The 144,179-nt window shown below is 43.3% G+C and overlaps 1 protein-coding gene across 1 annotated transcript; it reads left to right on the top strand.

Annotated features, from left to right (window-relative positions):
- The first annotated feature begins 19,880 nt into the window (after window positions 1-19,880).
- On the top strand, window positions 19,881-117,095 carry LOC147748444 (beta-1,3-galactosyltransferase 2-like). Its single transcript, XM_086961676.1, has 2 exons — window positions 19,881-20,030; window positions 111,889-117,095. Exon 2 carries the CDS (start codon window positions 111,951-111,953, stop codon window positions 112,917-112,919), a length of 969 nt encoding a protein of 322 aa, XP_086817802.1. The 5' UTR covers window positions 19,881-20,030; window positions 111,889-111,950; the 3' UTR covers window positions 112,920-117,095.
- The last annotated feature ends 27,084 nt before the right edge of the window (window positions 117,096-144,179 follow it).

Genomic DNA, 144,179 nt, shown 5'->3' on the forward strand with positions numbered 1-144,179 from the left:
AGTATATGGTGTCAGGATGAGAAAGTCTCCAGGAATCAATAAAATGTGACTGCAGAAGAGTATCAAGAAATTGTGAGTTTTGTGAGGTATGAAGCGAACAGTGGATTTACGATCAAGGAACGGATCTACAATCTGGTTAAAAACAGTTAAAGGTATGGAATTAATTAGTAACTTAGCAAGTATCCACCTACCATTAGCATCATTTTCTTGTGACAAAACTTTACAATTTAGTTTCTTGTGACATAAAATGGCAACACCATTCTTCTTATTGGTGGAAGGCGAGAACAAGACTGTACCCACCCAGTTTCTTTTTAACTTAAGAGATTCAGCCTCAGGTAGATGGGTTCTTGTAAAAGAGCTATATCAGGGTTATAAGTAAGGGTGGGCGTAAAATCCGTTTCGCGGGCGAATTTGCGGATTTTCTGCGATTTAGCGATCCGCGAATCTCGCGAAATCGCGGTAAAATCCGCGAATCAGCGGGGACGAATTTTCAGCCAAGCAAGGGTTACAGCAGCAGGTGCAAAAGTTGAACCTAATTTCTTTGTAACCTTTTACAAAAGGGTTACAAACAAATTAACTTCAACTTGGACACCTGCTGCTAATTGTTTCCCGGCGCCTCGTTGCCTACTTGCAACTATTCTCTGACCCTGCTCTGACCCTTGAAGCAGGGTCAGAGAATAGTTACAAGTAGGCAACGAGGCACCTGTCCAAGGAATTAAACCTCATCAGGAAGCACTTACAGATATAAAAAACAGGAAGAAGGGAGAGGATGGCAAATACACCCATTTTGAGTTGTCAGGAGGGGTTAAACTAAAAGAGACCTTTACAGCACAATTTTCATATGCATTTTTCTAAAAATAAAATGCTGTATGTTCTGTAGGGGCAACTCAGGAATCTGGCCCTTCAGAGATTCGGCCTCTGTTTCTTTCTCTCGTTCTCTCTCTCCCTCTCTCTTTCCCTCTCTTTCTCTCTCTTTCTATCTATCTATCTATCTATCTATCTATCTATCTATCTATCTCTCTCTCCCTCTCCCATAAACGATTGCATGGGTAACATCGCTATGCAAGCGGCTCGCGAAGATGCAAAAAGCCCCGTGAACACGCAAAAAACCCCGCGAACACGCAAAAAACCCTGCGAACACGCAAAAAAACAAAAATCCGCAAATTCACACAAATTCGCAAATTTTGTGGATCGCGAATTTGCAAATCCGCAAATTCGCGGATCGCGAATTCGCAAAATTCGCCCATGCTTAATTATAAGAGGCTAGGTGGGAAAGGACTCTCTGCCACTTAATAGGGCTAATAAAACCTTTTACATTCCAGAAGATAACTCTGAATGTACAAACATCATTAGGTTAATAGAAACTACAACCACAATAGCACATAAAAGTAAAACATTGACAAAAAGGAAAAGAAAAAAAAAGTGAAAAATGTAAAGAACATCAGAGAAAGTACCGGAATAAAGTAAAGCAAAGAAAGAAAGTTTTGTACAAATGTATGAGTAAAAGAAGGATAAAAGCAAAGGGAAAAAGAGCTTAATCAGTGAATAAGAAGGAAAAAGAGGGAAAGGAAGAAAAGAAGAAGATACAAGAAGAGACAGCACATATCCAAAAAGGATGACTGAAAATGACATACCTGAGGGGAACATAAGAGAGGACAATGGGGGAATGGCGACACTCAACAAGATGAACCACCCTAAAATTGGGAGACCAACCGCACAGGAACAGAAGACGATAGAGGGGATCCATATGACTTGGAGGGAAGAAACACCAACGAAGCTATGCAAAGAAATAAATATAGGAAATGGTTAACAACTGGGAAAAACTTTAGAATACATATAAAATACTTTAGGATACATTAAAAAAAACAAAATCGACAATCTATGCTAAAACAAGGAGGTGTCGAGGACATGACAATATCAAAGTCCAAAGACTTGAAAACATATAACATCTAAGAGAAGTTTAACATAACTAGTTACGGAAACAAAAGCTGCACTATAGCAAGTAGATGTGGAACAATAACAAAAATCCTGTAAGAAATAAGAAGATTAAACAATCAACCATTAGCAGAAGCAGAAGTATCCATGTGACCATTGGTTTGAATGTGAATAAAGTTTTTAAGTTCTGCAGAGTCTTGAAAGGTCCATGTTTGATTTTGGTGAGTGACTTTGAAGATGCATGGATGGAATAAACCAAAACTAGCACCCAAAGCACGCAAAGGGGCACGAAGGTTCAAAAATTCCATTCGTCTAGTCGCAGTAGCATTAGATACATCTTGAGATAAAAATACCTTCTGACCAAGCCATGGAACTTGACGTTTGGATTTAGCTGCAGAGAGAACTGAAAAAAGATCCGTAAATTTCAAGATAAGAATGATAACACCTCGCGGCTTAGTTGAAGCAGATGCTCGAGGACCAAGTCTGTGGGCTCTTTGGATGCTGAGAGAAGTCGTTGCTGGCATATCCAGGAGTTTGGGAAGAAAGGAAGTGAAGAATGTTACAGAATCATCTACCTCCAGTGACTCCGGCAATCCGTAAATGCGTAGATTGTTCCTCCTATTCCTGTTTTCTAACTCCTCAGTATGTTGTTGGAGAGCAAGAACCGATTTCTCCAAAGAGGCGATGCGGTAACTTGAATTTCTGAAACTTGTTGCTCAATAGACGTCACTCTGTTTTCCATAGTAGACCACTTCTCTTCAAGAAATTGCATCTTGCTATTAGTTTCTTCTTCAAATGGGCGCAAAGCGCGAATCTCCTCCAAAATAATTTCCATATATACCGGCAATAAAGGATTATCAGGAGATGGAGGATTCTGTTTTAGGCGTTTAAAAGACGTAGTAGGTGGAGAAAATTTATTCGAAGAGGATTTTAACGAGGATGAGCGATTAGAGGTAACACCCGCCATTTGAGCTGTATGAGATGAGGCTCCTGACGCTGAGGACAATGAAGAAGTTGCTGAATAAAGATGATTGGAAGGAACAAAAACAAACCTCGGATTGCACAGTTTGCTCATGGAAATCAACCCTCAGGGTGCAGGATGCACGAGGCAGATATGATAAAGGTTGATATTGTAACAAAATACTGAGTGAAGATTGCTCATATAAAACAATTGCGCCAATATAAGAAAGTTAATGAGGGGAGCAATCAAAATGCAGCAACCAGAGCAGACTTTGAAGCAAATTAAGGCAAGTTTTATAAAGAGGAATGTTCCGCTTGCAAATGGTGATAGTAGAGCTAGCAGGAAGTGTGGAATTGATTGAAGAATGAGCCACAGTAAATATTTATATAATCCAAAATTCACAGAAAAATGAGCACACAATTGTATCACATTTCAGGAACATATCGAAGTGCTAGCAGAATAGGCAGCAAACATGTCATCACTTGAAAGGCATGAGGAGAGACACATCTAAAATGGTGGGCTGCCTGAGGAAATATTACTGACCAGCAAGGTAGAATTAAACATGATATCATGCAAAAAGAAATTATTATCATGAGTCATATGGTGAGCATAACTTGCCAAATTAAGAACCAGCAGCAAATGATGACAGCAAACTAGCAGGAAGTGTAAATGTGAAGAATGAGCCACAGTATACATTATATAATCCAAAGTTCACAGAAAAATGAGCACACAATTGTACCACATTTTGGGAACATATCGAAGTGCTAGCAGAATAGGCAGCAAACATGTCAGTAGTGTGAAGTAGTGTGGCTCACTGGTTAGAGGCGGCAGACCCGAGAGCAGAGGACGGCCCGGGACCAGGGTTCGATTCCTGGCGCAGCAGGTTTCTGGACCAGGGTCAGCGGACTCGATAATTCTCTCGCCTCGGTGCCCACTCTGATCAGCGATCACACTCGGCAACTCTGGGCATTAGCTTGCCTCATCTTCACTAACGGCCCCACCAGACCGCCGGGGATGCCCGGTCTCACCCTGGAGATACCCATTAAGGGACCATCTCTCAGGGAAGCCAGGAAGGGTTTCGCAGCGGTCGAAGCGCCTTGGGACCCTATGGGTAAGTAGTGCGCTATATAAATGCCTATACATACACATACATCGTTTGAAAGTCATCATGAGAGTCGCACCTAAAATGGCGGACTGCCTGAGGAAATATTACTGACCAGCAAGGTAGAGTTGAACACGGCGTCATGCAAAAAGAAATTAGTATCCTGAGTCATATGATGAGCATAACTTGCCAAATTAAGAACCAGCAACAAACAAATAAAGGATCCATCCTTTAAAGGAGATTGTATGGAAACGCTGGAAACGCTGGGTCCCCGATGAGAATGTGCGTAGATTCAAAATGGGGACCGCTGTGAGACTTATGAGGCGGCAGCAAAATTGGTGATAAATGATTAAGTGCGACACGCTTAACTAACATAGAGGTCTCACCAGGGCCACCAAATGCTCCGATGCATAATGCAGCCAGTTGCAGACAACGAGGTGAGCAGAAAACAATCCGCAAGTCCAGGAAACGTCCCGGCGCGGCACAGCTACCCTTCTAGGCGACCATCTCGTTCGGCGCCTAAGCCACGCCACCACAATCACTAAGGTCTAACCGAAAGGGAATGCTCTAAAGCAAAAAGGAGATGCTCTTTAACTTTTAAACCATGCACTACCACCAAAACTGAGGGAGCAAAATGGCACCCCAAATTTAAGAAAACCCAAAATGTATCCCAATCATAGTTTCCAGATTTCACTGGATAAGAGATGGTGTTAAACTTCAGTTCATGAGGCAATGTGTGCCCGTGTTAATGCACCTCCCTGAGCATCAAAATCAGAAATACAATAAATTAATAAAAGGTTGGGTCAACTCAATAATTGAGTACTAGATCACTGAAAAGTGTAAGTATTTTATTTCAGAATCCTACATTAAAGCGGTACAGAGTCAAAGCAATGAAAGCTCTTAAATGTAGAGTTATACAGAGTATGTAAAAAAAAAAGAAATTCATCTAAGTCCAGAGTGGGCAACAAACTCAATAGAAAAATGGACAGCATCCCTAATGGAATAGGAAAGTCTTTTGGCTCACCCCAAAATCGAGAGGTTTATACATTATTTTTGCATATGAAACAATAGAGCTCACACTCTCACTGTGATGTGAATAAGTGTTTAATTTCATCAGCAAAGCAGAGCATGTAAAAAAAAATAAACTTCACATTGCCTTAACACCTAAGTACTAACCCACTACATGAATAATTATTCAGCAACATCTATGCTAACTCACCCGGAGGTGCAAGAACGTAAGTAGATACATGAACAATCCCCTGTTATGTGAAAGATTGCAATACAGTGAACTATTGGAAAGACCTTGAGAGATATTTCGATCATTGAGAGTAAAATAACAATTACAGTGTAAAAAAACCATTACATCTCATCTTGACCGATGCTGCAGAGATTGTGAGGAGAGAACCTGGGGTGGGGAAGGGGGACCAGGATGAGTGACAGAAATGACTTCCATCTTGAACAAGATGGCATGTGTGCGAAAAAGTGGCCCAACTAATATACATGATAGAAGCACACTATGACAGATCATAGACATGTTGTTTCAAAAGCAATAATACTACATTAGTATTTACATGTAAAATCGAGTGTGAAAAATGCATTCTATGCGTTGCTAACAATAAACAAAAATAAAAATCTCACGTGTGTGATGTCATACCCACCAGAGTTGAGGACTGTTGACATGGGATGGAGAGCGATACAGAGGAGGTAGGCCATACACTCATCTAAGTTGTTTGCTGCACTTTCTATCTCTTAGGCTTATATTACAGAGCTGTGTGATAATTAAAGTACCCCAACCATTTTCACATGGTTAATTTTGGTAGGCTAAACCAGCTAAACTTTATCAGTGGAAAACGGGCAGGAAAAAAGGAAAGCATAGCAATTCTGCATGTGAATCCTCTTTTCAAATTTGACACTTGGAATATGAGATATTTAAGACACTTGATAAATGCCTTATTCTATTCTGCACAACTTGAAGTCACGGCCTTAGTGTCAACTGCCCCCTTTAAATAATTGTGCCTTGTTAGCACCTGGCCTGGCAAAAGAAGATGCAAATATCTGTACAATATTAGTAATTAATTATTAGGTCCTGATCATGAGTTTGGTGGTGTGGCGCAGGGTCTGCCCTGCCGCCTCCCCACCAAACCTGTGATAGGCCACGAGCCAGATTACGAGTGTCTCTCGTGTCTGGTGGTCTTTTTTCTTATATTCTTACAGCAGTGCCTCCGAAAATGGGCACCGCAATGGGAACGCTAAAAACTGTTCCGTGCATGAACTGGGGTGCATGCACACAGGGAGGCACATGCTGTGCCCCCCTGCATGCACCTAATGGCCTTGAGGCACAAGGGCCCCCTTTGTTTCCTCTCTGCAACGTTTTTCATGAAGTCGTAACCGCCATGAAAACCACGGCAGAGAGGAAACTTGTATATGCTTGGTAGGACCGCAGCAGTCCCGCCAAGCATATTGCGATCTCAAGACTGTCTCAACAACGCCAGGGAATGGCAGTTTCCTGGCAGCTGCGACGGGGCAATGGCGGTCCAACCACCCTAATTGTAAAAGGGATTTTGGACGACCGCCACTGATGCGCCCCAGAGAGTCTGGCGGTCCATGGACTGCCAGACTCGTAATCAAGCCCTAAATAATGAAACTTTGCAAACCCTCATTATGAAGAGGCAGATGCATTTTGTAATGATTTAGCATGAACACCTAAAAGGAATTATAAATACTAGGAACCTAAAATCTGCAACCTCACAAAACCAAATAAGTGCATAATTCCTTGATTGGCCATCTGTGTGTCGATCATGTACTGCCTTCATTCGAATGCTTACCTCGACCATCTTGCTCCTCTTGAGATGAGAGGATTTGGTCTAGAAAGCAGTGCTTTTTCTAATAATGCATATTTAAAGGGGAGTATTTTTTCATCATTCATAGTGCAATGTTGCCTAGCCCATCAGACCAGCTATCACCAGAGTGGGAGACAGACAAAGAGTTAAGGACGGAAGAATGTGTGGCGTAACATTACAAATAACTGTAAATATGTTATAAAGTCCAATCAAACGGATCTAATGCATTAAAAAAGATTATAAGTCTGATTGATAAAGGAATTTTTGACCGTTATTGGAAATGTAAGTTTGAAAATGGCTGAATTTAGGCCAACCAGATATTCTGAAAAGTGAACCTTGCATGTGCAATGGTTAGAGACTTGCTACTGCACAGGGCTGAGTAAATCCCTTTCTCAAGAGGAAAGAGCAACGGAATAGCTCTATACTACATGTGGAGTAAAGAAAGGGCTTTTTCCAAGAGTAAAAATGTTTTCCCCTTGGAGAAAAACAGAAAAAGGCAAAACTTTGCAACTGCGCATAGGCACTGGATTTTCCCAAGTTGCAGTTTTCCTTTGCATACAATTTCACATTGTGATAATATCAAAGTCTAAAGATGTGATATGACTATATCAGTACTGTTCCTAGACGGCTGTGATTGGCACAGATTTTCAGACAAACTACTAAGATTGCTTGTGATTTCACAAAGATCGTTCATCTGTATGCATTTGCTAAGCACTATGGCATAAAGAAAGAGTGGAAACTACAGAAAGTAAACTTAGCTCTTAGAGCTGGGCCCACTTCCTGCAGCTGCTTTCTTCATGAGCCAGGTGGCCATGGTACCTTTTGCTGCTGCTTTCTTCATGAGCCAGGTGGCCATGGTGGTAAGGCAGTGCCAGCAATACCAAAGCGCTGGTCACAAACCAGATGATAACCTTAGCTCTGTAATAGTCCACCTTCCTGAACCTTGGAGTCGTACTGAGTATCCCACCATAATGAAGTCAGCAGGCAACCCAGTAAGTCAAGCAGATCATGGTTCCTGTTATCTACTCTGGTCAAAGGACAGTGTGCCTCCAACTTATACTGACGCCAATGGTAGAGAAGGTGTAAGTTGAGAAGTACTAGCAAAGTTAACTCCACTGAGTTGTAAGTCGGATGGTCGTCTTCTTAAACTTCCAGAATCAAAAACAGGTGAGTTCTTGGGGCAGCCTAGAGTGGATCTTGTCTCAAGACAAAGCAGAGCATTTTTGCACATTTAAAATACAACAAGCACCGTCAAATTCAACAGGTGTAGTCTCCATTGTGTGACAACCATGCTTTGTTTAAAAAAAGTTAAAGAATAGAACAGTTCACAATACTAAATGAAAACCAAACATATATTTTGCTATATCTCAAAAATGAAACTTGAATTGAATATTTTCAATTGTTATAAATGGCATGATTCATTTTTCAAATACTTTTCATGCAGGAAACTTTCAAGCTGATGTAGTTAGAAGAGTAAAACAAATTCAGAATAATTGAGGAAACCAAACATATATCTTAAGGTATCTCAAAAGTGAACCTTGAATACAATATTTTCAAACTTCATAAGGGGTATAATTTGCTTTTCAAATACTTTTCACTCAAGAAATAGAAATTTTGAACAGAATTTAAAAAGCCTGTTGCACTTGATCAAGTTTAAAAATAACACAGAGGTGCTCCATGGGTATGAGTTATGATCAACTGGATGCTTTCTCCACCCTTCGCTATAGAGTGAGGCACACATCAGGGTTTTCTACTCCCCCCTTTTTGTCTTAGTGATGGAACCTTTGGCAGAATGGATCAAGAGAGATGCGCAGATCTACAGTTTTAAATAGGCAACTGTCCAGGGAACAGAGTGGCACTCTGTGCTGACGACACACTCCTATATCTCCAACACCTTAGGCTTCCCAACTCCGTCTGACATGTATGCTAGCGTGTATGGCAAGGCATCCAGGTTTACAGTCGATTTGTCAAAAATTAAATATGTACAACTGAACAGGTTTTCCACCTCCATTCAATGCAGGACCCCGTTCCAGACAGTAAACAGCCCCTTCAATTTACCCTGCTATACATATAATGTGGGATCAGCAAACAGCCTGCAATACTAACATTGCTCCAATTGTAAACACATCTACGCTGACTTTGAATCTTGGGCCATTTCGGCTCTTAACTTAATGGGAAGGGTAGCACTTTATAAAATTATAGTCCTACCCTGTTTTTTTTTTACGTATAACAAAATTACCTGTATGCCCTTCTAACACCTTCTACCAAAATATCCAGCCACTGGTCTTCAAATTCCTTTGGAATGGCAAAATCCTCAGGGTATCCCACACTAAATTCACTCTCCCAAGGTGTAAGGGGAGCCTCAGCTCCCCCATTCCTCAGGCTATGGGGGATCTGAGGCTGGGCCGCACAGATGGCACCAACTGGATGCTGGCTTTTTGGTGACTGGAACAACTCCTCCCGGAAGAAAGAGTTGGAGTCCCTTGAAAAACTATATGGAGATAGTCCCCCACCTTTGTGCAGGTGATCGGCAATGTGCCACATCAAGTGACTTAATAAACTCGTCACATAGACTCCCCTCCAGGCTGCCTCCAGGCTGAAACAAGTGGTGTGACTGGAGTACTTTTATGTGTGAGACTTGATTGGGATCTCCAGATTGGGAGATATATGGGACCACAATCACATCCTGCTCTTTGAACGCCTTTCAAAGGAATTTCATTTGCACAAATCACAATTCTTAAAATAGCTCCAGCTCTGTCATGCGTTACATACATATAAGGGAATTTTAGAAGAGGTTCCAGACTACAAGCCCCTCTGTCTATTTGGCCGTAATGGTAAATCACCATCTCCACACGTACCCTTATACTTCACTTCACTTTAATTAGTCTTTATTCGATATGTTTCAATCATAAAAGACATTTTACAAAAAAAAATTGTTGTTTTTGTCCCACCCCCTCCCCCCAGCCCCACAAAGATACAGGATCCACAGTGATTTAATACATTAAATAAACGAAATAAAAACGTCTTCCTATCTCATCCTATTTACATTTTTACATGATCTTAAAATATCCTATTTACATCTTTACATGATCTTAAAATATCTATTAAAATACCAAAAACAGTAAAATTTAGAAAGCTAAGTTCATTTATGCCAAAAAGCAAGGGTAAAAAAAGAAAGTAACAATTACTTATATAGTTTGCATAGTTTATCATTAATTAATACTGATTAGCAGATCAAATAATCGCAGACAGTACGACAGACAATAACAATCCTAAATTTACTCCAGACACATTTTGCGTGCCCGAATTATCCACATCCAGTGGAGAAATTTTGCCATAGCTATAACAACGGGCTGAGAGGTATCTGTTCTTAGGATCCTAACAGCCTCGTTTGCCGTTCTTAAACCTAACTGAATGCAAATTGGTTTAAGCCATGAGCGTCTGGGCATTCTATATTCGGGACAGGCAAACAACACATGTCCGATGTTTTCATTATGATCCGGACAAAAGGGGCACCTTGGGGTTTGTACCTTATTCCATTTCACTATTAGGGCATTTAGAGGTAGTGTCCCCACCCTCAGCTGATGGTACCTCTTCCAGTCCCCTGGGACCGTGATCCAATCCCAATAGGATTCGAGGGCCGGTGAGTGCTTGAGCTCCAGGTAATCGTATGTAAAGGAGCGATCAATATGATTCCTAAAACACTTAATCTCTAACATGCTCCAATAAAGTTCACGGAGTGTCTTTTTAGGTGGAAATACATTATTTAGGGGATCATCCCACAATTGGGATAAACCCAGTGCCCTATATAAAAGTTTAACCTCTTTCATCCAGACTATCTTACAGCCAATATCCAGGGTTCTCACCTCTAGGAAGCCTTGGGCATACTGGGAGAGTTCTGGGGTTACCCATAACCTTCTCCAGTAGGCCACGATTCTGTACCTGGCCATGTCCCTAAAACTATAAAATCCTAAATCATAGTTTAAAGGTATCAGTGGGGTTGACATCGGTAAACCAGTAATGTTGCGGAGAAATTTGTTCTGTGCTACCGTCAACTTGGTAAGATTACTGGACCCCCAGAGTTCAGCTCTGTAAAGAACTGCTCCTCCAACCTTAGCGTTGTAAATTTTTAGGACAGGTCTAATTGGTTTGGTATGAGATGAAAAAAGCTCCTTTGTGAGGACTCCTGCGAGTTGTGCATGTTTTGTATCTAGCTCATTTGTGTGCTGTTTCCAATCTAGATTGTAGGACAAATTAATACCGAGGTACTTAAAGACCTGGGTCTGTTCGAGCTGGACCCCATCCATAGTAACTCTACCTCTAATGTGTTTCCGCTTGTGCATAACCATAAATTTTGTTTTGCTTGTATTAATTACAAGTCCATGGTCAGTGCAAAATGATTCAAAAACCCTAATGGCCCTTTGGAGTCCCTGCTGGGTCTTTGATATCAGCAGGGTATCATCCGCAAACATCAACAGGGGGATCAGTCTTCCTGCCAACCTTGGGGCATCTGTGGGCTGATGTTCAAAATAACTGATCACCCTGTTGATGTATAACGAAAAAAGCGTTGGTGCGAGTACGCATCCTTGGCGTACTCCCCTCGCAATGGGGAATTTCTCAGTGGCACTACCCTGCTGATTCCACCGTACTTGTGCAAAATTATTTTCATGCATTCTAATCAGTAAGGACAGGATTTCTTTTGGGATACCCTGATCATGTAGGATATTCCACAACTTATGGTGGGGAACTAAATCAAAAGCTGATTTTAAATCAACAAAAGCCGCAAAAAGCATCCCGCCCCCTAGTAAAACTGTGCGCCAGTACAATAAAACAAATCTAAAAACTTGGTCAATGGTGCTGGTATGGCTGCGAAAACCAGCCTGCAGGGGTGATAGTATGTCGTGGTCATCTATCCACCCATGTATTCGCTGTAATAATAACCTTGCCACTACTTTTTGTATACATGCAATCAGGCTGATGGGCCTATAGTTGCCTGGATCCGAGCATGCCCCCTTTTTAAAGATGGGGATAATCTCGGCTCCTTTCCAGGTCTCAGGGATAGGCGAGCCCTTTGCAATAGCATTGGCTAACAGCTGGATATAGGTGGCCCATAAGTCCTTGTCGTGCATAAACAAGTCTGCAGGGATAAAGTCTAAGCCCGGAGCTCTGGCTTTAGGTATATTGTTCAGAGTTTTTAGGACATCATCTTTGGAGAAGAGTAAGTGGCTCGTTAAAGTATCTACTAGGGCTAGACACTCCTCTTCACCTTCATCCTCAGCGGCAAACTGAGTAGCATAATGGGATACCCAGGCTTCTGGTGACACATAATTCATGGGTTCTCCTCTATTTGCCCCCCTTCCCCATTTAACAATATTCCAGAAGGGTGTCATGGATCTTTCCCTACTGGCTTCGAGGAGATCCCTCCAGTAGCCTTCCTCCCAGTCCCTTTTTGCACTAATTTGCACTTTTTTATACATAACTCGGGCCTCCCTTATCTTGGTTTTATCTCTAGTTTTTACAGCATCTGACAGGAGCCTATAGGCAGTCCTACAGGATTTATCATACCACTGATCCTCCTTTCTTATTGGTCTACGTGGCTTCTTCTTTGCTTTCTTAACAAAAAACGGTTTTAACTTGTTAAAAAATTCATCATGGATCCTGCTAATTTCATCTATCGGGGTATTTTTGTCAGTTATACCCCGAACTTCTTGGATGGCCTGGGTTGTTAAATCCCTCATAGCTATTATGCTTTCCTCATTGGCTACACAAGTTGCCCATCTGATATGTCTTTGATCATTTGAGAGATTTATTTGAACATTTTCCCTCTCTTATACTTAATATCCCAGATGCTCCTAAGGGGGCATGGACAGCCTCAGAGGGAGATATGAGTTCAGTCGAGGATGATGAATGGCTAGAGGCCAGGATGGTGGCTCGGATGCTTATCATTCACTCTAACTTAGATAGGAATCAGTTCAATGATTTCCATTGGGTATGTTACAGCCCTGACACGTGTAGAGAATGGGGAGATCTCCCAACATGCTATGTAAATGTTGTGGTGATTCTAAAGGGACATTCTACCATATGGGTGAAACATGCCCCGTCATTTCCAATTATTTGAAGAGAATACATGATACCCTGTACAGCCTACAGCAACTCCCCACGACGAAAAACATATGATGTTACAACGCCTACATTTACAATGCATGCATTTACAACACAGTTTTCACATCGCAACATCCTTTACAATGCATTCTTTTACATAGCATGCAATTACATCACATTTTCAGAAACTACCTTTACAAAAAATTCCATTTCATCGCATTATACTTTTACAACGCATACCATTACAATGCAGACCAGTACATTGCATTTAAGGTAAGTGTTGGATAGTATAGGGCAAATAATTACTATTCTAACTCCAGTGAGTGCAACAGTAGGGTAAGCGTTGGATAGTGTAGGGGTAAAAATTGCTGTTCTAACTCCAGTGAGTGCAACAGTAGGGTAAGTGTTGGATAATGTAGGTAAACATTACTATTCTAATTCCAGTGAGTGCAACAGTAGGGTAAGTGTCGGATAGTGTAAGGGTACTATGTGTTCTAATGGGATGCGTTGTAATGACTTGCAATGTAATGCCTGCGTTGTAGTGACATGCATTGTAATGACATGCGTTGTAGTGACAGGCAATGTAATGGCTGCGTTGTAATGACATGCGATGTAGAGGATGTTGCGATGTAATGACTGCTATGTAAAGGTAGTGCGATGTAATGACATGCGATGTAGAGGATGTTTCCCCACAACGAAGGTTGCACTTCTGGGGGGTTATGGAAGACTGGGGTGATTCTCAAAGTCAGAGAAGACTGGTGAGCATTGGATTTCTTGTGGCCAAACCACACATTGCTTGATACTAAAGTTCAACCAAGCCACCGTCCCTGACAGTATGGATCGTAGGTATGAACCACTGCAGCAAATCTGCAAATGTAGAGGACACACTCGGAAATATCAAAGGGTATGGGGCCCTTGGACTTCTGGAAATTTTCACAACTGAATGCCGGATCTTCTACAGTACTTAATATGCTTTAAGGTTGACAATGTGTATGTGACTTTTTATCTTACGGGGTAAGACCGGAAAGCAGAAATGTGGTGCCAAAGTTTACTTTACAAATGTTATGTTAAAAATATGAAATCATACCAATAAACAATTGTGTAAAAAATAATACAGAGGTATAGTTACTAGTACTTAAATTAAAATAACAGCTGTGTGAGGTTGTTAATATCGAGGTTTCAGAATATATGGAAAGAATTTATGCCACTGTCTAATTTATGATTCGATTTGGAACAAATATTCTTACCATGTAGTGCTCTGCAGCAGCTCTGAGGCAGATTTATGGTCCTGTGGAGAAGAGACTTCTTCTTACCAGTCACACTAAGCACACTAATTTGCGGCAGCCTGTCCCTCTCTTAACACCATAAATGCTATTTTTGTGTGCCAAAGAGTGGGCTTTTTTTGCAAAATGTGGAACACAGGAAATAAAACAAAACTAACCCAATAAAATGGCTTTTTGTCAAAGCCAGGGAAAAATATAAGCAATGTGTTTTTACAGACAAGCTGGAAGAGTGCTGGTCAAGGGAGGTGAGGAGGAAGCAGCATCTGGGGAAGACAGAAAGCAAACACATGCACACCTACGGAATACTCAAAGAAAAAAAAAAGGAATTCACTTATGCAAGCTGTGAAAAAATACAAGTCATACAAAAAAAAGATGGTTAAGAAACCGTGCTTTGGGGCAGGCATGGTTTTGGGTAAAGGTCAAGACTAGGAAGGAAAGCCATCTAATAAGAAGCAAGTAAATAAGATTGACAAGAAAGCCAGCAAATGACAAGCAATGAGCTGACCGAAAGCCTACTCTTAGTATTAGTATTGTACACAATAGGTCTTCGACAACAGACAACTAGAAGCTGTCTGTTTGCAAGACCTAAAAAATGTAGCAGCCTGGCTTGACAGTAATTAAAAAACATGACTATATTTCCGCAGTAATTGTATCCCTTCATTAGATCCCAATCTGTCAGAGGATTATCTTTAAGACCCTCTGTATGGTCCATGCAATACAGCACCATGATCTGTTTTTCCAAGAAGAGAAGATCACTCCATAACAAAAGATCACCAGAAGTACCTCATTGGGTTCAGATGCTCTTCCCTAGACTCCAAAAGTCATGTACAGGGGAAGCTTCCTCCCAGTTCAGACCTTCATAATATCGAATGAGCCTTTCTCTATCCGGAAAAGATACAAGATAACATGTTCAGACATACCTTGACAACCTCTTCCATGTTCGTGTGGATGCCGGACCTTAATAGTTTCTAAGGCCAGCTGTGCAGTTCATCCTAGTGCACAGTCAAGGACTGGTTCTCATCCTACTATGATCATCCCACAACTCATTTCACATACACATTAAAGAACCTCTCCACAAGGTAATTGGCACATGTAAATTTACTTTTACACCTCATAGTAAATTTACTACTTTGACTGCTCATCATTTATGAGTGTAAATGTGTTACAAAGTGTAGACTTACATGTCTCCAAACCCTAAATTCAGGGGATGGAGCCTAATTTATGAGTGTAAAGCTACTTCATGTAACTTTTCACAGGGAAATGGAGCTCTCTGCAATTTGGCACCGATCTCTTTATGTTAAAGTACAGGGAAATTGCACAACGTTTATTCAATTTAAAAAAAATGTGTTTGTTAAATATTAATGGCAATGAATTTAATATATTTATTTAAAATGGCAAAAAAATAAACATGCTATAGCATGATTAACTTTATTTTGAATTACACATTTAATTTGCACGCCCCACTGATCCACCAGTGAAGGCCGGGTGGTACACCCTGTTGTAACCATGTGTGGCACGACATGTGCAATTCATGCCCGACAGGAGAGTTACTCATTAAAACAATAAGGCAGGTGCATGTCACTTAACATATGACATAACAGCCCCTCTGTTGATTTTATTATTAACCTAGTTGACATTCCGCAGCATCACATGGTATTGCTCTTATACGTTACCCCAGGACGAACTGGTTGTTGATGGAGACATAAGTGTTGTGCAGCTGATGGATTTCTTGCCTGTAAACTGTGACCAAACTATAGAAGCAACAAGTTGACCCTCTCTCCACAATTGCCCCTTTTCTTACACCACTCTTCCAACCCAGAATTATCAATCGTTCATAACAATGTCTTTGTCACTTAAAGGTTTCTCCTCAGTACCAATTTTGCCGCATAACTTTGTTAACCACAACTCACCTTCACACACTTCTGCTAAGTTTCAATTTAAAATCACGGAAATAAACGTAAGTAAGAAACATAAACTGTGGTTGCAAATACATTATAATAATTTCGAATCCCACGATGTAACAAAGTCTGAACTTTACCATTTATAGCAGAGGAAATCAATCATCATCAGTACCATTGCAAAACTGCATAATCACTCTTAGGATTTAACTGTGATCACTCACTGCACTATTTTTAACAAAAGATAGCATTTGTCATGAAGTGCAATAACTGAAGTGCGCAGCTGTCAAATAGAAGAGAGGGTTTAGGATGCAAAGTCTATTATCACCTATCAGTTACTGTAGCCCCCATAGTATTTACAAACTAGAGCATAAAACAAATAAAATTGTAGACAACATATATACAAGTAATTCTTAATAAGTCTCGGAATATCAACTGTAAATTCAATTTATTCATAAAGAGAGTAGGCTGCATTCTACATTTCAAGGATGAACACATCATTATCATAGATATACTGCTTGTAAGATAAAATCAAAGTAAGATTTACATTTCGAGGGCTATTTCAAGCTATATCTTAACACAGTATAATACACAGGAGACTTAAAGTTCATTAGCAAAATTTGTTATCAATATAGCATGTATTTCCGAAATAATTATATCAGCCCCACTTTACTTTAAGTAAATTTCATCAAAAGAATCTTTTTTTGGGTAATCTTAATAAAAAGTACAAGTACAATCGTGATTTCTGATGATTCAATCGAAAATAAAATGTGGAATGCCTCAAGTCAGAACAGCATCCCCAATCGTAAAAATATTGACCATTTTTCTCCTTTCCCCCTTAAAAAGCTTACAATATAGTAGGAAGTGATTTGTGTTAAATTCAACCCATAAGGTTACCTGGAGACTAGCCACCATTATATGGATTTTTCATCAATCCCATTATCCTCTACGCTCAGTTTATGCCTATCCTGACTCAAATTTTTTTTTATTGTGTTTGTTGCTTTTACTGTTTAAGAATACACAACAGTCCACCATCAATTGTACACCTATACTCAAAGATCCAAATACAACTCCCCCTTTGGGTCACGGTATTCGAACAAGTCACATAGATTGCCCAAGAATGTTCCAAATTTAGCTGTGGCAGATGGCGCACTCCCTGCAAGTGGGGATGGCCACCGAGTCCCCCTTTCCATTTTCCGATCCATCATTTTTAGGGTCAGTCTCAACCGAGGAGACCCCGGGGTACTCTGCCTCTCAGTCAAGTCTATAGTAGGATCTACAGCACCCCATACTTTATCAAACTTTCAAAGGCATCCCCTGGCCTCGTACACCACCATTCCCGCCTCCATACAATGGGGCCTGCCCATTATCCAGGTGTTTTTGTGGGCACTAACTCATACTCTCCCTGCAGTTCTTCAAATGACTCTTACATCTATATCTCCCAATGAGGAAGTGTCAATCATGTCCCCCATTATATATCCCATTAATGTTCTCATTTACTGCAGTCTGATGCCCTGCCAAAGAGGGATGTCCCGAGAGCACTTTTGATGCCATCCCACATACCTTGTGTCCTTATACCAGACATCCAGTGTGGAAAGCTTGGCCCTGAATATTTTGCCATTTATGTAGTATATGTGCATATGCTCCCCCCATCTGGATCTTTCTCATCTTGTAACCGGGTGATCTCTGGGGACAAATCCCCATTTATTTATGGCTTTCAACTGGGAGGTGCAGTAGCACCCTTACACCTTCTCCATGCACTGCTTATACTGTTTTGTAATATCTCATTTGTATCATTTAAAATAATAGTATTTACAAGAACAGTTATGACATCACAAACTAAATATTTTGTCAGAACACAGTAGAGTGGAAAGTTATAGTTAATGTAGCGTGGCTAACGAGTTGAATACACTGTTTATGGAGGTGAAGGAGTTTAAATAATTAGAAGTTTTTGCTTAAATTATCAACTAAAGGTATAAGTATGATTTTAGAGTTTGAACATTTTCTGTACTTTAAATTTTGTTTGTAGCTAAAGAATTAATACAAATATAGTAATTTAAAGGTAAAACGTAAATAAAAAATTTAAGGTATAACTATACCTGAAGAATACATACTGTTTGTGCATTTTAAGTTTGGTTTGCATAGAAAGAATAAATAAAGCTTTTCTAACTATAACAAAGGTTTTCATTGAATTTCAATGTTGTTTTGAAAAAATATATATATTTTTTAAATCGTAGAGTTTACTGTCGCAAAGTGTACTTTGGAAGAGTACATTGCTATACAACGAAGTACAGTGCAGTGGAGTGGAGTAGAGTGGAATATGGTACAGTGAAGTAGTGTACAGTGGAATAGCGTGCAATGGAGTGGTGTACAGTGGAGTAGTGAAGAGTGGAGTGTTGTACAGTGGAGTAGTGCATAGCAGAGTAGTGTAGAATGAAATTGTGTAGAGTGGAGTGGCAAAGAGTGTAGTGGTGTAGATTATAGTGTGGTAGACTGTAGTGACATACAGTGGAGTAGCATAGAGTGCAGTGGGGTAAATTAGAGAGGCGTGTGGAGTGAGGTACAGTGTAGCAGCATACAGTACAATAGCAGGGAGGGGAGGGGAGGGGCGCAGAGAGGACTAGCGTATGTGGAGTGTCGCACAGTGGAGTATTGTAGAGTGTAGTGGTGTAGAGTAGAATAGCATATAGTGGAGTGGTGTAGAGTGAAATAGCGTCGAGTGTAATTGTGAGAGTGGAGTTGCGCAAAGTGGAATAATGTAGAGTAGCGTAGAGGGGAATATCGTAGAATGAAGTGGCATAGCTCAGAGTGGCATAGAGTGGAGTGGCATAGAGTGCAGTGTCGTACAGTGGGGTAGCTAGACACTTTGCAGCCTGTGGCGGTCCCTGCCATTGCCGCCCGCTGTGGTTGCATTGAAGAGCGGGGGCATGGCGGTTTGCTGGCGATTCCTGCTTTTGCCACCCTGCGCCAAACACATGTAAGAGCGGGAGAAGGCAGCTGCCCCAAAACGTATGCCACCTGAGGCGAATCACCCCTCCCTTGCTACTAGCGGCGGCCGGTAGTGGGAGTACCTGCCGTGCTGTGACGTGGGGAGGGGGAGGGGCAGGGTGGGGGGTAGTAATGTATGGATTATGGACCTTAATAGGTAAGTAAACATATAAATAAATAAAACGAATTTCGTTGCGTGCACTGCATCGGTGATGCAGTGCGCAGCAAGATACCTAGCTGCGCTTTGTGAAATGGAGAGGGCAGAAATGCGCCCATATCTATCAATGGTTTCCTCAGGACTGCCATCATCTAAATACAGCAGTCTGAGGGAAACCAAGGATGTGGGTGTTGAGCCTCTGACCTCTGGCCTTAGGCTTTCTGCCCGACATCCTAATTGGGCCCTAAGTGTCAAACACAGAATTTAAGCAAGAATTCTAAGTGTCAAACTTTCAAAGAGTACTGACAAATCCCAAAAAAATATTAGTCAAATGGACATAGAAAATAAAGTCTTCAGCACAGCAGTCCCAAGGACAACTTTAAAATCCTACAGGACCACAAAAGGAACAATCTGATGAAGCTACGACTATACTCAAACAGCTAAAGCCCAAGAGTTTTGGTACACAAATCATACTTCCGATTAACAAGTTTTGCAAATTCAGCATAGTATGATCATGGTTAAGGTTGCACTGGCAAATCAAAAACTACCATGTAATTTCTAAAAGCTTAAACACTAATCCATTTCTTTTTTTGTTATCTTGGTTTTTTATCCAGCAATCGATTGCACAGTATACCATGAAGCAGGATGAGGCACAGATTTCCATCACAAAAAGGCACACCAATACAATCAATACCAGCAAACAGTAAAAATGGAACATGCAAAACAGTGGTCCACCAATTGAGTCCGAAGGCCCATTACAGCAGGTAAAGCGGGTTCAATTTCCAACCATGTGCATCACAGTCTCAGCATATATCTTGCATGTGTATTGTAGTGTGAAAATTGGTTGTCAAAGGTAAATGGAAAGCCATTAATGCAGTAACCAAGGAAAAAGCTCAAAATAATAAAACAGCAAATAATAGTGACAGCAGCGAATCAGTACATATTCATCCTCCCCAGGACTTCTGTCAGTGTGGGGAGAAGCGGTGAGTCAGGTAGATCCAGAGGGCATTGAGTTGTTCTCCTTATATGTGGAGGGCAGGGGAGGCGGAAAGTAGACAGCCCAAGGAGTTTCAGAGTCCAGCTCTACAAGAATTGTTTGCTTCACTCATACGAACACTAACCCATTTCTTAAGGTAAGAGAAATCTTCGATCTTCTCTCTCAGCAGCTGCCCTCCAGCGATGATCAACACAAAATGAAACATCCATCTAGCAATGGCTCATAAAATGTGCACATCCACACTAACACCTCCAGAGGAAGTCCTTGAAAATGATACTTTGGATACAATGGAAGATCTAATCACAATACAGCCTTTCTAACGATGTTGTATATCATTACGATATTGAAGTCATTCACTTGATGCTCTCTGGAGGTGAGGGGAGAGATGTGCACTGGGAAACTGATTGGGAGGTTGAATGAGCAGGAAGAAGTAGAATAGAACATCAGAAACTGCATCCATATTAAAAATAATGTCTTGAATTAAAATGTGGCATAACTATTATGTCATTAGCTACTCTTCTAAATGGCTAGGGTAACTTGTTTCAAGTGTGTCATTAGTTTACTCTGTACATCATTAAAAACACTAATTATAAGAAATACTTTTCACACTAAATGTGCCCATTTTGCATATTTTCAAAAACACTTTAACAGAAGGACTGCTTTGTCATTATTAATTTTTTTCTAATTCAATGAGAAGCGGTTCCTCTGTAAAGGTACAACTTTAAGGAATGCCCTGTGTCTAATAAAAAATAAATGCATGGCCATCACAACTTTATTTCTGGGGGAAAAAGTCCACTTGCGGGGATAGTACGTTGTGTTATAAGTCTTGTAAAGGGTGAGGTAGGGACAATAAGATCTTTTATCAGGAAAGAATTATTGGGAAGTTTAAATGAGCAATCTCTAATTGTTAAAAATTTTAGAGCTGCGGTAGACTTACTTCAACTGGATGAAACTGTACTTTTCACCCTAGCACCATATCTATTAAAAGCCACTCTGAAACAGGCTACCTGGAAATTGAGCTTCTCAAGGGATAGGGAAGCCCGCATCTTAAAGAGGGGCATCGACCCATCTATCGGCTCCTGTATGATAAACAAAGCACAGTCATATACTACTTGGAACCTGCCTCATGGAGTGCACCGTTTTTGGTTGTTAATGAGGCAAGGTCTTCTCCCTTTAAACAACTTACTATCTAAATGGTATGGTTCATCTCCAGCCTGTAATTTGTGCAATAATTCTATACAGGACATTATGCATGTACTGTTTATCTGCCCTGCTCTATTATCATGTCGTCGTCAATGGATAAGGACTATCTGTTTATCTTTACCTATTCTCTATGCCAGGGCTTTGACAGATATCATTTATGTACCTCCAAATACAATATTTTGTCATAGAATTTTTAACTTTTTTAAGTGGTTTTTAGATTTATATTGAAACATTTATATGCTGGGTATTTTAGTTAAAATTGGTTTTAATCTTATGTTTTTATATTAATAACATTTGTATATTATAGCTGAATGCTTCAAAAATGTAAATTTCGAATTTTATGTGGATCTCTTCCGAGTTCCAAGATCATAAATAAATGAATTGTCAATTGTAATTGGTGGAGAAAGTCAAAGTGTGTTATGTGCGGCTTTGCGAGCAAGGGAACTTTTCTAATAATGTTCATGCACGAGGTCTCTGCAGCACCCACCTTTCCCCTCCTCCAATTCAGGGGAGAAGTAAAACTTATTTATGTTAATGCTGCCTACCCTCCCCAGGTCAGTGCGGGTCTTAAGTGATAATTGCTCAGGACAGTTTTTCCTGATTAGAAAACAGGGGCAGAAATATTAGGAATGGAATTCTCATAAAACAGGTTAAGTGTTCACTAATTACAACGCAAACATGCGTTTAGCTTAGTGAAATAGTTACCCAGAGTTCTGTTGCTCATTGTCAGCGGAATTAAATGCATTGAGGAAACAGCAAAGTCAAACTTGAATTTGAGTAAATGCTCCTTGTTTAACTCATATACATTTTGGGCTATTTTTACAATACAAAGGTAGTTAGTTGGCTGAGTGGACTATATTTCATATCAAAGGCTAAATCTAGGCAACATCACTAACAGCAGAAATGCCCAGATCAAGACGTTTATCAGTTAGAAAATGTGTCTGACACTGATCACACAGGGCAGTTCTCTTAAGAATCTTGAAATGGACTGGTATATCGGAATTTTGAACAGAAGGCGGGCTGCTGCATTTTACAGCACCAGTAGCTTATTTATAACATATTGATGGGTGTTAAGATATAACCCATTGCAATAGTCGATCTTTGCCATCACTAAAGCAGTGACAGCTAGTTTTTAAAATTGGGCAAGAATAAAGGGTAGAATCTTTTTCAGAAGCCTGAACATATAAAACGCCGCTGATGTGACTGCATTAGCTTGATCAGAAAAAGTCAGTGTATCGTTAAAGATTACTCCAAGATTTTTTTTTGCTGTTCTAACAGGAAAGGAGAAGAGCCAAGCTCAACTGGCTACCAGGATGGAGACCAGAAATATGGTTCTGCCCCAAAGATCAGGTCCTCTGTTTTAGCAGAGTTAAGTTTAAAACATTTCTGACTATCCACACACTGACAGCCTGCATACAGTCATTGAATCTTCGATCACAACATGAAGCCTCTGGGCCAAGAAATGCGACGATTTGTGTATTTTCTGCATATGATGTGATGCAGAAATCAAAAGATCTTATTAGCTCTGCCAGAGTGGTGACATATATATTAAAAAGTGTTGGACTAAGGGATGATCCTTGGGGAACTCCACAAGGAAGAGAGCGTCGGGTGATGTAAAATCACCTAGGTTAACCACTTGTTCCTGCTAACTGTGAAAGGAGCTCAACAGTTCCCAGGCTACTCCTTAAACCCCTATCCTGCTCAAATGATCCATCAGCAGCCCATGATTGACCGTATCAAAGGCTGCTGATAGATCAAGCAGGAAAAGGGCAATTCTTCCTCCGTGATACAAAGAAATCCAAATTTCTTTGGTGGCTTTGATAAAAGCTGATTCTGCGCAGTGTTCAGCATGGAAGCCAAATTGAGTGGTGTCCCGACAATTATTCTTCTGAAGGTGTGCAACTAATTGCATATTCATCACTTTCTCAATATGTTTTGCTGGGAGGTGGAGGCGAGAAATTGGACGAATGTTACTCGCAAGTCGCAACCTGGGGATTGAGATATTTTTTTTTATATGGGGCATAAGGGGTAGAACGGAGGCTTTCTTCCAGCAAGTAGGAAACATATCTGTGACACACATCTGCTTAACATTATCAGTCAAAGTGGTTGCAATAGTTTCTGCTGCTAGGCTAATAACATTGGGTGGACAAGGATCGCACGGCGATCCTGACTTCAACATTTTGTTCAACGTTTTGACTTCCTCCCTAGAAGGAGAAGTAAAAGTGTCAAGCTTCATGAGCGTGACTTGATGACTGGAGTTAATAGTGTCTGGAATCATGGCCACAGTAAGAGTCTTAAAATTGCTAAGAATATCCTCCACTTTGAGGTGAAAAGAAACTGACAGTGGTTCACAAAATGACTGAGAGCAGAAATCCTTGAGAAGGTCAGTGCATGCACAAGACTTTACATTCACAAAGCCAGTGCCATTGAAATTACTATTGCAAAGTTACAATTTGCAGTGTGCAAACTTGAATTGCACTTTGTCACAAAATTGCGATAATTTAGCAGCTGCAACAGAAAGGGGTCAGGAGCATTGCCTCCCCTTGTGATTTGCAATGGTATACATACGTTCTTTCCACCCATTCTTGCACTCACCAAACATGGCATAGTGGGGTTCATTCAGCCATTACATTCATCTGACTAATATTCTTGGTTTGGGGTACCATCCAGTCCCAGAAAAAGAGAAAATCTTTCTATCTCTTCCCCTCCACATGGGAACCTAACTAAAACCATCAAACCACCTGCCCTGACTGCTCTTTAAATGATGTGTGTCACTGCAGCCTATGAGACTTAACTGATGCAGAGTATGATGCTGCAAGATAGTGATGGTTAGAGTCTTGGGGGTATATTTACTGGTGTCTCCCAAACCCAGCTCAGCAGGAAAACAGTCTGCACTGCGCTGCATAGTGTGACAGGGAGGAAGGAAGAGAGCACCATATCTACAGAGATATGTGCGAAGCGAGCAACATTGAACCACATCGACCATGATGCATGAGGTAATTCAGCAGTGACGTGTCAGCAGGGTGCTCCAAATCCCTTTGACTGTTTAAGATGGCTTCCGTGGGCCGTGAGCTGACGAGCTCTGTGAGCACCTGCGCGCTAAGAGTGGCACTAACCCTGATGAAACTGCGGCAGCACGTCCAGCGACCTACGAACAGTTTTCCCCACTGATGAAAGAGGAGTCTAGAAAAACGTGTCTGGGGATACACTTGAAAAGAATACTGGTACTGGCACTGGCCAACAAACTGTGAGAACTGTGTGTGAAGCGAGCAACATTGAACCACATCGACCATGATGCATGAGGTAATTCAGCTGTGACGTGTCAGCAGGGTGCTCCAAATCCCTTTGACTGTTTAAGATGGCTCCCGTGGGCCGTGAGCTGACGAGCTCTGTGAGCACCTGCGCGCTGAGAGTGGCACTAACCCTGAGGAAACTGCGGCAGCACGTCCAGCGACCTACGAACATTTTTCCCCACTGATGAAAGAGGAATCTAGAAACACGTGTCTGGGGATACACTTGAAAAGAATACTGGTACTGGCACTGGCCAACAAACTGTGAGAACTGTGTGTGAAGCGAGCAACATTGAACCACATCGACCATGATTCATGAGGTAATTCAGCTGTGACGTGTCAGCAGGGTGCTCCAAATCCCTTTGGCTGTTTAAGATGGCTCCCGTGGGCTGTGAGCTGACGAGCTCTGTGAGCACCTGCGCGCTGAGAGTGGCACTAACCCTGAGGAAACTGCGGCAGCACATCCAGCGACCTACGAACATTTTTCCCCACTGATGATAGAGGAATCTAGAAACACGTGTCTGGGGATACACTTGAAAAGAATACTGGTACTGGCACTGGCCAACAAACTGTGAGAACTGTGTGTGAAGCGAGCAACATTGAACCACATCGGCCATGATGCATGAGGTAATTCAGCTGTGACGTGTCAGCAGGGTGCTCCAAATCCCTTTGACTGTTTAAGATGGCTCCCGTGGGCCGTGAGCTGGCGAGCTCTCTGAGCACTTGCGCGCTGAGAGTGGCACTAACCCTGATGAAACTGCGGCAGCACGTCCAGCGACCTACGAACATTTTTCCCCACTGATGAAAGAGGAGTCTAGAAACACGTGTCTGGGGATACACTTGAAAAGAATACTGGTATTGGCTTTGGCCAACATACTGTGAGAACTGTGTGTGAAGCGAGCAACATTGAACCACATCAACCATGATTCATGAGGTAATTCAGCTGTGACGTGTCAGCAGGGTGCTCCAAATCCCTTTGACAGAGATATGATTCTTCTCCCCTCTCCCTAGCGCAGGCACAGAATTCTGCTGCCTTGCGCCACGCACCCACCTTTGCGCCATAGTGCAAGGGTGTTTGTGAGAGTCTATTGAAGATTTTTTTTCAGTACAAAATATGACTAGACAACTTTTAAAACTTGTCCTACTTTGTATGTACAGTGCATGCAAAGTCGGAAAAGAAAGGAGAAATGAAATAATTTCTCCTTTTAATACCTGTTTTCAAATGGCGTTAATTTTTGATGCACATTTTTTATGCACATTTTTAGTTGATAGGGTTTTGCATTAACAAGCATGGGTAGTTGCATGGGAACCTTGATGCTAAATAATGCAAAGCAGCGCTTCCTGATACTTTGCTTTATATTTAGGCAATTTAAATGTACTTCCTAGCGCAAAACAAGTTTTGAGCTGGAAAGTAAATCTATAAAAATATTGTGTGCTGGTTTATTTCACTTTTGTGATGCAAACACGGCGCAAAATGTTGGCAAATCTGCCCCTTGGTGTCCCATCTGGAAGGGTAGAACCGCAGTAAGGCAGTTACAGAGGTGCCAACTACGGGAGGAGAAGAATAACGGAGGTGGGCATGGCGGTGCAGGGACCTGTTCGGAGGAGAGAACAGTAAAGGAAACTGGCCCCTACTATATAGTGAGGCACATATGCCACTGCCCGCTGTGCCTGAGACAAATGGCCTAGCTGTGATGTGAGCAGTGTCAACAAATGGACTGGATTACCAGAGACCAACATACAGTGGCTGGAATAGAGAAATGGGACCCTGGTAAAACTTAATGTCAGTGCTTAATGTGCTCAAAAAATAATAATAAGTGCCAGGGCCCTTCTCAGGAGCCAGTGCTGCTTGCACCACTCATTGCCCTGCCAGTGCTGCCAATGACTGTACCAACACAACTACCAACCCTCACAACTCTACAAGTGTGACAATTCAGACTATTTGAGGCCCTCAAAGCTATGAAAATGGTTTGGGTGGCAGGTAGTAGGCATTGTTTGGTGTATATTGAAATAATAAGCAACAGTTGTTGTGTGCATCTCTAAATTAGACTCACAGCACCACCCTGCGGCACAGTGTCCTAAGTGCTGGTGTTAACAATAAAGACCCAGTGCTGAGCACTGGAAATGACATTCTCAAATTAAGCACTGTGTAATGTACAGCTCCAAATGAACATGTTCAAATAGTTGGGCTGGCATAGCAGCAACAGCTAGTATGGACTAAGGGAGGGCGGGCAGCTACACTCCGTGCACGGAGTGTGCGTAGTGCCGGCTTCAACGCATTTTGTGTAGCAGGCGTAGAATTCGGCACTACGCATGCTCCGCAGACGGTGCGCAGCTGGCCGCCACCCGCCTCCCTTCCGCCCTCCCTAAATACTTTAATTTAAATGTTAAAAAGAATTAAAAGGCACTTACCATGCCCGCCGCTGCCCGCCGCGTCCCCGGGGCTCCCTCTCTTCATCGCTGCCGTCTTGGGTACTAATGCGCATGCACGGCCGCCCGCGCATGCGCATTAGTACCCAAGACGGCGGCGATGAAGAGAGGGAGCCCCGGAGACGCGGCGGGCAAGGTAAGTGCCTTTTAATTCTTTCTAACATTTAAATTAAAGGATTTAGGGAGGGCGGGAGGGAAGGAGGCCTGCGGTGCGTAGTGGGGCTACACGGAGTGCGGAGGTGGGCGTAGTTTCTCGCCCACTTCACGTAGCTCCACGAAGCCCCACTACGCCCACTACGCCCAGGCCTAGTATGGACACAGGAAGGCCATAAGCAGTATTGAACCACTCTGTCAGAGACTCCATACCCTGATCCTAATTAAAGAGGTACATGTGACGCTAACATAACAGTATTAAAAAACTTGATGAACAGTTGGTAGCATGCAGTTTTATTAATTGTTAGTGATGACAAGGTATCCATATGGTGGGGGTGAAGGGGGCTAGTGTTGCTAGCCAAAGCAGGTGCAATACTTTGCTTCCGTTGCATTCAATTTGCACAATGACCAATATTTGCCCAATGAACATTGTGACAATTAAGATGGAGTAAAACCAAAGGGGATGATGGACGGAGTGTTGCACATTGCAAGTACTCACCCCCAGTCAACTGAGCTGGGTTTAATCCATCATCATTCTTTAGCTCAGTCCGCCACCGCAGTTCATACATGGCCATATGCAAATCAGTCTGACCCTGTGCCTCATGGGAACAGTGCAGCCGAAACTGCCAAGCCATGTCTACCCTGGACCGGAAACAAGCATACTGGGACCGGTTTCTGGCTAATCAGCCGTCATCAGCTAGGCTAGCTTGATCCCCTTTGGTTTTGCTAATTAAGATGGAGTGGCATGGTGATGGATGCTGCTGAAAGTCCTTGGGGAGAAGGAGGCGAGTATTAGCAGATCTCAAGCATCACCCTCAATTTGGATTCAGTACATTTGCCTTTGTGACCATCAAGTGAGCAATTGGAAACAAACTGCACCTGATCTGACACAAGGCTGAGATTTAATGTAGGTTCTTGCCAAATGACATAAAAACTAAATGTAACTAAAATATGAGCTCAATTGTCCTCAAGATTAAAATTTGACACACCATGGTAAGAAACCAGGTAGCACTGTTAGAGATCAAGGCGCACCTGGCTAGATCTATCGCAGACAAAGAGGTGTAATGAATGCATAATTATTGCATGAAATGCACCACTGCACACACTGGCTGTACCAATTTCAAAAACAAAATAATCAGCAAAACAGATCAAAAACAACTCAAACTCTTATTTGGCTCAAGGAAATCCAAATGTGTATAAAAGAAAGTCCTACCTCAAGGAGATTCTGTAAGTCAACAAACTGACTTGTTAAAGAAAGTGATGTCAAGACCATATTGCTAAATGTAATGGTGTAGTCTCTCAACAGTACATAACACAATACAACATGCTTGCATTACAAATACATCAAATGTCTCAAAGACTTGATAACCATGCTGCAAGACTGGAACAGACATTAGGTTGGATCTCTAAAATCAAAGATAATGAAAAGTATCAAAAAATGGAAAAGCAACGGAGTCAATACACATAAAGGATGATGATCTTGAGGCCAGATCTAAATGAAATAACATAAGAATTGTTAGCCTTCCGAAATCCACCAACACTGACAACATGGAAACTTTATTGAAACAGTGTTGACCGAATTATTTGGCAGAAATAGCTTCTCATCATCATTCTTACTCGAGCAAACACACAGGCCAATAAAAGTTTCACTTTTGAACTAAAGAGATATTACACCCCGAATAGCCTGAGAAAACGCTACTTGCAATGCTCTGGAGTCACTCTTTCCTTGTTTCTGAACTTTGCAGACGGTTCACATAAAGCAAAAGGCTATGAACTACAGAAAGACTTTTCCTGCTCTGCTCAGATTTGCCCTAGGGGTAAACCACAAATCTACACAGATACACAACTGACACTTAAAGCCCTAATATACATGAAAGAAAGCAGCAACAGAATGAAGGTCATTGATGATGGGAGGCAGCCAGGTAATATGTATAACAATGATTGAAATTTAACTAATTGTATCCTTAGCTTAATTATCTATTATTGCGAATAGATCTCATACACTGTTTATTGTTTGCTCTAGAAGAGGATAGAGGAATAGGTGAGTTTAACTGCATGTTTGCAGGTGAAATACGCTACTCACTGGTCAGTAATTATAAAGCACAATACAGCCATGCCACGATTAGTCGAAATACCTACTAGAAATATGTAATAAACAAAAGGTAAATCGTTTTTTAGCATGTGGCATATGGTTTGACTAGAAAATTTGACCAGAAAAACAATGTGGGTTGGGAACTTGCCGTAAGTCACAGGATTACGTCAGTCACTGTGAATAGGTGGTAATGGGGATCGGCTTGCCTAGTCCATGAGCTTGACCTGAAAAACCAATGCAATGATAGGGTTGGGGGAGTGCAATAGGGGTGGCTGCTACCAATTTCAGTTGGGGAACCACATTGTGAGTGGGGATGAGCAATGGGTATGACATTTTTCAGAAGAAATTATGCACATTATGAACTAGAGGCTGACTGTAAGGCAACAAACATGAAACATGGTCAAGTGAAGGCGAACATTTACAGGTAGACAACACAATGAGTAATTTAAGTAGGCGGATCCATTCTGCATATAATCACCTTGAACATAAGAGAGTTAGACTGTCATTGGAAGGCCAGAAAAGCTGCAGCATAATTTCAAAAACACAGAAATTGCTTTCTTTCAGGAAGCTCATTTTACACCACATAGTACAAAAACAGAAAACAAGGATCTGTGGCACATACATATGCACATCCTAAAGGTGGCATGATAGAGGAGTATTGATATGGCTTGTCAGAATCTAATCATCCAAATAATTAAACTATATTTGACCTTAATGAGAGATATAATATAGCTCTGGGAGAGATAGACGGAGCGCTGTCACACTGATGAATATGTATGGTATTATTCATAAAAACCCACAATTCTATACTGATCTGTACCAGTTAGAAAATGACTTTGATACTAAGTCAGTGAGTATTCTCAACACTGGGATGGATAGGTCTCCAGGAGCCCCTAGGAGGTTATCAGCTACCACCAAAAAATAGGTCATGGACTTAAAACCAAAGAACTGATATACGTATGGAGACACATAAACCTGCATATCACAGAATTCACACTTACTTCATAGTTTACAATATGCACTCAAATATAGAACAAGTGCCCTTATCCAAAGACTCTGTGTTGTGGGTTGAAAAATGCACACATATAGCAGGCGGTACCTGGATCACTCACCACTTTTTATGGGATTAGTACTTTCAGAGAAAATATACTGGTATGATGCCTGGAGATTCCTATCAGAGGACCTCCTTCACAATGCATTTTAAGCAGAGGTTGGTAGATCTGTCAGAATACTTTTGAATTATTCTGGGTGTGGTAGATAAATACAGCACTGTCTGGGAGTCATTAAAAGAATACATTCGAAGTGAACATGGAGTCAAACAACTAGACCTTCTGAAAGTGATCCAGGACAGCCTGAACAAATTGAAAACAGATGTGGAATTGTGGAAGCTCAGGCATTGCCATGAAACCTTGGTCAAAGTGCGCTTTATAAATGGGTTATAACATAACATAACATAACATTGTTGGGGAGATGATAAAATATTTACCGAAATCAAACTTAAGCTCAAGGGGTTTCAGTACTTGGCAAAGTGAGAAATAAAATTTTAAGGCAAATATGTTGTGGCTGGAAACTATGAGGAGGGTGAACACCCTCATACAACTTCTTCCATACTTGCCAATAAATTACAGTGCTTGTGCTGCTTGAATAGGATAGCTTCATACCAGGACTTATCACTACTTATAACTTGTGTGCATTAGTTTGCAGACTATGGCCAGACACAAAATGCTTCTGTAGAGTTCTTAGATGCTGAAAAGATATTCTACACCACAGAGGGGGTAGTACATGGTAACCATGCTCAGGAGACTGGGAATTGGGGATAACCTAATAAAATGTATGATGCTACTAAATACAGATCCTACAGCTTAGATTTTGGTAAATGACCAACATACAATACTATCTATGTAAGGACAATCACATGGCTGGGATGCCCCCTGTCACCACTAGTATATGTGGGAAACAACCTTTACAACGCACTACCAATACAACTAAACTTTTACAACGCAACATCCATTACAACGCATGCCATTACAACGCAACCATTACAATGCATGACCCTACAACGCATACCACTACAACGCATGTCATTACAACACGGTCATTACAACGCATACCATTACAACGCATACCATCACAACGCATAGTACCCTTACACTATCCAACACTTACCCTACTGTTGCACCCCCTGGAGTTAGAATAGTAATTTTTCCCCCTACACTATCCAACACTTACCCTACTGTTGCACCCCCCTGGAGTTAGAATAGTAATTTTTACCACTACACTATCCAATACTTACCATATATGCAATGTAATGGTATGCGTTGTAATGGTATGCGTTGTAAAGGTAGTATGCGTTGTAATGAAATGCGTTGTAAAGGTAGTTTTTTACAAATCGTTGTAATGGCATGCGTTGTAATGGAATGCGTGGTAATGGATGTTGCGTTGTAAAAAATGTGTGGTAAAGGTATGCGTTGTAAAAGTATGCGTTGTAACGTCATACATCCGTATATGCTGTGTGGTATTTAGAAATATATTGCACATTAGCAATAAAGATTTTTCAGCAGGACGCAGATAACATCTGCATATGTAGATGATATCCTGTTATATATTAGACATCCAAAATGCATCTTTCACCCGTCTTATGCAAATATAAGCATTTGAGGTACATTAGGATTGCAAATAAACTGGGAAAAAAAACTGATATTTTCCTTAACACAAAGCATAGCATGGTGCCCTCTGAAATTTCCACTACAGTAGAACTATTCAATTCAATGTTTGAGAATAAATGTAGGGAAAATTGACAGACAAAACTCACAGCTGGATTAAATTACCACTGTTCCTGGTTGGTTGGATTACAACATTGTTGATTGGGCTCCTCATGATAGTATATCTATTATTCAATAATCCTAATATTGCTACACACACATTTTCACCCCATTAAAAAGCCTAATGACAAAGCTAGCTTGAGTCAGTAAGCAACCCAGTATACATTGGTCCAATCTCATTTTTCCCAACGAGCAGGAAGATCTATCGGCTCTGAATGTTGAACTGCATTTCTATATGGCTCAGAAGCAATTTGAGCATTGTTGAACTTGGCCCTATCTGCAGAGTCACCCCCAAACCTTTTGCCTTCACCCCTCCTGTTTTCTGAACCCATTCTGTTGGCTTTTAGGACTTTGTGTACTTTACATCTGCTAACCAGTGCTAATGTACTTGCAAGTCTCTAGCAAAGTGGTACTACATGTGCCGAGAGCCTGTAAATCCATACTGATATAATAAAGAGAAAGCCCAAACCTTTGAGGCGGGTAATCTCAGGAACCATAGCACCAATCACAACACCCAATACAGCGTTGGAAAGGGCAGTTGCAGCAAAAGGACATAGGCTATGCAGACGCCCACCATATACATTTAAAAGGTAAAAGAACTGTGCCAGCAAAGTAGTCCCGTGTGGGAGTGTCTGCGTTGTGCTGTGGGCGTGTGCTGGGGTGTGACAAACGCTGGGGGCGTGTGGTACGTCCCGCCCTGCATGCCATGTCTCATATTGTATGCTAATCCCACCCTGCTCCCTTTATATACCCCTGCACCCCATAATCATAACCCACCCTTAATCCTTAAAATACCCCAACACCCTTAAACACTTACCAATCTTAACCCTATAAATATACAGTGTACCCCAAAACCCAAACCCATCCCTAACCCTAAACCTAAAAATACCATTGTACCCCAAAACCTAAACCTACCCCTGAACCCTAAAATACCCCTGTACCCCAAAACCCAAACCTAGCCCTGAACCCTTAAAATACCCCTGTACCCCAAAACCCAAACCTACCCCTGAACCCTAAAAATACCCCTGTACCCCAAAACCCAAACCTAGCCCTGAACCCTAAAAATAACCCTGTACCCCAAAACCCAAACCGACCCCTGAACCCTAAAATACCCCTGTAACCCAAAACCCAAACATAGCCCTGAACCCTAAAAATACCCCTGTACCCCAAAATCCAAACCTACCCCTGAACTCTAAAAATACCCCTATACCCCAAAACCCAAACCTAGCCCTGAACCGTAAAAATACCCCTGTACCCCAAAACCCATACCTATTCCTAAGCCCTAAAACTACCCCTGTACCCCATAACCCAAAACTATATCTGAACCCTTAAAATACCCAAACACCCCAAAACATATACCTCAGTACCCCAAAACATATACCCCTATACCCATACTTACCGTATCCAAACATTAAAAAAAACATGCTTTTACCATTCAAGCATTTACAACGAATTTCGTTGTAAATGTATGCGTGGTTAAAGCATATAAAATGTAATGCCATGCGTTATAATGGCATTGCGGAGTCATGGTACTTTCGTAATGAAGGAGTGATGGTATGCGGAAAGAAAGCTGCGGAATAATGGGTGTTTACCCTCCCCCGGTAAGTACATTGGTGGCACAGCGGCCCACATCTCCAGCAACATACTCATATTTTTTCACCATCCATTTGAAAAATGCACAGTCTCTCTCATTGATGGGCAGCACCGACATACACTTTTAGACAAACCTCCCGCCACAAGTTCTTGAATTGCGAACTTTAGAGCTGGGGAGCTACGTTCTAATCTCGGCATCAGCTCAACATCCTGTGATTCCAGGCGAATCGCTTTGTCTCCCCGTGCCTACCACAAATGAATGTGTTCTTCTATAATGTAAATTGTGCTCATGCCATGTTGTCGAGTTCGCGCTATATAATATTGCAAGGAAAAATAAAGTAGGGAAACTCGAGTTCACACACTACTGAACGTGCACTCTTAAGTGCATCAGCAGTGCACTGTGAATTGGAGCGTTTCATAGGCCTGTCACAGATCAGAAATGCTATCAAAACGAAATCCTACAAAACAATATACTACTGGCCGGCAGCAATTCATACCCGGACAACTTCGGGACGGGCTGCTAGTTATATGATATTTGTGGGCCTGTAGCACTAATTGTGCCACCCACTTAAGTAGTTTTTGAGACATGACTTAGGCCTGCCATTCCAGCCTGTGCATGCAGTTTAAACTGCTATTTCAACCTGGCAAAGTACATTTTTTTGCCAGGCCTAAACCTTTCTTTTTTTGTACATATAACTCACCCCTAGGGTAGGCCCTAAACAGCCCACAGGGTAGGGTGCCTTATATAAAACAGTTAGACATGTACTATTCATTTTTTTCATGTCCTTGTAGTGAAAAACTCTTAAATGGGTTTTCTACTATTGCAAGGCCTACCTCTGCAATAGGATAACATTGGATTACCTTCTTACATTTAATAAGTGATAACTTTTGATTGGGAGCAGCTAAGAATCTCATGTTTGGTGTCTATGTAATTGCAATTTAAAAACCAGCTTTAATTGTAGAGTTGGATTTTAAGTCACAATTCTGAAAATGCTACTTTTCAAAAATTGGCATTTTCTTGTCATAACCATATGGTGTCTGCAGCCTATTCCTAGGTCACATGACTGGTTGTAATTGCCAGTTGACCTTTGTGTATTTCTTCCAGACAGTATTACAACAGAGGGTCTGGGTGTTGGCAGAATGGACCTTCCTAGCTTAATGAGGAGGTGGAGCTGTCACTGACCATGCTTGCTCTTCAAAGCAGTGGCCGACTGTAACGGCCGGATTCTCGGACCAGATAGGATCAGCTCCTCAGAGCACCTCCAACCCAGCCGGAACGTAATCACCTCCCTCCTCAGGACATATTTACAATAGGTATATATGCCTTGTACCTAAGGATGGGGAATTAGCAATATACATGCATAGGTTTTCTACAATATCACACTCACAACAGTTAGTCTCGCGGCAACTTAGGCCCAGACTAGTCTACCCTAGGGCAGGTCTGATTAGCTACCATTACACACTGATCACAGTCAGTGCCCGCTCGACAAGCCGCAATCCTGCGGGTCTAGACACCAGTCTCCTCCCTGGTGTTCTCTCACTTACATCCCGAGCCGCTATCCTGCAGATCTAAGCACCAGTATCCTCCCTGGTGTTCTCGTTACTTACATCCCAAGCCGCAATCCTGCGGGTATCGGCACCAGTTTCCCGCCTGGTGTTCTCATTAACGCCGCTTACCAACGACGATCACTTTCCTATGAATACCTTTGGAAGGAATCTTTCATTGGCTACTAGGGATATGATACTACAATATTATAGATCACACAACAGTTTACCGAATTAGATGATGTACAATCTATTCTCCACATCAAGGGGACCCTCTCTCCCTCATTGCTCAGTCACTTCTTACCTGACCGGGAATTACATCCGTTCATGAAAACAATGCCTGACTAGAAGAACAGGTTACCCTGATTGAACAAGAATACGAGGCACATGCTGGTTCACTAAGAACTGGGGTACTTTATTACAATGATCATAAAAACACAGTACTACACTATAACATATATCCTGCAAAGGAAAGTGAAAGTTTAGAATGTGCACACTATAAGACATAGACTGACGTCACCTGGTTAATGCGAAGTCGGGGTTCAGCAGTCATCTAGGTTCCCTTCTCGTCTGTGCCTTGGCTCGTCTTAAAGTCACCCTTCAGCAGTCACGGGTACACGTCTGCACCGCTATGCTCTGTCTTCTCTGCTTCCCTCCAAGTCACTGGAACCTTCCTTTCATTAGCTGCTTTCTCTCTGGCTGTTCTGTGCTACTCCTCTCTCATCTCAATCACGGACCATCTTCACTTCTCGGCTTCGATCTTATAACTCAGTTTCAGCCACTCTGGTATTCGTTCTCTTGACTAACTGCTTCATTCGAAATGCTCTGATCTTATAGGTCAAAGCTCGCCAGCTGCTCCAACTAAAATAACTTCAATCTTTCTCAGAGAGTATCAGCCTCTCGGTCTTTCTCGGACTTCAAAATGGCGACTGTCTGCCTGGAAATAATTAATGGCATTGATGCTAACGGCTAGCTGCCGCCTCCAGACTGACTGATTCACTGCCTCATGCTTTCACTAATATGGAAGCGTGTTCCTTCATGGAAAGTTACGGCCAGTAACCTGCCGCCCACCAAATTCTTGTACCTCCCCGTACCAAGGACACGTTCCGAGCCGGCCTGCCTGATATTGTGTCTTCGGAGTGGAGAAAAATACAGTCTTTCGATAAGGGCCAGCCTGAGCCGGTTCTCTCCAAGCGAACAACACCTCGTAACTAAAACATTACATTTGTCCTAAAAGCATCTCAAGCTGCTGGGATAGAAAGCAAGATGGAGTCTCTCCCGTTTGAGGCCTAGAAGGCCCAAAATAAGCATAACTCCATAGAAGGTATACTAACACTCTTGCAAAAGGACGGATTATCACTAATACTAATGAATCTATCCCCTAACATAAGTTTATAAGTCCTGATCTAAGGAAAAGGGTACGAGAATTCATTACTATGCCTCGTGAATAGGCCCTGTCTATGAGTCTAACCCTTGCACTAGAATGATAATAGGCTGGAGTCACCTCCAATCATCTTCCCTCAAAGGAGGGCCGAAAAAGTCGGTCAGAACACCGACTCACACACAAAGAACTTCACACTAGCTTATTGTGGTCCCAGACAGACTGGAACCAGGGCAGGAAGGCAGGACATTACAGACACCTCTGTAGGGGGAAACACAAGAAGCTTCTCCCACTTCAAAGTGGGCACCAGGAATAAAAGGGGATCCACAAACCCACTCTTCAAATCACGTCTGGACCTGTGGAAGTCTCAGAAGAAGGACTGCTCTAAGTAAGAAGGACTGCCCAGCTACTCAGCTTCTCTTCTGCAAGAAGGACTGATCTGCTGCCCTACTGCCTACAACAGAGCTTTCCAAACTCTGTGCCGGTACACAGTACTGTGTCGCCTGCCATGTGTGGGTGTGTCGCGCTGATGCATAGCTGCCAAGGTTTGAGATTGCTATCATGGTTCCCTCTACAATCAGCGCGCACTTCAAAGGATTCCACTGCATTCAGTAAATACTTCAGTGGAGCCTCAGAAATGCAGCTGATGGTGACGCTGCTGCGCTTCCTAATGCATTTCTAAAGACGTGTTTTACGTCTTTAGAAATGCAAATGGGGGACTTTTAAATACCTACAGGGCTGTCATTAAACAGCAGGAGACAATTCCCAGAGCTTTCTCTGCAGCCATTTGCCCGTTTGCCAAGTCCACAGACCTCTGGCTCCCCCACCTCTCTTAGAGGTCGTACTTTTGTTGCAGGGGGTGCACTTGGGAGGTATTGTGTCATCCATATCAACAATATGTCATGTTGAGTGGGTGCGCGCATTAATTAGCGCAGCATTAGCTTACTCTGGTTGGTTTTGCACGTTTCAGCACCTCACTGCTTGCTTGTCACACTATCCCATGATTTGATCCTCATGGGGGTTTTGAACCGATGCATGTTAAGTGTTAAGTGCATCGGCAGGAGAACTGCATGCCCAGATCTTACATCTGCATAAACTGTCAGATGGCATTGGAAGCGCAAACCTTGAGCGTGGCCTATGTTCTGACATCAGCTTGGTACGAAAACATTCCTAGTGCTAATCCTGCTCCTTTTGTTCAGCCACCTGCACAGTATCCAAGATGGAGTATTTTGGTATTGATTTATTTATTTGATTGCATAAGTTAATTAAAACCATTGCATTGCAATAAAACAGAAAGAAAAAGACATCACAATTCATGGAAGTAAAACAGGATCTGGAAACGCGCAATAGTTAAAATGCCAGCATTTGTCTAGGGGCTTCTTATCATGTTTTAAATTGGGCATTACTTTTTGGGTAGTGCCATAGGAAAGTGTCACCATGCTGGCTACAAGGTTTGCTTTAATTTCTTTTCTTTTTGCGGATGCTCTTTAGCGTGTCGCGAAATGATGCATGTCTAGAAAGTGTGCCACCGATATAAAAAGTTGGGAAAACTGAGGCCTACAACTTCTACAACTTGGACCCAGGGCCACCAGAGTGTCTCCAAGGGCTGGTTAGCTGGCCCCCTGTTCTGATCTACAGGATAGTAATAGGCTCCTCTGCACCAAGGCACCCCAACTCGTCTCATCGCAGTACCGCTCATAACAGCGCTAGTTCAACTGTCTTGCATGCCAACTCAGCACACCACATCTTAATGGCAAGAACTGGCCTAGCTCAATGCATCACGATGCACCTTAACACCAGACTTCTCATCACAGCTTCTAATCTGCAGCTTCGAGAGTACCTACCCAGCGCAATGCATCACAATGCTGACAACCTTCCGAGATCAGCACACCTAGGTTTAGCAACAGCGCATCTTCACTCACGTCCCTGCAGCGCCAGCGGCTTTATCAACATCGATGCTGCATGGCGTATCTCGGAGCAGGACTCCACATCACAACCTCCTATCAACGCAGGACCTCATATCTCACCTCCCATCAAAGGTTCTTTCATTCCTGCATCATGCAGGGCACTGCAAGGACTTTGCATTTTGATGTACCAGGACACAAGGTGCTTTTAACAGAAACTGAACTCAGTCATGTGTTGAGCCCATTTTCCATCACGGTCAGCCTGAATTTGTGGATTGAACCTGGTCCACTGCGACCAGATAGCCACAATTGGCGCTTTGTGCTTTTTGGCACTAGTTTTACCTAACACTAATTGAATTACATATCTTGGGTTATACTTTCTGTATTTTTTTCATTTTGGTGTCAAATAATATCATTAATTTTACTCCATTTTCCGAAAGTGATGTGGAATTTTTCCTTATGTATGGTTTCACTTTATTTTCATTTGTGTGCTGCATAAACTACTTTACACATTGCCTCTAAGTTAAGCCTGACTCCTTTTATGTCAAGCTACCACAGGATTAAACCCAGGTTAATTCAGTTACTTGTTATGGTTTGCCCTGACAAGGATTGGGACTGTTGCTTGAGTAGGGTTTCACCCCCCAACCAACAACCCCATTTCTCATGTGTATTATGTTATGTTATGTTATGCAGATTTGTAGAGCTCACAAGCACCGGGGGGTGGGGGGGTTATCCTGATGCTGAGGAGGTGTGAATTTAGCCACACCTATGACCTAATGGGACTAATCGAATAGCCAGGTCTTTAGCTTTTTACGAAGTTGAAAAAGTGAGGTGGAGGCTCCTATGCGTAGTGACAGGTTGATACATGCTTTAGGAGAAGGCTCAACCACCTGATCTGGTTTTCTATATGTATGGGATATGTGCAAATAGGAGTGAGAAGAACAAGTGGATGTGTCTGGAAGGTTTGTGAGAGCATAGGGGATTGTTGTGGCCTGCGGGGCCAGAGTTATATAGAGCCTTGAAAGTGTGGGTGAGGAGTTTGAATTATGTTCCTTTGCGAATGGGAGCTAGTCTAGCTCCTTCAGGTGTGGTGTTTTGTGAGTGTGGCATGGGAGGTTGAGAGTGATTCTGGCAACAAGTTCCGAATGGGCTGCAGCCTTCTGGTGAGGTTTTTGTTGATCCCGTCATAGAGGGGGTTCCCGTAGTGAGCTTGCTTGTGATCAGAGTGTCCATGACCATTTTCTAGGTTCTGATTGGCAACCATTTTTCAGCATCTTCAGAGAATGGAATAGTGATGCAGTGAGAGCATTGACTTGGGTGGTTATGTTGAGTTTGCTGTCGATGATGATCAGAAAGTTCCTGGGTCTGGGTTCAAGCTATGTTGACAATCAACTGGGATCCCACGGTCATGTGTGCTCCCCGAAGATCATGATTTGGGTTTTCAACTATAGACAGTTGGTCTTCATCCAGTGAGAAATCCCAGTCATACAGGGATTGAACTTGATCCAGGTATTGGTCATCTTGTCTGTTAAGGAGAGAATGAGTTGCATGTCATCGAAGTAGAAAAGGGTGTTGATGTTGTGTGGGTGGATGATGCTGGCTAAAGGGATCATGCATACGTTAAAGAGGGTTGACTCGGGAAAGATCCTTGCGCAACTCCGCAGATGAGGTCACGGGCCTCCGATGTGTACAGTGCAAAGTTGACGGACTGTGTCTTTCTGGTCAGGAAGGAGAAAATCCATCAAAATGCATGTCCTTGGATTCCATTATCATGCAGGCATTAGATGAGATGAAGTTGTTGTGATAGTTTTCAGTCCTCTGGAGTAGCGTGGTGGGGCAGGGGTCTGATGGGGCCCCAGAGTGGGCGGACATCATGGAGGCTTGGTTTCTTCTGGGGTGATGATGGGCCATGTGGTTACCACTGGTTCTTTGGATAAGATCATGAGATGGGAAACAACCTTTACAACACTGTCATTACATCGCACTACCTTAACATAGCAGACATTACATCGCAACATCCTTTACATAGTATGTAATTACAATGCAGCCAATTACATTGCATGTCACTACAATGCATGTCATTAGAATGCATGTCACTACAATGCAGGCATTACATCGCAAGTCATTACAATGCATACCATTGCAATTCATAGTACCCTTACACTATCCAACACTTACCTACTGTTGTACTCACTGGAGTTAGAATAGTCATTTTTACCCCTATACTATCCAACACTTACCCTACTGTTGCACTCACTGGGGTTAGAACAGTAATTATTATCCCTATACTATTCAATCTTAAATGCGATGTAATGGTATGCATTGTAATGGTATGTGTTGTAAAGGTATAATGCAATGTAATGGAATCCATACTAATATAAGAAAGAGAGAGCCCAAATCTTTGAGGCGGGTAATCTCAGGAACCACAGCACCAATCACAACACCCAATACAGCGTTGGAAAGGGCAGTTGCAGCCGAAGGACATAGGCTATGCAGACGCCCGCCATATACATTTAAAAGGTAAAAGAACCGTGCCAGCAAAGTAGTTCCTTGTGGGCGTGTCTGCGTTGTGCTGTGGGCGTGTGTTGGGGGTGTGGCAAACGCTGGGGGCGTGTGGTACGTTCCGCCCTTCATGCCATGTCTCATATTGAGTGCTAATCCCACCCTGCTCCCTTTAAATACCCCTGCACCCCATAATCATAACCCACCCTTACTCCTTAAAATACCCCAACACCCTTAAACACTAACCCATCTTAACCCTATAAATATACCCTGCACCCCAAATCCCAAACCTATCACTAAACCCTAAAAATACCCCTGTACCCCAAACCCCAAACCTAGCCCTGAACCCTAAAAATACCACTGTACCCCAAAACCCAAACCTGGACCTGAACCCTAAAAAACCCCTGTACCCCAAAAACCAAACCTAGCCCTGAACCCTTAAAATACCCCTGTACCCCCAAACCTAGCCCTGAACCCTAAAAATACCCTGTACCCCCAAAACCCAAACCTAGCCCTGAACCCTAAAAATACCCCTGTACCCCAAAACCCAAACCTACCCCTGAACCCTAAAATACTCCTGTACCCCAAAACCCACTCCTAGCCCTGAACCCTAAAAATACACCTGCACCCCAAAACCCAAATCTAGCCCTGAACCCTTAAAATACCCCTGTACCCCAAAACCCAAACCTACCCCTGAACCCTAAAAATACCCCTATACCCCAAAACCCAAACCTAGCCCTGAACCCTAAAAATACCCCTGTACCCCAAAACCCATACCTATCCCTAAATCCTAAAACTGCCCCTGTACCCCATAACCCAAAACTATATCTGAACCCTTAAAATACCCAAACACCCCATAACATATACCTCAGTACCCCAAAACATATACCCCTACACCCATACTTACCTTATCCAAACATTAAAAAAAAAACATGCTTTTACCATTCATGCATTTACAACGAATTTCGTTGTAAATGTATGCGTGGTAAAAGCATATAAAATGTAATGCCATGCGTTATAATGGCATTGCGGAGTCATGGTACTTTCGTAATGAAAGTATGCGGAGTGATGGTATGCAGAAATAAAGTTACGGAATAATGGGTGTTTACCCTCCCCCGGTAAGTACATTGGTGGCACAGCGGCCCACATCTCCCGAAACATACTCATATTTTTTCACCACCCATTTGAAAAATGCAAAGGTCTCTCTCATTGATGGCCAGCACCGACATACACTTTTAGACACACCTCCCGCTACAAGTTCTAGAATTGCGAACTTTAAAGCTGGGGAGCTACGTTCGAATCTCGGCATCAGCTCAACATCCTGTGATTCCAGGCAAATCGCTTTGTCTCCCCGTGCCTACCACAAATGAATGTGTTCTTCTGTAATGTAAATTGTGCTCATGCCATGTTGTCGAGTTTGCGCTATAAAATATTGCAAGGACAAATAAAGTAGGTAAACTCGAGTTCACACACTACTGAACGCGCACTCTTAAGTGCATCAGCAGTGCACTGTGAATCGGAGCATTTCACAGGCCTGTCACAGATAAGGAATGCTATCAAAACGAAATCCTACAAAACAATATACTACTGGCCAGCAGCAATTCATACCCGGACAACGTCGGGACGGGCTGCTAGTGTGTTGTAAAGGTAGTTTCTGAAAATGCGATGTAATGGCATGCAATGTAAGAGAATGCGTTGTAAAGAATGTTGCGAAGTAAAAACTGCGTTGTAAAGGCATGCATTGTAAATGTATGCGTTGTAACGTCATACATTCCATGAGATGTTTAGTGAGGTCATTCGGTCTGACTGAGGGCTGAAGTGGCTGTAAATGGCAGTGATTTGTTGCTGAAGAATTGAGAGTGATTGCTGCAGAGGTCCTATGAGGGGGTGATTGAGCTGAAGGTGGCTGATGATGAGGTGAAATCTCCCATATTTATTCGCTTCTGTTGGTGCCGGCATCTATAAATTCTATCAGTGCCCAGATCATTTGGTGGTAGCGTCTTAGGGCAGATTTGAAATTGTTCCTGTCTGCATTGTCCTGGCTCATTGTCCAATTGCACTCCAGTTGTTTGCACTGGTGTTTCATCAGTTTGAGATCTTCTGTGTACCAACTGGATCTTGCGGCATTGCTGTGTTTGAGGGGTGCCAACGACTTGGTGCAGGAGGTGATTCAAGTGTTGAAATTCTTGATGGGTTTGGGGAGGTTGTTGCTGTTTTTGGTTCAGTGAGTGTTGAGAGCGGTGTTCTAGTCCTTGTCAATGATGCTGTTCCAGTTTTATTGGGCTGGTCTAGTGGTGGTACATGTGCATTGGAATGGGACAAAGATAAGAATCTTGACATGGGTGTGGCCTGTCCAGGGGACTGGTGTGGGTTCATAATCTCGGATGTTGTTGAAGTTGATGTAAACAGGGTCCAGGAGGGGTCTAGCAAAATGGTAGGTCCCTTTTCTATTTCGGTGAGGCACAGGCTTCCAAGGTCCTCATTGAGTGCTCTTGAGTTGGGGTCGGGGTTGTCTTGCAGGTGGAAGTTTATGTCTCGGAGTATGATGTAATTGCTAGCATCGCGAGTGAGTAGTGCAATGAGCTCCATGTTGTGCTGGTGAAGTTGGTGTGTGGTCCCCGTGGTCTATAGCTTAAAGTACCTCTTAGGGCGAAGGAGCAGACACCACTCCCTCCATGCCGGCCCTGGATGGCACGCAATGTAATGCCATTGCGGATTTCTTTATATCTAAGGTTGAGGGCATCTATCGATCTTTGGCCCCCCTCTCATTGCCAGCTGATTCCCTCCAACCTGGCCCTTCTTGCAGTGTTTCTTTCTCTCCCACTGTATTTATTTATAATTGGTTACCATTTGATGACTCCTCCTTCCTGTCTTGTCTGAATAGTATCCGTTCGGGATCTCCTCGGGACCCAGTTCCTATGAAGATACTAAAACAACTAGACCTTGAACCACAGAGATTCTTAATGAGGTTATTAAACATCTCTCTCACCGAATCTCTGGTGGCACACGAATGGAAACATGCCATGGTTGTCCCCTTGCTCGAAAAATCTGGTGCTGACACCACAAATTTAGCCAACTTTAGGCCTATATCCCTGCTGCCAGCCTGCTCCAAAATATTGGAACGCCACGTCAACACCCAGCTCAACGAGTTTGTTGAAAACGTGGGATATCTCCATCCATCCCAATCAGGCTTTCGCGCTAATTACTCCACCGAATCCGCACTCCTTGGGGTGACCGAGCGACTCCGACACGGTATCGATAGCGGTGAGACCTTTGCGCTTATTCTTCTTGACTTAAGCGCTGCATTCGATACCGTGTCTCATTCCACTCTCTTGGAGTCCCTCCGCTCCCTTGGTGTTGTTGGATCAGCGCTTGCCTGGGTGGCCTCATTTCTCAATGAGCGCACCTTCCAGGTTTTCTCAAACACGGCTGAATCTGCGATTCATTCTTCAGCTTACGGCGTCCCTCAAGGGTCTATATTAAGCCCATTGTTGTTTAATATTTACATCAGACCTCTTGCCTCCATCGTAGAGGACGCCGGTCTGTCCATATATTCATATGCAGACGATACGCAGATTGTGTTTTCTCTTTCTAGCAGCAGGGCCCAGGAAGTCTCTGCCCTCAAAATTGGCCTATCTCGCGTTGCAGCTTGGATGCAAGACCATCTGCTGAAGCTCAACGAGATAAGACCGAGGTTATCATATTAGGCAAGCATAAAGATCTGTGGGGCTCTAGACACTGGCCCTGTGATATGGGTCCTCTGCCTACCCCTGTGCCTGTTGCTCGTAACCTCGGGTTCCTGATTGACGACAAACTCTTGATGAGGCAGCAGGTGACTAAGGTCGCTGCAGTCTGTTTTTCCATCTTACGCTGGCTGCAGAAGATCTTATGGATGCTGCCTGAGTCCACCAGCAGAATTGTCGTTCAGGCCCTTGTGATGTCCCGCATTGACTATGGCAATGTGCTTTATCTTGGAGCGGATAAAGCAACAATTAACAAACTCCAAGTGGTACAAAATTCAGCCGCTCGCCTCTTGCGTAATGTTCCACGGAGAACGTCCGCAATGCAAGACTTGCGTGACCTACACTGGTTGAGAATCTCAGATCGCGTGACCTTTAAAACACTGTGTTTTTTGTTTAAGATCCGTCAGGGTTCTGCTCCTACTTATCTCCTGAACCTTGTCCAGCCTTATCTACCTGGCCGTTCTCTAAGGTCATCTAATAATGGCAATCTTTTGATTCCAAGAATCCGACTGGCTAAAATGGGAGGTCGTTCGTTCGCATAGCTTGGACCTAAGATGTGGAACGCTCTTCCGCTGGCGTTAAAAACAGAAACTAATCTTCTGGCGTTTCGCAAAAAATTGAAGACTTTTCTGTTTTGATCTCCTCATTTCGTGATCTCTTTTTTGCACTTGCTTGTTTTTTTTCTTCAGTCTGTCCCTGGCGCCGGGAAACCCATTGAGGGTAGCTGAGCGCAATACAAATCCAATAAAATAAAATAAATAAATAAAATAAAGTTGGCTGTGACGTGGAGCTTGAACCACAGGTGTTCCATGTTGGAGGATGTCGTGTCCGTGGATGTGATAGAGCTGATTGTGTTCTTGTGGATGATGGCAATCCCACCTCTGGTCTTGTGAAGTCTACTTTGCCTTTCAAACTTGTATATGTGGGGGGATAACTGTGGCGCTGTCAGGTTCCGATGCAGGGTTCAGCCAGGTTTCTCTGAGAAAAAGCTGATCCCAGATGTCAGTGGTGTGTTTGTTGAGTGAACAGGTGTTAAGGAGCAAGTATGCGAGTATGGAGTGTTATGTTGATGGTTGCAGGACTGTTTGAGTGTGAGACAGTGGGGTGTTTGGTTATCGGTATTTTTGTTATGTTATCAGTATTTATTGTGCGCACAGCTGCTCCAGCAAAGGAGCGTCCTGGCGCCCTAACAAGGTAGAACATAGCACAACTAAGAACCAAATCAGATAGGGACAGCTAAAAGGAGAGACTAAAACAGAAAAGTTTTAATGGCTTTCCGAAAATGCATGAGATCCTCCAACAAACGAATTTCCACCGGGAGAGAGTTCCAGATTGCTGCGGCTTTTACACAAAAAGATCGGCCACCGGCACGACAAAGCCTGAACCGAGGGACCACGGCAAGGGCCTGGCCCAAGGAACGTAGAGAGCGTGTCGGGACATAAAAGGACAGAAAATTGGACAGAATCTGAGGACCTATGTCCTTCAGAATTTTAAAAGTTAGACAAAGGACCTTAAAGTGAATTCTCTTCCTCACTGGTAACCAATGCAGGGTGCGAAGAACGTTGGAAACAGGACAGAATCTGGGCAGGCCGACTATCGCTCTAGCTGCGGCATTTTGTACCCGCTGTAGGCGGGTAATTTCTGCCTGATTAGCCCCCACCAGGAGGGAGCTGGCGTAATCCAGGTGAGAAATAACCGTAGCTTGAATCACCAGCTGCCTAGTTGGGGCATCAAAAAATTTAAGAACAGGTCTTAAACCCCGAAGAACGCCAAAACAGCAGGCTGCAGTTTTCTTAGTATGGCCAACAAAGGTGAGGCCAGCGTCCAGCCAAACTCCCAGGTTTCTTAGTTCCGAGACCGGAGTCGGAGCTGGTCCCAGCTCTGAGGGCCACCACCTGTCACCCCAAAGCTCCACTCTCTTACCGACAATCATAATCTCTGTCTTAGTAGCATTAAGCTGGAGACAGTTCGCCGTCAACCAGTTGGCCACCGCCTTTAGTCCATTCTGAAACCTGGGGGCGTCTTGTTCCGCATACCCACTGCCGCAGCCCCGCCAGCTGAGTGTCATCGGCAAAAGAGACCATAGTCAGGCCCCACTGCCTTGCGACCTCAGCCAGCGGTCTCACGTACAGGTTGAATAACGTGGGGCTCAGCGAGGATCCCTGCGGAACCCCCATGGCCAGAGGCTGGAATTTGGACTGAAAGGGTGGGATGGCCACACAGAAAGAACGATTGTCGAGGAAGGAGCGAAACCACTGTAAAGCCTGTCCCCCAACACCAATCTCCTCTAGCCGGTGCAGCAGAATGCTGTGAGAAACAGTGTCAAATATAGTAACATATAGGGCTAATGTTCCTGCTGCAAAGCCCAACCTGTGACATGCAGATCCCAGATTAGAATTTAATCTAAGAGCGTAGTGGGTTATTGATATTGGCAAAGAGATCCTTTTGTTACTTGGTGTTCATAAATAACAACCCTTCCAATGCAGTACACTAAGCTAACATAGGTTTATAATCTTTCATCATTCTAAGGTTGCTGGAAAAGGGTTCCTTTGGGTAGCAATACAATTTTATCAGTTTGACACCCCTGTCATTGTATTACATTTATAGGCAAATTTACTAACAATTTGCACCAGGTTTGCATCACAAAAGTGATGCAAACCTAGTGCAACATGATGTTTTGGGCCTTACTTTCAGCATAAATCCTGAATTGCAGTGGCTAGTAGCCCTAAAGTAACACAAAGTAGCACTATGAGCTACTTTACCTCATGGAGGCATATCACAGGTGGCACATGGACGTTCCCATGCATTTACCCATGGATTTTGAGGATTACCCCTGCCTGCTAATTTGTGTAGAAAGGGATTGAAAAATAAATTATGCCTTCTCAGCGCAGATGTAAAGTTGGAGAAAAGATTTATTTTTTACAGACCTTTCCAACCTTGCATGTGTGCTGCACCATGTACTGTGGCCCACCAGGCAGCCTAAGGTACCACACCACTTGGCGCCAGAGCAAAAGAACCATATCTTAATAGATAAAGTGATGTTGTGCTCTCTCATTTTCACGCCACACAGAACAGCACAGCAACTTTAGTTACTGTGAATAATAAGAACTTAGGAGCACATTAACTAGCGGCAGCAGTAATTATCGCTGACCGCTGTTAGCGTGAGGAAATCTATCGCCGGCTATCGCTGGTGATAATCTCCATGTTAGCATTGTATTAACAACGGTTAACGCCATGGAGATAAAAATCCCAGCGATGGCGGGGATTATCGCCTTTTTCAATGGAATATCGCTGGTTTTCCAGCGATATTCCATTGAAAATGGTGATAACCTTGTTGATAGGGCCTTTGGTTTTAGCTACATAATCCACCCCCCATTACAGGCATGCCTAAATCAGGAATTTAGCAGACATTAAATTCCTGAGTTAAGTCCCTGTTAGCGATATTAATCGCAACGCTAACCCTGACGGGGCCTCGTTGTTAATATCGCAAAACCCTGTTAGCGATTGATTTTCCTGAAGTATTCCCAGACACGCCTACCACACGCCTACCTTGCAACTCATTAGCGATGTAAGGCTAGGCGATTAAAGCGTTGAAAACCAACGCTAAGTGGCCTTGTTGATACGGCGATATAATTATCGTCGCTTAGCATCCGAAAATGGACGCTAAAGCTGCAATAATGTATTTATCGCCACCTTTTTTTAACAAATGACGGAAGGCGCACTCAATCGAATATTACAGAGACGATGTTTTGAGTCCAAAAGTTATCTTCTTTATTGTGGTAATTATACCAGGTAATACAAAACAACCAACGCGTTTCGTTCCGATGTCGGAACTTCGTCAGGGCGTGAAATATAAGGTATACGTTCTTTCACGGAAGAGATAATAAATCTTGAAAGGCTGAAGGGAGTGAGCCCAGAGGACGAATAATTCCTTTCTTAGGTAGAGATGCGGGCTCTCGTTTCTTCCTGTTAGCAGGCAGGATTTCTGCGCGTTCTCCTAGGGAGCCCGCATCTCTACCTAAGAAAGGAATTATTCGTCCTCTGGGCTTCTACACTTTGCTCAAGACCCGTTATGCCACATGCCCGCATTACTAACTAAGAGAGGAACCACTCGTCCCTTGGGCTTCCACATATTACTCAAGACTGTTTCTTGTCACATGAACTTTTGAATGTGCGGGAACTCATCTTGGCAAACCTTTGATACTCACTCCCTTCAGCCTTTCAAGATTTATTATCTCTTTAAGGGGCAAGAAAGGATACCTTCTTACTGTTTATACTACTTCTTGATTAAGCGAATTATACCTGGGGCAAGTATATCTACATGGTCCAGCCTTGCTGTTGCTCCCTTGCGCTTATAGATACCTCGACAACCTTCCGTGAAAGAACGTATACCTTATATTTCACGCCCTGACGAAGTTCCAACATCGGAACGAAACGCGTTGGCTGTTTTGTATTACCTGGTATAATCCATACTAATATAATAAAGAGAGAGCCCAAACCTTTGAGGCGGGTAATCCCAGGAACCATAGCACTAATCACATCACCCAATACAGCGTTGGAAAGGGCAGTTGCAGCAGATGGACATAGGCTATGCAGACGACCACCATATACATTTAAAAGGTAAAAGAACCGTGCCAGCAAAGTAGTCCCTTGTGGGCGTGTCTGCGTTGTGCTGTGGGCGTGTGCTGGGGCGTGACAAACGCTGGGTGCGTGTGGTACGTTCCACCCTGCATGCCATGTCTCATATTGTGTGCTAATCCCACACTGCTCCCTTTAAATACCCCTGCACCCCATAATTATAACCCACCCTTACTCCTTAAAATACCCCAACACCCTTAAACACAAACCAATCTTAACCCTATAAAAATACCCTGTACCCCAAAACCCAAACCTATCCCTAACCCTAACCCTAAAAATACCACTGTACCCCAAAACCCAAACCGACCCCTGAACCCTAAAATACCCCTGTAACCCAAACAGAGCCCTGAACCCTAAAAATACCCCTGTACCCCAAAATCCAAACCTGCCCCTGAACCCTAAAAATACCCCTGTACCCCAAAACCCATACCTATTCCTAAACCCTAAAACTACCCCTGTACCCCATAACCCAAAACTATATCTGAATCCTTAAAATACCCTAACACCCCAAAACATATACCTCAGTACCCCCAAAACATATACCCCTATACCCATACTTACCCTATCCAAACATAAAAAAAACATGCTTTTACCATTCATGCATTTATGCGTGGTAAAAGCATATAAAATGTAATGCCATGCGTTATAATGGCATTGCGGAGTCATGGTACTTTCGTAATGAAGGAGTGATGGTATGCGGAAAGAAAGTTGCGGAATAATGGGTGTTTACCCTCCCCCGGTAAGTACATTGGTGGCACAGCGGCCCACATCTCCAGCAACATACTCATATTTTTTCACCACCCATTTGAAAAATGCACAGGTCTCTCTCATTGATGGCCAGCACCGACATACACTTTTAGACACACCTCCCGCCACAAATTCTTGAATTGCGAACTTTAGAGCTGGGGAGCTACGTTCTAATCTCGGCATCAGCTCAACATCCTGTGATTCCAGACAAATCGCTTTGTGTGCCTACCACAAATGAATGTGTTCTTCTATAATGTAAATTGTGCTCATGCCATGTTGTCGAGTTCGCGCTATATAATATTGCAAGGAAAAATAAAGTAGGGAAACTCGAGTTCACACACTACTGAAAGTGCACTCTTAAGTGCATCAGCAGTGCACTGTGAATCGGAGTGTTTCACAGGCCTGTCACAGATCAGAAATGCTATCAAAACGAAATCCTACAAAACAATATACTACTGGCCTGCAGCAATTCATACCCGGACAACGTCAGGACGGGCTGCTAGTTACCACAATAAAGAAGATAACCTTTGGACTCAAAACATCGTCTCTGTAATATTCCATTGAGTGCGCCTTCCGTCATTTGTTAAAAATTGTTTGATCGGGAACTGTGCCCTGGGACAACAGGCACTGGAAGTGTGCAGCACCACATTAATATTTTCTATACTATTGTTGGTTGTGCTAAACCTTGGTCGGGTTGTCCTGTTTGTTTTGTTCAAATTTATCGCCACTTTGTTAATATACCCCTTAGTTATTCAGGCCCTTCTTTTCTCCAGATGAAGCACTCTTCTTAAGATATAAAGCCTACCAGTATGGATGGCATGTGACTCCTACACCTTGTAGTCCTCATTATCTTCAGTAACATTTCCTAAACATTAATTTACACAGACTCATTGTCTGTGCCTAATATGTTTGTGATGTGAAGCGCTCTGACAGTCTACAATGGAATGAGTAGCGTTAAATGAAATAAATAATTGTGGGAGGGGGTAAAAAGAGATTAGGGGCACCATAGAAAGGTGGTTGTGATGGAATCCATGAAGAAGGAAGATAGTGGGGGACCAACAAACATTGTCTCTCTGGATACAACCAACCTTTAAGCAGCACCTGAGGGAGAATGTGAGAATAAAGTGAGATAAATGAAGGCGGGTGAAAGAGACAGAAGGAGGTTGACGAAATATTAGGGAAGCAGAGAGAGATAAATGGAGGTGCTAGAGCAATGAAAGAGCAGATAAACGGGAGGGATGTGAGGGAAAAACAAGACAAAATGAGCTACAAGAGAGGAAGAGAAACTAAGAAGGGAGAGCAGAAGAGTGACAGACAAATGTGAAGTGATGAGAGAGAAAGAAAAATGTGAATGAGTTTTTCAAGGGGAGGAGATATGTTAGCACTCTAGTTGTCCCTTAGAACATTGTGGGAAGGGAGGTAACAGTGGCACGGACTCAGACAACAGAGGGCAGGAGGGAAGGAGCAGAGGAGGCAAACTGACCATGCCGGGCAGGCGGGAGGGGCAGTGCCAGCAAAACAGACCTTGTGGGAGGAAAGTGGCAAAACAAAATATCGTAGAGGTCCAGATGGAAGGGGTAAGGGCACGAGTCAGACAATGAAGGGCAGGAGGTAGGGTAGGGAAGAGGGGGAGTGGCATCACAATAGACCAAACAGGGCAAGCAGGAGGGCAGTGGCAGCACAGCACAACATGGAGGGACAGAGGTAGGGGAGGGGCATGCACACAGGAAATGGAGGGCAGGAGGAGTGGGGCAGGGGCAGTGACGTAATTACGCAGGGCTGTTGGGAGAGGCAGTGGCAGCACTAACATTCTTATTTGTTATTATTTATGACAAAAGTGTGGCACACCTGAAGCCCCTCTAATTAAATCAAACCTGTAAAACAGAAAAAAGTTCTTTAGAAATGAACAAAATGAGGGGAATTTTTTTGGGATAGAAATTATGGTTAGTGCTGTCTAAGACAAAATCAGGCAACAGTATGAGTTGTCAAATATCTCCCTCAACCATTTCAGTAAAAACAAGTGTGGCACAGAAACGGAAACATGTACTTTCAACACCATTGGAAGCCTTCTAGTTAACTCCTTGGTGATCAACTGCTGCTTTACCACAGTGCTTTAATGGGCAACTACAGTGCTAACATTCTGTATTTATGACAAATGTGTGGCACACCTGAACAAACACCATCTTCATGGAATCAGAGCTGTAAAACTGAGAACATTTCCCACAGAGGATACCGCAGTAAATGAAGAAATGAAGAAGGTTGAGAACAATAATCTCATAGGATGGCCACCTGAGGGAAGAAAAAGCACAAATATAGCATGAATGTCACCTACATGTAGCTCAAATTTAGCCCAATAGTAGAAGTAACTCATACAACAAATAATCAAGCGATCAACTGGATTAAAAAAACATTAAAATAGCAACTATTTTTAAAGCCCTAAGGGCCAGATGTAGGAAGCCTAATTCCGGTCGGTAACGGTCGAAGTTACCGAATTTCAGCTGTTACCGACTGGCTACATTTCTGATTCTGTAATTTACCGAATCGGTATTTATGAATTCGGTAAATTACCAATCCTTAAAAATACCGAATCGGTAAATTACTGAATCTGAAATGTAGGGGGCACTCAAATGAGTGCTTTTCCCATTTTAGGATTCGTTATTTACCACCAACTATAGGTTGGTGGTAAGTAACAAATCCCTTTGAAAATGCAAATATGTGCATTTTCAAAGGTGCCATGTGGCAGACATACATGCCCTTAGGGCATGTATGTGTGACACATGTGCACCCATACACAATTGAGGGGTGCAACAGGGTGTCAAAGTGACACCCTGCCACCCTTCAAAGTTTTCCCCCTTTTACCGAATCGGTATTTACCGATTCAGTAATTGCCATTCATTCCTATGGGCCTCCAGGCCGATAGGAATGAATGGCAATTACCGAATCTGTAAATACTGACTCGGTAATTACCGAATCGTACTGATTCGGTAATGTTTAACAAAAAATTACCTACATCCCATTCACCTATTCTTAAATACCGAATCGGTAAAATTCGGTATCTAAGAATAGGTAAATTGGGATTACCTACATCTGGCCCTTTGTCATTAATTGAGAGCCCAGAAAATGTGTCCTCATTTAAGCTTTCCAGAGCACTAACCCTAATTTCTGTGAGAAAAGAACTACCTTATTTTGATCATTTATAAAATAAATGTTTTAGGTTTTATTGTTCAAGATCACTTCAGGTGTGCCACACATTTGCATGAATACCGAAAGTTTGCCCTGTTCATTAGAGAACTGTGGGGATGCAGGTAGCACGGGCACAGGCTCAAACAAGAGAGGGTAAGAAGAAGGAGTCAGGGGAGAGGAAGCTGACCACGCTAGGTGGGGGAGGGAGAGCAGTGCTAGCAAAACGGACCAGACATGGTTGGTCTGAGGAGCAATTGCTAAACAATTTACCACCGGGGCAGGAGGAGTGGGCGATCTTTGTCTTGTCCGGCACCCGATACACGCGGTCCACAGACTTCACGAGTCGTAGGCTTTATCATGCCATGACCTATATCTACCAGAAAGGTCTATCGTCCAGTGAAAACTTTGCTACTACTTCCCATCTCAGCCTAGATCAAGCCTTGGAGCCACTATCGGGTTCCATAGCTTACTAAGGGTGGGCGTAAAATCCGTTTCGCGGGCGAATTTGCGGATTTTCCGCGATTTCGCGATCCGCGAATCTCGCGAAATCGCGGTAAAATCCGCGAATCAGCGGGGACGAGTTTTCAGCCAAGCAAGGGTTACAGCAGCAGGTGCAAAAGTTGAACCTAATTTCTTTGTAACCTTTTACAAAAGGGTTACAAACAAATTAACTTCAACTTGGACACCTGCTGCTAATTGCTTCCTGGCGCCTCGTTGCCTACTTGCAACTATTCTCTGACCCTGCTCTGACCCTTGAAGCAGGGTCAGAGAATAGTTACAAGTAGGCAACGAGGCACCTGTCCAAGGAATTAAACCTCATCAGGAAGCACTTACAGATATAAAAAACAGGAAGAAGGGAGAGGATGGCAAATACACCCATTTTGAGTTGTCAGGAGGGGTTAAACTAAAAGAGACCTTTACAGCACAATTTTCATATGCATTTTGCTAAAAATAAAAAGCTGCATGTTCTGTAGGGGCAACTCAGGAATCTGGCCCTTCAGAGATCCGGCCTCTCTTTCTTTCTCTCGTTCTCTCTCTCCCTCTCTCTTTCCCTCTCTTTCTCTCTCTTTCTATCTATCTATCTATCTCTCTCTCCCTCTCCCATAAACGACTGCATGGGTAACTTCGCTATGCAAGCGGCTCGCGAAGATGCAAAAATCCCCGCGAAAAACGCAAAAAAACCCGCAAACACGCAAAAAACCCCGCAAACGCACAAAAAAACAAAAATCTGCAAATTCGCACAAATTCGCGAATTTTGCGGATCGCGAATTCGCAAATCCGCAAATTCGCGGTTCGCAAATTCGCAAAATTCGCCCATGCTTAAGAAGAAACCTTGGAGTGATTATTTTGCAATTGCGATATAATATAGAGGCTACGCTTTTCTGTAGCATTGTGCCCATATGCATTAAAAGAATCAGCTATCGCCTTCAATGTAGTAACCCATCGGTTGCCTTTGATTTTTATACGCCTCGGACTTCCCTGCACGCCCTTTGGGATTGAGTCGTTGTTTATAGTTGCAAATCCAAAGAATATTATCAAGAGTACATTAGGAGCACACGTTCAGCAGGTCATCTATGTTTTGCAGGATTTTGATACCTGGCTAGACATGCTCCTTCAATCAGCAGGTCTCTTGAATTTGAATGCATAACACATAAGCAGCAATAATAAATGTTACACTTCTCTGTATGCCATTGTTAGAATCACCCTGAGGAAGGTTCAACACGTTGGTGATAATTGTGTCTAACACCAATACCTCTCTCAAAATACTCTGATTTGCATTTATTAACAGTGTTGTATTATTTGTTCTACGCGCACTGTATAAAATTATGTTATCTTTGTCAATCTCCTAGAACGGTCTCATTTATATGGTGAATACATTTTGAGCATAGAAAAGGTTGTGTTTGCGGACATACGACATCAAATTAGTATATATATAAAAAAGAATCCTTTTTTTAAATATTTTTTTAAATCAATTTCAGATCATGTGAAATAAAGTAAAATATTAATTCTAGATTTTGTTAAAAGAAAAATAAAAAAGATATATTTTTTATAAAATACAAGTGTGCATCACATTTTCTTGCACAGTTATCTATGATATAGCTGCAGCACTTAGGTACAAGTAGCACTTCTGCTTAGTGCTAACTCCTTTTCCCAATATGGAATGGGCAGTGGCACCACACTGGACAATTGTGGGCAGGAGATAGGTGGGAGGGGCAGTAAGCTGACCATACACAGTGGGCAGCAGGGGTAGTGGAAGCACAACAGACCACACTGAGCAGATGAGGGGGACAGTGGCAGCATACCAAACCATGGAGGGCAGGAGGTAAAGGGCAGGGGCGTGTACATGGACAACAGAGGGCAGGGGTAAGTGGGCAAGGGCAGCAAGCTAACCACATAGAGTAGGTGGGAGGGGAAGTGGCAGCACTGCAGATTATGGAGCAGGAGGGAGGGGCAGAGGCATACACATGGAAAGCGGAGGGCATGGGGGAGTCAAGAGCAGCAAGCAGACCAAGAAAGGCAAGCTGAAAGGGCAGCGGCAGCACAACAGATAATGAAGGGCAGGAAGGACAGGGGCATGCCAACAGACTGCTTGGGGCAGGTGGAAGGTGGAAGTGCATGGACTCGGACAACGAAGGGCAGGATAGAGAGTGACAGGGGTAGTGGCTGGGAAACAATTTGGCCATGCAGGGAAGGTGTGAGGGGCAGTGGAAGCAAAATGGTCCATTCAGAGCAAGTGGAAGGGGGTGGCAGCGAAGCAGACCATGGAGGGGAGGAGGAAGGCGCAGTGGCAGCACAACAGACTATGGAGGACAAGAGGGAGAGGGAAGGGCCATGCACATGGATGACAGAGGGCACAGAGGAGGAAGGCGAGGGCAGCAAGCTGACCATTCTGGGCAAGCAGGAGGGGCAGTGGCAGCACAAAGGCTCATGGCAGGGAAGGTGCAGGGACCCGCACATGGACAATGGAGGACAGAGGTTCAAGGGCAGGAACAGCAAGCTGATAATGCACAGCAGGTGGAAGGGGCAGGGGAAGCACAAAACACCATGGAGGAGAGGAGGGAGGGTATAGAGGCATGCACACGGATAACCAGAAAGGTAGGAGGGGCACTGGGGCAGGGAGAGCAAGCTAACCACCTAAGCCAAGTGGGAAGGGCAGCACAATGGGCCACGTGTGGCATGAGGTAGGGATAGCGGCAGCACAGCGGACCATGGTGGGCAAGAGGGATGGGGGAAGGGCATGCACAAAGGACCATGGAGGGCAGAAAATAGGGATTAGGGGCTGGACCTAGACATCAGAAAGACAGTGGGAAGGGGGCAGGGGCAGCAAACCGACCACACTGGTTGAGCAGAGGGGTGCAGGGGCAACACAACCGTCCATGCAGGTCAGGCAGGATGAGCAATGGCAGTACAATGGATCATGGAGGACAGGAGGGAGGTGATAGAGACGTAGGCTCGGATGATGGAAAGCAGGAGGAGGAAACAGGAGCATGAGCAGCAAGCTGACCATTCAGGTCAAAGAAGGGGCGGTGGCAGCACAACAGACAGTGCAGGGCAAACAGGAGGGGCAGTGGTAGCCTAATGGACCATGGAGGGCAGGAGGGAGGCGGCAGAGCAATGAACACAGACAACAAGTGGCATGGGAAAGCATGATAAAGCATGGCAGGAGCAGGGGCACTAGGGGAAAGGCTCTGTTGTGAACGTATCTAGGACCCTAATTAAATATTCCCAATTCATGCCCTTATGTGGTTATAACAAATCATATCCTTATAAAGGCATAAGAATCATATCCATATTTAGTCATAACCAATGCAGTTCAAATACGGCAAGGCTACTTCCCTAGACTCCTAGAAAGTACAACGCGTTCTTTAAACAAACCAAGCCTCCAGCAGCCCGGGAATTCCCCCTGCTTCTGTTTTGATTTGTCCTAGAACTCCTGAGGGTCCTGAAAGAACTGCCAGTTCTTAGTGACAGTTCTTAGTGATGTCTTATGTCCAACCTTACGTCAAACTCTGCATCGTCCAGGTATAAATATACCAGCATTTGCATTAAGCAAACACAAGGTGGTTTGAAGCAGAGCGACTATCTACTTACCCAAAGCCCATCTGATGCGAGTGCCGAAGGAAGCCGACCCTCCATTTGACGCACTGAGAGAGGCGCTGTCTTTTCTCCTTCCGAGAAATCCAGCTCCAGTGTTTCCAGTCACCCTTGCGGGTTGCTGGCAGATCGAGTCCTGAGAAAGAGATACAAGACCTCCTTCATTCTAAAACCAAGGTACGGAGCTGATTAGATCCTTGGAGAATTCTTGATTCAAATTCTTGGCAAAAATAACAACTTAAACTGCAGCTCACTTACTCCTTCCCACGTACTAGGCTTAGGTTAGGTACACCGGGGTAGGCGTATTTTAGAAGCACCAGTTGAGTACGTTTAGTCACCTTTTATCATTGTATGTATTGTATATATTTTATCCGTTTTAAGCATCATATGGCTCAGAAACCATATAAATGCTTTTACAGTATTATTTCATAATACTCATTTTACTGTACGAACTTTACTTTATGACAAGCCCAAGGGAAGAGCATATCTGTACTAACAGCAGTATCAGCCCTTGAGCCAGTAACAAGACCAGGCATTCTAAATGCTAAAGCTCTAGATCCAAAATGGATACAATGGGAAAATTATCTTGCAACAGAAGACGTGAAACACGCATTTGATCCGAAAATGAAAAAAATAGAATATCTGGAATATGAAAATTAATGTCCTCTGTCAATCGAAATTCTGCCTCTCGAACAGTACACCTGTGTTATCTACATGGACAGATTTGCACAACACTACGTTGTAGAGAAACAAATTTACAATGCAGCGTGCAGGATTGTTAAAGGTCGCTGGCGCTTGGGTAAATTTAGACTGATGGTCACTAAAACTGAATCACTCAGAAACTGTAGAGCTCAGCGAGCTGAAATAAGATCTTTAAAGATGGCGCTTGAAAATGCCGATTACGAATTCCCCACACTGATAGTGCTAATTCCATGCAGACCTGGATAAAAAACAGTTACAAAGATGAGACAGGTGCCACAATAAAGCATAAAAAACTATGGGAACAAGTAGTTCTTTTGCAGAAAGAACTACGAAAGACTCACGTGATACATACGCAGAGTCTTCAACGTGATGGCGTTCACGTTGCAGGGAATTCATTGGCTGACAGAACCACAGCGGCAGCTGTTCAATCGGATTCCATAGCTACAAAAAAGTGTACGGAAAAACAAATAGACGGTGAAACGCTGCTAGCAGTAAAAGCCTCATTGAAAGGCAACAATGCAACATTACCTCTAAATTATCCAGTCTGCAATACATACATAATTGATGCGAACTCCGTTCCTTTTGCTCAAATCCCTGGAGTGGGGGATAGAGTAATTCCAAACACGAACCGGAGAGTCTTCTTGATTCAAGAAGCACACATAGGATTGGGTCTGAGGCACCAAGAGATCCTGAAATCTCGAAAAGAATTACAATCACGATACTGGTGGCCGGGAATGAGCGTGCAAGTTTACAACTTTGCAATGGATTGTCAAGACTGCAATAGAGATCGCAGTTATGAACCGGACCAGATATCTGACTCTAGCACAGTAATACCAGCCCAGATACCTCTGTTAGACAGCATTAGACTATCTACACGCAGGTGTTCGTCCGGACAAATGCGATCCCATAAATATTAAGACAAGATTCATTTGGATGTGGATTTGGATCTGACGCCAGAACTGTTATAAAAGATTTGAGATTCTTCATCGGCACATACGCAATTGGCATGCTACATTCTGACCAGGGTCCTGCGTTTAGCTCTCGGGCTTACAAGGAGGCCATGGCCAGCATGGGCATTGCCAGGCCCGGACTGGCCATTGAGGGCACCGGGCAATTCCCCGGTGGGCCGCATGGTTGGGGGCCGGTTTTGTGCCCCTGGGGCCGTTTTTGTTACAGGGCCGTTATGCTGCAAAAACGGCCCATAACAAAAACGGCCGAAAACCGGCCCTGTCACAGAACGCGGTCGCACCTCTCCCCACCCTCCTCTCTCCTCCCGGAGGGGGGGAGGGGGTCCGGCCGAGCACTTTGCCAGGGCCGGTTCTGGTTCCCAGTCCGGCCCAGGGCATTGCATTGCGGTGTTATAGTCCATTCCATCCCAAGGGAAATGCGGTAGTGGAGAGAAAAAAACGTGACATAAAGCAATCTATAACAGCGAGGGTATTAGGTTCGGGTGACGGGTGGGTCAAACATCTAATAAGTGTCCAAAGTCGTCTTAATAATCTGGCAAGAAATTCTCTAGGAGGTATCACTCCGTACAAACTTTTGTTTGGTACAAGAATGATCATTCATGATCTCGATTGTCACACTTCAGTGGTGAAACAAAAAACCTTTGATATCAAAGATCGTTTGGCTGTTTTACAGGACTTAAATGAAACAAGAAGAAGTCTAAGTAACACAAAGCTAAAGCCAAAGACCACTGAAGAAAAACCACCTGTCCCAGCAAGACCTGTCTGGATTCCAAAGATTGGGGGTCTGGTCAGAGAAAAGATCGCTGTGAAGAAGGAATTTGGGCCTTCTTATATAAAAGCAGTACCTGTCTTAGCTGTCAGCGGAACAAGATCAGTAGTACTACCGCTCCTTGCTGGTAAAAAAGAGAACCGAGTTGTACCAATCAACCTGGTAAAACCACAATCATGTGGCCAATCATAAGTAGTAGGCCCAGTGGACTCCCAAGAAATAGCAGAAGACCAAATCTTGCTACAATCCAAGAGGTTCAAACTGAGAGACTAATCACATTTGATAAACCTGCAGTGAATAAAAAAGGACTATGCAACAAATCCAGGGAACTTGTGCCTCTTGAAACCCAAATTGCAACAGTTTGTCAAGAAACACCTGTCTACAATCATGTAGCATCTGAACATACATATCCAAAGATAAATGAAAAACCGGAAGCAATTCCACCAATTGACAGAACTGCATCTGGCTACTTTATCAACTTCGATGACTTTTCTGATGATCCAAGTGAACATAGAAACAAGCCCGCAAACAAAACTCTCAAAAAGAAAATTACAGAGCTCTTTCATAAACTCAGAGAAACATATCGGATTTCACCAGGGATTGTATTATGGATTGTGTTAGGCATACTTTTCCTCCTACTATGGCTCATCTTGGTTTTAAGTTTGGGTAGATTTATTGATGGAAAATATAGTACAATGGACACAGCAAGTCAGCACATCAACTTGGTCCTGAAACCACACAGATCTTCCCACATCGAAAAACGAGAACTATCATCAGTGAACATCACAGCAAACCCTATACCTGGTGGTATAGCATGGGACAAGACTGATTGCGAAATCTATGGCCCGGTTGAAATCTTGAGATATCCACATCAATTCAAGATTTCCTTAAGTGACTTTGTATCTCCTAGTACTTTCTCTGATGATTGGGACTTTGAAAATATTAATAATATTATGTCAGATTTAGAATTGTCAGCAAAATTTACAGAACATGTTTATTTACAGGGTTCTTCGAATTATGAAGAAATATATTGCTTCAATCACTTTGGGCATCATTATCTGCATAAATCTGCTAATCCTAGAAATGTTTTCAATTATAATCAGTGGGAACATTGTCCAACTCCGCCAAAAGGCAGTTCAAAAACATTTTATGAAAAATTCCCATACTTCTCAGGGTTTAATATCACTAATCCAGAAACGTTTTATTTCAAAATGTTAAATAAGACTAGAATAAAAAACATGTTGACAAATACTAAACTGATTTATTCTGAAAAATGTTATGAAAAAATGTCTACATTTGGTTTTGAATTTTGGAAAAACAACATTGAGACAAAAACCATCTGGGGTACAAAAGAGTGGCAGGTACAAGGTTTAGAATCATTATTTAGAGCCTGCATGATCCCAGAACAAATAATGTTCCTGAATGACACCATTCAACAGGCAACCTGTCTTGGCCTAGCCAAGATAAAAGATTTAAACAACCAGTCTACTCTATACCAAAGCCTATGCCTGATAAAAATACAGATGAGGGGTTAGACATGTCCAATATTTTACAACAAAACAGAACAATTCCTGATTGGAACAAATGGTTGATCTGGCCCACCGACACTAATAACTGTCATGATAGATTCCTGAACAAAACACGGGGGTTCATACAGAACAGGTCAGACCCAAGATATTCCCAGAGACAACATCCAGGGATAATTACAACATATAGAGTAGGAAAACTATCCCTCGATTGGCTACAGAAATCCACACTACCCGAAATTAAGCAACACTTAACTTTACTTAAAGAAGGTGCTGACTTGCCAGATTTCATACTGGGACCTCGCAAACAGCGTCAAAAACATTTCATATACGCCGGTATATACGCATTACAATGAAGCTTGGAAAATAACACAAATTGAAACTGCAGAAAAAATACTAGAAATTGCTCGTATTAATATGGAAAAATCACTTTCTGTAGTGGACAATGGGTTAACGATTCCTCCAGAATTTATTCACTGGACAGCATTGTATCATCTGCTATTGATATAATAGAACAGGATATGCTAATGTTAAAACATGGTCAATCCCAATTGCGTTCTATTGTACAGCTAGGCTGGACGTTACAAAACCTCCGTTCAGGCTACGTGCCATGGCGTCTAATCAACACAACGTCATTGTTTTCTATCTTTAACCTTACTGATAGACAAATCTCGTTGGCACAAAAAGGAGCAGACTATACGGTGCTGAGCATTGAAAAACTAGAAAAATTACCATTGACAATGTCAGAACGACCGGTCATTGAATGGATAATACATGGCACCATTACAATCCCGATAACAACTTTTCAGTTTCAATATTGCCAAAAGTATATACCAGCAGGCCTGTATGAAAGTTTGGTTAAAGGATAATTCAAGTCAACCTGGAATTTGCCTTATACACATAGATGTTATAGTGAGGGGAAAAAAGAGGTATTTCTTGGTGGTAACAATTGTAAAAAATCACTGAGCGGTACACTTCTGTGTCAAGGTATTAACTTGCATGGAGCCTGCAAACGTTCATCAAACAGCCTTTCATGTCATCTGCACGGTACCCCTGCTACACAGATAGAGCCATAGAGCCCTTTTTCATACAACTTTCCAACGGTAGCTACGTTATAATAAGTGACCACAGCTGTTGTGGCAAGATGGCCGCACTGGAGGAGGCTCCTGCAGCCCAGGGACAATATTCATAAAAATACTACGCCTGGGCTAAATCTGAAGGTCTGGAGAAAAAGATAACGGTGGAACAAGGGGAAAGGAGGCAGCCACCCTGTCCGGAGACCGCTGCAGATACGAAATCCAAAGCTACATGCTCGGGCAGATTGGGCCTGGTGGACAGCTGGAGGCAAAAGCGCAGTGAGGCCGCGAAGGGCCCCGGCGACAGCAAGGGGCTGCACCCACACTTTGAGAGACAGCGGCCAAGCGAAGTGAGCTAAACAAAGAGCGAGGTAGGCAACCACATTAAAGAATTAATGGCTGCATCTCCATAGCCGCACTCGCTGGGTATTAGCAAGGACGGCCACGAGGCTTGGAAATAAACGTTCAGAGACCACCATCATGCTTGGAATACTCACTGGTTCCTGTGATCATCACAAAATGGCGGCTAAGTCCATTAGCTCTCTGGTCCTCAGCAACTAATGCGTACTCTTTAATGTTCTCGCCTGCTTTCTCTCTTGCAGCGTCCTTACTTAGTCCCCAATGTCCCTTTTGAGCTGTGGGAGGCCTGCTTTGGGACTTTGACTCAACCGGTATTCTGTCAGGCTCCACGTGACTCCTTGTACGAAAGCAGACATAGTAAGGGTGTATTAGCTGACACTGACCGCCTCAAGACTCGCAAACACAGACACAAAGCGGGACCTGCTACTGAATACATGAAGGGCCCACAGAAGCAAGCGAGATAGCCCACAAAAACTTCACTAGCAAAAGAACCCGAAATCACTATGATATTGCAAGGAGAGCAAAGCAACACAGAACAGAGCCCTGAGCACAGCTAACACAGTTGCTCCAAAATAAAGACTGCTGAGCGTCACTGAGGAGAATGTAACACACACATACATTACCGGTGAGAGTACGAGGGCACCTGCGCAAGCTGGGAAAACGCACAAATAATGCTGTGTGCTGTAACTTAGGCCCCGGAAGCATAATACTCATAAACAAATAATGGAGAAAACAAACCAAATTACGAATCGAATCTTGCAACCAGACCCAAGGACATGCTCAGGAAACAGATGCCGAGGCACGAAATCAAACTGACAGCCCACACACCCAAGGATGATGATCTGAAATCACTGCTGGTAACCATGAAAAGATGCCTCTCCTCAATAGAGGCCTATATGGACAATATGTGCACCAGAATGGACTTCATGACACAAAAACTCAAAAAACAAGATGGCAGGCAGGGCGAGGCGGAGAACATAATCTCAACGCTTGAAGATGAACAGAACCAACGCAAAGACCACATCACGGAAATGGATAGACTGCTTAAGGTGATTGCAGCAAAGAATGAAGACCTGGAAATGAGATCCAGGTGAAATAATATACGCATCCTTGGAATACCTGAGACTACAAACTCTGGGAGAATAGAGCAATACGTAGAAAAGGTGCTTGTCACTTGCTTTGGGAGAGAATTCTCCCCCGCGCTGATCGTAGAAAGAGCGCACATAATGCTTGCGCCAAAACCACCCCCTGGAGCCCTGCCGAGACCCATAGAAGTGAAGCTGTTGAACTACAGAGATCAAGATACAGCCCTGTGGAAGGCCAGAGAGGCGCGTACAATAACGTACGAGAATAATGACATAGTGCTGTATCCTGATTTCACACTGGCAATCCAGGAGGTGAGAAAAATGTCCTACCTATCAAAAAGAAATTACAGCAGGCGGGAGTGGACTATGCAATGCTCTACCCTGCTCGGCTACGCCTCACCCATCAAGGCAAACAACACTTTTGCTCCAATCCGCAGCGGACAACAGACTTCGTAAGATCGCTTCTGAGACCCTCCAATTGCACAGACAAATCACCCATGTCTAGCGGGGAAGCATCGAATCAGCACGAAGAGGATTAGAATATGTGAAAGGATCAACATTTCCGACGCTCTATTGATCAAAATAAGGTGACCATTAAGTGGCTAAAAATGAAGTGACCTCACGCAAACTGGTTGTTCAGGTTACAGAGCCAAAAAGAGATATGGTAGGACTTTTCTGTTTTGACTCGGGATATAAGCAATAGATGATAACCCATACTAAATAAACAGTAAAGATAAGAAACAGGATCAAAAGACCCCAGGTGCAAGTCTATTCAGACAGAAAACACATACAGAATCCTTGGGTCTATTAGGGACAGAATATTGGTAAATACAGGTTCAGTAAGCCACAGACTATAACACACAGACCTAACTGTGGGAAATTACCTTTTCAGGACGAAATCCCTCACTCACTAAAGGTGACATGCTTCATCATATGGGATTCTCCTCTCAAAGGAAAAACCTAGTTCCTTTGAGGGCTACACCCCCTCTCTGAGAGGGAGGAGCACATGGATGTTTCGAATTTTTATTTCTTTAGGATATTCTAAATCCACATGTGATGAGCAAAGTAATGTGAGCAAGGGCGCAGCGCAAAGAAAATAGAAAATGTGCAAGAATTGCGAGTAAAACTAGCTAGGGGGTGCAAAAAATATGTTTTATTCTAGAGCACCCTCTGCCAGGATTAAAAAAACAGTGCACCAGCGACATGAATTTAAGTTGCAGTGGTATGGTGGAAAATAGTAGTCAACATGTTTCAGCCTAAAAATGCCCCTGAGTTGGGCGAGGTTGTCTTCAGGACCTATACGGATGCTGCTGCTACAGTGCTCAAGTGAATAAACAAAAAAGGATACAGGAACCAATAGCGGGTAAGAGTTCTCCCCTTTTTTTACTTATAGTAGACTGAAGCCAACATTTATACCACCTCTGTACAGGTGGCACAGATTTGAATGAATGATTTTGTTGCCAATAGGTAAATTCACCTTCCAGAGCAGTCGTACCATGAACATATTTTTGGTTCCTGTATCCTTTTTTGTTTATTCACTTGAGCACTGTAGGTCCTGAAGAAAGCCTCGCCCGACTCAGGGGCATTTTTAGGCTGAAATATGTTGACCACTATTTTCCACCATACCACTGCGACTTAAATCCAGGTTATGGGCAAGAGATGAACGAAGATGAGGAACTGGGATATAAGGCTGTAGATTCTGTTTTAGGAAACCAGGCCCTAGGTCATGTGTGGCTTTAAAAGCAATGCAAAGAGCCTTGAACTTAATTTGTCTCTTTACAGGCAGCCAATGTAGATCTTTGAGCACCCATGAAACAGATTTGTGTTTTGGTATATTCATCAGGAGTCGTGCCGCAGCATTCGGCACAACTGGTAGTTTGGACAAGCACTTTTTTTGAAGATTGGTAAAGAGCCCATTACAGTAACCGGTTCTATACAGAACAAGTGCTGAAACCACTAGTCTATGTAGCTCAGCTGGAATGTATGGGAGAATTTTGGTCAAAGGCTTTAACATGTAGAAAGAAAGAGAAGTGACCTGATTATGTTATGTTAAGTTATGTTAAATGACACTTTTTGAGCGCACTGACACCCGAAGGTTTCCTGGCGCTTGCTGGAGGGACGTATGAAAGAAAAACAAGGAGAGGATTACCCAGAAAGAGTAAACAGGAAAGTTTTAAGGATTTTCCATGACTTTCAAACGAGAGCTTAGAGTCAAATGTGACTCCCAAATTCTTCACCTTAGTTTCTGGCGTTGGTAGCGGACCCAGCTCCAAAGGCCATAAATTAAGGGACCAGAAATTAGTATGGGCACCAAAAAGTAAGACCTCTGTCTTACTGGAATTAAATTTTAAACAAGTGGTGGCCACCCAGTCAGTCACCGATCTGATGAAGACAGGTATGAAACTGTGCCATAGTGTTAGCGGGTGAAGGAAATAGCTGAGAAGCCCAGTGACCTGATCAACCTCGCCAGTGGTGCAACGCAGATATTAAAAAGGGTTGGGCTCAAAGGCGAACATTGTGGCACTACACATGGTAATGTAAAGTTAGGTGACTTAAACTTGTCTAGTGCCACAAATTGCTCCCTGTCGGAAAAGAATGATTCAAGCAAGGTAAAAGCTCTCCCTTTGAAACCGATCCCTCTCAGGACTCCCAACAGTTTCTGGTGGTTCACCGTATCGAATGCGGTGGAGAGGTCAAGCAGCACAAGTGCTGCATTGCCTCCTGTGTCAACTGTCTGCCTAATCAGTTCAGATGATGTGATCAGAGCCAGTTCAGTGCTATGATGTTTTCAAAAATCCAATTGAGTGTCATCCAGAAAACCATGCCTCTCGATATAATCTAATACAATCCCATTCATGGCTTTCTCCACTATCTTTGCCGGCAGCGGAAGTCTAGAGATCGAGTGGTAGCTGTTAGGATCCGCCCCATCTAAGTTTGACTTCTTCAAAAGAGGGAGAACAGATGCCAACTTCCAGCTAGCGGGGAATATACCAGAGGAGAACATCTGATTAAAGATAGGAGTCAGATGAGGGGCGAAAAGCTCTGGTAAGAGATGAAAATTTTTCGGGGGGCATGGGTCCCTTTGGGGAGCCTGATTTCGCAGACCGCAGAATATTGATTGTCTCTTCCATAGTTAACGACGGAAAAACAGATAATTCAGGAAGGTCACTGGACTCAACTAGAGTTCTGGGGATGATATTAGCAACCCCAGAAGCGGTTAAAGCCTCTGATGGGGATACTGTTTCTTGATCCGTGGACCTGGAGAAGCCATTATACACCGCCTTAGCTTTCTCTTGGAAAAAATTAGCCACTGTATTACAGAATGCCTGTTTTTTAGGTGAATCTAACACTTCAGAGCATTTAGCGAACTTTTTGACCATAGAGAAAAGTTCCTTTGAGGTGTTTTTTTGCGGTTAACATGGCAGTAGTGAAGTAACAGGTTTTCTCCATATAAACCATTTTTTTGTACTTGAGCAAGGCTTGTTTAAAAATACCTTTATCTTCCAACTCCTGGGAAGATCTCCACTTCTTTCCAAATGCCGACATTTTTGTTTTATTGTAGCCTAAGCTGTTCCGAATACCAAGGTTCCGTGGTTCTTAACCTACGGCTGGTAATGCATTTGGCTGGTAGCACCTGGTCTATTGACCTTCTAAGCCATTCCTCAAAGGCAGCAACTGCTGCATTTGGATCCTCTAAAAAATGTGGTGGATTTTGGGCTAATGAGTGTTCAAAAGTGTCTATTGCCATCTTGTTCCATGGCCGGACCTTTTTTCGATTGCCTGTTTATCAGCTTCTGTGTATGAAGATTTTGTAAGGTGAACGACAACATAACCGCTTTATGGTCTGACCAGACCAGCGGCAGTGATGGAAGACATTGTAAAGCAAATTCCCCCCAGAATATGCACTGCCGGTCACCAGTAATGTCAAGGATGTTTGCAGGTGATCCTTCACTTTCCCTGATGAAGGGGAAGCCATTGTTATGTACCCTAGTTTATTACACTAGGTGAATATTTAAACAAATATATGATGGTAATTTTAAATTGAGATATACTAAATCATGAAAATCATGACTCAATTTCCTACAGAATATTGTTGAGCTACAGTGATAAACCCACTTGAGTGAAATTATTTAAATAGCTTAGCTTCCACTTCTGGGGGGAAAAAGTAATCTGGATTCAAGCTAGCCTGACAGATGATGGGTGATACCCTGAAACCGGTCCAAGGATTCTTGTTTTCGGTCAGGGAAGGCCTGGCTTGGCAGTTCGGGCTGGACTGTTCCCATGAGGCGCAGGGCCAATATTGATTTGCATATGGCTGGGTCCAAAGTGGGGTGACCTAGGAGGAAAATAACAATGGATTAAACGCAGATCTGTGACCGAGGGTGAGTGTTTAAAAGGTTTCAACACTCTGTCCATCATTTTATTTTGTGGTGTTGCTATTTGCTCCCTAAGTGGCTTAGCTAATGCCCAGAGTAGTGTAAAATTAAGCACACCAAAAGCAGTTAACTAGTTGTTGCAAAAAGATATTAGAACCAGTTTAATGTAAGTCAGAATTTTAAAAAAGTTGTAGCTTAGAATGTGAAGAAATATGCATTTAGATTCTCTCCTTCCGACAGTACTCTAAAGCGTACCTAAACATAGTGCCATAAACACCTCCTGCTGATCACTGTATATGTACAAAAACAGATTAGAATAAACATATATCAAGCCGCGATTTCGTTATTTAAACTGCAGCTTGAATTTTGCTCCATCTCCTGTCTTTCCTCTTAGTGGCTGACTTTGGTAGCAGGAATTGTGACATCAGAACTAAACTGTCATAAAATATTAAATTGGAGCAGCTATGCTATATCATTTCTTTATTACAGGCGACTAGAGACCTCACAAGTCAACTGTAATTAGGAAATTATAGACCGGCCTTTTATACAGAGATGGCAGGCTCCCATGTAATATAAGGTCATTGTACTTTGTAGTGACTTTCAATATCTTTTTAAAATATAGTAGAGGGTATTTTTTCATTAAAATTCATAGCAACATCATCACCGTGTCTCAAAACTAATCTTCCAACTGTGATCTCGTATTACTTCGTTTGAAAGAGAAAATATGACTGCAAAAAGGTACAATAAAGGTGAAATCTGCAGTACAAAAGTAAACACACCAATATGTTGCTAGTAACATGTTACCAAAACAGATTTCCTGGAGTTTAATATAAATCATTTTCAAAAAAGACTGTAGTTTGTAATGTGTGGTAACATGCACAAGGAACCCTGCTTTCGAGTAATGTATTCGTCCATGTAAAAAAAGTGTCACCTGTCTGCTAGTTACTGACATGCCAGGGAAACATGTTCAGAGAAGCTGAGAAGCTAGTTCTCCATTTCTTTGTTAAAAGAGCATCTGTCCTGCCTTTGCATTCTTTCTTTTAAGAAATGATTGAGCTACTTTACTATACGAAAAATGTTAGACATCATAGCAGGCACAGCCCATGCAGGTAAGAACGAAGGGGCCGGTTGGGGTCGGAGTATTCGACAGACCACAACGAGGGAAAATGAATTATTTATTTAATTTTCTCTCTGCGTCATCTTTCGAATCCCCCCATCCCGCCCCACTGCTCCTACCTGGACAAGCCGCTCCTGTATCATAGTGCTATGTGCAATAATTAACGTTGTGGTTTGAAAAAGAGATTGAACAGCAGCCTTAATACATGTAGGAATCAAGTTGAGCAATGAAGATTGGGAGTTGACTTTTGTGAGGTTAGATCCAGAACAGGCGATCCAAAGAAACAATGAAACATCACTTCTGGGAAATAGGAAGGTCTGATAGGTGGAGTTTCAGCAAAGCAACTTGGGTTCCTGAATCATGGGCTCATCCAGTCAAATTGGACCTCGAGCAAGGAAATGACTCGTTAAGTATGTATTATTTATATCCAGAAAATGTGATTGGCTGAGTAAAATCACAGGTATTCCATTGAGAATTTGGGTTTGTATAAACATGTCAATGCTTGTATAATTAATCGAGATAGCTCTTCTCTCCAGTGAGCACAGCAGTGATTAATTAAGTATTTAGTGTTGATTCCAGAGGACTCCTGAAAGTTGTTGAGAAATGAAGACATTATTTTCTTCCACAATTTTGAAAGCCTGTTCAGGGATAGCACCTAGATCTGATAGCTGGAGGAAGGAGCTCAGGGGGAACCAATGAGGGAGGTGCTCTTCATACAAGACTCCTAAGGGACACTAAATAAGGTGAGAGAATTTCCTTATGGGCTCTTGCTTTGTAAGGAGATCCTTGTTTTCCTCCGGTCAGTTTTGTCAACACCTGTCTAATTTGGTGTTTATGACTCTGGGAACAACGTGAAAAGGTGAAGCAGGGTTTTTGACTTTTGGGTTACATATTTAGAATGTTAAGTTGAATGTTGATTTATGAATGACTAGTCAGTTGCAGTGGTGCTCTTTGCTCTGCCAGTGGCTTTGTTCACAGCTTGTATAAAATATTCAAAGATCCCTTGCCTGAGTCTTCTTTCAAATCCTGAAAGAGTGCTGCAGGCCCAGTAGTGTGTTGTACTGCTTGAAGATGGGAAATGGTGTATGAAGAAGAACTGTCTCTTAAAACCACAGAACCTGGATTAGAAGGTAATTCGATCTTAGAACCTCAGAACATTGCTGATAGGTCCCAGACAACCTCATCAGGCAGAAGACCCTCCCATGAAGTTTTGTGATTATGTGTAATCTTTATAGTAAATATTATTTACATGGTATATTACTATTTTTTCTATTATTTCTTTTGTTTTCTGTTGATCTGTTTATAGGTTTTGTTTTATTTAGAAACCATAGTTGGGTAGGGGGATGATGTGTTAGGTTGCAATTTTAGAACTACTATTGGAATGTTTACTTATGAACGGGTAAGCAGCGCTCTCTCATACAGCTTGAGTAAAATACTCGAATATCCTTGCCTAATTCTTTCTTGAGGAGAAGGACCTTTCAGATGTGATTGTTGTATATGCTTGTTTTTCTATAGTGGTACAAAAGAGGGTGGTGATGGATAGAGCATCTGAACCAATCAAATACTCACACCCAGTCAACAGATCTGGGTTTAATCCATCACCGTTCTTTAGCCCACTCTGCCACCCCAGTTCTGACATGGCCATATGCAAATCAGCCTGACCCTGTGCCTCATGGGAACAGTCCAGCCCGAACTGCCAAGCCATGCCTTCCCTAGACCGGAAACAAGCTTCTGAGGACCGGTTTCTGGCATTTCAGCCGTCTTCAGCCCGGCTTGGTTGAATCCAGTGGCAAAGTGAGCAAGGGACTCACGCCTGAGCATACCCTGCCAACTTATGGCGAACAAAGCGGTACAAAAGAGGGTGGTGATGGATGGAGCATCTGAACCAATCAAATACTCACACCCAGTCAACAGATCTGGGTTTAATCCATCACCGTTCTTTAGCCCACTCTGCCACCCCAGTTTAGACATGGCCATATGCAAATCAGTCTGACCCTGTGCCCCATGGAAACAGTCCAGCCCGAACTGCCAAGCCATGCCTTCCCTGGACCGGAAACAAGCTTCAGAGGGCCGGTTTCTGGCATTTTAGCCGTCTTCAGCCCGCCTTGCTTGAATCCAGTGGCAAAGTGAGCAAGGGACTCACTTTTGAGCATACCCTGCCAACTTATGGCGAACAAAGCGGTACAAAAGAGGGTGATGATGGACGGAGCATCTGACCCAATCAAATACTCACACCCAGTCAACAGATCTGGGTTTAATCCATCACCGTTCTTTATCCCACTCTGCCACCCCTGTTCAGACATGGCCATATGCAAATCAGTCTGACCCTGTGCCTCATGGGAACAGTCCAGCCCAAACTGCCAAGCCATGCCTTCCCTGGACCGGAAACAAGCTTCCGAGGACCGTTTTCTGGCATTTCAGCCGAATTCAGGCCGGCTTGCTTGAATCCAGTGGCAAAGTGAGCAAGGGAGTCACGTCTGAGCATACCCTGCCAACTTATGGCGAACAAAGCGGTACAAAAGAGGGTGGTGATGGACGAAGCATCTGAACCAATCAAATGCTCACACCCAGTCAACAGATCTGGGTTTAATCCATCACCGTTCTTTAGCCCACTCTGCCACCCCAGTTCAGACATGGCCATATGCAAATCAGTCTGACCCTGTGCCTCATGAGAACAGTGTCAGAGCCTGCTCCACGGGATCCGATTGATGAACAAAGGGGTCCACCTCCTGACGTTACCAACCCCCTGAATATGTACACAGGGGGTTCGAACCATCAGGCGAGGGATAAAGAATGAAAAGAGACCGGGGACGGGTAGGGGTCAGCAGGGACAAGGGATCTGAAATGACAGAACAAAAGCTTTATAATACCTGCCAATACTCTGACTATTCACAATAGCACTCAATAGACCGCTAAATACCTTAGGAGGCTGTACACAGTCCGCCAACAAGTTTAAAGGATTAACAGTCCAGCTTCCTGAAAGGAAAGACACTTGTTAACACACATAACTTACACAGGTACATGCTCTAGGAAACACACACCCTTTGAGAATACACACCATTTCATGTGGAATATGAACCTCAGATTATAGATCCCTCCCTGGTCACTGAACTTGTTCCTCTAAATGATTCTTTGAGATTATCACAAGTTCATAGTTCGAATAAATCTAAAACGAGTTTGCAGTAAATACCACACTTCAGCACTCCTTAGAGAAAGGTTCTGTCCCCTAGAAAACGTTAGAATTTTCCTTTAGTTCTATAAAGTTTTATTCGTTGGTGCACTCAACAGTATACAAAGTCTTTATCCTTAATAACGGCAACGTGTGGTTGTGACCGCCACTACGTTCCGCTATGGAAAGAAAACAAAGGTACAACTCTCTAGCCGGCAGTAGGTAGCAAGACACACCACACTACTTTGGACGATTCACAAGCACAACTAAATATTCTAGCCGGCAGCATGTAGTGGGCCCACCACTATGCTCCGGACAAAACAGAACAAGAGAAGCCCAAGCTCTGGAAAACATCCACGGTAGCTTGCAGCGGCCGCCGCTAAGCTCCGGGAAACCACAAACCCCGAGGAGCCGGGTTGGACTATCGAAATGCGAAGGTGACAGTATCTTTGTTGCCGGTAGGCGCCCGAGGCCAGGGCTCCTTCCCGGTTCAGGGAAAACAAATACCTTTAGGTTGACGCGGAGCAGGGATCAGGGCTCCCGCTTCCCATCGGCAGCAGCAGCTCGAAGAACGCCGGACCTCCCACTAGGGCAAGAAACACAAACATAGGACTAAGAATTACTTGCAACGAGTATCCTGCAGAACCACACTATATACTTCCTCCCTACAAGGATCATGGGAGATGTAGTTCCTGATGATTAGGTAGGCGCTGTATGCAGGAACCTGACAGTATGCCCTCTCTCCTAGCGCCTCCTAGGCCCAGGCTTGGCAGGAAACCTCCGATGAAATGCCCTGACAGCCACGGGAGCATGTACGTTCCCTGATGGCTCCCAGGAGTCGTCCTCAGCCGAGTAGCCCTTCCAAGCCACCAGGTACCACAACGCGCCTCTGCGACGTTTGGAGTCCTTTATGCATCGCACCACGTACTCCAGCCCATCGTCACACAACACTGGAGGGGGAGCTCTCCGTCGGGCAGCAGAAGCCGGTTTCAACAAACTGCAGTGAAATACCGGATGGATGCGGAGAGAGGCAGGAAGCTTCAGTCTATAAGCCACAGGGTTAACCTGTTTCAACACCACATACGGGCCAATGAATTTAGGATGGAACACCGAACGGAGCTTAAACCTAATGTTTTTGGTGGATAACCACACCTTGTCTCCCACCTGGTACACAGGTCCCACACCTCGATGTTTATCTGCCCATTTCTTGTACTCCTGTTTGGCACGCACCAAATGACTGGTCACCTTCTTTTGGATTGCATGCAGTCGTCGAACCGAACTCAACACCGAAGGTTGATTACCCACTTCACCAGGAATGGAAATTGGTAAGGCCCGGGCATCGAATCCATAGTTGGCATAGAAGGGGGACACCCCTAATGAACTATGCCATGAATTATTATAGGCGAATTCCGCTAGCCACAGCAGGGACACCCATGAATCCTGTGCCTCAGACGCATAACAACGTAGGTACTTTTTCAACGTCTGATTGAGCCGTTCGGTCTGACCATCAGTCTGTGGGTGGAAGCTGGTTGACAAAGAGGCTTTGATCTTCAACGCCAAACACCAGGATTTCCAAAAGCTCGCAATGAACTGCGGACCCCTGTCTGAAATGATGATTTCAGGGATTCCATGAAAGTGAAAAACATTAGACAACAGCAGCTGCGCTGTTTGACCTGCCGTGGGGAGGTTTCGGCACGGTATAAAATGTCCCATCTTTGTAAGGCTGTCCACGACCACCAGGACCGCTGTATGGCCATGATCAGAAGGCAACCCAGTGATGAAGTCCATACTAATACTCTGCCATGGTTTCTTTGGAGTGGGCAGAGGCATAAGTTTCCCCTTACTCTGGCACTGCATCGTCTTTGCACGAGCACACTCCTCACACCGACCCACCCACTCTGTAACGTCTCGGGACAATGTATCCCACCAGAACTGTCTTTGGACCAAAAGCACTGATTTCTTTATGCCTTGATGACCAGACATCGGAGAAGAGTGACACCACTCAAAGGCCTTTTTTCTACTTTCCAGGGAAGGCAAGAACAGTTTCTTTTCAACAAAAGGCAAACCCCTGATAAGGGATCGTCTGGTGTCTTTGCTACACCACGACCTCCAGGCTGCCTCGGTCTTTTGTCCCTTGATTGTCTCTAGGAAGACATCCGCTTTAAGCACACAGATTACTTTGCTAGGCTCAATAATGGCATCCATTGGAGGATCGATCTTTACCTCTAAGGAGTCGCCCAAGCGTGACAACGTATCTGCTTTCTTGTTTTCAACGCCTGGACGAAAGGTTATCAGAAAATTGTACTCCGCAAAAAACAACATCCACCGCATCTGTCTCTGTGACAGATGCCTAGCTGTTCGGATGTATTGCAGATTGCGGTGGTCTGAGTACACGGTCACTGGATGTAAAGCCCCCCAAAGGTACTGTCTCCATTCCTGGAAGGCCTTTTTAATAGCAAGGAGTTCCTTTTCAGCTATGGTGTAGTTTTTCTCCGCTTGGCTCAGTTTTTTGGAGAGATATGCTACCGGGTGGAGTTGACCTGTTTGTACATGCCTCTGAGACAAGATAGCCCCTACTGCTTCATCCGAGGCATCTGCCTCTACAACATACGGCAATTCAGGTTGAGGATGTGCCAATATGGGTGCCGTAACAAACGCCCTTTTGAGCAGATTGAAAGCAGACTCCGCTTCCTGCGACCAATCGAACACCACCCCTTTTCTGAGTAGCCGAGACAGAGGTGCAGCAAGGCGCGAAAATCCATCGATAAACCTCCTGTAGTAGTTTGCAAAACCCAGGAAACATTGAACCTCTTTCACTGTTTTAGGATTGGGCCAAGACTGGACTGCTTGCACCTTCCTTTCCGCCATTTGCAAACCATCTGGACATAGCATGACCCCCAAGAATTCCACAGTGGTTACTCCAAATTCACATTTACTAAGTTTACAGAACAGATTGTTCTCTCTCAGTCTCTGTAAAACCTGTATCACATGATCGTGGTGAAATTCATCATTACAAGAATAAATCAGAATATCATCAATGTACACCACTACACTGATGTCTACTAGATCTCTCAAGACATCATTCAGGAAGTATTGGAAGGCGGCCGGGGCGTTACATAATCCAAACGGCATAACCATATATTCAAACAACCCATAGCATGTTTTGAAGGCCGTCTTCCATTCATCGCCCTCCCTCATCCTCACAAGGTGATATGCCCCCCGGAGATCTAACTTAGTATATATGCAGGCCTTTCGTACTTGGTCTAGTAGCACCGGAATGAGGGGGAGAGGGTACCTGTTACGGACAGTGTTTTTATTCAGCATCCTGTAATCCACACAAGCCCTCAATTCACCATTAGCTTTCGCTATAAAAAATAGGGGAGAGGCCGCCGGGGACTTGGAAGGGCGGATAAAACCTATATCTTGATAGTGTGTTAGATACTCTTTGAGGTGCTTGGTTTCAGGTACAGATAACGCATACACCCGACATGTGGGCATCAGGGCACCTTCAACCATGTCAATGCAACAGTCATACGTACGATGAGGTGGTAGTTCATTAGCCAGCTGTTCGCTGAATACATCAGAAAACGACTGATAGGCACATGGTAATGTTACTTACTTTTCGGCCGCAGTCGCCACCTGAAAGGGAGTAGACAACTCCCTAGCCTGAGTTACAGGATGTGCTGACATATGTTCCTGACACCCTGATGAAAGGAACCTCAATTTTTTCTCTTTCCAGTCAATGTCAGGGTTATGAAAGGAAAGCCAGGGCATACCCAAAAATACCTCATATTGCGGAGCCTCGATTATGTTGAGGGTTAACTTATCTCGATGTTCCCCTTCTGGTAACTCTACCACCAACAACACTTCTTCTGTCTGTTCAGTGATCATTCCAGATTTTAAGGGTTTCCCATCTACAGCCCATACTTCCTCTGGGTGTGCCCTGGAAATACGTTTTAGGTTTAGGGAGGTGACCAGTCCGCTGTCTATAAAATTGCCTGTGGCCCCAGAATCGATCATAACCAATACTTGGTGGCCCACTAACTGGCTTTCCAAACACATGGACAATACGATATGGGACACTGATTCCAGAAGCACCTCACAAACCAATGAAGGCAGCTTTAAGGGTGTCTGATCATCCCTATCATCCGTATTTTTGTCATAAGACTCGGTGCTGGAAACTGCTAACCTTTTCTTGACCCAACTCCCTGTACTTTTTGGCTTGGAGGGACATTCTCTCACGTAATGACCTTTTCTCCCGCAATACATGCACAGCCCCTGGGTTCTATGGGTTTCTTTTTCCTCTCTGGTCAAGGGTGCTCTCACTGCCCCTATCTCCATAGGTTCATGGCTCTCCCCTATGGATGACGGCCCCTTCTTACTGAAGTACTCTGGCCTAGAGGATCCTCTGTCCCATTTTCTCCTGTCACCAGACCTCTCGGACATTCTGCCATCGAGTCTCAAGGACAAGTTAATCATACCTGCGCAGGTAGTAGGTTGGGGGTCTATTTGCGCTATAACATCTTTCATCCCATCCCGCAGCCCTTGATAATAGATTGACATCTGTTTCTCTTCAGGCCAGGAGGACTCGGCTACCAATCTATTAAAAGACGTTAAATAGGTAATCAATTCGTTACGTCCCTGTCTCAACTCCATCAATTCTTTGTCAGCCCTGAATGTAGTGGCCCTTCGATCAAACACCCTCTCAAACTCCGTTCTGAACGCCCCCCAGTCAGAAAGAATGGCATCGTCTCTCCTTACCAGTGGGACCGCCCAACTTGCTGCGTCTCCTATCATATAAGAGATGGCGAATGCTACTCTTGAATGGTGGTTGGGAAAAGAAGCGGGTTTGCAAGAGAAGTGCATCATGATCTGTGTGAGGAATATCTGCGTCTTAGAAGAATCCCCAGAATATCTCTCAGGGCTTGCCAATGGGATAGGAGGAGGTACAGTGACTTGTATGCGAGGATTGAGCGTAGCAGCATCAAATGGATTGCCAACAAGCCTATCCACTCTTTCCCTTAATGCTGTGGCTTCTGCCCTTGAAGCTGTAGCCTCTGCTCTAGAAGCTACCAATTCTTGTTGAACTATAACCAAAGCTTGTAGTACTTCCTCTAGGGTAGCCATGTTTGTTCAACAACCGTATCAGGTGGAGCATATATCTTGGGCAAGTAATTCTGTCAGAGCCTGCTCCACGGGATCCGATTGATGAACAAAGGGGTCCACCTCCTGACGTTACCAACCCCCTGAATATGTACACAGGGGGTTCGAACCATCAGGCGAGGGATAAAGAATGAAAAGAGACCGGGGACGGGTAGGGGTCAGCAGGGACAAGGGATCTGAAATGACAGAACAAAAGCTTTATAATACCTGCCAATACTCTGACTATTCACAATAGCACTCAATAGACCGCTAAATACCTTAGGAGGCTGTACACAGTCCGCCAACAAGTTTAAAGGATTAACAGTCCAGCTTCCTGAAAGGAAAGACACTTGTTAACACACATAACTTACACAGGTACATGCTCTAGGAAACACACACCCTTTGAGAATACATACCATTTCATGTGGAATATGAACCTCAGATTATAGATCCCTCCCTGGTCATTGAACTTGTTCCTCTAAATGATTCTTTGAGATTATCACAAGTTCATAGTTCGAATAAATCTAAAACGAGTTTGCAGTAAATACCACACTTCAGCACTCCTTAGAGCAAGGTTCTGTCCCCTAGAAAACGTTAGAATTTTCCTTTAGTTCTATAAAGTTTTATTCGTTGGTGCACTCAACAGTATACAAAGTCTTTATCCTTAATAACGGCAACGTGTGGTTGTGACCGCCACTACGTTCCGCTATGGAAAGAAAACAAAGGTACAACTCTCTAGCCGGCAGTAGGTAGCAAGACATACCACACTACTCCGGACGATTCACAAGCACAACTAAATATTCTAGCCGGCAGCATGTAGTGGGCCCACCACTATGCTCCGGACAAAACAGAACAAGAGAAGCCCAAGCTCTGGAAAACATCCACGGTAGCTTGCAGCGGCCGCCGCTAAGCTCCGGGAAACCACAAACCCCGAGGAGCCGGGTTGGAATATTGACACGCACCCAAACGGTGCGCTCCTTCGAAATGCGAAGGTGACAGTATCTTTGTTGCCGGTAGGCGCCCGAGGCCAGGGCTCCTTCCCGGTTCAGGGAAAACAAATACCTTTAGGTTGACGCGGAGCAGGGATCAGGGCTCCCGCTTCCCATCGGCAGCAGCAGCTCGAAGAACGCCGGACCTCCCACTAGGGCAAGAAACACAAACATAGGACTAAGAATTACTTGCAACGAGTATCCTGCAGAACCACACTATATACTTCCTCCCTACAAGGATCATAGGAGATGTAGTTCCTGATGATTAGGTAGGCGCTGTATGCAGGAACCTGACAAACAGTCCAGCTCGAACTGCCAAGCCATGCCTTCCCTGGACCGGAAACAAGCATCCGAGGACTGGTTTCTGACATTTCAACCGTCTTCAGCCCGGCTTTCTTGAATCCAGTGGCAAAGTGAGCAAGGGACACACGTCTGAGCATACCCTGCCAACTTATGGCGAACAAAGCGGTACAAAAGAGGGTGGTGATGGGCGGAGCATCTGAACCAATCAAATACTCACACCCAGTCAACAGATCTGGGTTTACTCCATCACCGTTCTTTAGCCCACTCTGCCACCCCAGTTCTGACATGGCCATATGCAAATCAGTCTGACCCTGTGCCTTATGGGAACAGTCCAGATCGAACTGCCAAGCCATGCCTTCCCTGCACCGGAAACAAGCTTCCGAGGACCGGTTTCTGGCATTTCAGCAGTCTTCAGCCCGGCTCGCTTGAATCCAGTGGCAAAGTGAGCAAGGGACTCACGTCTGAGCATAACCTGCCAACTTATGGCAAACAAAGCGGTACAAAAGAGGGTGGTGATGGACGGAGCATCTGAACCAATCAAATACTCACACCCAGTCAACAGATCTGGCTTTAATCCATCACCGTTCTTTAGCCCACTCTGCCACCCCAGTTCAGACATGTCCATATGCAAATCATTCTGACCCTGTGCCTCATGGGAACAGTCCAGTCTGAACTGCCAAGCCATGCCTTCCCTGGACCGGAAACAAGCTTCAGAGGACCGGTTTCTGGCATTTCAGCCATCTTCAGCCCGGCTTGCTTGAATCCAGTGGCAAAGTGAGCAAGGGACTCACGTCTGAGCATACCCTGCCAACTTATGGCGAACAAAGAGGTGCAAAAGAGGATGGTGTTGGACAGAGCATCTGAACCAATCAAATACTCGCACCCAGTCAACAGATCTGGGTTTAATCCATCACCGTTCTTTAGCCCCCTCTGCCACCCCATTTCAGACATGGCCATATGCAAATCAGGCTGATCCTGTGCCTCATGGGAACAGTCCAGCCCGAACTGCCAAGCCATGCCTTCCCTGGACCAGAAACAAGCTTCCGAGGACCAGTTTCTGGCATTTCAACCATCTTCAGCCTGGCTTGCTTGAATCCAGTGGCAAAGTGAGCAAGGGACTCACTTCTGAGCATACCCTGCCAACTTATGGCGAACAAAGGGGTACAAAAGAGGGTGGTGAAGGACGGAGCATCTGAACCAATCAAATGCTCACACCCAGTCAACAGATCTGGGTTTAATCCATCACCGTTCTTTGGCCCACTCTGCCACCCCATTTCAGACATTGCCATATGCAAATCAGTCTGACCCTGTGCCTCATGGGAACAGTCCAGCCCGAACTGCCAAGCCATGCCATCCCTGGACCGGAAACAAGCATCCGAGGACAGGTTTCTGGCATTTCAACCATCTTCAGCCCGGCTTTCTTGAATCCAGTGGCAAAGTGAGCAAGGGACTCACGTCTGAGCATACCCTGCCAACTTATGGCGAACAAAGCGGTACAAAAGAGGGTGGTGATGGACGGAGCATCTGAACCAATCAAATACTCACACCCAGTCAACAGATCTGGGTTTACTCCATCACCGTTCTTTAGCCCACTCTGCCACCCCAGTTCAGACATGGCCATATGCAAATCAGTCTGACCCTGTGCCTTATGGGAACAGTCCAGATCGAACTGCCAAGCCATGCCTTCCCTGCACCGGAAACAAGCTTCCGAGGACCGGTTTCTGGCATTTCAGCCGTCTTCAGCCCGGCTCGCTTGAATCCAGTGGCAAAGTGACCAAGGGACTCACGTCTGAGCATAACCTGCCAACTTATGGCGAACAAAGCGGTACAAAAGAGGGTGGTGATGGACGGAGCATCTGAACCAATCAAATACTCACGCCCAGTCAACAGATCTGGGTTTATTCCATCACCGTTCTTTAGCCCACTCTGCCACCCCAGTTCAGACATGGCCATATGCAAATCAGTCTGACACACTGCCTCATGGTAACAGTCCAGCCCGAACTGCCAAGCCATGTCTTCCCTGGAACGGAAACAAGCACACAAAAGCCAAAAATGTATTTCGGGTGTCATAGCCATACATAAAAAGGACAAACAGATTTAAAACACAAATATACAAAATCTATTAAAATAGCAGAGTTTCAACATGGAACTGCAGGTTTGAAAAATGCACGGACTGCAGAGCAAATACATTAATGAGCAAGCATCTGAAACAAACATCACAAGACAGCGCAACATTTTTTATTATTGTACTTTCTCAATAAGGGTCCTAAAGACACATTGAAAAGGCTTATAAAATGTGGAAAAAGAAGGTAAAGTGCAACAAAGTTTGGTTGGAAACACCATCACAAGGACAAAAGCAAATATATTAACAAGACAAAACTGACCAAAGGGGAAGCATAATACACTCCGTACGGACCTTAATCTAAACAATGGAGTTTTGGCCAGATATATTTGGGCCAGATAGCATTTTGCGATTCCCTAATTACGAATCACAAGGATTCGCAATTAGGGAATCGCAAAATGCAATGCATTCCTAGGGGGTCGCAAATGACCTTCCTCAAGGATATTAATGAGGTAGGTCGCAATTTTGGACCCCCTAGAAATCGAAAAAATCACGAGGATGGTGACCTGCTGAGATTAACAGATCGTCATGTCTGTGATTGTTTTTAATCAAAGCAATCTTTTGTTTTCTTTTCACTTTTTTAAGAGCAGGCAGTGGTCCGTGTGACCACTGCCTGCAAATGGGAAGGGGTCCCTAGGGACCCCTTCCCATTTGCGAATGGGTTACCACCTACTTGAAGTAGGTGGTAAAATGTGAATGTTTTTTTCGACCGCAATTGCAGTCACACAACATGCATACATACCGATGTGATTCAGTAATTGGAAGGGACGCCCTAAACATGCCCCTTCCTAATACCGAATTGCAAACCCATTTTGCGATTCAGTAACAGGTTACCGAATCGCAAAATTAGGTTTGCTACATCGGAAAAGCAATTTTTGCTTCCATAAACGCATAAAGGCTTGATACATCTGGCCCTTCGTTACCAATGTCCTGATACCAATGTGAGATTGGGTTCAATACCAGTGCATGACTGTAAAATCACAGCTGTCTTTTGCAGTTCAGTGTTTTCTCTATTAGGACAGAAACACTCAAAAGTTTTGATTGTAAAGCAGGGTAGCTAACAGTGGGTTATGGGTGTATAAGGTGCGGCAGAGAAGCTCTGCCTTCATGATCTTGCCTCTGAGTCGGTTAGAGCAAAGTATTTTGTCTAGTTGGATGTGTAGGTCATGGACAGGTGAGTAAAAGGAGTAATCCCTTTGGGTGCCGTTATGCGCCCTCCCGGCGTCCCACACTGAGACATCCAGGTTCTAAAATCATGTGCCAGTCGGGTTATCCGAGGCTCACGGATCAGCGGGGTGGATCCTTTTCTAAAACAGTTTGTCTTTCTTCAGCATGGATGTTCCGTTCTCAAAGAGCGACACGCAACCCAACTTTAGTAAGTTAGGTTTAACCTAAGGCTACCAGGGAATAGAGAATCCTTTATTAAAAAATTAAACAGTGCTCTATAATTAAATGGTTTTAGGTCATATGAGGAGTCATCCAGATGGACATCCATAACATCTGAGGTCCAAATTTTTTGTAATTCTTGAGATAGTTGAGGCCAAGTTCCCCATGACACAGGTAATGCAAAGCACGAGGATGTACAGATAGAAGGCGCATGCAAAAAAGAGCAGCTGACCTCGAAGCAGGTAAACCAGGTTCGAATCTCAGCAGAGACACTCAACATACTGTGATTCTGGGCAAATCACTTAATCTCCCCGTGTCTAACAAAATTAGCGTGTCCATCTGTAACGCAACTGGTGCTCATGTAAAGTGCTCTGATACCTTCGGGTCGAGTTTGCACTATATAAAAACTCCAAAATTAAAAAATGATCTTCAAATGATAGGATTGATGAATTAATATAGCCCGAAGACCTGCCCAATGCATTATGGTTTTGCATGCATTGTGAAATTTTTACATTTCTAACATAGCAACAATGGGCTTTCCTCCCTATTGGTGGACAGTTTTCATAATGTGTCTGTTGACTGAATAAATTTCTAGCTCTACACTTAAACATTAGACTTCCAGGATGAGAAGGCAACTAAACAAGTCCCAGATATGAAAAATTACTGACTTTCCCCAATGGGTTATTACTTGATTTAATATAACACAGATTGGAACTACAACGGCCACACTACATCATTTGGGATTTAGAGAAGTTGGTACTTAAATCCAAACTTGACACAAAATCAGTGAAAAATATTACTAACTTCTTCAGTGCCCTTGAAGTGCAGGCCAGTAGCACTGCATCACCTGCATATCAAAGCATAGAAATAACAACCCGCTGAATCTTTGGGACATCAGCACACATTTCAGAAGATAATAAATATTGTTTATGTAAAAAATGAATAAAAGTGGAGATAAAATACATCATGGCCGAACGCCTCCTTTCAAACCGAAAGGTTTTGTCAGTTTCCCATTTGGCCCAAACCTTGGCCAAGCCATCAGGTTAAAATGTTAGCAAAGAAAGAGACTAGTGTGGCATCCGGATATAACTCTATTAAAAAGCACCATAACTTTGGATGGTTAGCAGATCAAAAACACTTGATAGGTCCATGAATGCTAGTTGTAAAGAGCAGTACCTGTCAACAAAGTACTTGATTATTTAATTAGGGTTTAGGCGTTGTTCACCAGCGCCTAGGTGCTCTCTCAGAATGTTCTCAGTATTTTTCCACTCCCAAATTCAGTTAAATACCACCCTGGCCAAGATCTTAACTGAGGAATCAATTAAAGATATTGTCCTGTATCGGTTTGGTTACAAACAATTTTCCTTTTTTTAAAAATAGGGACAATGATAGATATAGACCAATATTTAGGCAGTTTGGACGTACAACAATGATAAAAAATATTAGTTAAGAGAGGTCCCCATGGTTGCATTAAAAAAGATCCTTAGGGACACCCTCGGGCCCGGGTTCTTTGTTTAATGAACTCTGCTGTATACCTAGTGAAACTACTTCAACTGTACAATGTAGTTTCGATTCAACGATATTAATATGACAGACAATAGGGAAACATATAGAGTCGTAGTTGAAGCAATGAATCATCTGAAAACGTGATACCGACTACGGGCATCTAATGTGGGTGCTTAGAATACAAAGAGTATTTTCATTATTTTTATTACAGTTGATCACCTGCCAAAAATGTTTGGAGTTGGTTTAGCGGCTGTCACAGTGAGCTGCTCCCAATGCAATTGCTAGAGCTCCCTCTTTCTAATCTTCAAAGTAGGTCTGTAAAGTGACTGGCATGCTGGAGCCCGTTCTCTAATTCCTAGTTGTCTAGCCAAGGCCTCGCACATTTGCCTAATAGCAGAGGAACAGGATGTGCCAACAGGGCCGTCTTAACAGCATTATAGGCTCCCGGGCAAAGCCGTGCACTGGGCCCTGCCTACACAACCACTCACAGGAATAAAAATGTTTAATGGAAAATTAGTGTTAAATTCTGGTCTGCATGGAGCTCCCCCCACCCCCTCTGCCGGGTACTTCCCAGGTTGCCAATGCGTTAAGATGGCACTGAGCACCAAACCAACCCAGGGCTACTACTGACAAAGGGGCTTGTGCTTTTAACAGCAGCATGACACAGTATATGGCTCCATAACTTGATCAGGACTAATAGTAGCAAAGAAGGGTTAGAAAGATGCCACTAGTCTCAGACAGTTATGCTGAGGATCTAGCTGATGTGTAGAATATTGTTCCTTACAATATATTTCAAAAGACAACGTGACAGAAAAATCTAATCGATAGTAGAAGCACAACCACGCCCAAAATAGGCAGGTAAAGTGGTAGTTGTGGAGTGGGCTGTATCTTGTGCATTGACTAACTCATGGCTCAGTATAAAATGACAGAGTGATTTCCCTTGGCAAACTGTTCATATGGCAGGTGCTGGAATGTCTCTGTGGTTGGACAACATGCACAAACACATGTTCTCATTCGTATTTTAGCATTATAATCACCACACATTATTATATTAGAAACATTCTTATGGTACAATAATTTGTCCACAATGTGGCACAAGAGTACAATGTTTGGATTATTTTGGTATTCAAAAATATTTTTATAGAAGTTAATTAAATGGAAATTAACTTCTTACATACCCCTCACTAAACATATTTGACATACATTCCGGCTGAATTCAATGGGAGCAATTTTCGTGTTCAGAAAAAGCTTGATCCAAGTTGTGAGCTCTCTCTTTACTGGCCCTGAAGCTGAAGAAACAGCTGAGTCAGAGTAGCATAAAAGGCCATCATTAAACACAGGGTTAGTGCACACGTCTCCTAAATCAGGATCATATCAAAACTAGTAATCAGTGAAAGCCATGCTGATTGTTTTAACTTTGAGAGTAATCCTGCTGAGGTCCAACTAATGAAATTACATGAGTTAGAGAGGATCTTTGTGCCACAAACCACCCTTGTTATATCAGATCTAGGCAGGGAATTTACATCTGAGTCAGAACAGCTTGGGACCAGAGGAGGATCGAGTCGATGTGCTCCAACCACATTCTCAATAAGAGACATAGCGGTGAGGACTACACATGTCACTAGTTTGCCGGGTTTGGGAGCAGTTTGGGATATTAACAACCATACTTGCAAGAAATAGGAAGGAACAATCACAATAAATGATGACAACTCTAGCCAATATTGAAAAACAGAATTACTAACAGAAACCTTTCTGGGTTGGAAGTATCACCGAAATTAAGAAACCTCGAGATACAACGTATAGCCCTGAAGAAGTCTCGGGGTAATCCCATATAACAGCGACAAAACACATGTTGGCCAAGAAACAGGATAAGTGAAGTGCAGACTTCGCTTACAGAAGTACTCAAATAAACTACCTTGGTAAAGCACAAGAAAACGAACAGTGATTTATCAATCTATCACTCATGTTTCTAATTATCACACACGTGCAGAGGATTTGCATTTATTGTCTAGTGGCCATTTTTTGACCACACATTTGGGGATCTGGTGGTTTTCCCCTACCTTACTGCACCGTACCACATTTCATGCTACAAAACTAACCTTTATGCGAGAAGATCTTAGAGTGCCAATCTCCTATTTTTTACTACCAATTGTGTACACATTCTCAATCCCTATCAATTTTGTGCGCTGACACAGAGAGTTAATATTAAGCCAAGTTGGCCTTTGGGTTGAATGAACCACTTAGGTCAGAGGTCTATAAAAAAACAAGCAGTAATGCAGAAATGCAACTGTGTTTAGAAGCAATTCATGCTTTGTAGAGTAACATATTTTGGACAAAGATGAGATTTCTGAATTTTATTACGACACTGTCCTCACCTCAGGACTTTATTGACAGACCAACTCAGGGAGTTGAAATTATTTGATTGCTTTTGCTAAGGACCTTGTGTATAAACAGCCAGTGAATGGCTTCATTAAGCAGTTGGAAGTAGTCCTTACTTTGACCACCATTTAATATGGCATATTGGTCAATATTACAACTTACGGGCTTGCAGTGGGGCAGGTGAAAAAAGATGAGATGATTTGGTGCCATTACAATCAGGCAATTGCTCCATAGATTAAGGTAATTTGCGGGAGGACATGGTGAAGCTTCTGGCAGATATGGTCATCGTTTCAACTCCAGCTCTAGACTTGCCCGACAGACCTTCAGCAGTTATGTAAGTGTTAACCGCTGCACAAGTTAAGGCTAAGGAACAGGGCCATGATCCAGAAGATACATCAGAGATGACTGGTAACAAGGATGCTGCATTTTTTTTGTTCAGTAATGGACTCAGTTTAAGTTCTGGAGGATCCAGCCTATCACAAATGGGAAGCAGTAGGTCCCCCCATAAGAGCATGCACTCTGGGGAAAATCTGTCAATAACATCTGACAGGTCAGATGAGTGGATAATTGATTGATCCACTATTTCTGTAATTTTCCTGACTTTCCAGCAAGCCAACCCGTGCTTCACAATCCCCTCTTTTAGTATTGTACTACGGGTTCAATAAGCGAGGATAGCCCAAAGAGATAGACCCTGAAATGTAAGGCAAGTCAGGAGATACAATTCCATTGCTCACAGTACAAGCACTCTGGGTACAAACACAAGAATCCTCCCCTTGGAGAGTAGTCTAAGGGACAAGAACACCTCCTTCTAAGACAACCTCCTCTCAGTCAGTTAAGTCTCTTTTTAGATGACCGTCTACCGCCCGCTGCAGAAAATGATCAATGGCTTTATCTCTAGTAATCTGTGGAACAGTGGCTCCAGGCTTTGTGTTCGCCCATGTCAATGACTGGGTGGAAGAGGGGTGGCCTGACCCAGCCTCTGTCGGGCACTAATGGGCACAAATAGGCCAGATCTGGGCCCTGTCTTATCCCGTGCATCATCTTAGTGTGACCAACTGTCTGTAATTTTCACCGACGGTCTGTAAATTTGCCCTACCGTCCGTTTTCCGTGATTGATATCTTAAAGGACGGCATTTGTCCGTATTTTAGCTAAAGGAAAAAAGTAAATTTCCACAATTGAGATTCTCCAGCTGAAGTGGAAGTGAGGGAGTCTCCCTTATTGCATTCCGGTGGGAAGGGCAGACAGCTAAAATAAAAATAAATGAGCATTCGTTTCAGGGTGTCTGCTTTCCTAATGAAATGCAAGTGTGTGCAATTGGTTAATTGGCAAACGTTAAGGCTGCTTGAGAGGCATTTATTGATGAAGCCACATGAAGGTTCCTGATGACAAAAAAATTGTATTTTGATAGGGTACTGAAAGGGTGTCCAAGCTGAGCTGTGGGAACTCCGGGTTTAATGAAGAGTAATAAATGTTTGAACTTTTGTCTTTATTCTAGATGTATATGTGCATTCAGTGGCATCCTGTAATACTGGGTATAATGTATGTTTAAAATAACATGCACAGTGCTTCAGGGACCTCCTAGCTCTAAAAATCTACAAGTCACTTTTCCCTGCTGCACCAAACAGGATTACATTCTGTGTACTCTGGTTGCACACATATACATTCACTGTGACTGCATTAACCAATAGAGGTTTCATAACATAAAATAGTGCATTTTCTACAGATTAGTTTAACTTTTATCTATTTATTCAGTTAAGGTGAGTGTTATTTTATATGTAGTTACCTGATGGTGATAGATCAACAAAATAGTTACAGAATAGTTTGCTATTTTAGCCACATCTTTGATTCCACCTGCATGCTCACCAATAAACGAATTAGGAGGTCACATTCATCGTTTATAAGCATGGGCGAATAAGTGGTTTGGCCAGAATCACCGTATTTTGAGTCATTGCTGAGACTCAAACCTGGTTCCCCATTTTCAAAGACGATAGCAGCCGTGTCCCTACGGCTACTTCCTGGGTAGAGGGAAGGAGGCTGGCAGAAGCCACATGAAAGCTATGGGCTTAAAGTTCCTGCAGGAGCTGAGCTTGTCAAAAAATTCGGAATCCATAATTCCATAATCAGCCGTTATGCCGACTGAATTCTGCATATCTATTTGGGTATTCAAGCCACATCCCTCCCATACAGGGCGGGCGCGTTTCAAGCCTCTACCCGGTTTCGAGTCGCGTCACCCCAGCAATGGGCGGGCGCGTTCCAAGCCTCGTTTTGGCTGGACACGCCCACCCGGAAGAACGCGACGCGCAGCCCGTCTGCCTTAATACTCAGTTACCGGCCCCGCTCTCCATCGTCGGGGTCCGGTTCTGAGGCAGATCCTAGGTTCCAAGTGGGCTGAGAGCGTTGAGGGCGTGAGTGCACCCGGATCACAAACATCGCCGATCTTCTATGAAACGAAGCTAAGTACCGCCCGTATATCGGGGATCTAATGGCTAAACCTCTTTCATTTTCAGGATGTGCCAGGCACGCTCCAACCCCCCTCCCGAGACCCATGGTGCAAGTAGCACCAAATTTTAAAGTGAGATATTTGTGTGATATTACCATCGTAGGGGGTCACAGACCTTTGGTCCATTGATCCCTTCAGAAGGAGTACATAGAGTGTGTTTTTAACCATTTCTTCCCAATCAATTGAGTTTTTAAGACACCCTTATCACCCCACTTCCCAGAGTTACCGATATCATCCCCATAGGGTTATGTGGATGGTGTTAAACCTAGTGTTTACTTTGGGCACACGAATTATGCCACATTATAAGGAGCACTATGACCAAAAGCAATGGCATTTATTAATTGTTGTCTGTTTGTGTTTGTGTTTGTGTGTGTACTTTCACTCCACAGGTGCTGATACTCTCCTGATTTTGGAGGATTTTTGGGATTGAGCTATTCGCTCTCCTTTTTTCATGCACTTTTTTCACCTTTTATAATTTTCACTTTCACGCCCCCAGGTTAGGGTGGACGATTAGAGAGTCCATACCGCCGGGGTATAGTCCTGATGAATACCTTGGTAAATTTATACCTCCCATATGGCAGAAACATGTTGACTGACTGATTTATTGTATTTCTCTGAATTTTACCATTCCTAAACCTTGGCAATTAAATTCAGACACATAATACCTGTAATACGTGTCTTAGGGATCACCTATTAAAAATTCTTTATTGATACCCTCTTAGACACTTTTAATTTCACTCACCCTCACAACACGCCCCTCTTCACACAACCAGCTCCGCAGTCTTTCTGGCGTCGTAGCACACCAAAGAGGCACTCGGCCTCTTTGGTGGGGCCCGATGATGAAGCATGACACTGACCAGGTCGGTGTGTGAGGGCCTTCCTATTCACCCAAAGTGAGTGTGTGATCCTTATCTATCTCGCTCCAACTTAGTGGCAATTCTGAGACTGATTTGGCCTCTCTCGTTTTGTTTATTTGGAGCTGAGCCAGAGCCAGGCTTCAGACTCAAGGCTGGCCCAAGCTTTCAGTGGCTTGCCCAATTTCAGACTAGCTATATAAAGTCTACAAAGTCAGGGATATCAGGATATGGTGTCCTGCCTTCCCTTACCTTCATTAGGGACCTTTCTTGTTTTAGATATTGTGTCAGATTAACACAGCCTTCCGGTTTTAACAGGGATTGTGAACAATACATTAATCTAGTCAGTGGCTTCAGTGCACTATGTGTGACCGGGAGACTTGGGTTCAAAGCCCACATTTCCTGCATGGCTAAATTGTGTGATCCTAGTCAGATCAATTTACTTGATAGTGACATTTAAGAGAACCTTCAAGTAATTCAGTTTAAGACGGACTGTGTACAAATAAATCACATGTATGTTTTAATAGCGTGGAATGTTTCACCATCCATGACAATAATATTGTCCATATGTAAGGGACACTAGATAATTGGTTCACTTTGTTTACTCCTAGTGTTATCAAGGGGGAGGGTAAGAGAATGTTTTAAAGTTCATGTTTAAAAACGTTCACTTCAAATAAATGTCAATGCAATGTGGTGATCTAATGCTGAAACACAACCAAATGTTTTTAAAAATATTTTATTGTTGCATGCCAACAAGATGTTACATAGCTTGATGGTAACCAGGTCTATAGCAATAGATTCCATCATGCAATTACAGAAGAACAGTCCTGGGCTATTTCTGAAGAGTTACCATACAATTTGTACTTTTTTCTTTGTAACAAACTGATCCATGGAAAACTGTCCCTACCCCCCCCCACCCCCCCTCCCCCACCCCCCGATCGGTTGCCGTTGCTTTAACTATTAACGTAGAGAAGCAGAGCAATGAACCCTGTGGTGCTTAATAGAAATTGTTCTAAAGGGGAACTCTTGACAGTGTGTCGAAGAAAGGCACCTTTAATTCACTGCCTTTAGTTAACTTTGACTACACAAATACTAACTATGGTGACATCTTGTTTGTGGGAAGACTGAGTTGGATTGGTCCTTTGTGTAAGTCTATCTGCGGAGATTGTGTAGTAATAAACTGTAGGTCACCAGCCCTTGCTGGGAAACTGATTAGAGGTTGGCACAGAAAATCAGGGAGTGAACATACCCAAAGAATCAGCATTATGCCCCTGTTTTTTAGGTTTCGGCTTGGCCGTAGCGCTGCGAAGCAGTGCTCCGCCCAGGGCGAAATCTAATGTTAGAGACAGTATGGGGGCTTCGTCCCGCCTCTGTCTACCATTGGCTAGCTCCATAAATGGAGGCTAGTCATTGGAAGAGAGTGGCTGTCAATCATTCTTTCCCTGTCGGAACGCGATTTGGGGGCGTTTCCGTGTCTTTTTTTTAAGTCCCGCCCTCTCCTCTTCCCATCGGCTGGAATTTTACCTTCCAGCCAATGGGAAGGGGAGAGCGCGAAAAACACGCCCCCGAATCCCTACACGCACTCCCATTCCACCCCCGTCCATTCATTCCCCTGTCCTCGCCCTCCCTCTCTCCCTTGGCCTTGTTCATAGGTGTTCCCGCTGAATACGTCCAAATGGTAAACTAAGGGCTGTGCTCATCAGTTCCAGGGGCGTGTTTTAATGCCAACTAGTCAATTCTGGGCAGGGCTTACAGGGGGAGGGGAAGGGGTGTCAAGTGCTTGTTTCCTGTCGGACTCTGTTGGCTGAGGTCTAGTTAAATTATACAAGGTGCTGGGTTAACAACAGCGGTATGCGCATTTTCAGGATCGGCAGGGGGAGCTTGAGAGTTTTTATAATCTACATTACTTCTCCACTAAGTAGGCATGTACTTACAGGCTGTCAATCTTATGTTTAATATCATGCTGTGCTTCTCCTCCAGGCAGCCCTGTTCTTTTACAGCCCCATTCAGTTGCATCTACGTCCATTCTGTTTTAAACCACTAGCGTTTCTTGCAAGTTGTACACCACTGATGCATTGCAGTTTCTCTCACGCACATACGTGCCTGTGTGATTTACTCTCTGAACTCTTTCACTGAAGTTATCCTTCTCTCCTGTTGCACTCGCTCCTGTACTGTAGCTTCCGGCTCCTTTGCTCATTTCCTAATAGCCTTAATGGCTTTGCTTTTTGATTGTTTTAATAAATAGCTACAAAAAATTGCTTTTGTCGGTGCATGTGCTTCTTTTGCTCTAGTGCTTGATTTGCCGAGACACGCCGAAGGAGATCCACTAATGACCGACGGAAAGCACATTTCAGAGCATTCACTGAATGAAACTGACTGATGCAGCCAACAGAGCCGAGCGGATGATCGATTTTCAGTTTATTGTAATTTTTGCCATTTACACGTAGAAGCAGGTTCTAAAGCTTGAAATCCAGCCAGGCTTGTACCAGGTCAATTGACATGTTTGCGCAAACACCAAAGGAATTAACCTTTCCTCGAGTACAATGAAACCGGGTTAAAGTAATATCGTAAATCAAGAGCTACACAGAAACTCAAAGAACAACATCACTCTAAAGCTTCTCCCAGCATTTAGGTGACTGCATGTAAAGAAATAGCCAGCTCTGCCCTCTGCCTGTTAAAAAAGTACAACGTAAATTTTATGTAAGGTTCCAACATTTCTATTTTCTGTTGATAGTTGCAAACAATGAGAAGCATTTGTAATGCAATAGATCTTGCATTACTGAAAGTTTGACCTATTGGCGTTACAAACAGCAATGCAATAGCTCAGACTTAAGGTAATACGAGACCTATTGCATTGCAAATGCTTGTTTTTAAGGCTTCTTAAACCCATAAGTGATCCGAGAAGCATGATTATGAATGCACTCCCCTTTCCGCAGACATCTAGGGATCATTTCCCCATAGAAGCCAGGAACAGATATCAGGCTTTGTCTGGGCTGGAAAATCCAGATCGACTTAAAGTATGCTGCAGTAGTCAGCTGCCTCATAATGAAGTGGTCATCGTTGATAGCCCTAGAAGTGAAGAAAATATAAGCAATTACTATAGTGAATGAGAACCCAGCCACATTTAAGGGTCAGTATATACATCATGGTGGATGTATAGGAGGAAAATCGACAAAAGGCCCACAGTTGTATTTAAGACCTTCTGATGGTCAGTATCTAAATATTATTTCATGGAATATCACAGGGTTAAAATCAAAAATAAATGATCCAGAATGGAGTAGCTTTGTGGAAAGTAACCATATTTGTCTCTTGCAAGAGACCTGGGCAACCGAGCCGTATTATGGGGTGGGGTACACTACATATAGCATAGAAGCCCGACACTCGAGATTTGGTAAACCTGCAGGTGGATTGTTAATCTAGGTAAAGTTATCATTGAGTTGTACTATAAAACCGCTAAATACTGAGCCACAGGAAATGTTGGGCCTTGATGTTATCTCAGTAAAAGGGAATATGCATTTGAGGCTAATAAATTTGTATTACTGGTTCAGTAGTCCCCTTAAGTATTCGGACACTTTACTAACCCTGACTGAGTTCCTTGATAGTTCATGCAAAGGCTATTACCTTGTTGAAGCAGTTGATGTTAATACGACCCATGAACCTATAGAGTATATCCAAGATCTGGTACAGGAGGAAGAGCAAGGTAGAGGTATCACAAAGCTCCAAATACTTGCACTGAAAAGAATATCACAGGTTGGTCAGCAAGTAGTGCCTTTTACTCTTACAAATGAGGTTCGTGCTTGTAACGGGCATACTCCCTCAGATGAAGAGGCTAAAACTACTTTTAAAAGGGGTAGCATAAGGAGCGGAATTGATTTTATCTTGGTAGACCTTGATCTATGGTCCATTATTCATTATATGACTGTCCTTGACAGAGAAGACAGTGATCATAATGCACTGTTTTTGGAGTTATCAGGCATTATTCTTCCCCAATATCAAATAAACCCAGTAGTTGCCCCTATCACTACATCCAATAATAAAAGGAGAATAAAATGGCCGCAGATAATTTCAGATGAGACCCTTTTATCGTCGATTTACAAAGAGGTATCTGAGGCTATAGTTATACTGGGAAATCAGGACACAAGTGAAGACATTACTCTACCTACCTTTTTACATTTATCCTCTAAAATAAAGTCTATTGTAAGTAAACAGTGTAACTCTAAAATATCCACTGCTAAAGTTGTTTCATAATATAATGAAGATTGCAAACATAAAAAATTCGAATTAACAAGGGCAGTCAAGAATGGAATAAGGGGCGAAATAATTGTCTCAAGAAGAGCCTATAAGAGAACACAGGGTGAGGCCAAAAATGCATGGGAAGAAGAAAACTGGCGTACTCTGGTTGAGGCGTCAAGACTTTTTGGCACTTACTATCTACAGACCATAAAGAGCCAGTTAGCGAAACAGATTTTTATATACAACCAGAAGTGTGAGAAGAGCATTTTCAAAGCCAGTTTTCAGGGAAAGCGCCCTTGTTGGAGGAGGATATAGCTGTGTCAAAAAGAGGCCCCCTCATAGTGCACTGCATGGAAGAAGTTGATTTTACACTAGAGGAGACTTTTAATGCAATCTCATCCCTATAGTCTGGAAAGGCCCTAGGATTAGACAGGATACCTGGTGATTTATATCGCTCAGAACCAAGTGCATGGGGCTCGTTACTCCAATCAGTGTATTCAGCCATGACACGTGGTGGGAATATCCCTGATTCATGGAAAGGAGCTGAAATTCTTCCCATTTTCAAAAAGGGCAAAAAAGGAGACCCGGGAAACTATAGGCCCATCAGCCTTATAGATGTATCCCAAACAAAATTCAGTAAAATGATTCTAAAGCATTTTCATGGCTGGATGGAGGATTCTTGTATACTTTCTCACCTGCAAGCTAGTTTTAGACCCTCTATGAGTACTCTAGATAAGGTGTTCTGGTTTTTACTCTTAATGTGGAAGGAGGTAATTATTCTGAAGGGCCATCTTTACGTCGTATTTGTAGATTTTAAAACAGCATTCGACTCAATAGAGCGTGCTAAGCTGTGTGCTGCCTTAAGTGATCTTGGTCTCCCGGGGGGTTGCTCCAACTTTTGGTTCGGTTGCATACTGGAAATTATGCAAATGTCAAATGGAATACAGATGGCAGACTAACAAAAAATATCCCAGTATTAAAAGGGGTACGCCAAGGCTGTGTTTTAGCGCCAACCTTGTTCACTTTATATATGAACGGGCTCATTAAAGATCTCCATGATTGTGGAGGGGATTCCCAAAACTGGCGGGTAAACAAATCCTCTGTCTTCTATTTTCAGACAATATGATGCTTATCTTCAAAACCCCTGTGGGGATTCAGAAAATATTAACAAAGTTTGCAACCACCTGAAAAGAAAGAAGTTTAGAAATAAACTTCTCAAAGACTAGGTTTATGGTATTTAACCTGTATGAGTTTACAAAGAATAAATTGAGGTTAGGCTCCCAAAGAACAGATCAGGTCAAGGTTTTTGACTACTTGGGGGTTAGACTAAGTGAGAACATGTCTTGGATTCCCTAAATACAAAAGAGTGCACTCTCTCTGCAACATGTAGATTTTGCTATAATTAAGAAAGCCAAAAGCTCCCCTTTCCGTCCAATTTCACCAGTTTTAGAAATACATCGGGCAGAGGGGAAGGGTGCAGCTTTATACAGGACAGAATTGTGGGGGATGAAACAATTGAACCAACTAGAAGTATCAGAAAACAAATTTCTACGAGCAGCCTTAAACCTTCCAAGGAATACAACATTATTACCCCTACGGCTTGAGGTCTATCACCCATTCTGCTGTCTCGAAGGTGCTTTTGTTCTGGAAAAGACTTTAAACCAGCCAGACACAGATTCCTGTCAAGGAGGCTACGGAGGAATTACTAACCTATCATAGTCGTACTGGGCGCTTGATATGGTTTCATAGAGTAAAGATCTGACTCTATAATTTGAGACTGGGTTCTATGTGGGAAGATCCGAAATCAACAACAAAAAAAATGGGGTCTCATTTAAAAAAGAGATTTTAGGTATTTATTGATTCCTCATACATTGAAACCAGGACCACCGGCTCTCTAACAATCTGTTTTCTTGGTTTATGCTTGAATCTTATACGGATGAAATTGAACCCCCTCAAGCACATACACTTTATATACAGCATAGAACCGGGGCTCTTCCACTAAATGCGTTGCGAAGCACCTGGAATAACGCTTCTGTAAACTCACTTTGTCCCCTATGTAATGTTAGCCCTGAAACTGTAGAGCACTTTTCCATTTTCTGCCCGTCTTATGCAAAATTGAGAGAAACCTGGATTATTCTAGCTTGTCGTGTGTTATTCTTCTCACGCCCTAAAGAAGTATTGAGTGTCTTTTCATCAGACACAACTAAGTGGCTTGTTTTCACACTACTAGATACTTGGTTTACTCATAGTGGAGAAGATCTAGATCCGGTTAGAGCACATGCTATGAATTAGGGATTTTTACCGGGAAGGAAGAAGTTAGGCCCCTCTGACTGTTGATTTGAAATTAATCCTATGGCCGTTATTAAACCCATATTATAGGGTTTAAAGAGCTGATAAATTTCTATCTTACTTTTTATTGTTATATTTTTACAGAGTATTGATCGATAACTTCTTTCTAATCATAATTTTAAATGTTTTAATCCAGACCGAACTGAATGTGTATGTCTACTGGAATGCTCTCTAAGGAAATGTTTTCTTATTTTGAATGATCATGTTGTTGATCGAAATAAACTACCATACTGCCTTTAGTAGTTTCCTAGATGCAGCAAGAATAACTACTGTATACAAACTGATGCATGTGCCGGTGGTTTATGGAGGGAGAGTATCATCCTTGGGGCAGTTTTTAACCTCATCAGAGCTTCGAACGTTCAGCGCCCAGTGCTGAACGTTCGAAGAACGAATGCTGGCCCGACGGCCAACGGTCGTGCGCGGCACTGGGGAGGTAGTGCTCGTGACGACCGTTGGCCGTCGGCAGCAGTTAAGGGGTTAAAGCCCTACAGCAAAATATTTCATGCCTGCACACTAAAATATTTGATCAGACCGGCTCATTTCTCCCTGTGTGACAAAGTGCCCTCAGATTGAAAACAAGAGAGCGAGACCTTGGCCTAACTTATGAGAACCGGAGGAAGTAAGGGCCATATGTATGAACACATTTTCCCATAGGCACAGAATGGGTAAAAGCCTCTGATACATCTGGCCCTAAATCCTTCCAGAGCAGAGTAATATTGCATTTTGATAGAAGAAGAGGTAGGTTGAGGAGCTTGGTGGCAGGTTTCTTGAACTTAGGGCAGGGGAATGTGCCCAATAGGACCACTTTTGGGAAATGTGTTAGTACACAGCTCATCATGGTCAACAGCACCTAGAAAACTCTCTGCTAGTATAAAAATAATGTGGGGCAAGACCAAAGCTTATGAAGCAAATCAGCACCTAATGGCATACAGCGAGGACATACAGCTGCAGCTCGCAGATATATTTGTTAATTCAGACAAGTGTTGGGTAGGCTTAGTTCAGAATATCAAATTGAATATGAATTGAATATTAAATTAAATATACTTAAAACGGGGCCCTTGGGATACTATGTGGGGATATTTCAATATTTCAGCCTCTTCCTTATCGTGCAGAGGTTTGGCCATGCCAGTCTTCCAGTTAGTACTGAGAGAAGCTCTGTAGTGGTCCCCATGTTACAGGCAAGCTCCAGTACACCCCTCTTACTAGTTTGTTGCCAGTCCCTATAGTGTAAAGCTTTTGTTAAACCTCATGTGGGGTTGGTGCTAGGTGGCAGATGTGAAATAGGACATTTAAAAATTGTTTAAGGTGTTCGTAACAAAGGAATTGACCCGGGTGAAGACTCTAGTCTGACATATGGGTTCGGAAATCTAGTAGCTCACTGCCAACAAACAAATTACCCAATTTTGAGACGCCTGCAGCATGCCCCTGACGGAGTTGCCTTGAGGGAAGCCATTTTGTGCAAGTGTGGAGGGCCAGCAAAGGTATTGCAGGAGTGTAAAGTTTTGTCGAGTTAATGAGTTCATGGGTTCCACTAAGGTAAGAGAAAGATGGGTGGAATAACCCTGGTTGGTGTAGGATAGAATGTCCTTAAGAATCAATAAGTATCGCAGTAATCCTCCTTAAAGTATTTACGGGTAAACCCCGTCTGATGCAGAGAGTGACCAGAGAGCCAGCAAAACACCTATTGGAGCAATGCAGCTAAATAATGGCATTCTAAGTCGGACAAGCTAATCCACACGCAGTCATGGGCAGCTTTAGAGTGAAAAGAGCAGCCCGTGGTGCACCAGCCCCCAAATCCGATGTGGGATGTGTTAAGTGGTCTAAAGAAGAAACTAGGGATGAGCAGGTGAAGATTTGCAAAATAATACAATAAATGGGGTAACACCACCATATTCACTAGTGCAACGTGGCCCATTACTGAAAGTGGAAGAGAAGACCAAAAAGCTAACTCGGATCCGACTACAGTGTTGCTTTGCCCAGATTTTCATACTGCAAGTCAGTGAGCGTTAATAGTAGATATTAATAGCTAGATTTCGAAAGGTAACCGATTTCCAAGTCAATCAGGGGTTTAACTGTATGTAAAGGGGAAAACACTACCATAAGGTAAAGCAACACTTTTTACATTATAAAACTGTTATTACATTTTTACATTTTCCTTGTGTAATTTACATCCCAAATTGTTTGAAGATTCTGCATGTACTTTGCACTTAAGGATGAGCCAGATCGCTGGTTCAGCTTTGGCTCAACTGCAGAACCATTTTAAGACATGGACAGACTGGCAATTGCCCAGCATAACCTTCCCATGGGTCTGGACCATGCTCACTCTTCATAGGCACAACCAGCGGACCATTGTAACAACTGTCAGGTTGGGTGGGTGCTGCTTGTTCTTCCACTTGACAGTGCCCTTTTTGTTTCTCTCCTCTCTGCTGAGACAAATCCCCAGGTACAAAATACTTTCCGATACTCATGGCTGGCCCGCCTAGTCTAATTTAAGGAATTGACCCACCTTGTTTTCCACTTACTTATTTGCCCGGTTCTTAGCAACAACCCTGTGAATCAGTCTCTATGGATCTCCAACCTGATCTCGATTTCATACTGCTCTTTAGTTTTATTTGTCTGGTATTCTAAGTTCCCAGTTCTGAACTTAATGTAGAGTCCTGGAAGCACACTCTAGTGCTGTAAGACTGCAGACAAGTGGGTACCTCACATCCTGACATTAGGTGTGAGAATGTTGCTCACCCTATCTGCCCTTCCTCATTAATTTAATTTTGGTTTAACGTTGACTGGAGGTTGAGGTGAGCTAGATGTTTTTGTTCAACTTTTCTAAACTAGCAGATAGTCACTTACCTTAATGTTTCCCACACTGTTTGTCATACGTTTTAAAATGTTTACAAACAGAATCAAAATGTTGCTGTTGCTATCTCGCCAAGAAAGTTTGGGTAAATCTGGATAGGGGTGATGTTTTTGACAGTGTGCTTAAGGGCATGAATTTACTATTAAACAAGGACATATTGTGCCATCTCAATGTAGCATACCTAGAGGAAATCCCATAAAGATCATAGTGAATAAATAGTGCTATGTAGAAATTAGTAAATAAATGCACTGACAAAGTAGTGGGGTAAGGCCTCTCCTTGGTTGTGTCCTTAAAAATTGATCTTTTGTCCTGAGGTTTTGTTCAGAATTTTGACCCTTTGCCCTGATTTTTGACACTCCTGTCCAGAATTTATCTCCATCTCAGTTGGTTACCCTGCCTCATCTGCACATGTGCCATGCTGCGGGATGCTAAAAAGCACTTGATGCGCAAAGCAGCTTTGCTACGCCTCCTCCACCTTCTGGCAGGTTGCTGGCTGAAGTGATTAAGGGCGATAAAGTCCTTCTGCCCCTGAACAAAGAAATGTCTCAGAACCTTGGAAAGGTTCAAAGAGTATCCTTTTCTGTTCTGTGATAGCATGTGCAGCATGTGGAGTGCTGTAAGAGTGGATGGTAAGAGGTCAAAGGAAATGAACCTGAGAAAGGGAATATGACACATTATATATTCAGTGCCTCATTTACAAGCCCATTGTGCTGCAGGTGCGTCACTGTTTTGGACACAACGGTGGTGAAGTGTACCTGCCCATAATTACACGGCCATGTAAAGTCTCCCTGTGTGGGGGGGGGCGTAGGATTCTGATGCATTCTCAGTTTTACAAAATGTTGTAAATTTGGGAATGCGTCAGGTTCCATGGATGTTGCATGGGAACACCCACAGCAACACCCATGGAATGCTACTTTTATGCAGAGTAATGCATGAAAGGGGCCCATATATACAAGCCCATAAAAAAGTCATGGAGGGTAATGTTCAGTAATAACATAATGTTTTAAACTCTAAAAAAAACACAGCAATTCTCCAGTAATAGTTACAGTAATCTCAAGTAACTATAACTAGTGCCCAAGGTAATTATAACTCGCGCCCTCGCCATGCCCTGCTAATTACCCCACATATGACAACTTTCATGACATCTTTTATGACATCATTGATTATATCACTGCAACATTTGCAATGAAACTGTTGATGATAAAACCGTGCACAGGTGGGGCGAGAGAGTTATCATTACCTTACTGCAGGCAAATTAGTGTTGCCAGGGGGTTCTACTCTTGTTCAGTTCGTAGATGATTTGTTACTAGCATCTCTTTCTCATCAACCCTGCCTGCAAGATACCATTACATTACTGACTCGCCTAGCTAATCATGGCCATGAAGTTTCTAAGGATAAATTACATTGCTGCCAATTGAAAGAGTATTATTTAGACCATGATATTTCTCCCAGGGCAAGACATATTTCTGCTGATAGAGTGAATGCACTGATGGCAGTTCCTTGAACAGTGGCTCAATCTCACATTAGTTCTTTCCTGGGAATGGCAGGTTACTGTCGTCAGTGGGTTCCATGTTATGCTGCGTTTGCCAAACCATAGCAGGGCCTTATCAAACTGTTCATTTGTGACCCGGTCACTTGGACAGCAGAGGCAGAGACATCTTTTATTGCATTGAAACACCAGTTTTAGCCCCTGCTCCAACATTAGGTCTCATTGACTCTACTAAACTGTTTACCCTCTATTGTCATGAGAAAGATTCCTTTCCAATGGGAGTCTTGACACAGAAACATGGGGATTAGAGCCACCCAAATGCTTACTATTCCACTATAATGGATTGTTTAGCTGTCGTTTTTCCATGATCCTTGAAAGCTGTTGCTGCAGTGGCTGAATTAGTGCAAGTGGCAGAAAATATTGTTCTTGGTGTTCCCTTGCCAGAGTAAGTTCCTCATACTGCAGCGTCATTATTACTGAAAAATAAAAGACAGAACAGTACTACTGCCGGATTAGCCAAACATAAGTTGATTCATCATGCATGTTTCATCCTCATATTACTCTTTATTTCGGTAAAAAAACATAAAAGAGATGCACAATGCAAAATACAGTATCTGTCATGAAGTTAAAGTTAAGTTAAAAACTAGAGACATACATATGTATCATTTGTAAGAGAAGAGTACACAGTCAACAGACTCAATTATGAGTAATCTGGCTATATAAAACATGACTGATTGATTTATTGATAAATGCAGCAGGGGAGAGGAGGCTGAACTTCATTTCTTCTTTTTTTGTCCCGGATATATCTAAATTAGACATAGATGGCTGGTCCAATTGTGCAGAAACGTAGGCACACAACACTGTAGAGAAGCATTCAGGCTCCTAAAATACAACACTGAACTCAAAATTGTTAATGCTGTATCCCGTTTTTTAAGTTCTATGTGGTGGGCACCAAAAGTCTTCTTAGGAACCAGAAACCGATCTAATATTGACTGATGATTTTATTCTCTTTAAGCTAATGTTATCCATTATCCAATCCTGTTGTATCTGGGTTTTAGCTCTTTAATCAGTTTTTTTTATATATTGTATATATTTGTGTATGTTTTTTTTATTGACCGAAATAAAGAATGATTGGATTGAAATAGGATAAAACCACCAATTAAAATAACCCTAGGTTTAATAAAAACTCAATTAACTGGGAATATTGTGGAAGGTTATATCACCCTGTCTTTTCCTTATTAAACAAGCATGAAATAGAAATCTTGATACAGTGAAGATCAAATGAGGTGCATATCGGTTTGAAGAATCCTATAGGATACCTCATGCCTTGCAGTGCCAACGTTTCTGTAGATAGGAATCAAGCATGCATGTTCCAATCTTACTATTGTGAGGGTGTCTCCTTTGAATTCTGCACCATTGCTTTCCTATTCCAGCTGATGGCGAACCACATGGTTTTCTGACCATTACCGCCTTCATTGCTACATCATTTGTTGATTTAGTTGATGTACAGACTCCTAACAGTGGTTATGTTTTCTTTGTAGGTGTTTCTTTCTGTGCAATGAACAAAGTCATCTAATTACGTCATTTGCTTTTGTATTGAATCTTCAGTGATTAAAGCAAATGTAAGACAAGGAATTTACTCTGCATAATTTGCTGAATTAAATAATTAATTTCTTAATAAGAGCACGTGTTTAGATTCAAATAAAGTAACAGCCATCTACACACATTGTAGATACATCTATAGCGTTGTTCATTATGTTGGGCATCTCTGGGATTATAGAAATTACTTTACATCATCTGGCACACCAATCAAAAAGGGAGTATTGATGTCCCACTTCCTCACTGCCCTTAAAATACTATCTGAAGTGGTTGTGGTCAAGCATGTTTCCAATCAAAAGGTTTTAGATGATGTCACTAGAGGTAATGCTTGTGCAGATGAGGTAGCAAGGTCAATGGTCCTATCTCTTGTGTCTCAATTCCAGAGTGAAGAACAAGATTCTCAGTTGATTTTTCGCTCCCCCCCTCCCATTCGATCACCCATGCATTCTTTGATAACACTTCAAGATGCTTATTCCCAAAACAAAAATGATGGGTGGGTGAGATTTTGTTGGCTTAAGGGTATGGATGGTTTATGGATATCTCGTATAGGTCAAGTGGTAGCCCCATCTTCCATTCTGCCCTATCTCGCTTGTGTGTACCATGGAGTGGCCTGCATGAGCAAAAGCGGAATAGTCTCATCTTTCCAACAGCTTTCAGGTTTTGCCCTTGTTTTCATCCCTGGCAATGCAAAACTGTTGTTCCTGGAATGTCTGTCAAGCATTCGATGTAGGCAAGACACCGAGGACAGAACAGGGTGTGCATCCTCCACTATGGGGACCATTTGTGCAGATCTGAGTTGACTTCATATAGACAAGCATGTGCCAAAGATATGAGTATGCATCAGTGATGGTTTGTTTATTCTCAGGCTGGTTAGAAGCTTACTCCTGTGATCATGCAGATGGAACGACAGTGGCCTGTGAAAGGTAATTATCCCATGTTTTTGGAGTTCCAATTAAAATTAACTAAGACGAAGAAGTCATTTTCTTGGGGAAATTATCTAAATAATGTGCAAGGCCCTTGAATTTACCCAACAATTCCATTTCCCGTATCACCCACAATCATATGAGTTAGTGGAAATATCAGTTTTAAAAACAAAATTGCTAAACTATCTGCAGGCACGAACCTGAAGTGGCCAGATGCATTGCCTTTCATAAATAGGCTAAATAGAAAGACAGGGTGAAGTCCATTTGAGGTCATCATGGGAAAACCTATGATTGGGTCTGCAAGCCCTGTCTTTGCAAATGTACATTTGAATGATTATGGATTACTGCAGACCGCTGATCAAAAATGCCAGAGCCTTCCAGTCACAGATGTTTTTGTAGCCCTGCCACAACTGTCAAAGGAAGCCTGCCACAAATTGACACCCAGTGAATCAGTGACAATCAAGGTTCATAAAGGAAAGTCATCTCTTTAATAACCAGACTGGAAAGGCCCCTTCCAGGTGCTGTTGATAACTAATACAGCGGTGAAATGCCAAGGACATTACACCTGGGTGCATGCTAGTAACTGCAAAAGGAAATCTGAGCCCTTTAGAAAGAAGGTTCAAAGGGCAAATTGATGTGCTGGTGTCCTCTCATTCACCACCCATAACATTAGAAAAAGAAAAAGGACAAGCACTCCAGGACGACACCCACAATGTTGAGAACCAGACCTATTATCTTTGGACAAAGAGCAAGACCTAAAAACTGTGACCCATACTGGATGATGATGAAGAGTTGAGAAGGGATATCAAGAGACAACAAGAGACAATGCATAATACTATTTGACATTATGATGGGTTTGCAATGGTGAGAATATATGGTGGTGGTTTTATCTGTATGACATGTTTTCCTGTCTGTCTTAAAACATGTGTCTCTTGGGTAGGCAGCAGAGAGAAATTCCACCCATGATAACATTACAAGACCCAAGGTTTGAAGATACTATTTTGTACATATGGTGAAGGGTTATCAGAAAGCTTTTAATATCACTGATTTGTGGATATGTGCAAATGTGCCCGAGAGTACTAGTACTCAAATACCTATACTGCATTCTCCTATTCACTTTTTATGCTTCAGCTTTCTTGTACAAAGACATTTTGAAGAACCAATATGAAAATACAACTACCATAACACTTTCTGATTCATATAATTGTGCTGATCATGCACAACAGTTAGATAGGATGCATCTATATTCTCATGTTGACAACACCATTTGTCCAAGGGCTGTTCATTTTTTGAAGCTCACTAGGAATGACATGGAGAGTTGTGCATTAAAATGATGAGATAAAGACAGTGGGCCACGGTCAATGTGCCTCAATTTATAGCTTAGCAAATAATGAACAGAAAGGGGAGAGGTTCCGTGACGATCGTAAGTGGTGTTTTCGACTCGCACGAATATGGTTGAGTCTGGTATCTATGAACCGCAAATGACGAGTTTAGTGGGTGTACGCGTTTTCGCTGTGCTAGCCTAAACCGTTCGTTTGTTTAGTGGGTTTCTACATCCGAGCCCACGGGTTCCATCTTAGATGCGGCATCCATTTTGTCTCTTGCCCTCAAGTAGCCAGCGAACGGACGCTGTCCGCTTCGCGACCCTGGGATTCCCAAACTCTTGCGGAAGACATGTTTCCTTTGAAAGTGTCTTTATGATGAGGGGGACGGCACTGTAAGGCAGATGGCCCCGCTCGAGGCTCATCTTGCCGTGCCGGTCTATTGTCTTAGTTGTGCATTCATTAAGCACGTCCCCTTTGATGCCTGCAGCTCGTGTTTCCCGATACCACCCCTTTTTCACCCTTTCCGATCTCCCCACTGTTTCTGTCTTCCTCTGCACCTGTTTCTGTCCCTTCCTCGATCTGTTTACTGCTGATTGGAATGTACTAATGGTGGGAAGATGGGCTTTTACAGTTGGGAACTACCAAACGTTTCTGTACTTATGTTCCAGGCCTTGAATACATGAAAGCAACCCCTTATGGTCTTTACGATGGGAACCGAGTTGTAAACCTTTGTGTACTATGATATTCAATGCATGGATACTGTATAAAAGGAGCGATCCACAGAGGCAAGTCGAATCAGACTCCTCGAACCTACACATGTTGTACTTCCTGTGACTTGTGTGTTTCCTGCAGTAATAAACCTCGAATCTTTGACGCCGAAGGAAGTGTCCCGTGTCTCTGTCATTTGTACGCCGGAACAGGTTACCCACGAAGGTTTCAGGTGTTATCCCTGGCACCGCTGGGTTTTAAGAAAACCCAGTCCTTCAGGGGTCTCCTGGCTTTTAAGGAGTTCTACTTTGTTTGTGGAGTTAGAGCATTCTCCAGGCTGCCCAAGGATTGGGGAGAATCCTTTTACTTAACTCAAACCTATCCAGTCTTACGAAATGTTGAGGAAGGGCCGAAGCTAAGGCCAAAGAGACTGAAGGAATAGTTGATGTCCTGAATGTGATGATACCAGGAATAGGTGTGAATTCTGATATTTTGGGGCATATAGCTGCTTCTATTACAGATATGTTAAGTAACATGGCAGCAGAAATGTTTGTAAGAGGTCAAAAGTAGCACAAAATAGAATGGCACTAGATGGCATACTAAATAGTAACGGTAGGCTTTGTAAGATAATTGGACTAGATTTGCATTCTATTCCCAGGCTATTCAGGTATCAAACGCAAGGCAATTTGCGACACTAAAAATGAAGTTAGGGACTTGCATGTTATGCCAACATCACATCTCTGGGAAACAGATAGTTGTTGGCTGGGTAGCTTGGGAACTTACATTCTAGACACAGTGCTTGCAGTGATTGGAGGCATTATATTTGCTACAATTATTTGTGTGCCTTATTAAATGCTTTATAAAGAAAGCCGGCAAAGATATGCAAGAACTACAGTAAACCGTGATCAAGCAAATGCTAGCAATACAAAAGGAACAGGAAAGGGAAGAAAACAGTGAAATAATGGTAATCTTTGCAATCTATGTAATTTTAATGGATCAAATGGGGGATCGTGGAAGTAAACATTACAATACAGCGTTGAATTCTCTATTGCTTTTTTATTCTCTCTTTTAATAAATTACTGAGTTACTTTGCTATATTAAAAATGTTAGACATGTTAGTGCTACATTCAGGGATGAAGGATGTGGTTTGGAACAATAGACTGGACAGCAGCCTGCAGACATATAGGAATCAAGTTGAGCAAGGAAGAGCAAGGAAGAGTGGGTGCTGATACTAGTGACAAATAACCACTGTGAAGGTATTCTGAGAGACAATGGAACAACAGTTCTGGGAAAATAGGAAGGAGATGGGACTGATCATCAAAACAACTGATATCCATGACATAAGGTCAGATGGGTTGCATTTCAACAAAACAACTTGCATTCTTGAACTTCAGGAGGATAGTTAGGTCGGGTTGGACCTTGGTCAAGGGTATGATTAGTCAACAATGCATTATTTATATCCAGAAAATGGAAAACATATGTTACTGCCACACTGATGTAGAGTTCTTTGTTCTTAAAAAAACAAATAATAATCAATTTGAAAGGGTGATGTGGACATGCACATCAAGTATTGTAGTAATGAAACAGTACTAGTGCCACATGTACTTGATGTTTATCAGCTGTGAAAACTCATGTTTATTCTATTGAGAATTTGAGTATGTATAAGAATGTTAATGCATGAATAATTGAGAGAACCCTTAGGGTGATTCTTACCAGAATGTACACCAATGATCGTTGTAGTTTGTAATTAAATACTTCATGCTGTTACCAGAGGACTCCTGAAATTTATGGAGAAAGGAAGATTTTATTTTCTTCTACAGCAGTTGTGTTATTTTATAGTTACTAGTGGCTAGGAAAGTCTTAACTAAGTAGTAATAAGAAGCTTGGAGACAGTGTTTTTATACATGTAGGGCAGGCTTTTCATTTTAGAAGGACATAGTAAGTAATCTATGACAATACAAAATGCTCTATCTAAACAAATCGTAAGAGAGGGTCCAAGGGAAGTGTTTAATGACAAAACAGGCTAATACCCCCTGTAAGACTACCTAAATAACAACAAAGCCTGTAAGTCAAATGGTGCTGAGGTACGACTATTGACACTGGTATACTTGTGCACAAGTGAATTTAACAAAAGACTATCAACTATGGCTGATTAAGTCCTATCAGCCCACCCGATGGCGGAGCCTCATCATGTAGGACTCCAAAACCAAGGTAGGTGTGCAGTCGCCCAGTTGTGATTTAGCGACGCATTCCTAAACCATGGTATGGTCACCACAATTGTTAGACTAGAGGGTGAGGCTGATATGTGCAGTGCAAGAAAGGAAAAATAAAGTGATGTGTGCTAAAATGGCTATCAAGGCAAACAAAGACCTTTATTAGCGTCTGCCTGGACGTCAGATTAAAAATAGTGAAACCACAGTGTGAAAAAATCACTGTATGACTTGCTTGGTAGAAAACTAAGTAAGATATAAGAGGGCCAACATGTTTCTGCCTTAAATGTGAAGGATCACTGGCATTCGTCAGGGCCGAATTAATATCTGCTACTGCAAGGCACTATAATATGTGCTGGACTAAACAAAATATACGACAAAGTGAGCAAAACAAGAACCATCCTACCACATCTTCTCAGTGTTGTTCTGGTGATGCGATAGGTCTTTCCTGTAGAAGCACAAGAAGATGAAAAAGAACAATGTAGACATTGCATTTAGACCTTGTTCCAAAAAATTAATTAAATGTACACCAACTATACTCTAGTGGATGATGTACCGTGCAACACCAGTGAAACTCTCATACCTCAGACTGGACTGTCACTCATTAGTAATAGTCACATACAAAGTGCATTGTAATACGTCACCCAATGGTTGAAAAGATGTACACAAGTTTAACACTTACCCAGCTGTGTGTGGGAAGTGGACCTCACCTCACCCGGCAACTGCTCGGACGGATAAGGCACCGCTCTAAATATACAATGACAATGTCTGTGAAAGATACATGTCTAGAGGGTACGACCTCTGTATATTATTATTAATAAAACCCACATACTCTCTATCAACTGTCTGTCACATGTACCCCACCGGTGTCTAAGGTGGCCACATCTAACGACTAAGGCATCTGGCCCTCCAGTGTATTGAAGGGGATGCTCATCAATTGTACTAAAGCAACACCTATTCCTCAGCCAAACTACTGAGTAATGATGTTTAATACTACTGTTTAGAACCAGTGGGGAAAGATCCCCCTCATCTTTATCTCCTAAAGTCCATCTCAACAGCAAAATAAGGGTGTTGATTAATGCTGTTCAGAGCTTGGTAAAAGGGAGTCCTCCTGTTCTTATCTATTAACTGAGTGGAGGGATCAAAATAGTAAACTACCTGGCCTACCCAGTTTAAGTAACCCAGTCCCTGCTTACCTGTCCGTCGGTACCTTGAGGCTGAATGACGAGCCGAAGAGGAGGCACCGAACGGACAGGCTGGCGTCTATTTATAGCGCTACATTGATTGGTAATGAGGCCCAGCTGAGTACCGATGTGTACGTGCTGCAATTGCGCGATACACAATTCACTTCAACCTCGCGCATGCGTACAGCAATGTAAACAAATCGCGCGCATGCGCGAAAGCCGGCACGCCTTTTCACGCGTACCGCGCATGCGCGAACACAACCACATCTGTACACGCGTACCGCGCATGCGCGTTGGCGGAGCGCTGACTCTATCTATCTTGGCAAGTAGCGAGACGCTGACGAAAAGCAGCAGTCTCGCGCTTGCGTATTACGGCCCCCATGCAGCTCTGCTTATCGCGTGTTATAAGGCAAAAGGGGACGCGTTTAAGCAGAAAACACCGCGACTCGTTAGTTAGCTTGTTGGGCGGGAGCTAAATAGAGGGATCTTAAATAGCCATGTTACTAGTTTAAAGCCCCATAAATTGGTAACTGCGCCCGAGGAGCGTAATTGTGCGCTGTGTTGCCGAAAGCTGGCAATGACAAAAATGTACATCTAAGGAATTAACAAATTCCTGGGCCAGCTTACTAGGAGACCTTAACCCCTACAGTGTACATAAATTACTACTGGGTGTGGGTTGATGGTGAGTATATAGTTAAGGGGTCGTTATAAAAGTCAAAGGTAGACCAGTAGATTGCATGTAACTTAGGAACCTGAAAATGGTTAACGAAGAGCCTGGTGTCGTTAGCGCCACAAATGTGTAGTGGTTATTCGCACTGACCCTGACTCGTTGTGACTACCAAGAGCACACATGGCAAGTGGTCCATTCAGATGGATAACCATGGAATATTGTCATTCAATCCATTGACATCAGATTGCAATCTGTGAATCCACCGTTGCTCCTTCACAAAGAGAAAATGGGAGATATTGGTGATGTGTGGTGGGATGTATGGCTGTTCCAGCACTAACCAAAACATATCCTCAGGTTTGTGTTTCGCTTCCAAGAAGTGATTGGTAAGGCCTGTAGATTGCTTCCTGCATCGGATAGTACTTTTGTGTTCGCTGATGCGAGCCTTAATCATCCGCGTTGTATGGCCCACATATTGTTTTTTACATGGACAGATGATCAAATAAATCACTTTTTCGGAATTACAATTAGTATGCCTTGTCAATTTCCAGGGTCTATTGGTTCCAATATCCACTGTTAAGGTTTTGCGCGTCTGTGGACAGGCAGCACAATTCCCGCACGGATCTTTCCCCACTGGTTCTAAACAGTAGTATTAAACATCATTACTCAGTAGTTTGGCTGAGGAATAGGTGTTGCTTTAGTACAATTGATGAGCATCCCCTTCAATACACTAGAGGGCCAGATGCCTTAGTCGTTAGATGTGGCCACCTTAGACACCGGTGGGGTACATGTGACAGACAGTTGATAGAGAGTATGTGGGTTTTATTAATAATAATATACAGAGGTCGTACCCTCTAGACATGTATCTTTCACAGACATTGTCATTGTATATTTAGAGCGGTGCCTTATCCGTCCGAGCAGTTGCCGGGTGAAGTGAGGTCCACTTCCCACACACAGCTGGGTAAGTGTTAAACTTGTGTACATCTTTTCAACCATTGGGTGACGTATTACAATGCACTTTGTATGTGACTATTACTAATGAGTGACGGTCCAGTCTGAGGTATGAGAGTTTCACTGGTGTTGCACGGTACATCATCCACTAGAGTATAGTTGGTGTACATTTAATTAATTTTTTGGAACAAGGTCTAAATGCAATGTCTACATTGTTCTTTTTCATCTTCTTGTGCTTCTACAGGAAAGACCTATCGCATCACCAGAACAACACTGAGAAGATGTGGTAGGATGGTTCTTGTTTTGCTCACTTTGTCGTATATTTTGTTTAGTCCAGCACATATTATAGTGCCTTGCAGTAGCAGTTATTAATTTGGCCCTGACGAATGCCAGTGATCCTTCACATTTAAGGCAGAAACATGTTGGCCCTCTTATATCTTACTTAGTTTTCCACCAAGCAAGTCATACAGTGATTTTTTCACACTGTGGTTTCACTATTTTTAATCTGACGTCCAGGCAGACGCTAATAAAGGTCTTTGTTTGCCTTGATAGCCATTTTAGCACACATCACTTTATTTTTCCTTTCTTGCACTGCACATATCAGCCTCACCCTCTAGTCTAACAATTGTGGTGACCATACCATGGTTTAGGAATGCGTCGCTAAATCACAACTGGGCGACTGCACACCTACCTTGGTTTTGGAGTCCTACATGATGAGGCTCCGCCATCGGGTGGGCTGATAGGACTTAATCAGCCATAGTTGATAGTCTTTTGTTAAATTCACTTGTGCACAAGTATACCAGTGTCAATAGTCGTACCTCAGCACCATTTGACTTACAGGCTTTGTTGTTATTTAAATACAAAATGCTCAACATCTCTCCCAACCACAATTACATAAACCATATGTTGTAAATTGGTCTTCACCAAATTTAAATTATGGTGGTGTAGTTCAAGAAATTATAAGTAGTTTGTGTTACTCCTGTTTCATGAAATTCCCAGTATTATGCCATATTGCGTAATTTTGCAGTGTTCGCAGTACAAAATTACTGAAAAGGCACAGGAATGCATCTTCACACTAAAACTTGCCACAAGTATGCATTTGGCACTAATATATGACTCGAAGTGACAGATTTAAATTTTGTGTAATTTTGCCATAATTTCAAATAATTACGCAAAAGCAGATTATGCCAATTTTACACATCCCTAATTTTAAAGTAAACGTTTCCATATATATTGATTAAACATCCACAGTGATACAGTGCTTGGCATTCTGAAACAAAGGGTCTAGAGTTAGAGTTTGACAGATTGCCTAGTCCATCAAACCATAGCGGATATCCTCATTTCCCAGAACCATTATTTCTCAGCAGCAGCACGCCTCATCTGTGCCTGTTCGAAAATTGTGCTCTGCTGCTTGATTGTATTATATCTGAATGTCTGTCTTTATACTTCCCTTGTAACATTTTTTCTTGTTATGCACTGTAGATACACCACCAACCTGAAGAATTCTGACAGAAAAAGGAAAAAGGAGGCTGTGTCAGTAACAAATGCAAGAAATGTCCAAAACGGTCTACATCGGAGTGGTTATGGTTGTCTCATTTTTGGTTAGCTGGCAAAGTTACAGTATCCACAAAGCCAAATTGATAAATCCACTTTTTGTCCCACCAAGTGTCGAGGTGCCAGTGGAACCACCACAGAAGAAGTTTTCATTCCTTTTTAATGAGGCTCACAAGTGCATGGGCCGCACACCATTCCTATTGCTGTTAATACCCTCCATACCAGAAGAAGCTGCCACCCGGGATGTAATTCGGAAGACGTGGGGTAACGAGACATTGATGCCTGGCGTTGACATCATGAGGATGTTTCTTCTTGGTGCTCCGCAACCACCTGCCGTCTTTGCAGCTAAGCAGGCCTTGTTGAGGAATGAGAGTGCTAAGTTTGGGGACATCATACAGCAGGACTTCATGGACACGTACAACAACCTGACCTTGAAGACCACAATGGGAATGGAGTGGGTGGCCACCTATTGCCCCAATGCCACCTATGTCATGAAAATTGACTCCGACATGTTCTTCAATCCATTATTCCTGGTGAACCATCTTCTCCAGCCAAACCTTCCTGCTAAGAAGAACTACTTCACTGGTGCTGTCATAAGGCGGGCCAGGCCTTTTCGTAACCAAAAATCAAAATGGTTTGTGTCAAGCGATGTCTACCCCAAGGATGTTTACCCCACATACTGCTCAGGAACAGGGTATGTGCTTTCAGGTGACCTGGCTGCAAAGATTTACCACATTGCTCCTGAAGTGGCACCCATCAACATGGAGGATGTATTCATGGGATTGTGCTTAGAGAAACTGCAGATACAGATCACCAATTCCCCAAATTATATCTTTAATATGAACCGAATAGGGTATGAGCGGTGCAAGTTTACCAAGTTGATCACAGTGCATCATTACACAAAGGAGGATATTGAACATCTCTGGCCAGATTTTGTGGATGCACTAAAGAGCTGCTGAGCTTTGCACAAACAAAAACCAACTGGAGGATACTATTTTGGCCAAATATGAGACCTCAAAAAGCCATGCCAAACTAAAGGAGTTCGAAGAATCTGCATGTAGGCTCTTATATTTGGACATTAGCTGGTCAGATTAAAAATTGCACTTTCAATGAATTACTTATAGGTTAATGACTTATGCACTTTCAGGGAGATTAGACAACACAACAATATTGGATGGAAATTGTCAAATCAAACTGAACATTGGTATCTACTCAGAATGAATTTCAGCACTCTTGGCCACGCACTAATAGGGAAAATCCAGCCTGAATCGCCAATCCATGCTGAACGAGTACACGGGCCCCCAAGATGTGTTTCAGCCATTCTGGGCTTCATCAATGAAGTGCATCAAGGAAGGCTCTGTACATAAGTCATGAAAGGAAATGCTTGAATTCATTTTAAACACAGATCATTAATTACTCAGGGTTCATTTGATTCAATCATTTTTTATTCATTTGTATGGTTGGAGAAAGGATCCAATCATATCAATTAGGTCCTCCCTGAAAGGGGGAAGTTAAGAACAAACTCATAGGCCATATAGGCCATACTGAACAGAATCGCAAGCAAACCCAGACATATGTCAATTCTATTGCCGCACCTTACCGAAATGTGGCATGAGCTTGAGAGATATGTGTTAACATACATGTGTCACTTGCGGTTCACTGATTAAGACAGCGCACATAAGTGATGAATTGAAATGCTTGATCCTGTCTAAATCGCTGGTAATGACTCAGGGACATTCCATTCCATAATCTAAGTTCACCTGTGTCATTACAGATAGGGACCAACTATACAAAATGTTCTTGGCCCCTTTCCTATGGCAACCACCCAACTCAATTGCTAGCACACCTTCTCCTCTAAAAGGGATCACATGCAATCCCTGGCATAATTCAGTTTTATTTGGGCTCACTGGTGATGTACAGCTTGAGAAGCAGCAGCTAGCGACTTTTCAAGGCTGTGGGGTATAAAACTTGTAGGTGAGTGTGACTTAGTGAGGGAAGCGAGTGATGCCACTGATGTTAAAGGGGTTCACAAGGAGGGTCAGTTTTGAAGCTAATGTTGTTAAATAATATAGTGAATGAACAATAAGCAACTCTGAAGGTGTAGTCTTAAAATATTTTAAAACCTGAGAGTGCCCCACACATTGCAGCATTACATAGTTTAAACAGTTAATGCAGAGTGCAAATTGTTAAGGTTTATGGGGCTAGATTCTCCAAAAGTAGGAATAGTAATTACCTAATTGCAATTTTTTGCAAATTGCACTTATGAAATCACTATTCCTATTGTATGAAAATCTTTTCAGTTTTATTACCCATCGCAAAATGACCTTCCTCATAAATATTAATGAGGTAGGTACCAATTTGTGACCCAATGGGATTCGCTGTCATTACAGGGATGGTGGCCTGATGGGGTCAGCAGACCACTATGGCTGTGATTGCTTTTATATAAACCAATCTTATTTTTTTTTAACACAGCCTATTTTTCTTATAAGAAACTTTCAAGTTTAATTTTTAAAGTGAGGCAGTGGACCATTGCATGCTCTTAAAAAATATTTTTCCAACCGGTAAATTGTAAATGCTACGCGACTGAGTTTCAGTCGCAAAACATTTGTATATACCATTCCAATTCAGTATTAGGCCACACCCCAAATCATGTATTTGAAGGTGCTCACCCTGTGACTCTGCCTCCTTAGTGAGCCATACTGATATCCATAACTCAATGTTAGGTTCACTTAAGAAACTGTTCTTAGTCGAATGCAGGTCTCTTCCAAAAAGGGTAAACGAGGTATCCTGGTACACGAAACAATGAGAAACTGCAAGACATACCTTAACTGAAGAAATTAATGGTGTAAATAGGCTTTTAATTGAGGAATCCCCGTCCTTATATAAAGCATTGATATCAAGGGCCAAGAGAGACTGAGAATTGGCTAAATAGGAGACTCTGTTATCACCAGTCAAGGGGAAAGACCATTGCTCCTTCTGGCGCAGTTTGACCAATAGGGGCATGGAGGCTGTCACCAGCTGTGGACCAGTTTTCTGAATTACACATGCATGATGTGGATGTGTACCTTGGTGAGTGTGGACCAGCAGGGTTATTGGCTTTAGGAATGGATAGCTGGGCAAATGATGGTCACCTAGGCCGTGTAGGTATAGTTCACACCGAACGCTTGGTAGCAGAGCCATTCATCGCTGAAGTGAGTGGCTGTAGAGTTGGTACGTATGTGGGTGCTCGTATAACCAGCCAGGGTGTGTGCGAGATCACGCCCATTTCTGCAAGTGAAGTCAGCAAGCCTATTGATAGGATTACTCCTAGTAAAGGGCAAGGTTCCGGAGGACCTTTTTTAAGGTAGATAAAGATATTTGGTGCTCCTATTCCGTTCTGTTTTTAATGCTATACTGGGCGATTGCCCCATTCCCACTTCTTGGGTGGGGACCAAGATAATTGTGATTTTCAAAAAGGGCTAAAGGTCGCTTCCCACCAACTATCTGCTCATCAGCCTAATTGATAGTACACTGAAACTTTTCAGTCAGATTATTTTGGAGAGAGATTGCCTATGTGGAATTTCCTGACCGCCCCCTGTATATGGCCTTCAATCCCTGCCCGATGGCACGCTCACATCCTGCTCTTAATGGTGTCACCTTTGAAAGAGTGTGTACATTTGATTATGTAGGGGTCACCCTTAGGCAGCAATTTGATTGGATCCCAATTTCCCACATATTCTGAAGTGCTGGCTCACGTTGGAAGAATACATACAGGGTATTTTGAGGGCTTTCCAAACCTCTACATTTCACCCTGTTTCCCCAGCACTCCAGCTTTACAATCTGCAAGCCCTTGGAGCATCATTGTATGGTGGGGAGCTTTGGGGCCACATGAACTTTAACGATATGGAGCTAGTCGAGAATAGGTTCTTAGGTCACCTTACTAATTCCCCCGTCAGCACACATGTCTCCCCCCTATGGTTAGACCTCTTCCATATCTCACTTACCAATAAAGTCGGTTTTTGTCCACTGTTGCATTGGTGTACGGTCTGGCATCTGCAAATCTGTTGTCATATTGGTTGGGGCTGGTGGTTTTGAAGCTACCAGAGGCTGCTAGGATCCCTTGGTTGAAGTCTATAAAAAGTTGCCTAAAGCTGGGATGTGAGGCTCTGTGGACCACCCATGAAATCGCACTCAAGATCTCGAAGTCGACCCTTAAGGAATTACATCTGAGCTTTCTAGATACTGTTCTCCAAAGGAATGGGAGGTTGGGTTCTCACACTCCTGCATTCCTTGAGTTTAAAGATGGTTACTCCTTTTATGTTTATTTGGATGAGATTGAGCCCCCTCTCCGCAAAGCACTTTATATGAAATTCTGGTTTGGGTGTTTTACGATCAGGGCCGGACTGGCCGTAGCGGGCACCGGGCATTTCCTCTGTGGCCTGCCAGGGTGGGGGCCATTTTATACCTATTTGGGGCCGCTTTTGTTACCAGGGGCCGGCCCCCTGTAACAAAAGCAGTGCAGTGTCCTTCCCCCCTCCCCCCACACAAGGCCAGTGCGACTGAATTGCCAGGGCCAGTTTGCGCTCCACATCCGGCCCTGTTCCGATTCGTTCAGTCATAGCAAAATGGCAGCACATCTCTGTTGATCTACATGTGTCATGTCCTTTTTACCCTTTGGTCACAGAATCAATTGACTATATTGCTCTTTTTCTCCAGGTTATCATGAATATAGGAAGAAGTGGATTTTGCTGCTTTGTCGTAACCTGGGGATTAGAGGTATCAGATCTGCAATCAGAATTTTGAGAACAAATACCTGTGAGCTGGTTGTATTCGCTGTTTCCCATTTTCTGTTAAATATGTGGAGAACTAGACAAAAGAAGTGAGCCTCTTGAAGAATGTCGCTCTAAGAATTGCTTTTTATATGTATTTTAACTAAATTTCATTGTTTATTCTTTTACGACTATGAATGTAACTATTTAACTCTATTTATATTTTGACATTGAATGAATTTTATGTATCTTAATTATTTCAAATCAGTTGATCATAATGGGGGTTTAGTGTATTGATATTTTCATCATATTTTTTTACTAAATGCTTTTATTGAGATTTTGCTGAATAAAGACTTATGATGATGATGATGAATTATCTTACCTGCACACATGGCTGTCTCTGCACTTTATCTGGCTGACTGTCATACTTCGATCCTCAGTTTTATTGGCAAAATGTCTACAAAGAAATAGTACCTGCACCTAATATATTTTCTGTAGCAAGTACACTGTCATCTCACCTCAAATCTAGCTCTATACCAAAAAATAGGAGGAAACTCCAAATGCATGCCTGATGCCCCACCTGCCAGAGTGTTGAATATTAAAGTAGAATGAAAAGCACTACATTTCATAGGATTATAAGATAGATGTGGGCTTGAGCCAGATGCCTACTTCTTACTCATTTACTCCAAAATGAGAATAAGCTGTATGTGATTTCAGTTTGACACCCATGCTTTATACTCTTGTGCCAAGAATTAAAAGGTACTTTGATCCAAAATAGGAAAAGGAGATGCCCATCTAGTGGCTGGATTGCACAAAGAGAAACAAGGAAACGCGGGGTAAACTCTGCTTCCATGCTTGTCCAATATTGTGTGATCTTAGGCAAATGTTTTTTTGTTTACTGAGCATTCTTTTACTTCGTTATCACATGAGAGCACCTTCAAATACATGATTTGCGGTGTGGCCAAGATGGTGACCGCCTAAGATGCCTCTTCTGCCCCACCACCCTCCGGCCGAAAATAACACCATAATGGCAAGGAGCACGGGGGACCGAAATGCTCTAACTGAGGTGTGAAGGCCCCCTGCACTGCAGGACTGGATGTATGTTGTTACTACGCATGCTTTTACAGCGCATGCCTTTACCACGCAGGTTTTACAACGCAAGTCGTTCCAACGACTTGCGTTGGGGGGCGCTTGATAGTGAATAGTTTAATTTACTATTCCAACTCCAGTCCCTGTGGATAGTAGGGAAGGTTTTGGATAGTAAATGAAACTATTCCCTATCCTATAGCGCCCCCCAGTGCAAGTCGTTGTAACGACTTGCGTTGTAAAAGTTGCGTGGTAAAGGTACTGCGTGGTAAAAGTTGCGTTGTAAACGCTGTTCCCCTGCAGGACTCATCCTCAAGGCCTGTAGGGCCTGCGTAGCTGCCTGTTGAGATAAGCGCGGCCTCACCCGACCATGGTAGCCACAAGGAGAGTCACAGAGCGGTAGGCCTGTGGGTGCGAATGAGGGCATTCCTTTAGTGGTCCCATTAGGCCCTGAGGACCGCCACAAGGCAGCCTGCTCGGTCCAGCGAGGCAGGGTGCCTTCCTTGAGTGTAGACGGAGCACGCAGTGGGTCAGGCTGCCTCTGACCAGAAATCTGACGCCTGTGCTGCCGGCACCGCTGACCACTGCACTCGAGACATCCTACCAGCCAACAGAGACAGCAGACAACTGCCTACACAGAGTCAAGACATGCAAGGCAATCGATGCACACAACAGAATGTAGTGCCCAGACACAGAAAGAGCACACATAAAGTGGCAAGAGAAAGCCCACCCATCCTTTATCTGGGATACAGACATACAGAGCCTGTGCCTACTTCATATAGCGGGCCACATAATAAGGCACCACGGTGTATGTGTAGACTGGGTGCCAGAGTCATACTGCCAAGGATGCCCTTAACACAGCTATGATGGTCATGAAACAAAGCAACATCTCTGTACAACTCCTGACCCCTGGCCCCTTAGTCCCAACAATGAAGGCACAGTTTAGTATTGTTTCAATAGCCCAGTGCTCCAAGCATAGTAATGTCTAAAGGCAAAAAAGACCACAACTTAAGGGATATGCTCACATGCTCGACCAACAGAACCCGTAAGGAAGGACAGTATACCTCAGGGTGCCCCTCTGTGAAGGACAGGGGAGACAACACTGCATCCCTCTCCGGCTGCCATGGAGGCTCATTCTGATTTCATCAGTGAAGAACTCCAAAAAATTAAACACAAGCTCCTACTAGATCTGTGAGAGTTCATCTAGATCTAGAGGTGTTTGGCGATAGAGGTTCCACGCTTAAGGACATTGAAAACCATGAGAGGCAAAGAAGTGGAACAGCTGCAGCAAGAAGTCTTATGCCTCCAAGAACTGTAGGCTGCCCTACAAGCCCACGCCGAAGACCAAGAAAATCACTCCAACAGGATCAACATTTGCATACTTAGGGTGTCTCCCACCATGGGAGAAAGGGACATAGCGAGCTACGGCAAGGCACTCGTCCACCAAATCCAGGCTCCCGCTATGAAGGACACAGTTCAATTGAACTGAATTAATAGGGTGTGCTCGGGTGTCAACAAAATTGGGTGTGAACAACAGATGCTGGCTGGGCATCCTTCCGTGTGTCCATGAAATCCAAATCAAAGAGACTCTACTACGGAGGGCTCAATCTGCTCAACCTCTCCTATTCCAAGTCCTTCTACTCACACGCTACCCGGACCTTTCCATGCTGACCTTACAGTGGCGCAGAGTGCTTAAACCTATTAAGGAGAATCTCAAAAACAAAGACATAACTTATAGCTCGGGCTACCCTTCCTGCATCATCTTCTGCTGGGAAGGCAAGTTGCACCAAATCAAAAAATGGGCAGAAGCTCGCCGGTTCATCTGCCTACCGGAGAGCACCGGACTTGGCATGCCTCCTGCCAATGGGGGAGAGGACAGGGTATGCTACATGCAGGCCCTCTTCCTCTTGGCCCCGACATGAAGGACAATATTCAATTGAACCAAGTTCATAGGGTGGGCCACTCAGGTATGAACAACAGGCGATCACTGGACATCTGTACATGAGTTCACGATGTCCAAATCAAAGAGACTATAAACCAGCGGGTTCGAGATACTCAACCTCTACTGTTTCAAGGTCATAAACTCACACTCTACCAGGGCCTTTCCATGCTGACCTTAAAGAAGCTCATAGAGCTTAAGCCTATTACAGAGCACCTCACAAACAAAGGCATAACTTATGGCTGGGACCTCATCTTCTTCTGCTGGGAGTACAAGCCTCAACAAATCAAAAACTTGGCAAAAGCTCGCCAGCTCCTCAGTGTGGCAGAGAGCACCTCTTGGGAATCACCGAAAAGATCCTGCAAGGCTGCGAGGGAAGTCTGCTCCAGTAGCAGGAGGTCACAAGATCTCCTAATGTCCTACTTTCTGATCAGGAAACCATCGCTGAGGAATGGCAGGAGATCCTAGACAGACTCACCATGGAGACTGGCCACCATGATTCAGACTGAAGCTGAGACATGCATTTGTATTGTATTCAGCAGGCAGCATCCCCAGCTTGCAGCCCTGTTCCACAAGCATAGGGGGCGTGAGTTGGGGTTCTCTTGACTGATGAACAATGACTCTTTGCCTGCCCTCAGTCTAGGGATTGCCTTTTGGATTTATTATACAGATTCCTACAGGTACAGATCTCCTTAACTCTTTTCTTGTCCCTGTCCTTGGTGTTGTCATAATGAAAGTACTCACACCGCTGGAACTAGATGTTCCCCAAACCCTTGCGACCTTGCCCAGGTCCCCTCCCCTGAATGTCTGCCTGTACACATTATCCAGTATTACCAAACTTGCCTCCATCGGTTGGGCCTCCTTGGCATCCGATGATGTCCCCACATAGATACCATTAATGTTAAAATAATCAGCCTCAACGTAAGAGGCCTTAACAATCCTGTTATGATTATGAGGGTAGCGGTATTATCCTACTTAGAAAAGAAAGGAGGCGGCATTTGCTTCCTCCAGGAGACGCACCTCGTTGCACGAGATTGGCACAGACCGAAATCTCAGCACTATCCAGAGCCATACTTTTCATTTAGCTCGGAGAAAAAGAAGTGGTGGCTATTCTTTTCTCAGGGAGCTTCCGAGGAGTGGTAAAGGGAAACGTAGCTGAGATAAAAGGAAGGTCCCTGATCTACCACATCCAGATCGAGCGACATCCACTCACTATTGCAAATATTTATGCACCGAATGAGAACCATGAAAAGTTCTTGGAATGATCAGTCCTGGAGACTCTTGGGTCACCATACCTAGCAGTTCTAATAGAGGGAGACCATAATTTAATGCTGAATGATGGCCTCAATAGATCGGACAGCACTTCGGACATATTGGGGCCATTTCATCATGGGGACTGGTATGGTTAAAGAAGGGGGAGTACGAAGATCTGTTGAAACATAGACACCCAGACACAAGGGACACACATACTACTCTGCAGCCCATAAAACATTTGTTCGTATCGACTATTTCCTGAGTACATTGGCCCTTAGGACCTTGGCCCATGAGGTCTCCCCTAAGCCTATGTCTTTGTCCCATCATGCCCTACTTCTCCTTTCCCTAAGGGTGGAGACAGTCCAGCAAATTATACTTCCAAGGAGGCTGCGTGATGGAGTGCTCCACCAGCTGGAAAATGTCAAGGCGATCACAGACACTATCACTAATTACATGAATGATAATAACACAGAGGAGGTCTTGATAGCTACCATATGGGAAACACTGAAAACAGTAGTCAGAGGGGAACTGATAGCTAAAACTGTGAAAAGAAAAAAAGCTTAGAACTAGAAGGGCAGGTGAAATAACTCAAAGCTATATGTAAACAGACTAGGGCATCGAGGATCTGGGGCAAGTTAGATGCAGCACACGCACAACTTAAATCACTTGACTTAAGGCAGAAAATGTAAACATGGTAGATTTTTAGCCCACAGGCCGAGTGCCAAAAGAAATACTGACAGAACAAATGCTCTTCTCTCTCTTTATTGGAACTGAGGTCACTGGAGATGACTGAATGGCAGCAGTCTTTGAAGACATTCATAAAGCCGTTTACACCATCCTAGGCCTGCAGGACAACAATATCTTAACATACTTGTGGGTGTCCAGGTGATTGAACTCCCCCCACAGCAGGCTCAGAATCTTGACAAACCCATTTGGACTTAGGAACTCATCTATAGTATGCCTCAAACTCTTAAATCCCCTGGTCCTAATGGCTTTTCCCACCTGTTCTACCTTTTGTAAGACGTTTTAACACACCCTAGCCCCTATTCTCACTAACTCTTTAGCTCCATCGCAGACACGGGGACCCTCGTGCGATCCATGCTGGAAGCCTCCATAACAGTCACACCTAAATCTGGGAACGATAAGCATCAGTATAACTTCTACAGACCTATTTAATTGATAAACGTGGATGCTGAACTCTTTGCCAGCATGCTGGCAGCTCGAATGAATCCCTGTACTGGTAGACCCTGACCAAACTAAAAGAATGCTACATATATTGTAGATAAGACTTAGCAATATAGGCGCGAAGCATTGCTCCTGGCTCTCAACTTCAGAAAGATGTTTGATAGGGTTCACTGGCCCTACCTCATTGCGACTATAAGACATTTTGTCTTTGGGGACAGGCTCTGCCGATGGATGCAAAGCATTTAAAGGACCCCAGAGCCGCAGCACGAGTGAACGGTGTTACATCGAACCCCTTGAACATACACAACAGAACGCAGCAGGAATGTGTGCCATCCCCACTGTTATTTGCGCTCTATATGGAGCCTGTGGGACAGTGAGCCAAGAATGAGCAGCTGATCAGTGGATCTGCTTCGGTGGGGACACCTGCACTTTTAGCCCATATGCGGATGATAGTAGCTCTGGTTGACCCCCTACTATCTTAGCCCGCTCTCTCATACAAACTCAGCACTTTTGGTAAGCATTGGGCTTCAATATACAGAAATCCAAGGGTTTCAACCTTACCGTTACACCTCCCCATCAAACATAATTGGCAGCCCAATACTCACAAACCTGGGCTACCTCCACTATATATAACCTATCTACGGTACAGATTGCCCCCTTCTCTATCGATCCTGTGATGACCATTTACTGCCTCCTACTTTGTCAGGTAAAAACTGTTCTCACCCAGTGGATACATTATACATGATCATGGCTCGGTCGAATAGCAGCCTTGAAAATAACTATCTTCCTAGGGCGCTGTTCCTATTTTCAGACCCTCCCACTAGCAAGAACCCCCATCCCCACCCTCCCCCGCCCTGGTACTCTGAAAATGCTTCAAATGGAACCTAATTAATTTGTCAGGGGAGGTAAGCGTCCACGTATACACCACGCCCTGATATATAGGCTGATGTCCGAGTGCTCAACCTTGCACAGTATTACTCCCCTAAATGATGGAATGGGACCGCGCAAGTATGGAAAGTCCCTTCCATGAATTCACAGGATACATTGGGGCTTATTTACAAGCCTCTTGAGCCACTTTTACGTGATTTTTAACATGGGAAAAGTGACGTGCGGGTGGCGCAAGGGGCATGTAAATAAGCCCCGTGGCCTCTACTTTTCTCCCACCACACGAAGTCACACTGGCGGTGAGGGGATACGGTGACTGAATCAGAACCTGACGGCCTTCCCCATCCTGGTGAAACCTGCAGCCATATTTTCTCCAAACATAAAAGTTGTGTTGTGTATTTATTTATGCATGCCTTTTCTACTTTGGTGCGGGTGGGGATCTTCCTGCGCCAATAATGGAACTATGGAGTGCCTCCAGTACATACAGATCTGACACTGATTTATGCACCCCCCATCAGTCTGGCTCAACAGACAGAGCAACTCTTCGAAGAAGGGATCTTTCTGAAAAAACAGGGATAACCGCATTATAACAGAACCCTCCTTACAACCACCCTCCCTCCCAAAAGAGAAAACCCCGGGACAGCTGCGGTGAGAGGTGGAAATAGGGAACCCCTTTGCAGAAGGAACAGGAGGATGTGTACTACTGCGTGCAACACACTGCACATCATGAGGCCACCATAGAAACTGCTACCAAGATAGTGACACACTGGCATCTCACCCCAGACCGACTATGAATGGTGCCCCGCCCATAGTGTGCTATGTTGGCCACAGGCATGCTGCTTCCCCACCTATTATGGACCCGCCCACAATTACATCACTATTGGGAAAGGGCCCTTGATGGCATCGATACACACGTGGGAACACAGCTCCCTTGATTTCCTGCATATATCCTGCTTCCACTGCCCAATCCCATCATATATTTATTAAAGTCTCAGGGGTAGTCAAATCGCCCAGCACTGGGAGCTGCAGGTCAGACGATTCTTTCCCTCTGTGGAAGAGGCCAAGACCCCCACACACAGCATGGGTCCACGAGACTTGGCAAAAACTAAGAATGGAGAAACTAACACTCTGCATCGCAGAATGAGGACTTTGAGTCCCATAAATTGCTTTCCTCCGAGTTCAATGAACTGACCTGTCCCAAAGACCTCAAGGTGCTCCATTTGACACCCACAGAGGGGAATCCATACATAGTAGAAGGGATCCAGGTACTAGAGTTGTCGCGAGGAGGATATCCCACTAGGGACTATTCCTTCCATGGTATACGGAGTGGTAGGGGTTGGTGGCTGGCTAAGGACGAAATGCATGAGTGTGAACTTTGGGGTCGTTCACCTGGTTTTGTTTCCTTATTTTTTTGGAAAAGCATGAAATGGCGCTGTCGATCCTTCGCGGGAAGAGACTGCTCATGTATCATGATCTATTGCGATAGTAGGTTGTCTCCATTTTGTTGTTCTGTGCAAAAACAAAACAGCAGAGTTTATCCACAAGTGACAACCTTTAAGATATGTGCTGTACAGAAACCTCTTGAATTCGATTTAATAAATTATAATGTTGCTCTCTGTATAAGAATCTGGGCCCCATATTGGGTGCACATGACAACTGACATGCCTCTTAGTTCACAAAGGCCATTGTTGTAAGGGGGAAGACTTGCATGTTTCTAGTCAGCTTTCAACAAAAGCCAATCAATGAAGTGATATAACCCACTAAAGTGAAACGCTTCAGCATGTTAAAAAAAAGAAAAATACACTTTTTTGAAATTTGAAGAGACTACCTGAAGTGTGTTGCCCAATTTGGCAATTTACATTGCATTTTATTGTAATGTGATATATTTAGTGTTTACTATCCTTGACAAGGCGTTGAATGACTTTACAGATTCACAAAGAACAAGCATTGGCAAAGCCAATAGATCTCACTTACAAGATGGGAGCTATTGGCTTTGTCAATGTTTCGTCATTGTGTCTAACTATGAGGCTGATGTACAGCGTGGCTTAACCAAAAGTGCTTGGACGCAGCCAGAGCTGACCATGTCAGATCGCTTTTTTGATTGCTTGCAAGAGGGAGGGCGACACAGAGGGTGAGTGGGGGCAAGCAGCAGCTACAAAGAGGGCGATGGATCGATTTAGGAACAAGCGACAAGTGCAATGGAGGCAGGCAACATATGCAAGGGATGAAGTGAGGGTGGGTGGGGGCAAGCAACACAAGCAAGAAAGGGAGGGATGACGGGTGGAGGCAGCCAACACAGACCAAGGAGGGTGAGAGAAATACACAAGGGAGCCAGCTGAAAAAGACACACTCTGGTAGAGTGCTTAAACACAAAAAAGTGAGCAGTGGAAGAACATAAGTAATGCTACCATGCTCCAGGAGAGGGACAAACACACGAAGAGGAAGGAAGCTTAGGGCACCAGACCAATAAGAAGCAAACAATTGAGAGTGACAATGAAGCCAAACAATGCTAAGCAATGGGCACCCTCTAAGCCAACTGTTACAAAACAAAAGGTCTAGAATAGTGTCTAAACAAGATCTAATAAATATGCGAGTGTAGCCTTTTGTCTACAGACAGCAGCCAAACTGAGATGAGGTAGAAAAGTTGTTGAAAAGCAAGTGTGGGTCTGCAGTTTTCAGTAAGCATATTTGTTGTAAAGCATTCGGTGCTGCCAGCGTCAACTACTTTCCCCAAACTTTGAGAAACCTAAGACAAATCTCTGCACATTGGAAGGCCATAAAAGTTGGGAAAAGAGAGATTACTTTTCATAAATATTTTCTGGAGTTCGCATACTTCACAGCCTGTCATAGATCGCAGTGGACACACTGAACAAACACTGCCTGCTTTCCTAAACATGAAAAGTCAGCCATATGGCAAAGCCCATGATTGCATGTATAAACATGATGTTTTAGGTAATATTCACTTATTCATAAAATGAATCCCCCATCATGGTCTGCCAACAATCTTTTACACATGGTTAAAAATAATACAGTGCGTTGGAAACAACTGAGCAATGGAGGTTTAGGAATCACTGACACAATATCTAGGTAAACAATATTGTTTGACAAAAATATTGTGTCCCTATACTTTTAATATTAAGTACAAAAATATCAGGAATACATTTTCGTTTAGCACTAATATCATCAAAAACATACAAAAATATAATTTTTATAAATACATATATATATATATATATATATATATATATATATATATATATATATATATATATATATATATATATATATATATATATATATCGGAATTGGTACGGCTGGAGGTAGTGGAGGGCGGGCAACACTGGTTGCACCAATGAACACACGATGACTACATCTTTAAATTGAGCCCCGCAGGTGCAATATCATTTATTGTGAAATGGGCACTGAGGAAAGCTGACAGGCTGAAACGCGTCTGCCCAGCGTTTCACCTTAATTGACCGGACTTGAAACCTTGGCCTGAAAGAAGCAAATACATGTTACCTTTACTTCGGAGCATGTGTCGGCCCCATTCTTTGAGTGGGATTGGAGTGGATATATATATATCTATATATCTATATATATATATATATATATATATATATATATATATATATATATATATATATATATATATATATATACATATATATATATATATATATATATATATATAGTAAACTCATAAATATAACACTAACATTAATATAATGTATATTGCATAAATTCCACTAATTCTTAACACAATATATATTTAAATATATGCTTATGTAAACACACACACATATATATGTGTATGTGTGTTTATACATTTTATAAATTTCATTTTGTAATTGCTTTTAATTTACTACTTTGAAAAACATATATATATATATGTATGTGAGCAAGCCCCGAGAAGTGGGTGGAATGTGTCATCCTGCCATACTATCAATAATAAAAAATATTTGAACAGCACGAAGTGGAGTCGTTTCCTGTTTCCAGTGAAGTAGCGCTGTGGGGATTCAAAATTTGCATATATATGTATATATGCAGAATGCTCTTCGAGGAAAAAACCACGCCCATGGAGGTGGGAAAATGAATAAAGCATGAAGGTGTTTAACATTACAATTGCTGTGTTTTATGTTAGCAAGGCTCTTGAGAAAGAACAAAAGTTTGAAACGCATTGATCCACAGATTCATGATTGAAGGCTGGGAGCTTGGTTGTGTTGCCATCACTTACCTTAGAGAATTACCCTGCGTGAGGGCGTCCTTACAAATGGCAAACTTTTCGGATGGATTTAAGTGGCTTTGTTAGGTCGCGAGGACGAACCGCCGCTGAAAAGCGGATCCTTGTCGCTCGGAGGACTGAGCACTAAACAAAGGACAAAGGGCTCAAGAGTAAGTGTTCATGAAATTGTCAATCACGCTAAAGCACCAGCTTTCATCAACCTGCTGGGGAATGATGTATTTGTGATTTTTTAATACAGCAGCATCCACTTGAACTTTACTTTTTCATGTGAACACTGCAATTACCAGAATGCTCATCGAGGTAAAACACCACGCCCATGGAGGCGAGAAGATGAATAAAGCGTGAAGGTGTTCAACATTGCAGTTGCTGTGTTTTTGTTAGCAAGGCTCTAGAGAAAAAACGAAAGTTTGAAGCGCGTTGAGCCACGGATTATTAATTGAAGGCTTGGAGCTTGGTTGTGTTGCCATCACTTACCTTAGAGAATTACCATGCGTGAGGTCGTCCTTACAAGTGGCAAACTTTACGGATGGATTTAAGCTGCTCTGCGAGGATGAACTGCCGCTGGAAGGCGAATCCTTGGTGCTCAGAAGACTGAGTACTAAACAAAGGACAAAGGGCAAAAGAGTAAGGGCCCTTTAGGATTGCGGGCGGATCGCCCCCGCGAGGCCAGCGGTAGCCACCGCCAGCCTGGCGGGGGCGATCCGCCCGCCGTCCATGCCGGAATGACCCCCGCCATATTAGCATGGCTGGGGGGTCCACAGCAGATGGAAAGACCGTCTGCCACTTTTCCACACCGGTCACAAAGGGTTCGTATGGTGGTGGTGTCTATCAGACACCGCCAGCCATATTACAACAGGCATTTACCAATGCCTTTCTGTGGCGGCAATGCCGCCAAGGGAAGGCATGCAGAGTCTGCTCTGGGGGCCCGCTGCGGGCCCCCAGTGACTCTGGGGGCGGTGGGGGGTGCACATGGGGGGTACCTATGGTACCGCCCTGCATTTCTAAGTACAACTTGGCAGGCACCGTGCAGTGCCTGTCACATTGTGCTTTGAAATGCACATCATGTATTTTTACCATTGCGGCGGGCGGTGCTGAAAGCAGCAATGGTAAAAATACAGGATGCGCCCGCCACTGTGGTGGTTGAATCTTAATTCTCCCCACGGGACCCCCGTCCTTATGGCAGGCGGTCCTTTGTACCGGGAGGATAGTGGGCGGGCAAAGTCCGCCCGCCATCCTAATGGGGGCCTAGGTGTTCATGAAACTGGCAATCACACTAAAGCACCAGCTTTCATCAACACACTGGGGAATGATTTATTTGTGATTTTTAAATACAGCAGCATCCACTTGGACTTTACTTTTTAATGTGAACACTGCAATAACCAGCATGCTCATCGAGGCAAAAAACCATGCCCATGGAGGCAAGAAAATGAATAAAGCGTGAAGGTGTTCAACATTACAGTTGCTGTGTTTTTGTTAGCAATGCTCTTGAGAAAGAACAAAGGTTTGAAACGCGTTGAGCCACACATTTATGTTTGAAGGCTTGGAGCTTGGTTATCTTGCCATCACTTACCTTAGAGAATTACCCTGTGTGAGGGCGTCCTTACAAGTGGCAAACTTTTGCTTTTCGGATGTATGTATATATATTACCTACTGGCGGTCGCCAGTAGGTATATATAGTTAGGATTTTTTCTCTATGGAACTTTTGAAAATTCTATGTCTAATAACTTTGGCGTTTGTGGACGGAATCGGCTGAAATTTTCAGGAAAATGGCACATTTTGTTTCTGAGCAGCCCCTGAAAATTTGGGGGGGTTTCATCAAGGGGGGGGCCGAGAAAAAAGGGGGGTCCCAAAACACGTTTTTAAAATTGAGTTTTTCATAGGGCGTTTGGCCTCACCTTTAGCTCGAACGGCTGAATGGATTTGCACGAAACTTGGCAAAATTGTAGGGACTGTTCGCCCGATGTGCCTTTGCTGGGTCTCAATATATGTGCTCCAGTGGATTTTGAGAAATTAACGTTTTAAAAAACAGATATATCTGTGACAGCGTCCCGGATAGCGCACCGGTTCGCGACTTTTCGCGTAACGGAACTTTGCGTAGCGAAGCTGATTGGCTCTCCAGTGTCTGTCAACATTCTGAACAGTCCGGAGCGGCCGCCATCTTGTCTCTCGGTAGGATCGAGAGACAAGAGGAGGAGAAAAACGAAGGGGGAATTTAATGAAAGGGGGAAAGGTAGACCCTTCTTGACCCCCTAGGAATGATGTTGGGGTTATTAAAGGGTCCCGTGGGGCAAATAAAAAAATATTGATTTTTTGCGGTAGAAGCGCTTTCCGGTTCGCGAACCGGGTAGTGAACCGGGACGCGAAACGGGAATTCGCCATTTTGTGTTTCGATTTAATTAAATTACAAGATGGAGGAAAAACAATGTGAGAAATGGGTATAAGGGGGTACGGGAGACGTATCTTGACCCCCTATGTTTTCTGAGGGTGGCTGACGAGGCTCATATATGTTGATACTTGTCTTCCAGCGGCTGCTCGTGAGCGTTTTTTTTTTTTTTGGCTGCGTGACGTCTGTTAACGTTTGATTCGAAGGAAATCAGGAAGTGTTGACCGCCATTTTGACACTGCGAGTAAATCTATTGTTAAAAATAATTGTTATAAATTAATCCGTATTGATAAACATTGTCTGCGCCATCTTGCTTTTTTTCCAATGCCACACTTTTGTCGTGCACAGCAGCCACTTTAGATGCCTTGACCAGACCCACTCTCTGCACGCCGCCGATCGTGACGTCTGTTAACGTTCGATTCGAAGGAAATCAGGAAGTGTTGACCGCCATTTTGACACTGCGAGTAAATATATTGTTAAAAATAATTGTTATAAATTAATTCATATTGATAAACATTGTCTGCGTCATCTTGCTTTTTTTCCAATGCCACACTTTTGTCGTGCACGGCAGCCATTTTAGATGCCTTGACCAGACCTACTCTCTGCACGCCGCCGATCTTCAGCATGGCTCCCCACCCTCGCAAGCATCTCCCCCACGCACTGGTCACCCCCGCTCTCTGTCTTATGCATGGGCCATAAACCTCCCCCATCTGCGCTGCTCTTCCCTGAGAATCACACCCTGTGCCCGCCCGACACCACCCTTTCACCCTATTCACTACCGCACCCTCTGACATTCCTCTTCCTTTGTGTTTAATTGTCCAGGCCGGTCCCAGGCTATCACGTAGCCCTGCAGATGTAGTTTATGGCCTCAACTGTAAAGAATCACCCCTCTTCAAAGGAGTTACAGTAGATCAAGGCCCCCACCCGATGAGATCCGTCACACCACACGCGTTCCTACTATCTGATAACCATCCTGTATTGTGATTGGGGAGGGGATTCTCACTGTTAGGGTGTGTTGGACCGAGCCTGAAGTGGAAGATTCCAGGGATGCCTCTTTGTACATCAAAGTTTTTACAATTATGTGTCACATTAAAAATATATAGCACTCCAACAAAGTAGTAGGATTATAAAACTTTAATAACATATAAATATATACAACGCAACAAAAACAGTAAACACATTTAAAAAAATGTTTTAAAACAGACGCAACAATGGTCAGTAGCTGTCTTTTGTGCGAATAGTCCCAAGGCAGCACAACGTGCTGAGTTCTGGACGGCACCCAGGTGATGTCACCTGGGTGCCGCACTGGTTTTGGTATCCTACAATGCTGCTCCGAAAAACGGCGTGGGGCGCCCCGGGGGGGGGGGGGAGGCCTCGTCGGTAGCGGTCTGTTGTGCGAATAGTCCCAAGGCAGCAGAACGCGCTGAGATGTGGATGGCACCCAGGTGATGTCCAGTAAGTTGCCGCACTGGTTTTGGTATCCTACAATGCTGCTCCGAAAAACGGCGTGGGGCGCCCCGGGGGGGGGGGGAGGCGGCGTGAACGGGCCTCCCCAGGTGGAGGCTCGTCTGCTGTAGTGGGGCGCCCCTTTACCGTTTCAGTTGCCATTCCGCACGCTTTTGCTACACTGTGCCTCATCCGCAATTCAGCTGTTTATCGCCCGCTCTTGCGGCTACAGCGTCTCGCTCACCATGTAGTTGAGTTGCGCCCACTCTTGCGGTGCAGCGATAGGCGGCTGCCACAGGACTCTTAAAATGGCGGCCGGCTCTTCGGATTTGGGCCTGGTCCACTAAAATGGCCCTGGGACACCTTGGAACTCGGACGCTTGTCTGCTAGGGCTTGGGCTCCATTCTCGAAAGCGTCCCCTCAGCCTTGAAGATTCTACAAAAGTCTTGGGGGCCCCCAACTCCCGCAGGCTTCCGGTGGGGAGCGGCTGCCATGATTGCTTGCGGAATGGCCACGACGGAGCTACGAGATGGTGGTGCTCTCATGCTGACGCCAGCTTCAGTCTGAAACATCCAGAAACACTGTAGACTATCAATTCGATGAGTTCCGGTGGAGCCCCAACGTGACCCGGTAGGGAAGAACTTGCCCTCCCCTTTTTTGAGTGATGGTTCTTGTTGCCTGTCCCCTCATCTAACGGAACCTTTTTTGATTGCCGAGTGAGAAAAAAAAAGGTGGGTCTTTCATCGTTTGGGGAAAAAAAATGTTTTAATCCAATGAAAAGTGTTATTTTTAGGTCATATGATCAAGCCTTCCATCATTAGGAAACCAAAAGTAAAATGAACCAATGAAAAGTTTTATAAACAAGTCACATGACCTGTTATGCGGCTTTGGGCTATAAAAAGCGTACAAAATCCGTTGGCCCATGAGGCGGCGTCAGTAGCGGACCGATGTGCGAATAGGCCGAAGGCAGCACAACGCGCCGAGATCCGGATGGCACCGAGTTGGTGTCCAGCAAGTTGCACTGGTGTGGCCATCCTACAATGCTGCGCCGAAAGACGGCGTGGGGTGCCCGGGGGGAGGCGGCGCGAACGGCCCTCTTCCGCCTCCCCAGGTGGAGGCACCTCATCTGCAGTGCGGCGCCCCTTAGCGTTTCACACGCCGTCCAGCCGAGTTGCGCCCGCACTTGCTGCTACAGTAGGCCGAAGGCAGCACAACGCGCCGAGATCCGGATGGCACCGAGGTGGTGACCAGCAAGTTGCCGCACTGGTGTGGCCATCCTACAATGCTGCGCCGAAAGACGGCGTGTCCAGCTGAGTTTCTCCCGCTCTTGCAGTACAGTGACTCGAACGCGCCGAGATCCGGATGGCACCGAGGTGGTGTCCAGCAAGTTGCCGCACTGGTGTGGCCATCCTACAATGCTGCGCCGAAAGACGGCGTGTCCAGCTGAGTTTCTCCCGCTCTTGCGGTACAGTGACTCGAACGCGCCGAGATCCGGATGGCACCGAGGTGGTGTCCAGCAAGTTGCCCCACTGGTGTGGCCATCCTACAATGCTGCGCCGAAAGACGGCGTGGGGTGCCCGGGGGAGGGGGGGGGGAGGCGGCATAAACGGACCTCTTCCGCCTCCCCAGGTGAAGGCATCTCATCTGCAGTTTGATTTGGTGGATAATCCCCGACCTGCCAGTACATCCACCAATGAAGTGGCAGTGACAGAATCAGAGGCAAGGGAAACGGTTCTAAATCTTCAGAAGAACTTTGGACAAATGAAAATGACATGTTTAACTTGCGGCAAATTAATTTCATGTGGAGAGAGGAGTGTTATTCTAATCAATAGAGCTTATGAACATCATCATAGTCGCTGGTTGGTGGAGACATTTTGACTATATCCTGGACCTGTCCGGCCTCGCCCAAAATGGCGCCGGTATAAATGGGACTCGTAACTCCTTGTTGTGTACTGGTTGCCCAACCTTGATATCACGAGATACGTATGCAGTTTTAAAGCACATGGCGGGCGGGGACGAGTACTGATTGAACATTTGAACATCCCTATTGATATTAAGTTCTGATGTGTTATTGATTACTGTACTATTGAAAGTTCGATTTAACGTCACCCATGGTACTTGCCCGCAAATGTATATCTAGATAATTTTATTGTAACTGGCCCTGTCGTACTTTAATTATAAAATGTACGTCCACCGATTCCGCAAATGTTAGACACCTTAGTTCTTGCAACCTAATGGGTCGCCCGTTACGTTGTTCTACAGTGTAAATGTCCCCTCATCATATACGATTCCAGTTTGCTCCGTGGCCGGCCCACGTGGTTATAGGCCCGTATTTGTATACTGACATTTTCACAATGAAGGTTTTTAAAACAAAACATGGTAGTAGTACTTACATTGGAAAAGTTTTGAATAATAGCCACTGTTTTCGAATCAGTAAAAGGCAAGTGAAATAAAGCAGTCCAATTACATGACGGTTAAAAGGTATAATACGCAGGAACGCAGTAAAGATAAATGGTCAAGGGCTGTTGTGTTTTCTACTCCTGCAACATAAAGTGATCGATAAGAATCTGATATTCAGGCCTATCGGCGACTAAGACAGCAGGCCGAGCCTCTTTTGCTCAACGGCTCCCTCATGGGACGAAGAAACACCCTTTTTCTCGAAATAGGAATAATTTACTTGCAGGACAGTTGTAAAGTTCCCGGGAAAATACATTTGCCTGGAACATTATAACATATATGTTTAAGAAAAAAAAATGTTCGAAAGCAATGAAAAGCGTTATTATGACCAAGCCTTTCATCATTAGAATAACAAAAGTAAAATGAACCAATGAAAAGTTTTATTAACAAGTCACATGACCTGTTATGCATACGCTGCGCGCCGCACTCTGGATCGCTTCCGGGAAGCTGCGCCTTGCACACCGGAGTACTTCCGGGTGCGCTAACGCGGCACGTCATATGACGCATTACGTGACAACGCAGGTCCAGAATATAGTCAAAATGTCTCCACCAACCAGCGGTCGGAACACAACCCCTTTCAGTAGTCCAAAAAGTTCTGTTAAATGACAACAGAAGGGACAGGCTACAAGAACCTTCAGTCAAAGAGGGGAGGGCAAGTTCTTCTCTACCTGTTCACGTTGGGGCTCACCGGAACTTATAGAATTTGGGCGGGGTGGGTGGCGGAGCCGAGCTGTCTTGCAGCCATCATGGCGTCGATCTCAGTTCATCTCACTAGTTTCGTATTTCTCATGAGGGGTTGTTCCTAATGTTTCTATTTTAGCGAGGTCAAAAAGAGATCCCATTAGTGGCCTACTGATTTTGCTCGATTCCTTTTGTTTTTTAAAACGATTTTTCACTATCTGCAAAGACTAAACAGAGTATTGCGACTCTGTGCTTGTTTGTTATTAGAGAATGAAGCAAAGAGATCCAATTCTAAAACAGTAAATGCTTGGATAACAATCAATCAAATGGAGAGAGAAGCAGGCACGACGGATTACAACGGGGGCAAAGGCCTGCGTTACCTACCCTTCACTATCTGCAAAGAGAGAATACTCCTAAAAGAAAAAAGGGGGGGGGCAGCGTTCAAAGCACATCAGCGTGCATAGACACGAAAATGTTTTTACCTACCACGTACTTGACATTTTAAAGATTTTCAAATTTGCTATTAAAAAAACATTGAAATTCACTGAAAAAACCATAGGTTATAGACCATATATAGTTAGGAATTAGCATTTACAAAACCTTACTTTACTCGCACAAAACCATAGAAATTCGCATATATAGTTAGTTGCAATAACTATATATCGCGCACCCGCAATCCACTGCTGATGATGTCACATATTACATCATTCATGACATGGTCAGTGACATCACTGATGACATCACTGATGACATCTCAAATGACATCACTGATGACATCTCAAATGACATCACTGATGACATCTCAAATGACATCACTGATGACATCACTGATGACATCTCATTTGACATTACTGATCACATCACTGATAATATCATTCATGTGATAATACGATGAACCTCTTCAGACTCTAATATAACCTTAGATACAATCAGTGTAAACAGACACTCACAGATTGTCACTCATCCATGGAGTTACTCATACATCTAGTCAGTCATGAAAAGAATCAATCACTCCTCCATTTCCTCAACTATACAGTTATACACACCTTACTTATTCAAACATATACTAACACATATTTACTCTCTTATACAATCCCTGATACAAGTTCACAATGATCCATACAGCCACTCACACATTCGCTGGCTCTTATGCACAGTTATTTATATATGTCAATTCTCACATGTACTGTGTTTTACATATGTACTTACTTTGACATGTAGCACTGAGAAATCCATTCAATCACCAATACACTCATGCAGACAGTCAACCCCCCATACAGCTGTTTCCACATGCACTTTTGAACCCATACATATAGTGAATCAACTAATCACACATCTATGCACAGAGTCGCACACCTCCCAGCCACCCACACACACACTCAGTCTCCCATACAAATACTTGGGCAACCAATCAATAACCCATATAGTTACTCATATAGCTACTGGTCAACACATGCAGCATCTTACACAACAACAGACATACTGATGCACACATTCAGACAGTTTAGTCAGTAACCCATGCACTCAGTGAGACACATTTAATCATTTACTCATACAGTCAGTCATGCACCTACTAAATCCTTCATCCAGACACTTATACATCCACTCATTCTTCAATATGTAAGACATATTTTAACTTTACAGAAACTTACAGTCACTGGATGATGTCATCAGTGATGTCATCAGTGATGTCACTGACCATGTCATGAATGATGTAATATGTGACATCATCAGCAGTGGATTGCGGGTGCGCGATATATAGTTATTGCAACTAACTATATATGCGAATTTCCATGGTTTTGTGCGAGTAAATTAAGGTTTTGTAAATGCTAATTCCTAACTATATATGGTCTATAACCTATGGTTTTTTCAGTGAATATATATATAGATATACATGTATATATATATATATATATATATATATATATATATATATATATATATATATATATATATATATATATATATATATATATATATATATATAACACACACTGGTTTGGCGTGCTCCAGCCTCTTTCAGCAGAGGGCTTCCCGGCGGGATCGCCACCCCCTTTGAATCAGCACACTCCTGGTAACGAACGCTAGTGATTTCAGCAGAAAATACCAGAGCCGGGGCCCAAATGATGTTCAAAGTGCTGTATTTATTGGCACACGGAAAAAACAACCCCTACACGTTTCGAAGCCTGGGCCTGGGCCCGTGAGCAAGAAGCCCAGGCTTCGAAACGCGTAGGGTTTGTTTTTTCCGTGTGCCAATAAATACAGCACTTTGAACACCATTTGGGCCCCGGCTCTGGTATTTTCTGCTGAAATCACGAGCGTTCGTTACCAGGAGTGTGCTGATATATATATATATATATATATATATATATATATATATATATATATATATATATATATATATATATATATATATATATATATATATATATATATATATATATATATATATATATATGTGTGTGTGTGTGTGTGTGTGTGTGTGTGTGTGTGTGTGTGGGTGTGTATATATATATATATGTATATATAACTATAACTATAACAGGGGAATTTCAATGGTTTTGTACGAGTGAAATGTCCAGCTATATATATATATATATGAGAATCAGCTCCTTACAGTTCCGCTTAGCGCACCACGCCAGCAACGAAGGAGACGGACCTGCCAGGTACAGCCAGATGGTAAGTTTATTTCACAGAGAACAGCTACGCGTTTCGGGCCAACTCGCCCTTGTTCACACTGTAATTGTACTGAAAACAATTGCGTTTTTTTATATGCTTAGAAAGTGGACACACCTCTAGTGATTACATCATAAGTCACATGAGCATAGACAAAGACACAAAGAAAAAAACAAAAAAACATTTTCACTTTTGCTCTTTCTTTCTAATTGTAAAGCATAGTTTTTGCAATAACGGGATAAATCCCAATTAGTTTCATAAATGTAACTGACATCTAGGAAACGAATTTGTTTCTGTATAAATATATATATAATATATTGCACATACTATTATTTAAGAAATTCAGCATTAATATGTCTATAAAGTGATTAGTGCAACAATAGAAAAGCAGCAATTGAGATAAAGTGCATATAAGATTGTGTAAAAGATTGTGCAAAGGAAGCAAAAAGTGCATACTGCAAGATCAGTAAGTAATTCATTATCTGCAACTATATATACCCAGGTCCCTGAGATAGTTGCATTAAAATCTACTAAAACAACCTTAAAAAACAGTAAAAACATGTGCACGTGTATGTCAACCACGGTTCTCAACAAGATATGTGATGAACCATGTATGAACATGAAAAAGAGAGATAAAGGATCATCATACATTTATAAATAAATATACAAATATCTAAAAATGCATAAATAGTGTAAGTAGAAAAATTGTAGAAATTTTCAATTGAAATGAAGATATCAATTTATCTGAAAATAAAGAAGAAAGATGCAATGTATTAAGATGAAGTTAAAAAACTGTATCATTGTATATATAAATATCTCTATACCATAGTATTAAAATTTGTCACATATATCAAAAATAGAGAAACGCCAGCCTAAAGTACAGAGAGTATACATTTATATGGCAACTGATAGTAAAGTCACACTCAATAATAGGGATCCGAACTATTGAGTGTAAAGTTGATAAACACTGTAGATATATATTGACGAATGCTCCACAAAACCTCCGGCAAGCAGCTCAGCAACGCCGGCGAGAAAGGAGACGGACCACAGGCTCAGGTGCGATAGTTTATTTGGCACAAACAGAAACAGCTACGCGTTTCAGGCTACATGAGCCCCTATATTCACTGAAAAAAACATTGGTTTCACAGGGGGAGCGTTTTCAGAGTTGTGCAGGGAGGTGGCGCAGCTAACATGCTGCTCCCCATGTAGAAAAGCAATCGGCTTTGGTTTTTGAAACCAAAGAAGTTTTCTATGGTAGGGCGGAAGCCGCGAGGCTCCCGCCCTACCATAGCAAACTACAGTGTCCCGGGGGGGGGGGGGCACCCCGGGACACTGCAGGAGCCTGTCATGGGGGGTGGGGGTCCCCAGGGCCACCACAAGGCTCTAGGAGGGGGACCGCACGGCTCCCCTCCAAACATTTAAAATCCCCAGGGGGTGGTGGTCCCCGGGCCTGAGAGGTCCGTCACGGACCCCCCAATTTAAATATGTAGTGCCTGGGGAGGTGGCGGTCCCCGGGCGTGTGGGGGGCTCAAGGTTTATTTATTTATTTATTTTTAAAAAGAAGCCCCGGGGGGTCGGTCCCCAGGGCTGCGGGGGCGCTGTGAGCCCCCCGCATACATCATATTAAAGCCCCAGGGAGTGGCGTCCCCGGGGCTCAGGGGGCCTTAGAGGCCCCCTCATTATACATTTAAGCCCCGGGGGTAGCAGGCCCCGGGGTTGCGGGGGGGGGGTGCCCTTCTTTAACACATACTTTGCCCTGGGGTGGTGGTCCCCGGGGCGCTGTGGGGGGGATTGGGGGTCCTTGTGGGACTCCCTAAGCAGGCCTAGGGGGTCAGGGTGTTTCTACCCTGCCCCCTTTTCTTGTTTTTCGCACTTCTTTTTCTGTTTTCTTGTGCCTTAGTTCTACCGAGGCACAAGATAGCTGCCAACACTTCCTGGTTTGGAGTGTTGACAGCCAATTATCATAAAGCTCGTGTTCGGGAGGGTACGCGTACCGTACGTCGTCTACAGATATATCTACGATTTTACTTTTGATTTTCTCAGGAACTACTGCACGGATTTACATCAAAAAGCGTATCTGCAAACCAAACTCTACCTTTTTGCCAAATTTAGTGTAATTCCGTTCAGCAGTTCGGGCTGTAGCAGTGTCTAAAGGTCCCTATGGAAAATTGCATGGGGAAAACACGTTTTGGGACCCCCCCTTTTTTCTCGGGCCCCTGCTTAACGAATAACCTCGAAACTTTCAGGTAAGGAGCGCCCCATCTTCTTGGAGAATTTTGCGAAGATTTGTCAACGGGCGCCAAAGTTATTCCAAATAGTATATATATATATATATATATATATATATATATATATATATATATATATATATATATATACACAAACAACATGCCTAGCGGGGCACAGGAGCCCCAGACCCTGCAGAGCGGCCTCACAAAATGGTCCCGGAGAGACTCATCAATTGACACACCAACAAGAACAATGGTGAGGCCCAATACCGGAGTGAAGTACTTTATTTGAGGTACAGCAGCGCAATTAAAACTCCGTCTCCTTACGCGTTTCAGCAATCTTTTGCCTTGTTATGTTTTTGTTAGCAAGGCTCTTGAGAAAGAACAAAAGTTTGAAACGCGTTGAGCCACAGATTCATGATGGAAGGCTTGGAGCCTGGTTGTGTTGCCATCACTTACCTTAGAGAATTACCCTGCATGAGGGCGTCCTTACAAGTGGCAAACTTTTCAGATGGATTTAAGCGGCTCTGCTAGGTAGCGAGGATGAACCGCCGCTGGAAGGTGGAACCTTGGTGCTCGGAGGACTGAGCACTAAACAAAGGACAAAGGGCTCAAGAGTAAGTGTTCATGAAATTGGCAATCACACTAAAGCACTAGCTTTCATGAACCCTCTGGGGAATGATTTATTTGTGATTTTTTAATACAGCAGCATCCACTTGGACTTTACTTTTTCATGTGAACACTGCAATAACCAGAATGCTCATCGAGGCAAAAAAACGCGCTCGTGGAGGCGGGAAATGAATAAAGCATGAAGGTGTTCAACATTACAGTTGCTCTGTTTTTGTTAGCAAGGCTCTTGAGAAAGAATGAAAGTTTGAAACGCGTTGAGCCACAGATTCATGTTTAAAGGCTTGGAGCCTGGTTGTGTTGCCATCACTTACCTTAGAGAATTACCCTGCATGAGGGCGTCCTTACAAGTGGCAAACTTTTCAGATGGATTTAAGCGGCTCTGCTAGGTCGCGAGGATGAACCGCCGCTGGAAGGTGGAACCTTGGTGCTCTGAGGACTGAGCACTAAACAAAGGACAAAGGGCTCAAGAGTAAGTGTTCATGAAATTGGCAATCACACTAAAGCACTAGCTTTCATGAACCCTCTGGGGAATGATTTATTTGTGATTTTTTAATACAGCAGCATCCACTTGGACTTTACTTTTTCATGTGAACACTGCAATAACCAGAATGCTCATCGAGGCAAAAAAACGCGCTTGTGGAGGCGGGAAATGAATAAAGCATGAAGGTGTTCAACATTACAGTTGCTCTGTTTTTGTTAGCAAGGCTCTTGAGAAAGAACGAAAGTTTGAAACGCGTTGAGCCACAGATTCATGTTTAAAGGCTTGGAGCTTGGTTGTGTTGCCATTACTTACCTTAGAGAATTATCCTGCGTGAGGGCGTCCTTACAAATGGCAAACTTTTTGGATGTATATATATATATATATATATATATATATATATATATATATATATATATATATATATATAGCGGCGGAAAAACAAGGGAGACCTGAGGGGGCGCCAAGGTGACCAGATGTTCTACCTACCAACGGACTTCCTAGGCTGCGCCTGTCAGTTGTAGCCGACTCAAATTTTCATCAGGCCACAGCAGTTTACAATCTCCTTCGAGGCTCAATCATGGTGCCTTGTGGGAAGTGTAGTCCCACCACACGAGACTACACCAAATTGAAGGCGGCACATCATGGGGGCGGAGTAAGGCTGCCGATTTAAACAGCGTGACAGGCGGAACACTAACAGCACAAGGAGCAGCTGGAGAGGGGCGCTGAGGAAGGCAAAATGTGCCGAAATGCATTCGCCTGGGACAGCTGTTCATTAAAGTGCTCCCTCTAATCTCCTTTGCGGGTCACGTCTCTTTCTTTTGGAGGAGGTTTGTTGTCATATATATATATATATATATATATATATATATATATATATATATTCACAGAAAAAAACAGAGGTTTCACACCAGTTATAGTTAGCTGGAAATTTTACTGACATAAAACCATTGAAATTCCCACGCTATAGTTAGTTGGACTCACTATAACTTGCGCGTGTAATGCACTGCTGATGACATCACATATTACATCACTCATGACATGGTCTGAAAAGTTTCAGCGCTCCGTCCATCATTTCCTTGTGTTTCGTTTTGTTGGCCCTAATTTGGCAGGGTATGCCCAGACCTGGGTCCCTTGCTCACTTTGCCACTGGATTAGAGCTAGCCTGGCTGATGAGGGGTGCTACGCCGAAACCGATCCCAGAATGATGGTTTCTGTTCCAGGGAAGACCTGGCTTGGCAGTTCATGATGTGCTGTTCCCATGAGGTGCAGGGTCAAGACTGATTTGCATATAGCTGAGTCTGAACTGGGGTGGCGAAGTGAGATAAAGGACGATGATGGATTCAACCCAGATCTGTGACAGGGGGTAATTGCCTGGAAAATTTCAGCGCTCCATCATTTCCTTGTGTTTTTTCTTTATTTGCCCTAAGTTGACAGGGTCTAGATAGGACCTGGCATGCCAGTTCGGGCTGGGCTGGTCCCATGAGCTACAGGATCAAGACTGAGTGGCATATGCCTGGGTCCAAACTGGAGTGGCATGGTGAGCAAAAGAACAATGGATTAAACCCAGATCTTTATGACTTGGGAGTGAATGTTTGCATTGATCAGCATTCCCTCCATCATTTGTTTCTTTTGCCGCCCTAAGTGGAAAGGGTATGCCCAGACGTCGGTCCAGTGCTCACTGCGCTACTGGATTCAAGATAGCCTAGCTGTTATGTGGGATAACCCGGTCCCAGGATGCTTGTTTCCGGTCTAGGTAGAACCTAGCTTGGCAGTTCAGGCTGGACTGTTCAAATGATGAAAAGGGTCAAGACTGGTTTGCCTATGGCTGGGTCCAAACTGGGGTGGCGTGGTGAGCAAAAAAACCAATGGATTCAACTCAGATGTTTTTAACTGGGGGTGAATGTTTGCATTGTTCAGCATTCCGTCCATCATTTGTTCCTTTTGCTTCCACATGTTCTAACTGCACACACAGACAATAACCCTGCTTTTTTTAAATAAAGTGCTAATTTGCCGTTGTGCAAGCGGATAATTTTTTCACCTGAGACAAGCAGGTCTGCCAAGGACAAACTTGCCCAAGAGCACAAGTGCACCTCATAGGCAGTAGTTGTTTTTTTAATCTCATTTCACAGTTTTTCTCTTTTTTGTTTTTAAGGAGATGCTGTTCGTGTTTGTTTCACACCTACATTTTTATGTTTTTTCTCTAGCCTTTAAAAATTTTTTTGAAAATACAAATTATTTTATAATTGTTCAAAACTGTTAACGTCTACAGTTTCATGATCTATGTTGTTTGTACTTTTTTCCCCTTTTTTCCCCTTCTCCAAAGCTCTCAGAAGAATCTCACAAGAGCCATGGAGACAGTCTTTTGCTCTTGCGAGCCTCTCACGAGATGGTATTTTGTATAATAGTCTTTCCATTTACTGAATATATTCTGATGTAGTATGTATAATTTATTTACACCAGATTAGTAACAGTGTGCTTAATTAAAAAAACTGCAATCCATTATATAATTGTGGAGGAATATAAATCACTTAGATTCATGGAAAAACATCACTTGTTTTATCTGGACAAGACGAACATTGGTACCTAGCACACTTTGATAGACATTTGTTTACACTAAGTTTGTTTATTATTATCAGAAAAGGATCAATTACTCCCTTATTTTACGATCCCGCACGGGTCTCACAAGATGGTAAACTTTTTTTTAGAGGAAGAATATACACTTTCCTTTATTACAGTACATGTGCCTTATAGTACCCATTAATAGGATGTGGGTAGAAAGTAGACTCTCAAATGAGACTTTTTCACAGTAGAACAACGGTGCACAGTAGTATAATACGTGCATCTCACTAACACCTCTCCACAGTCTAACAACTATATATAGTCGACTATCGAGAGTGACTGATGTCTCCAGTGAGACCTTGCATGAGGATAACCAGCATGTATATGAGGATGTAAAAAGACACTGCCTCTTTTTACGACAATGTTTTTGATTCAAGTAATGTTGCATTGGCAGAACTACTTAATGAGGACACTGAGCATAGCATGAACAACATAAACGGTAGTTATGTGATTGTGTGGATGGGGGATTTTCACACGAAACACAATCAATTGTCATCAGCCAAGTATGGCGGGCTGGTGGGTGATGATGGGAATCTCATCATCGTTTTGTTCATAGTCCGTTTGAAGATTAACTTAATTTGGTACTTATGAAATATAATTTAGTATTTGTCTCTGACTCCCTGACCATGGTTCCAGTTATTACCTCCCACCTTTTGCAGGAGAGGCTGCTCTAGTTTAATTGATTGTATCCTACGTTCGGTAAACCTAAGAGAATGGGTAGCTGATTACATCCTATCAGATTCTCCCCTTAGTGATCATAGGCATATAGCCATATCAATTTGCAGCACATTCGTTTCAAAGCAACAGCTGGAGATCAATCCTTTACCACTGGCCCATAAGAACAATGAAGGGGTGATTGTGAGGTGGGCAAAGGTTGACCATTTCTTTTTTTTTATACGCTTTAATGGGTTAAACATTTCCTGATTTTTGATTATGCCTTGGTGAAAGTATCAGTAGGGCGGGCTGTGCAAATTAAGAGCTTTGATTGATTCTGTGGCATAGCAAGTGATATACTTACACTCACAATTAAACCCAACTATAGGTAGCAACTGAAATGGTTTGACTGTAACTTCACTAAGGCTCACAGTCAGTTTTTGGTAGCACTCAAAGAAGTCCCTAGGAATTTAGAGCGAGTGCTTCACTCCAGGAAGGCGTACAAGAAGGTGTTCAGAGCCCGGAATAGATATTCAGGAGGAAGCTTATCACACCTAAGCAATGGCCAGTGACCTGCAAGATAGTGAAATCTTTTGGCAGATGGTAAATCACAATAATTTTGAG

Source organism: Lissotriton vulgaris, chromosome 1_1 (assembly GCF_964263255.1).
Source record: "Lissotriton vulgaris chromosome 1_1, aLisVul1.2, whole genome shotgun sequence".
Taxonomy (NCBI): domain Eukaryota; kingdom Metazoa; phylum Chordata; class Amphibia; order Caudata; family Salamandridae; genus Lissotriton; species Lissotriton vulgaris.

Coding starts and splice junctions, on each gene's coding strand:
- LOC147748444 (XM_086961676.1), top strand. CDS start 111,951: ATGCAAGAAATGTCCAAAACGGTCTACATCGGAGTGGTTATGGTTGTC.